The 133,572-nt window shown below is 39.6% G+C and overlaps 5 protein-coding genes and 1 long non-coding RNA gene across 6 annotated transcripts; 1 reads left to right on the top strand and 5 right to left on the bottom strand.

Annotated features, from left to right (window-relative positions):
• Positions 1-12,227: 12,227 nt before the first annotated feature.
• On the bottom strand, positions 12,228-81,509 carry psmd1 (proteasome 26S subunit, non-ATPase 1). The gene is made up of 25 exons (XM_067416393.1): positions 81,350-81,509; positions 76,412-76,455; positions 76,257-76,330; positions 75,279-75,448; positions 70,406-70,614; positions 68,203-68,346; positions 67,899-68,125; positions 65,441-65,501; positions 65,229-65,357; positions 65,025-65,113; positions 64,858-64,936; positions 56,893-57,066; positions 56,694-56,805; positions 55,548-55,744; positions 54,403-54,498; positions 49,485-49,549; positions 29,846-29,960; positions 26,183-26,299; positions 24,494-24,596; positions 17,674-17,843; positions 16,649-16,741; positions 16,451-16,543; positions 16,145-16,360; positions 15,239-15,400; positions 12,228-12,409 (listed from the first exon to the last, which is right to left on the bottom strand). The coding sequence occupies exons 1-24, from the start codon at positions 81,363-81,365 to the stop codon at positions 15,254-15,256; spliced, it is 2,940 nt and encodes a 979-aa protein (XP_067272494.1). The 5' UTR covers positions 81,366-81,509; the 3' UTR covers positions 12,228-12,409; positions 15,239-15,253.
• htr2b (5-hydroxytryptamine (serotonin) receptor 2B, G protein-coupled) lies at positions 34,880-47,458 on the top strand. Its single transcript, XM_067414927.1, has 4 exons — positions 34,880-35,181; positions 35,824-36,269; positions 41,326-41,526; positions 45,907-47,458. The coding sequence occupies exons 2-4, from the start codon at positions 36,062-36,064 to the stop codon at positions 46,776-46,778; spliced, it is 1,281 nt and encodes a 426-aa protein (XP_067271028.1). The 5' UTR covers positions 34,880-35,181; positions 35,824-36,061; the 3' UTR covers positions 46,779-47,458.
• Positions 81,510-84,106: 2,597 nt separating the features above from the next.
• On the bottom strand, positions 84,107-91,637 carry LOC137040613 (uncharacterized protein C2orf72 homolog). The gene is made up of 3 exons (XM_067416386.1): positions 90,842-91,637; positions 84,630-84,743; positions 84,107-84,553 (listed from the first exon to the last, which is right to left on the bottom strand). Exons 1-3 carry the CDS (start codon positions 91,458-91,460, stop codon positions 84,495-84,497), a joined length of 792 nt encoding a protein of 263 aa, XP_067272487.1. The 5' UTR covers positions 91,461-91,637; the 3' UTR covers positions 84,107-84,494.
• A 15,178-nt stretch (positions 91,638-106,815) lies between these two features.
• LOC137039656 (uncharacterized) lies at positions 106,816-111,455 on the bottom strand. The gene is made up of 3 exons (XR_010897744.1): positions 111,325-111,455; positions 111,117-111,202; positions 106,816-106,961 (listed from the first exon to the last, which is right to left on the bottom strand). It is a non-coding gene; the product is annotated as an uncharacterized lncRNA (long non-coding RNA).
• An 81-nt stretch (positions 111,456-111,536) lies between these two features.
• Positions 111,537-113,652, bottom strand: LOC137039788 (GATA zinc finger domain-containing protein 14-like). The gene is made up of 2 exons (XM_067415063.1): positions 113,600-113,652; positions 111,537-113,550 (listed from the first exon to the last, which is right to left on the bottom strand). Exons 1-2 carry the CDS (start codon positions 113,650-113,652, stop codon positions 111,537-111,539), a joined length of 2,067 nt encoding a protein of 688 aa, XP_067271164.1.
• On the bottom strand, positions 113,649-117,811 carry LOC137039787 (mucin-2-like). The gene is made up of 2 exons (XM_067415062.1): positions 114,372-117,811; positions 113,649-114,267 (listed from the first exon to the last, which is right to left on the bottom strand). The coding sequence occupies exons 1-2, from the start codon at positions 117,809-117,811 to the stop codon at positions 113,649-113,651; spliced, it is 4,059 nt and encodes a 1,352-aa protein (XP_067271163.1).
• Between the last annotated feature and the right edge of the window lie 15,761 nt (positions 117,812-133,572).

The raw sequence follows: 133,572 nt of genomic DNA, 5'->3' as shown, positions 1-133,572 counted from the left end.
GACTATGCCCAATAATAGAAGCTTATCTATGTCCATCTCTTATATAAACTTTATTCATGCGGCCTAGTTCCTGGAATGTAGGCACTATAGATACGCAATCATGGAAACACGGTTCACTGTCAAACAACAGTTTTTAACAAGATGGTCCTAAATGAGCTCAACTGTGGAGGAAATTAAAGAGCTGTTAGTGCTCTCAGAGTGTTAAAGGTAAAGCCAAAGACCAAGCAGGAGCAGAAGCAAGACTTAAAAGGGGTGGTTGCATGCCATTTCCCTTTTTAACTTTATTTAGTGTGTAATGTCGCTGCTTGAGCATAAACAGTATCTGCAAAGTTACAGCGCTGAAAGTTCAGTGCAAACGGAGATATTGTCTTTTAAAGTTACAGCAGTTTATTGCCTACAAAAGCGGCCGGTTTGGACTACAACGAGCTTCTTCCAGGGTTGGTGACATCATAAACCCTCGCTAGTCTCCGCAGATGTGACTTCTGCCCGTAATGGGAAGGGGCGTGGCCTATCTGGCAACCTGTGCTTGGCACTTCAGCCAATAAAAATACAGGAAACTACATTTGGCCATCTAACCAATCTAAGACCATTGTGTTTTTCAGAGGGATGGGCTTCATAGAAGCAGGAAGCAGACGAGCCGTTCAGAGGACAGTGGAGACAGCGGTGTGGAATAAAGGGAGAATAGAAGAAAAATACGGTGTTTAAAAAAAAAAGTATTAAGACTTAAAAATGTACTGCGCCCCATAAACACAACCAAGCCTAGAAAAAAACCACGGTACCACCCCTTTAAGTAGAGTGAGTTCCACACATCTTCCATTGGTCAGGAAACAGAGTCCTATCCCAGATCAAGAATGGTCATGGCTCTGTTTACAGCCGGTGTGAAGATGCATTTCGGTCGATTGGATCACAAGCGGACCACACTAAATACAGGTGGAAACAGGCTCTGAAACGAAACTTTTTTTTATCAAACAAAGCTGCACAACTGAGCTTTATACTGTTAACATTAAAACATGGAAGAAAAATTGTGATGTATTACTTAAAAAATAAAGTTTTGAAAGTTTATAATTATTACATTAGTGTTAGTATTTTTAATAGACTGAGACGTCTCTAAACTCTACTGTACAACAGTGATATTTCTCTCAAGTAAAAAACAAACTTTTATTTTGACGGGTTGCCGTGAAGATCTTTGAGTGTGTTTATGATGGTAGCTCATCTCAAATGAAACGGTAGAAGCTAATGAAGTGACTCTCAGTAAATAAACTGTGGGTCAGCGCCATTCATTCACACAAACGTGCAGGACGCTCAGGATCCGTAAAGAGTCATTTTGCTGTTTTATCTATTTGACACTACACTAGTCTATATCACCAGATGCGTTCTCAGGTACCGAGATGTGGTACTCATTGATTTAATGTGAATCGGTCCCCGGTAGTACCGTAATTCGGACAGTGCCCTTAAAAGTACAGAGATCGGTACCCAACCCTAGGCAACAAAACAGCCGACTTCCATCAGCGCTAGTTTCTTTAGAGTCGGTTTGGTGTGCCCCTATCTTTAAAAAAAAAAAAAACAGATCCCAGTACATTTGATACCGCTAGAAATCCTCCAGGTCATTTTATCTTGATCCCATAATGTGACTTTTCACTATTCCCAGTGGGAGGAGCAGAGATCCGGTCTTTGTGCTCCATTAGAGGGCCGCACGTTCCCGCAATTCTTGCCAAGACCCACAAATTCCCTGACTCGAGGGCCATCCTGTCCCCTGGTCAAATGCCGGCGCGTCCATCACTGCTCTCAGTTCAACAAACACAAGGCTGTTGACCACCTGGACACCCGTCATAAACCCCTGACTGACCACACAAAAGAGGGATAATCTTGCCATTCGCTCTGTCAGCAATAGTTACAGACTGTGACTCCACGGCAGAAGGGGATGGAGGTATTTGTTCTCCAGAAATCTGAATTGGGAAGGATGTGCCACTCTTCAAGAGTTCGCATAGACCCTCGAGGTTCATGAAAGACCACCTTCTATGGTCATATTTACAAAAAACGGGGGCAGTGAAGGACTTAAAGTGTAAAGCTATAGTGATCTCATCTACATGCCTTGAACTTGATTCTTCTCAGTTCGATTCGCAAGAGCACGGTCGATTAAGAGAGGTTGATGATGTCTGAGAAAGCCAGAAGAGAACGGTTTTCTTTTGACTTGCCTAATGAAGATTTCTGACAGAATCTTTTATCTGCTGAACAGGAGAAGGTCGGGATCCCAGACTCCCTAGACATGAAACACAATTACAAGGAAATATAAATGATATAAGACTATCTTTCTGGAACTGTGCCAGTTTTCCTGAAGTCAAAGTCCAAAGAATCACCACCCACACTGCAAAGACATACGGGAAACCAGCGCCTTGACTAAAATTCTTTCCTTTTAGGGGATATACTGAAGATTATGAGGGAAAAGTGTGACTAAATGATTCCTCGTGTCAGTTTAGTTTAGGTTGGTGGAACACCTCTGACCACATACCATGAAATACCGGCACTTGGTGTTTTCTATAGAAAGCACTCTCAGGATATGAAAACGGTTGCGTGTTTATTTTTCAAGGAAATGCTATGAAAATGTCCCTATGGCTGCATCTGATTATGCCCACTTCCACATTATAAACACTGTAAAAATGCTGGGTTAAAAATGACGGGTAAATGGGTAGTTTTAACCCAGTGGTTGGGTTAAATTTTTGTACAGGTGTGGCGGGGTGGGTAAGTTTCAGGGTAAAATTAGGGACAGGTGTGGTGGTGTGGGTAAGTTTAAGGGTAAAGTTAATGAAAGGTGTGGTGGTGTGGGTCAGTTTAAGGGTAAAGTTAGGGACAGGTGTGGTGGTGTGGGTCAGTTTAAGGGTAAAGTTAGAGACAGGTGTGGTGGTGTAGGTCAGTTTAAGGGTAAAGTTAGGGACAAGTGTGGTGGTGTGGGTCAGTTTAAGGGTAAAGTTAGAGACAGGTGTGGTGGTGTAGGTCAGTTTAAGGGTAAAGTTAGGGACAGGTGTGGTGGTGTGGGTCAGTTTAAGGGTAAAGTTAATGAAAGGTGTGGTGGTGTGGGTCAGTTTAAGGGTAAAGTTAGAGACAGGTGTGGTGGTGTGGGTCAGTTTAAGGGTAAAGTTAGGGACAAGTGTGGTGGTGTGGGTCAGTTTAAGGGTAAAGTTAGGGACAGGTGTGGGGGTGTGGGTAAGTTTAAGGGTTAAGTTAAGGACAAGTGTGGTGGTGTGGGTCAGTTTAAGGGTAAAGTTAAGGACAGGTGTGGTGATGTGGGTCAGTTTAAGGGTAAAGTTAGGGACAGGTGTGGTGGTGTGGGTCAGTTTAAGGGTAAAGTTAGGGACAGGTGTGGTGGTGTGGGTCAGTTTAAGGGTAAAGTTAGGGTCAGGTGTGGTGGTGTGGGTCAGTTTAAGGGTAAAGTTAGGGACAGGTGTGGTGGTGTGGGTCAGTTTAAGGGTAAAGTTACAGACAGGTGTGGTGGTGTGGGTCAGTTTAAGGGTAAAGTTAGGGACAGGTGTGGTGGTGTGGGTCAGTTTAAGGGTAAAGTTAGAGACAGGTGTGGTGGTGTGGGTCAGTTTAAGGGTAAAGTTAGAGACAGGTGTGGTGGCGTGGGTGAGTTTAAGGGTAAAGTTAGGGACAGGTGTGGTGGTGTGGGTCAGTTTAAGGGTAAAGTTAGGGACAGGTGTGGTGGTATGGGTCAGTTTAAGGGTAAAGTTAGAGACAGGTGTGTTGGTATGGGTAAGTTTAAGGGTAAAGTCAGGGTCAGGTGTGGTGGTATGGGTAAGTTTAAGGGTAAAGTTAGGGACAGGTGTGGTGGTGTGGGTCAGTTTAAGGGTAAAGTTAGGGACAGGTGTGGTGGTGTGGGTCAGTTTAAGCGTAAAGTTAGGGACAGGTGTGGTGGTGTGGGTCAGTTTAAGTGTAAAGTTAGGGACAGGTGTGGTGGTGTGGGTCAGTTTAATGGTAAAGTTAGGGACAGGTGTGGTGGTGTGGGTGAGTTTAAGCGTAAAGTTAGAGACAGGTGTGGTGGTGTGGGTCAGCTTAAGGGGAAAGTTAGAGACAGGTGTGGTGGTGTGGGTCAGTTTAAGGGTAAAGTTAGAGACAGGTGTGGTGGTGTGGGTCAGTTTAAGGGTAAAGTTAGAGACAGGTGTGGTGGTATGGGTCAGTTTAAGGGTAAAGTTAGAAACAGGTGTGGTGGTGTGGGTCAGTTTAAGGGTAAAGTTAGAGACAGGTGTGGTGGCGTGGGTGAGTTTAAGGGTAAAGTTAGGGACAGGTGTGGTGGTGTGGGTCAGTTTAAGGGTAAAGTTAGAGACAGGTGTGTTGGTATGGGTAAGTTTAAGGGTAAAGTTTGAGACAGGTGTGTTGGTATGGGTAAGTTTAAGGGTAAAGTTAGGGACAGGTGTGGTGGTGTGGGTCAGTTTAAGGGTAAAGTTGGGGACAGGTGTGGTGGTATGGGACAGTTTAAGGGTAAAGTTAGGGACAGGTGTGGTGGTGTGGGTCAGCTTAAGGGTAAAGTTAGAGACAGGTGTGGTGGGGTGGGTCAGTTTAAGGGTAAAGTTAGGGACAGGTGTGGTGGTGTGGGTCAGTTTAAGGGTAAAGTTAGGGACAGGTGTGGTGGTGTGGGTCAGTTTAAGGGTAAAGTTAGGGACAGGTGTGGTGGTGCGGGTCAGTTTAAGGGTAAAGTTAGGGACAGTTGTGGTGGTGTGGGTCAGTTTAAGGGTAAAGTTAGGGACAGGTGTGGTGGTGTGGGTAAGTTTAAGGGTAAAGTTACGGACAGGTGTGGTGGTGTGGGTCAGTTTAAGGGTAAAGTTACGGACAGGTGTGGTGGTGTGGGTCAGTTTAAGGGTAAAGTTAGGGACAGGTGTGGTGGTGTGGGTCAGTTTAAGCGTAAAGTTAGGGACAGTTGTGGTGGTGTGGGTAAGTTTAAGGGTAAAGTTACGGACATGTGTGGTGGTGTGGGTCAGTTTAAGGGTAAAGTTAGGGATAGGTGTTGTGGTGTGGGTCAGTTTAAGGGTAAAGTTAATGAAAGGTGTGGTTGTGTGGGTAAGTTTAAGGGTAAAGTTAGGGACAGGTGTGGTGGTGTGGGTCAGTTTAAGGGTAGAGTTAGGGACAGGTGTGGTGGTTAGGGACAGGTGTGGTGGTGTGGGTCAGTTTAAGGGTAAAGTTAGGGACAGGTGTGGTGGTGTGGGTCAGTTTAAGGGTAAAGTTAGGGTCAGGTGTGGTGGTGTGGGTCAGTTTAAGGGTAAAGTTAGGGATAGGTGTGGTGGTATGGGTTAGTTTAAGGGTAAAGTTAGGGACAGGTGTGGTGGTGTGGGTCAGTTTAAGGGTAAAGTTAGGGACAGGTGTGGTGGTGTGGGTCAGTTTAAGGGTAAAGTTAGGGACAGGTGTGGTGGTGTGGGTCAGTTTAAGGGTAAAGTTAGGGATAGGTGTGGTGGTGTGGGTCAGTTTAAGGGTAAAGTTAGGGACAGGTGTGGTGGTGTGGGTCAGTTTAAGGGTAAAGTTAGGGACAGGTGTGGTGGTGCGGGTCAGTTTAAGGGTAAAGTTAGGGACAGTTGTGGTGGTGCGGGTCAGTTTAAGGGTAAAGTTAGGGACAGGTGTGGTGGTGTGGGTAAGTTTAAGGGTAAAGTTACGGACAGGTGTGGTGGTGTGGGTCAGTTTAAGGGTAAAGTTACGGACAGGTGTGGTGGTGTGGGTCAGTTTAAGGGTAAAGTTAGGGACAGGTGTGGTGGTGTGGGTCAGTTTAAGGGTAAAGTAAAGGGGCAGGTGTGGTGGTGTGGGTCAGTTTAAGGGTAAAGTTAGGGATAGGTGTGGTGGTATGGGTTAGTTTAAGGGTAAAGTTAGGGACAGGTGTGGTGGTGTGGGTCAGTTTAAGGGTAAAGTTAGGGACAGGTGTGGTGGTGTGGGTCAGTTTAAGGGTAAAGTTAGGGACAGGTGTGGTGGTGTGGGTCAGTTTAAGGGTAAAGTTAGGGACAGGTGTGGTGGTGTGGGTCAGTTTAAGGGTAAAGTTAGGGAGAGGTGTGGGGGTGTGGGTAAGTTTAAGGGTAAAGTTAGGGACAGGTGTAGTGGTGTGGGTCAGTTTAAGGGTAAAGTTAGGGACAGGTGTGGTGGTGTGGGTCAGTTTAAGGGTAAAGTTAGAGACAGGTGTGGTGGTGTGGGTCAGTTTAAGGGTAAAGTTAGGGACAGGTGTGGTGGTGTGGGTGAGTTTAAGGGTAAAGTTAGGGACAGGTGTGGTGGTGTGGGTCAGTTTAAGGGTAGAGTTAGGGACAGGTGTGGTGGTGTGGGTCAGTTTAAGGGTTAAGTTAGGGACAGGTGTGGTGGTGTGGGTCAGTTTAAGGGTAAAGTTAGGGACAGATGTGGTGGTGTGGGTCAGTTTAAGGGTAAAGTTAGGGTCAGGTGTGGGGTGGTGTGGGTAAGTTTAAAGGTAAAGTTATGGACAGGTGTGGTGGTGTGGGTAAATTTAAGGGTAAATTTAAGGACAGGTGTTGTGGTGTGGGTCAGTTTAAGGGTAAAGTTAGGGACAGGTGTGGTGGTGTGGGTCAGTTTAAGGGTAAAGTTAGGGACAGGTGTGGTGGTGTGGGTCAGTTTAAGGGTAAAGTTAGGGACAGGTGTGGTGGTGTGGGTCAGTTTAAGGGTAAAGTTAGGGACAGGTGTGGTGGTGTGGGTCAGTTTAAGGGTAAAGTTACGGACAGGTGTGGTGGTGTGGGTCAGTTTAAGGGTAAAGTTAGGGATAGGTGTGGTGGTGTGGGTCAGTTTAAGGGTAAAGTTAGGGACAGGTGTGGTGGTGTGGGTCAGTTTAAGGGTAAAGTTGGGGACAGGTGTGGTGGTGCGGGTCAGTTTAAGGGTAAAGTTAGAGACAGGTGTGGTGGCATGGGTGAGTTTAAGGGTAAAGTTAGGGACAGGTGTGGTGGTGTGGGTCAGTTTAAGGGTAAAGTTAGGGACAGGTGTGGTGGTGTGGGTCAGTTTAAGGGTAAAGTTAGGGACAGGTGTGGTGGTGTGGGTCAGTTTAAGGGTAAAGTTAGGGACAGTTGTGGTGGTGTGGGTCAGTTTAAAGGTAAAGTTAGGGACAGGTGTGGTGGTGTGGGTCAGTTTAAGGGTAAAGTTAGGGACAGTTGTGGTGGTATGGGTAAGTTTAAGGGTAAAGTTAGGGACAGGTGTGGTGGTGTGGGTCAGTTTAAGGGTAAAGTTAGGGACAGGTGTGGTGGTGTGGGTAAGTTTAAGGGTAAAGTTACGGACAGGTGTGGTGGCGTGGGTCAGTTTAAGGGTAAAGTTAGGGACAGGTGTGGTGGTGTGGGTGAGTTTAAGCATAAAGTTAGGGACAGGTGTAGTGGCGTGGGTCAGTTTAAGGGTAAAGTTAGGGACAGGTGTGGTGGTGTGGGTCAGTTTAAGGGTAAATTTAAGGACAGGTGTTGTGGTGTGGGTCAGTTTAAGGGTAAAGTTAGGGACAGGTGTGGTGGTGTGGGTCAGTTTAAGGGTAAAGTTAGGGACAGGTGTGGTGGTGTGGGTCAGTTTAAGGGTAAAGTTAGGGACAGGTGTGGTGGTGTTGGTCAGTTTAAGCGTAAAGTTAGGGACAGGTGTGGTGGTGTGGGTCAGTTTAAGGGTAAAGTTACGGACAGGTGTGGTGGTGTGGGTCAGTTTAAGGGTAAAGTTAGAGACAGGTGTGGTGGTGTGGGTCAGTTTAAGGGTAAAGTTAGAGACAGGTGTGGTGGTATGGGTCAGTTTAAGGGTAAAGTTAGAAACAGGTGTGGTGGTGTGGGTCAGTTTAAGGGTAAAGTTAGAGACAGGTGTGGTGGCGTGGGTGAGTTTAAGGGTAAAGTTAGGGACAGGTGTGGTGGTGTGGGTCAGTTTAAGGGTAAAGTTAGAGACAGGTGTGTTGGTATGGGTAAGTTTAAGGGTAAAGTTAGAGACAGGTGTGTTGGTATGGGTAACTTTAAGGGTAAAGTTAGGGACAGGTGTGGTGGTGTGGGTCAGTTTAAGGGTAAAGTTGGGGACAGGTGTGGTGGTATGGGACAGTTTAAGGGTAAAGTTAGGGACAGGTGTGGTGGTGTGGGTCAGCTTAAGGGTAAAGTTAGAGACAGGTGTGGTGGGGTGGGTCAGTTTAAGGGTAAAGTTAGGGACAGGTGTGGTGGTGTGGGTCAGTTTAAGGGTAAAGTTAGGGACAGGTGTGGTGGTGTGGGTCAGTTTAAGGGTAAAGTTAGGGACAGGTGTGGTGGTGTGGGTCAGTTTAAGGGTAAAGTTAGGGACAGGTGTGGTGGTGTGGGTCAGTTTAAGGGTAAAGTTAGGGTCAGGTGTGGTGGTGTGGGTCAGTTTAAGGGTAAAGTTAGGGACAGTTGTGGTGGTGTGGGTCAGTTTAAGGGTAAAGTTAGGGACAGGTGTGGTGGTGTGGGTCAGTTTAAGGGTAAAGTTAGGGACAGGTGTGGTGGTGTGGGTCAGTTTAAGGGTAAAGTTAGGGACAGGTGTGGTGGTGTGGGTCAGTTTAAGGGTAAAGTTAGGGACAGGTGTGGTGGTGTGGGTCAGTTTTTAAGGTAAAGTTAGGGACAGGTGTGGTGGTGTGGGTCAGTTTAAGGGTAAAGTTAGGGTCAGGTGTGGTGGTGTGGGTCAGTTTAAGGGTAAAGTTAGGGTCAGGTGTGGTGGTGTGGGTCAGTTTAAGGGTAAAGTTAGGGACAGGTGTGGTGGTGTGGGTCAGTTTAAGGGTAAAGTTAGGGACAGGTGTGGTGATGTGTGTGAGTTTAAGGGTAAAGTTAGGGACAGGTGTGGTGGTGTGGGTCAGTTTAAGGGTAAAGTTAGGGACAGGTGTGGTGATGTGTGTGAGTTTAAGGGTAGAGTTAGGGTCAGGTGTGGTGGTGTGGGTCAGTTTTAAGGGTAAAGTTAGGGTCAGGTGTGGTGGTGTGGGTCAGTTTAAGGGTAAAGTTAGGGACAGGTGTGGTGGTGTGGGTCAGTTTAAGGGTAAAGTTAGGGACAGGTGTGGTGGTGTGGGTCAGTTTAAGGGTAAAGTTAGGGTCAGGTGTGGTGGTGTGGGTCAGTTTAAGGGTAAAGTTAGGGTCAGGTGTGGTGGTGTGGGTCAGTTTAAGGGTAAAGTTATGGGTATGGGTAATGCCAACTGTGTAAGTACAAATGTAACTACAGAAATAAATTACAGATGTACTTACATGCAGGTTTTTTTTTTTTTTAAATGTAAGTACAATGTAAAACCATGTATGTACACAATGTTAGTACATGGTAGTTAAGGCCACCTAATATAAAGTGGGTCCATATATTTTATGAAACATGTTGAACTGTAAAACTGCTAGATAATCAAAGCCATGAATCTAAACATGTTCCACATTTGAGGTTGATATCTCAAAAATTGAGCTGTCAGTCAGATTGTGTTTGGGCGCAGCGCCATATTTTCCCCATTAGATGCCAGCAAACCTCCACTGGTGTGCAGGTTTTTTCTCTCTCTCAAATATCACACACACTTTTTTAATTACACACATACACACCACACTTTGACATCATCACATCCACACAAGTTATAATTTATCCAATTGCCTATATAATGAGCAGAAAACAGGAATAAAGTGAATATTTGCTTTATAGACCAAACCTGAGAAAATGGCACCATTTGGTAATTTTTGTTTAACATTTTTAATTTTGAAGCCTTGCCAGCAGAATGAAAGCCTTTTGACAAAGATTGCAACGCTATAGTGAAATCGCACTGGGGTTAATGCTTCAGTAGGGACATTACTGATCAAAATCTATGCAATTAGATTTAACAAAGGCAAAAAATGACAAGGACAAAAATGTCCATAAGGTCGCACAAGGTAAGAAGTACCCTGATGACTTCTACAAGCGAGACTGTGAAGTGCGTGTTCAATGGACACTTTACTATCCCATGGGGCCACGGGAGAGGGTTTGTGAACACATGGGGGATGGAGTACATCCAAACTTCATTCATCCTACACAGAACACTTGTTTAATGGTCACGAAGCGAGGTTTAAAACAAATGTAGTACCAACTCAACTCTGTATGCAGTTCTGGACAGCATTCGATTGAGGCCGTTTCTCGCAGTGATGTGTGTTTAGCAATGACTTTCCTCAAGACAGCTAGCGGTTCTTCATTTAAGAGCCACCTTAAAGGTGCCCTAGAATGAGTTGAAACAATATGTTAAATTGTTCTCTGATATCTACATAGAGGGTCTGTGGCTTATTAAAGGGAAAAAATTGTCCAGATTCAGTTTTACAGGTCCATTTACAACCCTATAAATTGTCCTTAGGATGTAATGCTCTGTTTTTGCCTTATTTGGAAGGGTCATGAATATTAATGTTGAGCTCTGCTCTGATTGGCTTATTTCAGCAGCTCACAGCAGTTCAGTGAAGCGGCTCCTGAGTCCTGACAGAACACAGACCGACTGAACGACACTTTAAGCAGAACATCTCAAATGGAGATTGATCAAATGCAGCTTTCTTGTTTATTGGTGTTTTCAGGTCATCCCCTCGTGAGAGAGAGCTCGCGTGCATATAGCTGCCAGATTGTACATGTTTAGGTATAACACCGGATAGAATACATGTTCTTTTCACAGACAAGCTCTGTTTAGAGGATTTGAATGACTGAAATCTGGCAACCGCACAAACGATCATTCCCTCAGACAAAACCAAAACCAGTGATTTTAGACTCGTCTTTTTTCGTCACGATATTGCATATTTATATAAAGTTAGTCAAAATGTAGGCTACACAGTGACTGTGATGTACTCTGAAATACAAGCATGCAAAAACATACTTCAGTTCTCAAAAATAAATCTATTTTTACAAAATGAATAGCCTTGTCAAATGACTATCGTTTAAACTTATATGGTGGAAAAGGTGACGTTTGCTAGAAGGATCGAGTGAACGATCTAAGCAAAGTATCTATGGTTGTATTTTGTAATACAGAATAATATTACCCTTTGTCATTAGACACATTATTTAGTTTGGTATGGTACTTGGAGTCTCCTATTGTTACTGTACTAGCATCTTGCGGTATCTAGACAATGCTCTCTCTCTAAAAAACTTTCAATTTAATCAGAAATTGTTTAAACAGTCAATAAGTGGATAAATCACTAAATTACTGCTTAGAGGAATACAGTAAATTGTTAATGAATATGTATAACAGTTAATGAATACAGTAATTGCCCCTTTCTTCAGTTTAAGACGCTGAGGGAAGCTTGCTTGAAATGGGCCGAACAAACAAACGATCTTGAATTAAATTGTTGTGGTATCGGATTATAAACATCAACCATGACTGTTGAAATGTTTTATCTGTGGGAAGGGTAGAAAAGTCCTCACGTCTCCTGCACAGCCTGAACATGAAGTGTGTCCATGCGAGCAGCTTGTTTACCTGATGATTCGCTCCATTTCCGCCTGATAATGAACATGTTTGGACAGATGGGAATGTTGGGGGTGTGCATATTAATGATCCCCAACGATTGGGTTTATTTTGAGAAGCACTTATTTTTCCGTGGTGTTTTTGATTTACGAGATTTACATCAGAATCAGGAGGCAATGGTGTTTGAGACTCACAGTATGTGATGTCCATGTCCTGAACTCTTATTATTTCACCATGGCAAGGTTAATTCAGTTTTTCATTCTAGGGCACCTTTAAACAGGACAACACTTCACAGATCTGTGGTGTGGCTAAACTGAGATGAAATATTAGCTGGTTTTAGGAAAATGTCTGATGAAAACTCGTGAAAAGTTTAGGTAACACTATTTTACAGTGCCCTTGCTACATGTACTTACTATAGTAATAACAGTAAAGTAACTAACCCTCAACCAATCATAACCCGCAAGTGCATGTAGTAAATTAATATTACTTAGTACTTAAATATACAATAACACTGTAACAATAACACTGTCAAATAAAGTGTAGTGGTCAAATTGCAAAACATTGCAGTCCACATAACTTTATGACCATTAAATTACTGATATATTGGGTCTTCAGGTGAATATATTCAATGTGTGTTATAGTGTATTAAAGTTTTTCTTATCCATGAGCTGTTTTAAACACAAATACATGTTTTATTCAAAAATCTCTAATAAATGGTCAGCAATCTTGTATGTAATTGAACCAGCTTTTTTTAGTCATGCATGCAAATTTCAGCATCTAAAAATGTAATGAAGTTAAGCTTTTTAAAACGGAACCGCATGTATTCACAAACACATCAGCTGACAAGCATACAGTCTCACAGCAATAAAAGCACTGGACCTCATGTTTAACATATATATTTTATTGTAATGACTGAATTCTGTCATGTAAAACATCCCCTCAAGTGGCCACGATCGGTCAAGTGGAGGAAACAACATAAAAAACAAAAGGAAAAGTGGGCGTTGAGCATGGGTCTGGTCATGGAGCAGTGCATTCTGGGAACACACTGAATCATTACGCCACCTGCGGGAGAGAGCGGAGATCAGCGTATGACCACTTCTGACAGCATTTAAAAATAACTATTTCAAAATGGAATCTGTTATAATTCCAAATAGAATTTAAAAGAGTATTTTAGAATCTTCACGTGGACAGTAGAGATTCTAAAAATGTCAAGGAAGTGCTTGTGAAGATCTGCAGTGTGAAGCAGGCGAGCTCTCACTGCTTACACTCCTCAGGAAGTGAAGGCTTTGAGAATAAACGCCATCTAATGCTGACCGCGAGCAGAGCGTCTGGAGCGAGGGATCTCCATGTTCAGTCAATGGAAAGTACGTATGGAGGTCCTGCCTTTTCACTAAAATTTTGATATAATTTTAACTAAATAATAAAATGAATTACTAAATTAACTATAATACTGATCTGCCCACATTGTCGCTCTATGATAAATTGAAATTACCTAATGACAATTTTCTCCAGAACCAAATGTTGTTGCAATATTGTCCTGTTTAACACTGTCAAGCTGATTTGAAACAATCGTTATTGTAAAAGCACTATATAAATAAAGTTGACTTGACGCGTTAAAGGGATAGTTCACTTATAAAAATTCTGTCATCCTTTACTCTCCCTCCAATTGTTTCAAACCTATATGAATTTCTTTCTTCAGCTGAACACAGGGGAAGATATTTTAAAGAGTGTCAGTAACCAGACACTGGAACTGGAGCCATTGACTTCAACAGTAGGAAAAAAAACACTATGGACGTCAATGGCTCCAGTTAACTGTTTGGTTACTGACACTCTTTAAAATATCTTCCCCTGTGTTCAGCTGAAGAAAGATATTCATATAGGTCTGAAACAATTGGAGGGAGAGTAAATGATGACAGAATTTTCATTTTAAAGTGAACTCGCGTCTCACGCCCGAGTTGAAAAATCTGAGCATTGGCGTCTGCTCGCGCAGCGTTAACCACTGCGTCATATTAAATTTGCTTACACTGATAATCATATATATGAACACTTAGTGTCTGAACCACATATTAATGCGTTTACTATATATTCTTTAAATGTAAAAGAAAAGAGGCTGAGTGGTGTTTTATGACATATTTCGTTTTAATGTAGCCTCAAATACACACACACAGGAGGGAGAGCGAGCTGAGCTCCTGGGGCACCTTGAACGCGCGTCTGTTTCGCTTCAAACACCCGATTAAGTCGCGCGAATGGATTCAAAGTGTTCAAACTAGATACGATAGATGCTACTCGCGTTTGGTGCGGTGAGGCCAAACACATCTGGGAACAATGGCCATGCAGCATGAGGGACAGCAGTGTGTGGGTCGAACGGTCAAATGTAGATCATGACAAAAATCAGACATGTCGATTATTCCCTTCAAACTGTAATTGTGATTATTAATCGCAGTTATCACAGTTTACATTGAACGTTTTGAATAGCTTTATGCCATTGTTTGAAGCGACTGCATGCCAATATGTATATAAATTTTAAAAACAAGCTCTTTCTGAAAACCTTTTATTGCTTTTCTATAGCATTAAGCCTCATGTCAACTACACATTGGTTTCTTCCAAAGTAAAAATAAGCATGGTACAATAATACACTGCAAATTGGTATTTAGAATTTTTCTCTTGTTTTAAGTCCAAATATCTACAAATTCTTACATTAAGAAGCATTTAGTAGACAAGCAAAAGTTTGTCGTCTTGTTTTGAGGGAAAATAACTCAAAATGAAGTGAGATTTTACTTAAAATAAGCTAAATAATCTGCCAATGGGGTAAGCAAAATCTTTTTTCAAACAGAAAACTTTTATTTTGCTAAACCCATTGGCAGAAATACGCAATCATGTTTCGCTTGCTCCCCTCAAGGTTTAAAGGTTGAGAGCTCTATCTGTCGCTGTTTTTCATGTTTGTAGAGTTAGTCCTTTTCACATGCGTTCGAGCAGTCGTGTACACTTGCAAAAATCCCAAATCTCCAGGAAGTTCCCGCATATTGATAGCGGCTCCCTGATGCCCACAAATTAGTTAAAATCTCCCGAAATTTAGAGCCAGTGCGCGCTTGCGGGACAGAGACTGTGCTCCAAATTGTGTGGCGTGCACACGACAGAGCGCGAGACCTTCCGCGTGTGTAAGACAGAGAGCATCCTGATTGGCATCCTGACCATTTTGGTAAAGCAACCAATCAATTGTCAGCGTGGGCGGGCTTTTATCTCTTCTCCCAAATCGAATCAATTAGTTCATGCATCTAACAAAAATAGCGTCATGGCAGAGGGAGAGTGCCCCAAAAAACGAAAGTATACACATTTTATGCCAAACTACACGAAAGTGTACCCCTGTCTTAAATGCGTTAAACAAAATGACAATCTTACACGCTGTATAGTTTGTAACAGTGACAGTTTTTTTTAGACCGGCTAGTTGTCAAGGCTACTTGAAAACAACAAACTCCTTAGACCTTTTTAAATAGAATATAAATAAAATTAGTTTGCATAAATTGTATAAGCCGCATATATAAATATTAAAAGTGATCTACATAGTGTAATATAATTAACAAATAATTGCATAGTCAAATAGAAATTATATATTATTCCTTTATGTAATTTAGACATTAAATTGTCATTTATTTTTTTCTTGGGGGTATTTTTTTTATTTTTGTGGGCTCGGGACACCTCCAAGAAATTACTTTTTGCAGGTTGGGAGTCACTTCAGTCCCGAACCTGAAGTCGTCTTGATTCGCCTCTCACAGCGTAACATGCTCTAAACAAACCTCTTTAGCTCGCGGAATAAGGCAAGTGGCATCCATAATCGCATTTACATGAATTGTGCAGCCCTACCCAAACGTCCCGATCATCTAGAGGAAGTACCTGTGGGGTGAGGTCTCACTCATCGATGTACTCGAAGGGCTCTGGGGCCTCGGGCTCCTGCTCTTCCTCCTCAATCTTGGGGCCGTGAGCAGATACGGGCTCCACCAGCTCCTCCTCTTCCTCACTGGTGTCTTTCAGGATGATGATGCCACCTGTGTGTAACTGGGGACAATGAGGATGGAGGGGTTACGAAACTGTGCGAGAGCACAACTATTTAACTCGCAGACAAAAGTAGTTGTGGAAAATACAGGACGACCGATCCGTGTAAAGAATGAATGGGGCCATGTATCATGAGATTTTGAATAAAAACTCCTTATATCAGCAAGGGCATTGAAGATGAAACGTGGCTGGGTCTTTCAGCATGACAATGATCCCAAACACACCGCCCAGACAATGAAGGAGTGGCTCCGTAAGAAGTATTTTAAGGTCCTGGAGTGGCTTAGCCAGTCTCCAGATCTCAACCCCAGAGAAAATAGGGAGTTGAAAATCCGACAGCGCCAAAACATCACTGCTCTAGAGGAGATCTGCATGGAGGAATGGGCCAAACTACCAGCAACAGTCTGTAAAAACCTTGTGGTGACTTGCAGAAAACGTTTGACCTCTGTCATTGCCAACAAAGGGTATTTAAAAAAGTATTGAGATTAACTTTTTTATGTGACCAAATACTTATTTTCCACCATAATTCCTCCACATGCCCCACTGTATTTGTCTATACGTCTCATTTAGTGGAAAATACGGAATGACTTCCTGCTAAAGCACACATATGCATTTCTGAAGTCTCCACAATCGGCAGAGCTTATTTGGTGCCATCAGGTGATTGTGTTCCTTCTGAAGGGTCCCTCATTTGGCAGCTTGAGTGGTTTTACAGAAGCGTGAAGTTAAGGCCAGATGAAGAGTTAGACTCACAGGTTTGAAGGGCTGGTATCTGCAGTCCGGCATGGTGAGGACCTTGAGCTGGGCGGGCATGGCACGGGCTGGGTTCTCCAACATCTGGAAGTTTGGCTCTGGCTCTTTTTTCTTTTCCTTCTCTTTCTCCTTCTCTTTCTCCTTTTCCTTCTCTTTCTCCTTTTCCTTCTCCTTCTCCTCGTCTTTCTTCTCCTTCTCGACCTCAGCCTGTGTTTCCTGCATTGGAGATAAAGTGGCACGTGTCATACTACAGGTTTCAGGAAGGGCTTTGCAAAGAGGTCTAGATCTGCTGTTGGACATGCATACCACTTCCATCTTTTCCTCCTCTTTCTCTTTCTTCTCCTTTTCCTTCTCCTTCTTCTTGGCTTTAGCCGTGATGGACAGAACAGCGGTGGAAACCTGACAGAAGAACAAAATAAGCCATTAAATCTGGAACAGTTTGTTTTTAGTATCCAGTTGAGATGTGTCAAGTGTGTGAGTTGAGGGCACATGGGTAATACAGACCTTCTCTTTTTCCTTCTCCTTTGGCACTTCCAAGGGTGGAGGGTAGGCAAAGGTGGAGGGTTTGCAGTTGGATCGATACTGCACCTTCGGCATCTGTTAATGGGACAGAACTTATCAATCAAACTCCACTAAAATACATTGGGATCCATGTCTCCTAAGTGCTTTTGTTTGAGGAGAACCAGAAGTTTCTGCCTCTGTACAGGGTCATATGTGAGGTTCAATGACATTTAGGACACCATCTATGTAGGAAATAGCATGAAAAGTCCACTGGCGTATGAATAAAGCTTTAAGAGTCGGTGGCATCAGCTTTTTCTACTTTTGACAATGTGCAAACCCAAGGGTGTCCAAACCTCTTCTGGAGGGCCACTAAAGTTACCACAACACCGCCCGTAATCCTCAAGATCTTGATTAGCTGGTTCAAGTGTTTAATTGGTGTTGGAGCTAAACTTTGCATGTCAGTGGCAACCCAGGAAACCAATGCTCCAACTTGCAGTGTTTAATGGTTTGGCTGCTAATTGGATAGATGCGCTGCAAAAAAAAAGCACTTCTAATTTAGTATTTTTTTCTTGTTTCCAGTCCAAATATAAAAAAATTCTTACATCAAGATTAATTTGCTAGATAAGTAAAATTACATACGATATTTTTGCTTGTTTTCAGGGGGAAAATATCCAAATGAAGTGATCTTATTTCTGTTTGGGACGGATTTCAATCAGAAATACGATTATTTTTCTCACACCATTGGCAGATCATTTTGCTTGTTTTAAGCAAAAACTCACTTCATTTACATTTTAGTTTTAAGAAAACAAGGGAAAATGTCTTATGTAATTTTACTTATCTAGTAAATGCATCTTGATTTAAGATCTTTTAGATATTTAGACTGGAAACAAGACAAAAATACTAAGTAAGGAGAGCATTTTTGCAGTGTGGGGATTTGAACTTCTGTCACCAATGCAGGAGATAAAAATATATAGTGCTTCTGTTAGAAATGAGCGACCCAAGGGTGATGGCAGAATAGTTTTAGTTACCTTCAGGTCCTTGTTGAGGCCGATGATGGCTGTGGGAATGAAGGCCAGTGACAGGAAGTGAGAGAGTGGGAACCAGAACCAGAACTGTGTGAAGACCAGCAGACCCACCACAGATGGCATGTGTGTGTGGCCTGTGCGGGACTGCAGGGAGATCGTCACATTACGGCCACCTGAGAAGAAAAAGAAAGATGGAGTCAAGCTCCTCAGCCTCTTCCATATTAAGGTGCGCTCACATTAATGACATTTCAGAAAAAACGGTCCATTGTCAGTTGTGTACAGTGCAAAAAATGCTCTTCTTACTTAGTAATTTTGTCTTGTTTCTAGTGAGCATTTGTGCTTATAAAACAATTTTTTAAAGTATTTTTTGTTTAAATGCCCGATCGTTTGTCTAGAAAAGACCCTTATTCATCGTCTGGTGTGGTTTAAAGCCCTTTGAAGCTGCACTGAAACTGTCATATGGACCATGAACTGTTTGGGTCCCATTGAAGTCTGTTATATGGAGAAAAATCCTGGAATGTCTTCATCAAAAAACGCAATTTCCTATCGATGAAGAAAGACAGACATGAACATCTTGGAAGACATGGGCGCGAGTAAATTATCAGCAAAAGTTTATTTAAAAGTGAACTTATCCTTTAACAGACAGTTTTAGGTAATAGTGGACCACAGCTTATGAGCATAAGTATTTCAGTAAGACAGTAATAATGTGGGTTAGCCAGAAACGTACACAATATAAAATTCAAATCCACGTGTTTTGGACAGCCAGTGGAAAATACAATAATTAATGATAAATACAGGTTGTGACCAAATAAGCTGGGCACTGACCCATCTTTCAAGATCAAGCGTTTTGCAAATCCCATGTTAAACTCAGAGATTTGAGACGCAGTCGTCAGTAAAATAATGTGTTTGAGGGGCGAGGCAAGTTCTCCATGGGCGGACAACGTACAAACATAGACGGGCCTTATGTGAATGTCTTGTGACTTGTGAGTCGAGTCTTTCTTTCTGGAGACAATAACTTAATTTATTGTGCACTTTCGACTTTACATCTTTGCAGAAAATGAAAATGTTTCTTGCACTTTTTCATTTTCCCAACACTGGTGGCACTTTATTTTTGCCTGTTTGTGTTTCTCGATGATATTGCTAATGAATTGGGTTTTTTTTTTTTACCAGTGCAATTTGAAGCACAGAGAGGGGAGTGTTGAAGATTAGATCCTTTTAGTTAGGTAGAGATTATACATGTGCATGAACAATGTTATGTTATGAGATTTCTGTTTTGTTTTTTAACCAGGAAGGGTTAGCGTTCATTGATTCATTCATTGTTACTGTTTATCTCAGTTCAGCAGAAGAAGCACTTTAGTTGCTAATAATGTTAAAATGAATGTATTTTCAGTGCAGATTTAGAGATGAAGGCATTTTTTCATTCATCACATTTTTGTCAGACATGGCTACTGGTTGAATTTAGATATGTTGTACCAATGCAACTTAAAACACAAGCAAAAACTGCTTCTCACTTAGTATTTTTGACCTGTTTCTAGTAAAAATCTCTAAATTCTTACATTAAGAAACATTTACTAAACAAGTGACAATTATTTTCTTTGCTTTTGGAAAAAATTACTCAAAGAGTTTTTGCTTAAAACAAGCAAAATTACCTGCCAATGGTGTAAGCAAAATAATCTTGTTTTCTTGAATAAAGATTATTTAGTTTTCCCCATTGGCAGATTATTTAGCTTATTTTAAGCACAAACTCTCTTAACTTTGAGTTATTTTTTCCCCAAAACAAGACAATTACTTTTGCTTGTCTAGTAAACACTTCTTGTTTTAAGAATTTTTAGATATTTGGACTATAAACAAGACAAAAATACTGAGTAAGAAGCATTTTTTGCAGTGCAGAACCTCAAAATGAGACTTTGTGAAGGATTACCTATGTTTGCTTTAACAATATAAAAAGACATGTTTATCTATGAAAAACATATATTTTGTTCAATAAAGAAAAAAAAAAAAGTTATCTACACTAATTTCTTTAGTCTGGCAAAAAAACATCAATTCATGTTTTTAGGTATATAATTGTCCGGACCTCGGCTGGTGAAGGTGGTTCATTTACTGGACCACAAGCAATTTTAGTTGAAGACCCCTGGTCTAGCTAAATAGGACAATACTCTTTAAATCATGATTTGTATTATTAGACTATATTTAAAAGTGGCAAAGGCCACTCATGTGATGCTGAAAGGAGAAGGGCATAGGTGTGCACTGGTGATATCTTTATTTAGCAGCAGGCATTTCAAACGTCCTTTCCTGTCGTATGTACGGCACAGAGTTGACACAGAATTGGCTGATAATATGAGATGTCGTGAAGGTCAAAAGCGACTCCGCCCTCAAACCGCCTGATGAGCAGACAATAGCGGGAGTGAGGGATGAGTGCCAGGATGGGAAGAGGTGTGGACACGCCCATAACAACGCACTTTTAAAGGAGATAAATGGGAGAGGAGGGGGAAAGGATCGATTTGGCTTAGAATGAAAAGGCATCGCAGACAATAGCATATTCAGTCACAGCCGGTTAAATTATTACACTGCAAGTTTCCTGTTGGCATCTACCATAATTGCGTAGAGAAATTATTGCCTGTATTGTTTATTTTGACTGCAGTGACTTATTATTTGCGACAACCAAAAACCCAAGTGTTCAAACTCTCGGCCGAGCCAGGCCATGACTCAAGCCAGACTAAGAAAGACTTCAAAATGTCATTGGAGGTCATAATTTCAACAGACACTGCAATTCTCGATTAGCTTTAAGAGCTCGCCATTGTCCATAGCCATTACACTAATGCAGCGTCCTAAAACAAGTGATCTGCCTATACAGGAAGCATTGTAAGGTATCACAGGCATGTCCTTCACACAAAGACTGATCAAAAAAAGCAAGCTTAAGATACCTTTGTTTAGCTTAATTCTAACGTGGTGGAAAAGGCAGGGGGGAATTAGGGATGAGGTCCTTATTTGAGTTAGGAGGATGCCTAAGAAAGCAGCTGCTAATGTACGTATGGACAGGAGCTCACTAGATTTAGGTTTTGGAGAAAAGGTGTTAGTGTTTGTAAAGAAGTAATGGTAACACTTTATCTTAAGGTTCAGTTATTAACTATTAACTAGTTGCTTATCATGATGCATTTTACTGGGATATTGGCTGTTTATTAGCACTTATAAAGCAGATATTAATGCCTTATTCTGCATGACCTTATTCTACATCCCCTAATCCTACCCAATACCTTAACCTTAAATACTACAAAAACTACCTTACTAACTATTAATAAGCAGTAAATGAGGAGTTTTAAGGGGGGGGGGGGGGGGGTAAACACTGAGTTTCTCATGTCAATCTTGAGTACCTATAGTGTAGTACTGCATTCTTCATATCTCCGAAAAGTCTTTAGTTTTATTATATTTATAAAAGAAAGATAGGCTGTACAGAGTCTTTCCGAAAAAAACCGAGCGCCTGGAGGCGTATCGTGTGGGCGGAGCTAAAGAGCTGTTGTATTGAGAGCGTCTGAAAGCTGACATCCTCAAGCGTGGAAAAGAAAACATTACCCCAATAAACCAGGGCTATCAATCAGATTCAGCTAATAGATATATGATCCAGAATCATTCGGAGGCTGAAATAAATTGAACAGGAGAAGCAGCAGCAGCAGGACGTCCGTCTCTGTGGTATGGACTGTATTTAGTGGCCTGTCAACATTTGTGTGTGTTTACTCGCAGTTTATGAGGACATGATTCGGTTTATGGACTATTGTATGCGACTAAACCTTAGCAGTAGCAAGCAAAACGGGTTTGCACGTCAGACTAGTGTAACGTTATATAGAGAACAACAATGGAGTAACCGTTAGCGTATTTGAATGAAGAAGCACGCTTTGTGAGAACGCTAGGTTTATGTTTGGGTGGTTTTACAATAAACAGACTGACACCTATAGTGGTCAGCTAAACACACACCATAGATCGCATGCTCCATTGATAAATTAACTAACGTTATACACGATCGTGTTGTTTACTGATGTTTACTTACGCGACGATAGCCAACAACAGACATTTGAAGCAGTTTTACTCACCGCCTGCTTCCAAAGCAGGACCGAACCTTTATCATCACCGCTCCGTCAAAAACACACTTCTTTGATAACATTGTTGATTTGGTGAAGTCCTGACAGCAGTGACCGTGGATATCCACTTTTGTGACGCGACTGAAGTGACGTTATGAAGCTTCCCGTCATTTGTGCGTTAAAATCGGTTCAAAAGCAGCGCTGCCTTCCCGGGATGCTCTGCGGGCGCATTAAAGTCGTTTGACGTCACCCATAGGAATAAAGTGGAGCGCGGCGCGACAGAAATGTTGCACGGACGAGTGGATCTGCAACTGAGAGCAGTGTTTATGGGCATGCATTTGCTCTCTTGCTCTAGTCTTGCGCGCGCACCCTACCGGGAGAAGAGCCCGTACGGCCCATACAAGGACAATCCGACCTGTCAACGTCAAGCCGACCCATACTCGAAAAAAACTCTACGAAACTTGTGAGAAACCGGAAGGAGTATTTTTGACACAGAAATACTCCATCAAACGTCCAACATTAGTTTTTGAAACGTTGTCTATGTTTAGGATGGGAATCCAAGTCTTTAACAGTGTAAAAAGCTCAGTATGCATGAAACAGCATTTCACCCCGCCTTTAATAGTGAATGTGTGTTCCCCATACTAAAGTGTTACCAAAGTTATTTAAAGGGGGGGTGAAACACTCAGTTTCAGTCAGTGTCATGTCAATCTTGAGTACCTATAGAGTAGCATTGCATCCTTCATATCTCCGAAAAGTCTTTATTTTTTTTATAATTATATAAGAAAGATGCGCTGTTCCGAGTCTTTCCGAAAAAAGCCGAGCGGGTGGGGGCGTATCATGTGAGCGGAGCTAAATAATGACGTGTGCACGCCGCTGTTATTGTGTTGAGTCGAGTGCGTCGTAAAGCTGTGTCATCCCTAACAGCGGGAAAAAACTTTATTCAAAATAAAAATATGGCTTTTAATCAGATACAGCCATACATCTATGATCCGGAATCAGACCCAGAGGCTGCAGTTGAACAGGAGCAGCAGCAAAAACGACTAGAGCAGGACGTCTGTATGTGGTACAAGTTATACACTAACTATATAATATGCTTAGCGGCTTGTGTTATTTACATATTTATACTTGAATTATATCGTCGTATTTTTGTCTTTGAAGGTGTACATGTGGGAAGTGCAGTTGTGCACGTGTGTGTGTGTGTGTGTGTGTGTGTGTGTGTGTGTGTGTGTGTGTTTACGCGTGGTTTGTGTAGACATTTGTAGTAAGCGGACTGGTTTTGTACAGCAGGATTAGTTAGTGTTTACATAGAAAGACACGGAATAGTAGCGCATTTGAATGAAGAAGCGTGCTTATTTAGTTCAACATATTTCCCCACTCTTTGTGTATTGTTGAGTGCTTTTACAATACACAAACATAAAGTTACACATATAGTGGCCAGCTAAACAAATGTACACGCACTACACATCGCATGCTCCATTGATCAATTAACTATACGTGATCATGTTTGGGCTCCTTGATGAGCATAGGCAAAAACACAGACATTTGAAGCAGTCTAACTCACCGCCTGCGGTACTAACGTTGGGACCTTTATCCTTGGGACTGCTCCATCATTCAGCATTAGGCGATCGGAAAATCCGGCGTCGAGCTGGGCCTTGTTTATGAAACAGTCGGCACCGAAATGCAGTGAACAGACATAAACCTTTGCGCAACTCAGTTGCTGATCCGGAAAAGCAAATTACATCCACTGGTGCCTTAACGCAGGGCTTTTTGGCAATCTGTACAGGACTGTCTTGGTCTGGCAACCAAAAACGCACTTTTTTGGTGACATTGTTAATTTCTTGAAGTCACATCACCTGTGCAGCGCAGCCTACGAGCCCCGCTTTGATGGGCGTAGCCTGTTGCTTTCGCTCTCTCTCTCACGCTCTTCCGGTAGAATTGTCCGTAAGGCTCATACAAGGAAATTCCGACCTTTTAACGTCAAGAGGACGCATGATCGAAAAAAACTTGCCGAAACTTATGACTAACCGGAAGTAGTATTTTTGACAAAGAAATACTCCCATCAAACGTCCACCTTAACTTTTGAAACTTTGTCTATGTTTAGGATGGGATTCCAAGTCTTTAACAGTGTAAAAAGATCAGTATGCATGAAACAGCATTTCACCCCCCCTTTAATAAGTTGTAGGAAAGCTCAGGCTGTATGTGGTGGTATGGCTCATGTATTTAAATGAAAAATTTGGGGCATGGACCCCTGACTGGAAACCTAAATCCCTAATTTATTCGCTGCAGCCCCAACTGTGATCGATCATTAGGATGCAACACAATCCCAGCGTGTCCCAATTCACGTACCGTGGGGCAAAAACAACACTACATGAGAAATAGTCTCCTGAATCTGTGCTAATCTGTATTGGGTTGGTATACAAGCGGATATTTGGGAGGCTGGGGGCAAGAGCATCTTGAAGGTCAATGCATTCTTTTAATATTAATAGGCAAGCACCCTTGGGATTGAGTGAATGATTGCTTGTAGTGGCATGAAGACGTGGTGCTATCTGGATTTTAATGCCACATTCTTGTCACGATCCTATCACACAGCCTTAAAGGGACTTACCTGCCTTGACATGCATGCAAAGTGTTGTTTTTACCCTGGTCGTTTCGCACACCAACCATTGAGTTATTTGACACTTTATAATGCACATTAACCCTGAAAATAAAAATGAAGAACTGACAAATCTCTACATAGTCTTGATACTGACCTGCATCCAGGATGCCCTGAGCCAGAATGGCCCCAAATTTGGCCATCACGTCATCATGCTTGTCATTGATCACCTTTGAGTAGAGCTGCCGAAACTGGTTCACCTATGGAAACAAAGAGGCGATGTACAGCCTTTTCTCTGATATATACGACTTCTGTAGATGGACCACAATCTTTGAGAAATCAAAACTGGCCATATTTAATTTCTGGCTCTGGTCTTATGCTGCATTCATGACTTGTTATCATTAATTAAAAGATGGTATCTCAGGGATTTGATTAGCTTCTATTGCAATGCTCAATATCAACATGGATTCAAGTGAAAAATTACTTACACTGCAAAAAATGCTTTTCTTACTTAGTATTGTGTCTTGTTTCTAGTCAAAATTTCTAAAAATTCTTACATTAAGAAAAATGTACTAGACAAGTAAAAATTATTGTCTTGTTTTAGGGAAAAATAACTCAAAATTAAGAGAGTTTTTGCTTAAAATAACAAATAATCTGCCAGTTTTCTGTTTGAATTACGATTATTTTGCTTGCCCCATTGACAGATTATTTTGCTTATTTTAAGCAAAACTTTTAAACTTTTAAATTTTAAGTTATTTTTCCCCCAAAACAAGACAATAAATTTTGCTCGTCTCGTAAACAATTCTTGTTTTAAGATTTTTTAGATGTTTCGACTAGAAACAAGACAAAAATACTAATTTAAAAAAGCTTTTTTTTTTTTTTTTCAGTGTATACTTTGCTAAATATTGAAGACATATCCGAACATATCAGAGGCATACATAGTTAACTGAAGTCTGTTGTAAATCATAATCTGCATTCTTTCCCCAAATTTTAAGGCCAGGCACATAAAAAATAGCTAGTGTGAATCAAAGTGTGCCCGTAAGGCATATTTAACAAACGATTGCCATTAATACAACTCCAGCTCTTTATTACACCATAAAAGAGGGATTTCAAATCAATTTTTCTTTCATGAGGCCATAAAATGTGCAGCCCAGTAATAACCATGTGGTCAAATTGAAGGAAAACCACCCCAAGAAACAAGCAAATGTACCGTGACTACACAACCACACTGTAGAAATGATTGGACGAAGTCTGATATTATAAAAGGACAATATATATGATTTTAGGTGTGTACTAGAATCTAGTAAAATGACAGACTATAGTTCATTTTCATTCTGTGTAGTCTCTGAAGCCCACATAATTCCTCCTGGTTATTTTGTAGCTTTACGTTACATTTTGCACATTTATACACTGCAAAAAATTCATTTCTTACTTAGTATTTCTGTCTTATTTCTAGTCTAAATAACTAAGAGTTCTTACATTAAGAAACATTTACTAGACTTAACTTGTTTTGGGGAAAAAATTACTCAAAATTATGAGAGGTTTTGCTTAAAATAAGCATAATAACTTGCCAATGGAGTAAGTAAAATAATGTTGTTTTAAGATTATTATTTAGCTTATTTTAAGCAAAAACTCTTAACTTTAAGTTATTTTTCCCAAATACAAGACAATTACTTTTGCTTGTCAAGTAAATACTTCTTGTTTTAAGAATTTTTAGATGTTTGGAATAGAAACAAGACCAGCATACTAAGACAGACAAGCCTTTTTCTGCAGTGTACAGACTACATTTACTAACGCCATGAGCCAAATAATTAACCCCAGCAGCCTGAAATCTCCCACTCCTTACCTTTGGACAGGTGACCTCCGACTGCTGGATCATGATCAGAGCAGAGGCGATCAGAGCACCCTGTCTGACGTAATTCACCGGGTCATTGGTCATTGGCTCCAGAAGATTGATTGCTTCCTGTTGAAGGAAATCATCAATGGAAGGCATATTAAATATGCTTATGGAAAAACAGCAGCATATCCTGACACAGCATGCTGAATGGCTAAACTTAAACCACAAAATCATCAGATTCCCAAGTATCTAATCATCTTTGAGAATTTGTGGTATCATAATAAGTATGGTAACCTGCAAATATAGAAGTCGGCATATTCAGATTCACCTAATGATACACAAACCACAGAGAAAGGCCCTATATAACCTTTCCATCCCTTTCTTTCCGAATGGTTCAGCTGATCTTCAGGCCGAAAGCCAGACCATGTTACAGCAAGCACTTTTTGAGTTACGACTGCACTCCAAAATAGCAAATTTGGCTCACAGATAACTAAAGGCTTAAGTATCATTACACCACATACAGTATCCCATCGTTATACATATTTGTGCAATTGCATCAGAAGTTGTTTGGAACAATTCACCCACAATAAAGCACTCATTACCTGCAGCCCAAGACGGGCAGAGCCGAAAAAGGATTGAAACGACTCCACTAGGCATTTTGTGTCGGCAGATATAATATCACAGTAAAAGTAACCAGGTGTATAAATTACAGACTCAAAGCAGAATTTGTGACCCATTTAAAAGGCCTGACAGATTTGAAAGCGTGGGAGATCTTGGCCCATAGGCCAGCCCTGATTTCCCAGCATCTCCACAAAATCGCCAATGACTGTATTTGGGCACCTGAGAGGGATTTGGATTAGTTATTAAAAGGTTGAGTGGTCAAGACCAATCTTCATATTTTATTTCCCAACTGAGCCAAAGAGGGAGGCGAGTGGAAAATGGCAAGAACATTGTCCAAGGAAACTTATCTCCTCTCAAGTGGTAAACGTGCCATCTGTGACTCTTCCACTGGTAATGCAATTAGTCGCAGAACCAACCTGAGCGTGCACAAGACCCAATAACATCACTCAGGATTGCTGTGAGATAGTTCAAACATCTCTCTTGGGTGCCAGCTGTCTCACAGACTTGAACATTTTTTAGCTGTCTAACCTTTAACAGTCTCATCAGAGCTCCGGACTGTGAATAAAATGGTCACAAACGCAGCAACAACAAAAATTGTGACGGCTTAAAAATCTGAGAAGTTTGTATGCTTCTATATGACTATGTACAGTGGCCTAGTCATGCACAACACAAAATTTAAAAACAATTACTTGGCTATTTCGCTGTGTCCTGGCTTGTTTCCATTGTGTTGTATAAAATTTGTTTTGGCTCAATTATGTTGTCTTGTGACTAGTTTCTGTCGTGTTGTGGCTTGTTTCCATTGTGTTTGAATTTGTCGTGTTGTGGCTTGTTTCTATTGAGTCGTGGCTTGTTTCTATTGTGTTGTGCTGATTTTGCTGTGATATGGCTTGTGACCATTTTGTTTGAATTAAGTCGTGTTGTGGCTTGATTCCTTTGTGTTGTGGCTTGATTTTATCATGTTGTGGCTTGATTCCTTTGTGTTGTGGCTTGATTTTATCATGTTGTGGCTTGATTCCTTTGTGTTGTGGCTTGATTTTTATCATGTTGTGGCTTGATTCCTTTGTGTTGTGGCTTGATTTTATCATGTTGTGGCTTGATTCCTTTGTGTTGTGGCTTGATTTGTATCATGTTGTGGCTTGATTCCTTTGTGTTGTGGCTTGATTTTTAACATGTTGTGGCTTGATTCCTTTGTGTTGTGGCTTGATTTTCAACATGTTGTGGCTTGATTCCTTTGTTCCGTGGCTTGATTTTATCATGTTGTGGCTTGATTCCTTTGTGTTGTGGCTTGATTTTATCATGGTGTGGCTTGATTCCTTTGTGTTGTGGCTTGATTTGTATCATGTTGTGGCTTGATTCCTTTGTGTTGTGGCTTGATTTTTAACATGTTGTGGCTTGATTCCTTTGTGTTTTGGCTTGATTTTCAACATGTTGTGGCTTGATTCCTTTGTTCCGTGGCTTGATTTTATCATGTTGTGGCTTGATTCCTTTGTGTTGTGGCTTGATTTTATCATGGTGTGGCTTGATTCCTTTGTGTTGTGGCTTGATTCCTTTGTGTTGTGGCTTGATTTTATCATGTTGTGGCTTGATTCCTTTGTTCCGTGGCTTGATTTTAACATGTTGTGGCTTGATTCCTTTGTGTTGTGGCTTGATTTTATCATGTTGTGGCTTGATTCCTTTGTGTTGTGGCTTGATTTTAACATGTTGTGGCTTGATTCCTTTGTGTTGTGGCTTGATTTTATCATGTTGTGGCTTGATTCCTTTGTGTTGTGGCTTGATTTTAACATGTCGTGGCTTGATTCCTTTGTTCCGTGGCTTGATTTTATCATTGTGTGGCTTGATTCCTTTGTTCCGTGGCTTGATTTTAACATGTTGTGGCTTGATTCCTTTGTGTTGTGGCTTGATTTTATCATGTTGTGGCTTCATTCCTTTGTGTTGTGGCTTGATTTTATCATGTCGTGGCTTGATTCCTTTGTTCCGTGGCTTGATTTTAACATGTTGTGGCTTGATTCCTTTGTGTTGTGGCTTGATTTTAACATGTTGTGGCTTGATTTTAACATGTCGTGGCTTGATTCCTTTGTGTTGTGGCTTGATTTTTATCATGTTGTGGCTTGATTCCTTTGTGTTGTGGCTTGATTTTCATCATGTTGTGGCTTGATTCCTTTGTGTTGTGGCTTGATTTTAACATGTTGTGGCTTGATTCCTTTGTGTTGTGGCTTGATTTGTATCATGTTGTGGCTTGATTTCATCATCATGTTGTGGCTTGATTCCTTTGTGTTGTGGCTTGATTTTTATCATGCTGTGGCTTGATTCCTTTGTGTTGTGGCTTGATTTTAACATGTTGTGGCTTGATTCCTTTGTGTTGTGGCTTGATTTTAACATGTTGTGGCTTGATTCCTTTGTGTTGTGGCTTGATTTTAACATGTTGTGGCTTGATTCCTTTGTGTTGTGGCTTGATTTGTATCATGTGGCTTGATTTCATCATCATGTTGTGGCTTGATTCCTTTGTGTTGTGGCTTGATTTTAACATGTTGTGGCTTGATTCCTTTGTGTTGTGGCTTGATTTCATCTTGTTGTGGCTTGATTCCTTTGTGTTGTGGCTTAATTTTATCACGGTGTGGCTTGATTCCTTTGTGTTGTGGCTTGATTTTAACATGTTGTGGCTTGATTCCTTTGTGTTGTGGCTTGATTTTATCATGTTGTGGCTTGATTCCTTTGTGTTGTGGCTTGATTCCTTTGTGTTGTGGCTTGATTTTATCATGTTGTGGCTTGATTTTCAATATGTTGTGGCTTGATTCCTTTGTGTTGTGGCTTGATTTTAATATGTTGTGGCTTGATTCCTTTGTGCTGTGGCTTGATTTCATCATCGTGTTGTGGCTTGATTTCATCATCATGTGGTGCGATTTTGTCGTGGCATGTTGTAAAAGTTTTTAAATGTCATTGTGTTGTGCACTACTGGGCCACCATAACTATGTAAGGTTGTGTTAAATACACATTACACAGCCTCATTAAGCTACTTCAGCGAAACCGCCTGTAAGAGTAGCGAGACAGTACCTTGTTCCCAGTGCCAGCACAGCAGATGCCCAGAGCCATCGCAGCGCCGCAGCGGACGTGAGGATTGTAGCTCTCAGACAGCAGGGAAACCACACTGGGACACTGTTCTGGAGTCCTGTAGACACAAATACAATACAAAACACACTTGAGGGAAAGACAATCAATTTCTCAAAACGGTTTATTTTCTCAGACAGTAATACTTCGGGATCGTGTGCAGGAATGCGAGGCTTTAGTTCTGCTAAGGAGCTATTAAACTGGTGCAAAGGCTCTGTCAAACTGTCGTCCGTAACACAAACGAAGCTAACTCAATAAAACAGTGCAGGACGGTTATTTTGGTTTCCATTAAATCAAGTATATTTGAAGAATACATGTGTGGTTACAATCAAAAAGACCATAAAATTATAGGAATGGGAACATTAGGCCAATTGTGACATTTTTTGTAAAAGCAAAGTGTTTATGGACAAAAATGACTTTCCTTTCCTTTTTTTTTTTTTTTTACAAACCTTGGCGCTTGGTTAAACTACAGACAAGCTACACTTTTGAAAAACTAGCTATACAACAAGGTATAAATCACCAATCGTGATTTTATCAGTAAACACACAATTCTGCAGTCCGATTACGTCTCACACTGTCATTTTAGAGAAAATAATACATGCCACCCCCCACCCCCCTCCAGTTTCATTTAGGTTTTTCGCCCTTGAAACATTTCCTGCGAGAGTATGTACAGCTCCTGTCTTCACTGATGGTATATAGCCTGAAGCCCTAAATGTCCATCTAGGAATAAAATCATCAAATAACAGCCTCATTTTCCTCATTAAATCCTCAGAGGCTCCGTTAGGACAACACTCACGTAACACAAAGTCAGCGAAAGAGGAAACTTATTCTATTAAAGACAATTAGTTGTGCTCATTTACACTGAAACTATTTTAAAATACAAAAAAAAAAAAAAAAAAATCACTTTCCAAACAGTTAAAGCGCCACCAATGACCCGACGTCCATTAACATTTCTAGACTTCTTTAGGGTCACGTGATGCATAGGCACGCCTGATTTTGTAATGTTGTGTGCAAATCAGGCAGGGAAAGGGCCGCTTTCAGCCAATTCATGGGATTTGCCAAAGAAATACATCATTTTGACATCTTTTTAACCGTTATAGCACCACCAAGTGGCCTTTTTTACATGACCACGGGATGAGCTCTTACATAGGCGTGCTGAGTTTGGTGGAAACATCTCGCTCCGTTCACAAGTTATAGCCAATTTAGTAAAAGTGGCTCGTCAAACTTCGAACCTTTTGGTGGCCCTTAGGGACCGTGAACCCAAATGTCATGCTTTTTTTTGATAATTATTGACAATCAGACAATCTTGCTGCACTAGTTTGGTTCCGGTCAGGCCAAAAACCTTCGGGTTTTTGCCAGGGTGACGAGCCAGTCGAGCCATTTTGTCCATCTTAAGCCAAGGATTCCAGCGATAAAAGATACAAGCACTATGTGCTTGAACTCCTAATCATTTTAAGCAATCATCTTAGGGGAGCACAGATATAGAAATTCTTAGTTCTGGCCAATAACTAAACCGATGGCCAATGTCATGAATATATACACTGCAAAAAATGCTCTTCTTATTTAGCATTTTTTTTCTTGTGTCCAGTCCAAATATCAAAAAATATCAAAAAATTCTTAAATCAAGATTAATTTGCTAGATAAGTAACATGACATAAGATAGTTTTGCTTGTTTTCTGGGGAAAAATATCCAAATGAAGTGAGTTTTTGCTTAAAACAGGCAAAATGATCTGCCAATGGGGTGAGAAAAATAAATTTTATTTCTGATTGGGACAGAAAGGAGAAACAAGATCTCAATATCTTATCTAGTTTTACTCATCTAGTAAATGCAGCTTGATTTAAGAATCTTTAGATATTTAGACTAGAAACCAGACACAATTACTACGGTAAGAAGAGCGTTTTTTTGCAGTGTACTGCTATAGACTTGTATAACTTGTTTGAGATCTTGATTTGAAGTGAAATCGGGTATTTTAAAACGGAAAATAAAGTTGCTCATATTACATTTGTGCTATTATCTGATCAACACAGATTATATGACTGGCTGACACAAGTATGCTAACAGATATATTGTGCAATACTGGATTAATTTAAGGTACAAATGACAACTAAAGTTCCGTTAAGTAACCAAAAAATAGACTTTTATAATAACCTCCTATGTAATAAAAGACAGCATGTCTAAGTTGAACTCTTCCCACCGCAAAACCCTTTCCGTGGGAAGCTAATCCACAGTTTAGGACTCACATACGAATGCCAACCTGCAATAAAAAAGGATTTGACTTAATCTTTCATCAGGCTGGAATTAATGTGTTGTGCGGGATATCAAGGGTTCTGCCAAACTTGGCAGGCTGGGAAATACAGTTCCAACATTGATGAAGTTGGGAACCTTCTGTACAAATACACATCTTCGCCAGGGTCTTATGCCTATTCACAGACATTTAGTCCATCTAATCCTGACTAGTCATTTGGGCTTGGACGCTTCAGTCTCAGATTCAGACCGAAGCCAAAACCCTTTATTGGTTTACATAATGTTTTCACTTAGAAATCTAGATTTGCTTTCAATATGTTGTGGTATTTATCAATAACAACTTGCCAATTTGATTTCTTTAAGTGTTTTTTTGTTTGTAACAAATCACTCGCACGTCCTTTATTTACGTGTAATGTGTTGCTGTTGTTTGCATTTCACTTCAGACGGACATTCGGACTCATGCTTTCTAACTTTAAATCCACTTGTTTTCTTTTTGTCTGCTTAAATTGATATCAGTAGTCCCATGACTTTAGTTAGACTAGTATGTTTCACTGTGTTGGGTGTAATTACTGTAATTTAATACATTTTCTCTTGAAACAGTAAAGTAAGGGATTATTTTTTCTGTAATTTAATCAGTTACTCATGTGATTGGTTGATTAGATAATTGCATTAATGAGAAATTGAACGGGTGTTCCTAAAAATTCTTTAGATGAGTGTGTGTGTATATTTTTATATATATATATATATATATATAGATATATATATATATCTATATATATATATATATCTATATATATATATATATCTATATATATATATATATATATATATATATATATATATATATATATATATATATATATATATATATATATATATATATATATATATATATATATATATATATATATATATATATATATATATATATATATATATATATATATATAATGTCTGTTTTCATCCCCCCCCCAAAAAAAAATGCAAAAGTGTGTCAGTAGGTAATATCAGTTTACAGTTTCAAACAATTTATTTGTCCATTAATTGTAATAATCCATTCCAGTGAGCGGTTTTCTGCATGTGTGATCAAATAAATGCAGGCTTGATGAGCATAACATTAAGAAACTTTAAAAATTGTAATTTTTCCAAACTTTTGACCGGTACTGTTTATATAAAATTCCTTCATAAGAACTGCTTTGTCTTACTTGGCAAACACAATCAGCCTGAACAGACTCTTAAAGCCTCAGCTAAAAGCTCCCTCCTAAATTTGATTTGTCTGATTCAAGTTTTTTCATGTTAGCGTTGATAAACAAAAGACGAAGCATGACACACTCCAGGAGTTGGAGGCGGCCATGGTGCAAGAGTTTCTCTCTGCCAGACGCCAGCCAACGCACCAGCAAAAGAGTTGCGTTAAAAAAAATAAAAAAAGATTATTTCATGACTAGTTTATCGAAGCATAAAATACAGGTTTTATGAGCTGTTATTCTTTTGCCTTTGAACAAGCATTTAAATACATTTTTGCTTTAAGTTTACACACACACACACACACACACACACACACACACACACACACACACACACACACACACACACACACACACACACACACACACACACAAAATAAAAAGAGTTTCAACAGAAAGATCTTAAAACTTTTTGATGTAATGGCTTAGGCCATTGAGATGTCTTCAAAATCAATTTTGAGCATTAATGCGGCAGATGTATGAATTTTAAAAGAAATATAATATTTTTGAAGTGGGCGAAATGGAGCTGATAATGAACGCAAAGCAGCCAACAAGCGTCAAGCACACATACACTTTAAAACATGCTATGATCAACATATGTTTTCCCATTAATCAATTTCAGCTTTTTTATTACACAGGTTTAACTTGAAAACTGAATGAAATTGAAACAAAATTATGACTACTTTTAGTCATGACTTTTGACTGGGTTGTGTGCAACACACACACACTTATGTTTTCTGTTGTTGTCGTTTTGTTTTCAATAACCAGTTTTAACCTCCAGCTTCACCCTGGCAAGCTGAGAAAGTAGCAAGCAGCTGGGATGTGCAAAATCACTTTTTAAAATGGTCTAGTTGACTACACGGGGATAAAATAATAAGCTAGTCACACTGCGGTATAAGACTATGAAGACAAATATAAATATCAGCTCCGCTGCATTAAAGAAAATGACCCCCCAGGATCACCGGACCCACCCCAGAGTCGACGAGAGAGCGAGAGAGCGTTGAGACTTTTAAACAGCAATTTAATTTACCATCAAAAAAAAAAAAATATTTACCAGTTAAAAAAAACTTTTATTCTAATTCTAGAGTCAACCAACGCCTTAAATATATTTACCATATTCACTTCTAGTAGAGTGTGTGAGAGAGAGAGAGAGAGTGTGTGAGAGAGAGAGAGAGTGTGAGAGAGAGAGAGAGAGTGTGTGAGAGAGAGAGAGAGAGTGTGTGAGAGAGAGAGAGAGAGTGTGTGAGAGAGAGAGAGAGAGAGAGAGAGAGTGTGAGAGAGTGTGAGAGAGTGTGAGAGAGAGAGAGAGAGAGAGAGAGAGAGAGAGAGAGAGAGAGAGAGAGAGAGAGAGAGAGAGAGAGAGAGAGAGAGAGAGAGAGAGAGAGAGAGAGAGAGAGAGAGAGAGAGAGAGAGAGAGAGAGAGAGAGAGAGAGAGAGAGAGAGAGAGAGAGAGAGGCAGAGCGAGTCAGTAAGCAGACACACATTGAGAGAGGAAGGCTTAGAGGACGTTTGGAAGTTTTCGACCGGGATCAGGATAGGTGAAGATCTGGGGATACGTCCAGCTCCTTTGCATGAAACTCAAAACCCAGATCATATCTGGAGCTCTTCCCACAAAGAATTTGGACAGCCTAATGTTTTGTTTGTACTTTTTTTTTGGTGTGCATAAAAAAAGGCATTAAGCCACAACCTGAGGGGCGTTTAGTGCACTTGTTTCTGTGGCTTGAAGGATGAATACACCAGTGAGTAACACAGAGTTAAGCTAATGAACAGAGGAAACCCGTGTGGACTTCAAGGTAAGTAGCAGAAATCTTATTCAAAATATTTGCTTTATTCTTAAAAACGGGAAAAATTTAATCTATTTAGAAATGTGTTAAATTTAGAAAACATAGTTAAGTATTGAATGTTTTTTGGTGAATTCTTAAAGAAAAAGGACTTTTTTAACAGTGAATCTGTAGGGGAAAATATAAGTGTCTACTTTCACACAGCTTCTAATATCAAATCTAACTTTAAGGTACATTTTCTATAATATTTGATTAGCTTAATATATAACCGATAATATAGCTCATAATCTACAAGATAAACAACATTACACAACATTTGTTTGTCTGCATTTCATAATGCACATTACATAATGTTATGCCAGAAGGAACCATTTCCAAATTATAATGCAATTATGAACCCCTAATTATTCTGAAAACATGAGCGTTGTTTATGAAGTCATCTGCCTGGACTGATTGAGCTCGATAGGAAAACAAATGACTCCATATGGTCAACATTCACAGATCATTACTGATAGCTGCTTCCCTGCTTAATTAACAAACAAACACGGTCTGGAGCACGTACCGCTAAATCACAGGACAAGAATATCCGATTTATCACGAGTCGCTTCGAGAGCGCTGAAGGTGTTTGTGTTTTGTTTTTTTATACATTTCCAGGAGTGTAAAAGCACAGACAGAACAAAGATGGGCAATACCTCGTCTGCCATGTGACTCTGCTTTCATCTGGAGATAATAATTTGGAGGGGAGTACTTTGGAAACTTAATAAATTGGATTTTTGCAAGCAAACAGAAGTGCCTCATCTGAATTAAACACACCAAACTCTGATCGGAGGGAGTCTGTGACAATGCTGGACGAGCCCACGGAAAAAACAAAAGCTCAATTTTATGAAGCAGAATGGATGGTGATGAACCCCGTTGGGCTGCTCTCATCATTCTTCTGGTCATCTTTCCCACCATTGGTGGAAATATCCTGGTCATTCTGGCAGTGTCACTGGAGAGGAAACTCCAGAACGCGACTAACTTCTTCCTGATGTCTCTGGCCGTGGCCGATCTACTGGTGGGATTGCTAGTGATGCCCATCGCTCTAGTAACTGTGCTTTTCAGTAAGTAATTTAACATTGATTGTTGAACTTAAATGGCACATTTTGTCAAGTTACAACCCAGACTTTTTTTGTATATCCTGACCTGCAGTGGAACTAGTTTCTCAGTGTAACACTAAAACCATATTAAACAGATTGATAAAGACCATGTTTCATTTCCTGACAGTAATAAAAACATGTCTCGCAACTTTCAAACTGCACAACATCTGCCAAGCTTCTACTACTGTCTTCCTTATGCCAGCTTGTCCTTCAGTTCCAATGCCAGAACACTCCAGTCGGGCCATTATTCCTCATTAAATGGATTTGATGACATTTATTACTTAATTTGCCGCACCTGGTCTTCGCACGTTAAAGCTTAAGGTGAACCAGAACTTTGCTTGCGGGATAGTTCGGCCAAAATTTCTGCCAACAACCCTGAAATGACTTGTGTATGTCGGACACAAACCAACATATTTTGAAGAATTCAATGGTTTTTACCCAAAGAATGAAAGTCAAATACAGTCGAACCAACATGTATTTTGACACCTTCAACATTCTCACATGATCAGAGTTTTTTCGCTATAGTTTAGAAAAGGCTAATAAAATATGACAAGAACTCAGAGTTAAACTGTCAGAACAAACTCATCTTGATAATGTCAGATAACTTTGATAGAGAAAGGGATGTAATGGATTACAATCAACCAATCAGCTGCTACATTTAAGTACAAAACTAGATAACACCAATTTAGCTTGACTAAGCAATGCTTCATTTTGTTCAGTCTGTGGTGTCAAAGATCAAATTAGCAATGAAAGAAAAAACACTGAAGCAAAACATGCTCAGGTCAAAGTGTCTGAATCATTTTGGGTCCAAATTTTTATCAATTTCCACCGTATGAAGAATTTTTGGGTATGTCAGTTTACTTAATTTTGCACTCCTCGATTATAAATGAACTATAGTGTCCTGCACACACTAGTGAAATCTGTGTCTGAATCATTTTTGGTTTGACCAAGTCAAAAAAATATGGTCAAAATGTAATTTTTTAGCATGAACTATCCCTTTAACTACAGTCATCTGTCCTGGAAAATACTTTTAACAGATGCTATTCATCCAAAGAAACGTGTCAAACACTTGGTTTGAGAGGTTTGGGACGAAACAGAACCCAAGCGTAAAGATAAAGAGGCTTTAATTCAACAAAACTTGGTCCTCTGAGGTTTTAGTAGTCGAGTTAAACCAAGCCTTGAAGATGTGACAAAATTGAGGAGTCCCCAAGGACCATAAGATAGGAAAAGGAGCAATAGGAACATTTCCAAAGGTCTTCCACACAAAGAGAAGCAGAAGTAAAAAAGAAAAAGACTTCGCCAAACAGCTGAAGCTTACCAGAAGTCACGCACACTGACAGGTAATTAAGTTGAATTACCTCAGGGTACAATAATACATTGAGTTTGAGTGCAACAACTTATTGACCAAGACAGCAGACAAAGACTCTAGACGTTAATTCTCAGTTTGCGATTAAATGTAATGATAAAAATAAAAGTAACTGAAAGCTTTCAGTCCTGTTGAGATGAGCTCAAACAGTAAAAGCAATGTTCTACCAAAGGCTCCACATCTGTGGACCAGGTGAAGACAGGAACTGAAGTTAAAGCCATGACTGAACACTGTGAAAATCTACACAGCGCTTGATAAAAGGGCTCGAAAACAAGAGCCTACCCTTGAGAGCACACCACAAATGTATTCCCCTGAAAAAGAGAGAAATATTTACACGAGGAAGTTGAGACTTGGCAGTGCAAACCTAAAGCGTGGTAGAGCGGAGCGTCTCTTTATTTAGCTTTCAGGAAGAGACAGCACACTTACCTGACAGTCTATATGGAAAGTGATGCAGAGAAGAATAATAATGTTTGAGTAGATTCGGTAGGAAACAAAAATTATAGGAATATTGCAATACTTTTATGCATTATTAGCTACTTTAAGTTTCCTAAAGACTAGGGCTGCCCCCTACTAAACATTTAAATAGTTGACTAATAGTCGTTCATTTAAGCGAATAGTCGACTTATTCTATGGTTATTATATTCAATTTACTACTTAAATATATGCATTTATAATGCATTTCACTAATGTGTAATATAATAATAATAACAACAATAATATTAAACAATATCTGTTTATGTTAAACAATATCTCAGTGCTACAGAAATAAAACAATCAACAACAATAAAGAAGTAAATAAAATAAATAATAAAATAACACATTACATATGTAATATTGCTAACTTGTACAAGCGTGAGCTTTTCCACTAATAGACAAATGCACGTTTCATACGCATTACATGGAGAATACGTGTTCGAATTTAAACTGGTTCATTTAAAAGTAGACATTTCATTCTTTAATAGACATAAAATATACCTGAGGCGCAAGTCTATGCTTGTTTGAGTACGTTTCGGCTCATTTTTGTGGGAAAGCGCATTCCTGTTTGTTTTCTTTATTTTACAAAAGCATGAGTTTTGTTATGGGTACAGAGATAAAAGTTTTGAATGACGCATTACTCTCATCCTCATGACCAAAAATGACTTTTGAGTAGTTTAATAGCAAATGAGTATTATAAAGTTCTTTCTGCGGTTGTCAGGAGAAAACACAAGGTCTCCGCATGAACACTTGGATGTGTGCTTAATAATAGCACACATTTCTCTGTTAACGTTAGAGCGAGCGGCCGTGTAAAGAGGCTGACGTTATGCTACTACTCGCAAGTTTCATATGATAAGCCATATTGAGGTCAGTGAGCGACAGACAGAATGCACCAGCCACCAACCATCTGTCTGAGACGCACTGTGTGATTTGCCACTTCCTGTGGAGTTTTTCTCTGCAGCAAACCGACTGAAATTTGGTTGAATAACCCTCTTCTTGTTGACTAACGTTTAGTCCACTATTAGGGGACAACCTTACTCAAGACTATCAGATTCAATGGTTTGCAGGAGTTATGACGCGTTTTATTTATTTTTTTATACATATTAAAGTGTTTTGGAGCATAGAAGGCTGGTAATATAATGAATTTATTCTTATATTAGCACACAAATTGAAATGTAATGATTTTAATTATCGTACTTATTAGGATGTTGTCACAATAGCAACATTTTTATGTTGAATGTCGATAATGTAGTCATGAAGCACAGCTCAAACAGAAGCCACTATCAAACAAAGCAAAATTGTCTATAACTCGCAAAACAGAATGAGATATTTTCACCAAACTTGGCACACATATGTAAAGAGCTCATTCTGTCTACGAGTGAAAAAGCATACGGCGACTGGCCACTTAGTGGCGCTATAACATGAAGGAAAGAAGAAATGGCTAAAACTACACAACCCTAAGTCTGATTTACTTGAAAATAGTCATGTGATGTCTTTGTCCAATGTGCCAAGATTGTCTTTGAGGACATTCGCAAATCTCGAAATACGCGGCCAATGAAGTTTGAGCAGCTAATCAGGCAAGGTTAACAAAGGCCGATCAAATAGCCTGTTCTGGCTGTAAATTGTCTTTTCCCATCTATGATCGTGATTGTTTGCAGGCTTGTTAATTAAAACATTTACCTTTCTAAGAATGCCGTGTGTGAAAGTGCTTGAACCCCGATAAATGCTGCACACAGCTATATTTAGATTTGAACCCTTTGAGAAACAATAGCCATTTGGTTAAAAGAGGTTTCATGTGATAAGGGGAAATAAACTAAAATTTAACCTATACTCACATACTGAAAAAACAAATATTCAAATTTCACCAGACATGCACGGCGAGTTTATGCACAAAAAAACAGTAATGTTGTCTAATGCATGTTATACATTTGCCTCATGCTGATTAAATCAATTCCCAGTCATTTTGGATGTGAAAACATTCTGGATTCAGAAAGCTGCCCAGCTGGCAATAATGTACCCTCAGAGGAGCTTCTACGAAGGTCTGTTTAGTAAAGAGAGGTGATCTGTCTAATGCCAGCTTTCAACATCTGGTTAAGGGCTCTCTAAACCATGGAGGTCTGCTAATAAACCACAAGTTTGGAGATAGACTCTAGTTTAGGTCCATGCAAGATATCAATCATGTTTGAAAACAAAAGTCCCAAAAGAGCTTTTGCAAATACAGTGGGTTTTTTGTAAATTTTTGACGAATGCTACTAAATTTAGCTTTTTACTTCGCTATAACATGGCACGAGTTTATCTAAAGATAAACTCAAAAACTGTCAACATGAAAACAATAAAATCTTAAAGGCTTTAGACAATATAATCTGTAAGTGCAATAGGATGAAGATTAACTCAATTATCCAGCATTTCATGTCTGTCAGTGAGCAAAATAAACAGCATCACCGAAGAGCTTTGATGAATAGGCCAAATGCCCCTGAGAGTTTAATTTCACTAACTGTTTTTTTGTTAAACTCAAGCTTGTATCAATTTATATAATGTTGTTAAGATCCACTAAATTGCAAGATGAGATGCAAAAGCTGTGATGCATTCAAAATAAGGCATTTCTAATGTCCAAACATTTAAAACAAATGAAAACCAGTCTGTCATCCAAAAACAACGGTCATCTGAAAGCATTGGCAAAAACATTGTGTATGATCGCCTTAACAAAAAAGGATTGAAATGATTAGTAGCACTACGGGAAATATGTGATGTAAAATATTCATTATACACTCTAAAAAAATTGCAATTGGGTTGATTTAACCCAACGGTTGAGTTGTTTCAACCCCGCAATTGGGTTGTTTTAACCCAGCGGTTGGGTTAAATGTTGATTAAGACAACCCAATTGCTGGGTTAAAACAACCCAATCGCTTGGTTAGTCCATTTTCAACCCAACTTGGGTTGTTTTTATTCCAGCATTTTTTAAGTGTAATATTAGGTTTATTCTGCATGGGCAACTGAAGAGAAACAAGCAGTTTAGAAACTTTGAGACAACAGGCTAGGTCTGTGGATGTCAAGTTGTGCATAATATGGTGTTAGAGATGAGTTAAGTGTTTGGGTTACATAACAAAATGACAAAAAGAGCTAGTCCTATCACCAAATTCAGCCAACCCATTGATTAGTGCCATTCTCTTCATATTTCAGACTCCAGATGGCCCCTTGCAGACTTCCTGTGCCCTATCTGGCTGTTTCTGGATGTCTTGTTCTCAACTGCGTCCATCATGCACCTGTGTGCCATCTCCCTCGACCGCTACATAGCCATCAAGAAACCAATCCAGCACAGCCAGTTCAAGTCCAGAGCTAAAGCACTGGCTAAAATCGCACTCGTCTGGCTAATCTCTATAGGTAAGTTAAAATGCAAGCTTGCATACTACATGAAATCCAGATCATTTTTTTACAACATGTATGAATGCATCATTTATGAACAATTACCAATATTCCTTTAAAGGGTTAGTTCAGCAAAAATGAAAATTCTGTCATTAATTACTTACCATAATGTCGTTGGACAGCCGTCAGACCTCCGTTCATCTTCAGACACAGATGAAGATATTAGTGTTGAAATCCGATGGCTCAGAAAGGCCTTCATTGACACCAATGTCATTTCCTCTCTCAAGACCCATAAAGGCACTAAAGACGTCGTTACAAAGCCAATCTCACTACAGCGCCTCTACAATCATTTTATGGAGACACCAGAATAGTTTTTGTGTGCAAAAAAATAAAATAAAAATAACGTATATAGTGATGGCCGAATTCAAAACAAAGATTGAACTGTTATGAATCAGTGAATCGATTGATGATTTGTATTGCCAGTCACGTGATTTCAGCAGTTTGTCAAGCGAGCCATCAGATTTCAACACAAATATTTTAATTTGTGTGTGAAGATGAACGTAGGCCTGACGGGTGTGGAACGACATTATGGTAAGTAATTAATGACAGAATTTTCATATTTGGGTGAACTAACCCTTTAAATACCTATTCATATCTACTATAAGACGAAAGAAAATGTAGGGAATTGCATAATTGCTATTGCCACAACTTTCTCTCAAAAGAAGAGGAGGCGTATATGGTTTCAAAAATGGGAACAAGCTCAAATCTCGTAACATTTTAAATGATAGCTTTATAAACCCAGTCCTTGGTCTACACACGATCAATGATCTCAACACTGGAAAAGTTGCATACACATAAATTTCCTTTATCGCATGTCACAGGCTGACCAGCAAACGACCATTTATGCAAGCAATATTAGCATGTGGGGGTGAAATGAAAGTAAACACCTGGAAATGTCAGCTCGTTAACACCAGAACAGGCGATTACTTTGGCTGTGTTGTTTGAACGAGCTCAACGCACGGTTCTGGAAGCATGAAGCCGTCTCACCGCCACGAAAGGCAGGCCATGTGCTTTGTCACTTCAACACTGACCATGAACAAAACATCCCTGCGTTCTCCTGAGAACAAGTTCACATATTCTCACATTTGACAGAGCAGTCTTGCAGAGAAAAAACAGGATAACAGGAGCTCATGGTTGTGGATACTTCATGTAAAAGTCCAAGATGTGTTATCGATGTCATAACGCTATTATTAGTCATAACTGCCAATTTTATACATGTTTACACAATATGAAGAGGGGCATCTCATGCCGTTTTTGATTGTTCTGCCCTATGAGTTTTGCATTTAGTGGACCTATTATGCCCCTTTTTTTGTAATACAAGTCTCAAGTGTCTCCAGAATGTGTCTAAAGTCTCAGCTTTACCCCACAGATCATTTATTAAACCATGTTGTAAATTGCATTTGAGTGGAAGGAAAGCATGCTGTTTTTGTGCATGTCTCTTTAAATGCAAATTAGCTGCGTCTCCGCCCCCTATCCTGAAGAGGGCGGAGCCTGTACAGCTCATGTCTCGGATACTCCGCCAAAAACTAAAGCATCTGTTTGGTTTTGATGATCATCGCTCACATGACATTTCATTTCTTCATCGTCTTGACCGTTTATAATCTGCATAGGTTTTAAAGCCATATCAGTCTAAACTTCTGAATTATGGGTTTCTGAGCAGACACACAGAAAGCTAGATGTCAAAGAGCATCCCACACAGAAAGCTAGATGTCAAAGAGCATCCCACAAGTATTAAACGAAGTTCTCCTTCACGTCTTAAGGCCCCTTCACACCGGACACGTAACGGAAAAGCGAATAAGCAAATATTTCGCGTCAAAACCATTCACGTCAGCAGCGGCACAAATTTGCGACATTTCAGAGATCCAACATTCGCGGCGACAGCTGAGAAAACACGGACACTTCATCATTCAGTGAAGACGAGCTTTTCATTTTATTTAAAAGACCGAAAATAAGCTTTTGGGTGCAGACAGTCTTAAAGAACAGAGTCTGAAGGGGAATCTACTAATCTTGTACAGGAGCTAAAACTTTATCATGGCCGGTTCTGCACTTACTTGCTAAAGTCTGTGGGACAATTTGAGGATCTCCTCCAGACACAGCAGCGCATCTGACGAGATAACACTCGCACTTCAGGGATCAATCGATCCGGACCAGCTGTTTCCAGTTGAGTCAATGTAAACATTTAAGTGGCACAGACGTACCGATGGCAACACATTCATTTTCCATAATCGCGGACATAAGGTTTAGAAAAAAAAGAAGAAAAAAAAGCAAAGCTTTATAAAAGGTTAAGTTATTGCTGTCTGTAAACACAGCTGCAGGTGTACAGCTTTAACTAGACCTACAGCTGTAATCTCACGAGAAATGCCATACCTGGCAAAGGTTAATTTAGATTGAATAGCTCGTGACATCAACTGGACATTTCGTCACCTTTGTTTCCTTGTATTTGATTGGTTGAAGCCGTTTTGGTTGCCGCTAGAGTAAAAAAAAGAAAATCGACATTGAAACGAAAAAGTTAAATGTCATTTTTTCGCCGCAGCACATTCGCGTTCGGCGATTATCCAATTATTTACACGTCAAAATCGCGTCCAGTGTGAAAGGGCCTTTATTGAGCTTAAACTGTCAAACACAGACACAGTCGACTATGTGTGTGTATATTAGATCTGTGTATTGAAGTGACCGCAGCTTAATGTACATTTATTACTTGAACACCGCCATTAAATGCTCTGGCGAGGAGATAAGATTGTGTACAGCTCACTGAGGGCGGGGTCTGTGCTAATAGGGCGGAGTCAATCAACGCTTATTCTGAGACTGCTTATTATGAATTTTACATAATATGTCTCCTTTAAAAAAAAACCTTGAGACCAGTGCTCTGTTCCATAAGTAACATAAGTTGTTTTTAGAGCTCATTCTGTGTGAACATCTCTTAAGAAACTAATCAGATTCAGGAGAACACCCCGCAAGGCTTCTACAGAACCAGTTAATCAACTGGTAGTTCTGGCAACCAATCAAACTATTTTTTACACAAAAATGTATCTGCCAAAGAACAAAACTATTCGGTGGGCAGGAGCTTACATAGGGAATGATTGACTGTGCAATGACCTAGTCCAGGGCAGATTGTAGAGCTGGTCATTTGAGAAGCATTCACAATCGCGCGTGTGATTGTGAGGAGAACTAGGCTGCGGTTACTGATGTGAGAAAAAAATTAGTTTGAGTGATATTTGAAAATGTCTAAAATAAAAATTGACCACAGAGGAGTTAAGGAAACATCGCTCGCTACAAAAATTACTTATGTATAGCTGTTAAAAATAGTAGGTATGTTGGTATTTATTTTGTTCTATTGTTGAATGATATGAAATTGTTTATTTAATGATTTGTCTACAATACAATTGATAAAGCAATATTTTCTCTTAGTGAATTTTTCATCAAAACACAAAGTATTTGTCTTTTAGTGGATGTGGCCTACAATAAGAGAGATCAAGCTTTGTTTAAAAAGTTGCTCTATTTGGATTTGTTTTGTAAACCTTAAATAAAAGTTAATTGAATATTTTATTTTTTATTTGTAATGCTTTCATTCCAATATTCTTCTTTTTAACACATTTAAAACCATAATTCCACAAATTTTTCCAAAGAAAATTCAGCGCAGAAATCACAAAATGCCACAGATTCTTGGCAGCGTTGTAGTCGAGAGCAGCTCATTGTGGTCTGAGGCCAGGCCGAAACCAGAGTGGGTTGAATCATGTCATGACAGAGACCAAAAGAGAGTGCAAGTCAAGACTTGATTGTCTGAACATTTCAGAAAATGTAAATATGTTTTTCTTGAGGTGAATGAGTGAATCCAACATGCTCCAACACACCTGCCTAGAAGTTTCAAGTGATCCCGAAGACGATAATTGGTTGTCTGGCTATCACCAGACCAAGCTCAATTTAAGATTGAACATTGGCCTGTGGAGTCTGTTATATATTTTCAACTGCACAAGAGGCCTGATCAACGGGCATAGTTCAAATGACTCTGTACGCAATTGGATAGTCCTTCAACCAATCAGAGCGCAAGAGGTGCAATCAACGGGCAACGACCCATCGCTTCTCTATCTGTCATCGTGTTAAAGCCGCCAATAATGCGCCAGGTGGATAAATGAGTGTGATTGGTTCCCACAAAAGTGTAACAGAAGCAGTAGGAATGACAGTACAGGTTTCAGGGCGAAATCGCCGGCAGATCAGGCTGGGTTTACCCAATCTACATGATTGGGTCTTTAGGTGTTTATTTCAACTGGCTTGATCACTGTAATGTTTTATTTAAACCTTATTCTCTCCTCAATTTAACAACTGGTCTTTCTTCCTCAGGTATTGCAATACCTATTCCAATCAAAGGGCTACAAGATCATCCAAACAACGTCACATTCAAGAACCACACCTGTTTGTTGACGGCAGGGGGCTTTGGGGACTTCAAGGTGTATGCATCTTTGACGGCTTTCTTTATACCCCTCACAATTATGATGGTCATCTACTTGCTGACAATCCAAGTGCTGCGCAAGAAGGCAGATCTTTTGAGATCGGGAGCTAGAAGGCCCACCATTTCCACCGTCTTCCAGCAGGAATTTCCGGCTCTCTCTTCACCTGAGAAAGTGGCCATTGCAAATGGAATAAAAAGGGAGCGAACACTGTCCTCGGGGGATGCAGTTCCTCTCCGCAGGATGTCCACCATAGGCAGGAGGTCCATGCAGAACTTAACCAATGAACAACGGGCATCAAAAGTTCTGGGAATTGTTTTCATGTTGTTTGTTGTGATGTGGTGTCCTTTCTTCATTACTAACGTGATTTCTGCACTAGTTCAAGACTATAAACTAGTGGACCAATTGATGGATATCTTTCAATGGGTGGGATACGTTTCATCGGGGATCAACCCTCTGGTTTATACGCTCTTCAATAGGACGTTCAGGCAGGCCTTTAGGCGCTACATCACCTGTAACTACCGACGAGTGAGGACTCCAAAACTGCAACGGAGAAGCAGAATTTCTTTTCGTTCATCAGTGACTGAGAACTCAAAGCGGTTTATGAAACACGGCATGAAAAACGGTATCAGCCCTGTAAGCTATCAAAGCCCTCTCCGGCGTCGACCCACGCATCTGCAGACCTCTGCAAACATCACGCTAGATGCATTGCTCCTGCCGGAGAACGAAGACTGCAAACCTGACGAACTGGTAAGCCACGTGTAGGATATCGGACACACTTCAGACGTGCCATAGCGTTTCAGTGGGAAACCAAATTAGACATGGTCAAAAAGAAGATCAACAAGGCCATATAATAAATTGGTCATGGGTTTGTTCTGCATCATAGCCGAAAGACGAGACTCTTTGAAGCCTTTGAGGGATATAATGGCACAGAAGAAGCATGTCTAAGAACAACCAAAAGACACAACACAGCTTTTGTGTGTGCAAATAATGGGCAGCTTAATAATTGGTGGTACTGTGAAAATAAACAGTACTTGGGGACAAGAGAGAAACATCCCAAATTTGGTTGACAGGGTCTACAATGTGAAGCCAAAAAAAGACACCTTGAGAAATACAAGCACAAGTATCTCATTTAAACCACACCGCCACTTACCTTCTGTATACATGGAAAAATAAATGCCTTACCGAATTTTGGCAGGGCTTCTTTACTTCTATAGACTGTTCTTGAATCAAAAATAAGTGCTTTTGTAAAGGTAAAAAAAAAAAAAATTCTGTAGATAATGACATTTTTCATGATTCTTGGAAGTATTCCCAAATAAACCTTTTCTCCAGACAAATAGCTGACATTATGGTTTCATTGTGAATTAAGAAAACAATGTTTCTTGCATACTGAATATGCAAAACTAAGAAATGCTCTTTAATGTTTACAAGGGGGTTTAACGGGTCTCTGTCTGTTTTATGCATTATTTTCAACGAACCATTTTTACAGAGTTATGCTAATGTATGTTTTTGTTGATGGATACACATTCTGGCTTCCAAATACATTACAACAGCGATGATCAAAAAGACGCACACGGAGCCTCACAAATATTGGGTTCTCTTTCAAGTCTTGCTCTGAACGGACAAATTCACACCAAAATGATGTCAACGTGCCCATTTTGGTGAGCATCCTAGCACATGTAGTTTATGTCTTAAGTAAAGTGTAAATAGTCTATAAATGTGTAACAGTATGTACTATATTCATGCATTATGTCTTTAAGGGAAAGAAGCCTATCCCTGCTGTCGGTGTGTTAATGTTAATCAAACAACAAATGACAGAAATCACTCACTTCTCTACACGGAATAACTTTTGTAACTTCAATGATGATTTATCTTTGTTTAGTGAATATTATAATGTGCAATGTTATTTTATTTTGATTACTTTATTAAATGCATGTACCTGAAAACTACTGTTCGATGCCTGAAAACCCTGAACACTGCTATTTTTTATGCATCTTTACTTTATTGTATTTGTGCTGTTGCTTGTAGTTTGATTAATTGTTATAGTATTGGTAAATGTCCTAAATACTCTGAACATAGCACATACAGAACCGTACCAAAACCGTGACGCTAAAACAGTGATAAAAACTGAGTTTACCTAATGTTTACTGTTTATAATTGCACAACAAAAAAAAATGGTTCAATATGTTTTACTGTTATATTCTCATAGTGAGAATATTCTACATGCATTTGTAGCAACAGATCCATCAACGCCCACAAAACTGTTCAGCGAGAGGTCGCGGGACAGACGGCAGAAACCTGTTGAATTGCTGCAGATCTAAACACAGGAAGGATTCACACAGTATTTTTTGTTTAACTGACAGTTGATCACAGGAATAAATCGCATGGCCTTTTTAGGGCTTAAAATAGTTCCCCAGTTCTACTTGGCCCAGAACCCTAGAGGCGTCTGAGGGGGAACTGACTGCCACCAATCAAAAAGACAAAAAAATAGACGAATACGGGACAACACAACAATGTCTAAAGGTGTAACACGATCGAAATGTGTGGTGGAGACAATAGTTGGGACCTATGCTAATTAAAAAGGCATGTTTGTCTTGAAAGCACTGATGTGTATGATCATTGCTGCCTAGCTGACCATTTCAAGATTAACTTTGACGTTCAGATGTTTTGAAAGCAAGAACTTGTAAGTGTGTGTAGTGGACATGACTCTAAACTAATTAAACAGAGCTTTTAAGATCGACTACATGACTTTAAAAACCAGCATCTCTCCATTATAAATGGATGATCTGATGACTCATTTATGGGTAGTTACTGCTTAAAGGGTTAGTTCACCCGAAAATGAAAATGTGATGTTAATCTGCTTACCCCCAGGGCATCCAACATGTGTTTGTTTCTTCAGTAGAACACAAATTAAGATTTTTAACTCCAACCGTTGCTCATAACTATAATTAGACACTATTGACATTAATTATATGATCAAAGGTTGAGTCAAAAATCTTAATTTGTGCTCTACTGAAGAAACAAACACACCTACATCTTGGATGCCCTGGAGGTAATTTTCTCGTGCTCTACTGAAGAAACAAACACACCTACATCTTGGATGCCCTGGGGGTAATTTGCATTTTTGGGTGAACCATCCCTTTAAGAACATGGCAGAATTCTGGAGATCTGATCACAACGTAGAAACATTAAGTAGGAGAAAAGGAGGACGGCAAAATATGGGCACACTCTCACTGACAAATCAACAGGGCACGATAGGCGGAAGCGATCGATCTCGTAATGGGACCACAATTACTAAAGCAGACAGTCCAAACACTTTTGCAAAGCGAGCAGAGGAATGGGCGGCATCTCGTCTGTGTGTACATTAAGGGCTGATTCATCAGTTACTGGCAAGCATTCAGAGAGCGGCTCGTCTGTTTATAATGGAGCGCTGCTGACAGAAGAGACAGGTGAGGATAGGCAGCACCATACCTGAACATGATGAATCCGATGGACTCGACCGCAGCCCTCCGAACATCATCGTTCACGTCACTCACCTGGCAGGAACAGGGGCGAGAAGTCAGACTAGACAAAATATCACACTCACTAATCTTAAAAAATCTAGAATGTCATAGTTAACTAAACACTACTTCGGTTTGAGCGAATATTGCCAAATTTAACTCATAACTATCAGGTTTTCACAGGTCCACAATTTAAAAACTCCAACTGTTCTTCCATACGAGTGAGCGAACGCTCAATCCCTCCCCGAGCAACGGCTAAATTTAGCTCTGTTTGGCACGCAGGTTATTTTCTTGCCATTGTATAAACAATCAAGCAATAAAGTTGAAGGAGCTGAGCTTTACCAGAGCCTAAATCTAGAAGAAATACTTCAATTATAACACTAGCATATTCATTAGGGGTGAGCGCTGATCTGGTAGAAGAGATTTTGGGCTACGGTCTCTCTCGCGTTGCTGTGCTGCACAGACACGAAAGCTTATCGTTTGCATGCGTTTTTAAGCTTTGCAGTTTGAAAACAAGTTATTTTAAACCAATCAGCAGCGAAAGACAACTCATTTCAGTATATGCGTGTGCTCTTTTAGAGACTGTCGGAGAGACTGATCCGAAATGAGCTTGAATGGTTAAATATCCACACTAATGTGTCCAAGTGATCATGTATTAATTTGCAAGTAAACAGACTCATTTGTGTCTTAACTGAACGTTGAGTTGAGAAAGGAAACAATATATTGGATCAGTGCAGTAGCTCTTAAAGTGATAATGTCCATATTTACCTGCTGTTATTATTAATGCTAATCAAACAACAAAAATAGAGAAAGTCTTTCAATGCACTTTAATCACATTTTTTTTATAAGAATAAATTAAATTTTATTCACACAGTAAAGTTTTGGGGTGGAAATCAAAAGGTACCTTCCTGATAATATCATGACCAGTGTTGGGTGTAACTAGTTACCAAGTAATTAGTTACTGTAATTTAATTACTTTTCCCTTGAAAAAGTAAGGGATTACTCTTATTTTTTCTGTAATTTAATTACAGTTACTTCTGATGTAATTAACCTAAACATAATTTTACATAATTCAATTGTGGAATTAACATCAACATTTAAAGTCTAACTTTAAAATATATGTTTTTATGTATCCTTCTCACATTTTTAATACTTTGGTCAGTTAATAAGAGTAATTTATGTAGTTTTATATTATGCTTAACTTATATAATTAATTAACTCAAGGTTGATATAGGATTAAGAAAGTAATTAAAAAGTAATTAGAAATAAGTCATTAAAATACTTTTTGGAGAGAGTAATTTGTACAGTAATCTAATTACACTATTGAAATTCTTTTCCTCTCTAGGCAGGTATTTTTTAAGGTTTATTTATCAAAATGTTCTTTTATATATTTGTGTGATGTTCTGTGTTTCGATCGCGGCTTTTAAATGTTATGAGAGAACGGTTAATTTCCGAATGTGTAGTGTATAGTTTTGATCACTTTATTAAAAGTGGTGGCAGTGTGCCGTGTGTAAAGTAAAATAAAAATAGTCTTAGCCTCCTGCTAACTAGTGTCCTGCCCTTCCCAACCCGTTTATACCATTTATTTTTTCCCGGTCTACGGTTTACTCACACATTGATGATTCGACTATCGGTCGACCATACAGTCCCTGACAAAAGTCTTGTCGCTTGTGTACAAATTGACCTAAAGTGCCGCTGAAATATATTTCTAATCAAGATTTTTTTCCAAGAAATGCCTCATTTTAATCCCGCCGGCTTTTGTGATAATGTTTCAGTGAAAAACTAAACTTACAAAAAGTATTCTAATATTCACAGCTTGGTAAAGCCCATTGAGTCAATTTTTGCAAAGACATAAGTGTTGTCACCTTGTCATATGAGCTTCACCTGTGACTAATAATGGATCAATTAGGTCTCAAGTGTGTATAAAAAGAACCCCAGTACGCTAGACCTTCACATCAACTGCAACTAGACCTCTGCAAACATGCCTAAGATTCACCCTGAGACTAAAGTTTTGATTATCAAGAGGCTGAAGACCAGATCCACTGCTGATGTGGCAGACACCTTCAATGTGTCTCAGCGTCAAGTACAGAGGATAAAAAAAAGATTTGAAGAGACTGGAGACGTTTTTTACAAGCCCAGGTCAGGTAGACCCCGCAAGACAACTGCTCGAGAGGACCGTTTGTTGGCTCGAAAATCCAAGGCCAGCCCATTTTCCACTGCAGCAGAGCTCCACGAGACCTGGTCACCTGAAGTCCCTGTGTCAACCAGAACAGTTTGTCGGATTCTGTCTCGAAATGGCCTCCATGGTCGAATCAGTGCCCAGAAGCCAGCACTAAACAAAAGACAATTGAAAAACCGTGTGGCATTTGCCAAGGCCCACAGCCTGTTAAAAGGATGGACGCTGGAAAAGTGGCAGAAGGTGGATTTTTCAGATGAATCTTCTGTTGAATTGCACATCAGTCGGCGCAAATATTGCAGGAGACCTACTGGAGCCAGAATGGATCCGAGATTCACCCAGAAAACAGTGAAGTTTGGTGGCGGAAAAATTATGGTCTCGGGTTACATCCAGTATGGGGGTGTGCGAGAGATCTGCAGGGTGGAAGGCAACATCAATAGTCTAAAATACCAAGAAATCTTAGCTACCTCTTATATTCCCAACCATAAAAGAGGCCAAATTCTGCAGCAGGACGGTGCTCCATCGCATACTTCCATCTCCACATCAAAGTTCCTCAAGGCGAAGAAGATCAAGATGCTCCAGGATTGGCCAGCCCAGTCACCAGACATGAACATCATTGAGCATATGTGGGGTAGGATGAAAGAGGACGCATGGAAGACGAAACCAAAGAATATTGATGAACTCTGGGAGGCATGCAAGACTGCTTTCTTAGCTATTCCTGATGACTTCATCAATAAATTGTATGAATCCTTGCCAAACCGCATGGATGCAGTCCTTCAAGCTCATGGAAGTCATACAAGATATTACATTTGGATCTCACAGCACCACAACTTAATTTGCTGACATATTTTTGTATTTGCAGTAAATTTGTTCAATTTCTGTATAGGCGACAAAACTTTTGTCTTGCCAAAATTTGACCTTTCTGTCTTGATTAAATTATAAATATTTTTTCTGTGAAAATTAATTATTTCAGTGCATTAAACATCATTTGGGAGGGTTTTAGCTTTTAATATGAGCTATTTCTAACACCAATTAATTAATTAAAAGTTAGGTTAATATCAGGTATTTCTAGAAAATAGATAAGCGACAAGACTTTTGTCAGGGACTGTAGAGAGATTCGAAAATTCTGATTCGAATGTGTAAATCCTTAGTCGGGGTCACCCCTAGTAACTAGTAATTAATTACTTTTTTGAAGTAACTTCCCCAACACTGATCATGACAGAGCAATTCTGCGATAATCAATATATTGCTAAACAACCCTATGATGACACATCACGATATCTGTCTAACTATGAAAACAAAACGCCAGTGAGAAGGTTAAGTGCAGGTTTTCCAGACTTAAAGCTACACTGTGTAACTTTTATTTTATGCTTAGCTAAAAACACTTAGTTCTTTCAAAAATATATGTGCTCATTAATGTATATTTACTTCTTTCACGTAATAAAGTATTCTTGTAAGTTTATAATATGCCATTGAAAATACAAACGGGTGAGGGGTTCGAATGCCGGTCGCCATGTTGCCCCTCCATCTTGAAAGTACATTAGTCAAAGAGGAACATACCCGTAAATTCAAGCTTCGCCTTTCACGTTTTAACACTCGATGGCACCGTGTCGAATGTGAAGAGGGGGATTCCCATGTTAATCTTGGACTAAATCAGCCACCGTAGGAGTTAAAACGAAAATCAGAATTGAGAGGAATGGAAACTATTATTCACTAGATGGTCATATACCTTTTCACCGCTAGATGGGGGAAAATATCACAGTGTAGCTTTAAACGTGGCTAGGGCATCTATTATCATACTCACTGCTGTCCGCCATCTCATTAAACACCTCTTTTTCTGAGGCTTGTTAACTTTTGTTCATGTGTTGAGCTCCACCTCGAGAAGCCATGGCATCGGGAGCAGAGGACTATTTCAGAGCGCCTTATTTCATTCATTCAAATATCGAAATGTGGCATCAGCACATCGATACATATAACGATATATTGTCCTATCGATATTTTGTCCCACCCCAGTAAAGACTGCATTGTATTTTTATACATTTGTAGCATTTCTAGTGCTTGACATTTTTCAGATAGGCTATTATAGGTCTTTGATCTACAAAGAAACAAACTACAATAGTTTACTTGTCTTCAGTAAGTTTACTTGTAACAGTTTACTTGTCTTCAGTAAGCTTGAGAGTTTTTAGGCTAGGAGAGTTTTTATTAGTTTAAGGTTTTTTTTAATGATTATGAAAATGGTGATCAGATTTATAAAATTTCAATGCTTAAAAAAATGTTGATATCAAGCTTATTTAAAAGCAAAAATTACTCATATCATGACATAAGATTTTGGTCAGCCCAAATATTCATGTTTTAAAGTTACAGGAAACAGAAAAACTACAAGCTCTTTTGATGCAAGTACAACAGAGTATCGAAATGTCGCCACCTGCAGGAAATGCAGGAGAGAAATCTTACTTTTTACTTTAATTAATTGAAATCTTTAAAGCATGTGAAACATTTATTACACATACTCAAATAAATATCAGATTATGTTCTTGTTTTTTTTGTTTTTTTATGAATACAAAGTTTCAAAATACTGAAATGTTTGGTAATATCTAATCTAAACTAATAAGTTTGCTGATTGTCAAACAGTTTTCTATCTTGTAACTGAGGAATGACTTATATTTCTGGGTGTCTAATAGCACATATTGTTTGTGATATTTGCTAGACTCACAGCCACGTGTAGCAGTCGTCGGATGGCTTTGTTGTTCCCAGAGCCGCAGTATGCCATGGCCACTGTGTACATTCCCGAACGGCGCAGGATGGGGTCCTGTCAGGACAGTGAGATAAAACAGAAGCTCAATGTGCGGCCTGCACGCAAGACCAGACCTCAGACATCAGCGAGCCGCACAGTTAACATATTCACAGCATAAACATAGCTTTCTGGAAACAGTTAAGACTACAAAGGATGCATTCTGCATGGGAGAGACGGAATTAGCATGATAGGACTTCACAAAATAATCTAGAAAATTGTGTTATGAAAAATGAACACACTGCACCTGAATGTCTTTATTTTAATACAGTTTTTTGAAAACCACCCAGCAAAAATTAAACATCTCATAAATTAAACTAAATCCAGAGGTGGGTAGAGTAGCCAAAATCTGTACTCAAATAAAAATACTAACGGAAATGTTTACTCAAGTAAGAGTAAGAAAGTATTCGATGAAAAAACTACTGAAGTACTTAGTTACTTTTGATCTGATTAATAAGTGAAAACCCTGAATTTCAGACTACTTAGAGAGCTTTCACACACCTGTGTGTGTGTGTGTGTGTGTGTGTGTGTGTGTGTGTGTAATGGTTATACAGTGTAAATGAAAGGTGTGCTGGGCTAACCAGAGCTCTTTTTAAAGCATACTTTGTTCTTATATTTTTTTTTATAAGTATATGCAGTCTTTAGTCAGGACTAAAATACAATCATGTAATGGATTAAGTGGCCATAGTAACCAAATTACCATTAATAGTGTTAAAATATAGGCATCATTGTGACACTTACACTTGTCACACAGTTCGTTTTTGGTGCACAGCATGCGTCGCATTATGAAACTATTCTTTTTGACATCTTGGAGTTAAAATATGGGTACAGCTACAATAGCTACATATATTAAAAAAAATTATATTTAATTAATTATTACCATTTGACAGTAGCGTAGGAATGCCACAGAATGCAAGAAAGTAAAAGTACAGTTTTTTCACAAGAAATGTGCTTGAGTAAGAGTAAAAGTACCTATTTTTAAATATACTCTAAAAGTACAAGTACAAGTAAGCAAATGTAATTTGTTACTACACACCTCTGACTAAATCATTTAAAATAGTGCTCACCTTATCTCTGCATAGACTTTCAATAAGAGCATCGGCCTCTTCCATTCGTCCGTACATCACCATGGCGATGCCGACAGCCAATCCGCGCAAGATCTTCTCATGCTGGGTCTCCTGAGCGTAGCCCACCATGTCCTCGATAGCCTGGGCCGACTTTGAGCCCAACATCACCAGCCCCAGAGCAAGACCAGCCGCCTCTCCTGTGACAACACCAGTTTACAACATGACAGTGAGCTAGAAATATACACTGATAATAAAGAGAATAACACTGATGATCTCTTCATCCCCTGTTAGTGGGTGGGATATATTAGGCAGCAAGTGAACATTTTGTCCTCAAAGTTGATGTGTTAGAAGCAGGAAAAATGGGCAAGCGTGAGGATTTGAGTGAGTTTGACAAGGGCCAGACTGTGACGGCTAGAGGACTGGGTTAGAGCATCTCCAAAACTGCAGCTCTTGTGGGCTGTTCCCGGTCTGCAGTGGTCAGTATCTATCAAAAGTGCTCCAAGAGGAACAGTGGAGAACCGGCCACAGGGTCATGGGCGGCCAAGGCTCATTGATGCACGTGGGGAGCGAAGGCTGGCCCGTGTGGGCCGATCAAACAGACGAGCTACTGGAGCTCAAACTGCTCCAGAAGTTAATGCTGGTTCTGATAGAAAGCTGTCAGAATACACAGAGCAGCTCAGTTTGAGGCGTATGGGGCGGCATAGCCGCTGACCAGTCAGGGTGCCCATGCTGACCCCTGACCCCGCCGAAAGCACCAACAGTGGCACGTGAGCACCAGAAATCGAGCATCTGTGGGATGTGCTGAACAAACAAGTCCGATCCATGGAGGCCCCACCTCGCAACTTACAGGACTTAAAGGATCTGCTGCGAATATCTTGGTCCCAGATACCACAGCACACCTTCAGGGGTCTGGTGGAGTCCATGCCTCGACGTGTCAGGGCTATTTTGGCAACCATCATAATATTAGGAAGATGCTCATTATGTTATGCCTGATCGGTGCAGACTGGCTGTTGCCATTCAAAACTGAACAACATTATGATAAAGTATTCTGGTTGGCTGCATTATATTTAAATCATTAGTAATAATGATGTTTGCTAATAATTTTTTTAAGCTGCGTCGTATAAGATTTTATAATATTGTGCGTGCCTGTTACTGCGTCATCTTGATAGAGGTTTGATTTGAGCAGATCGTAGACGTCTTGGCGAGCAGTGCCCAGCGCAGCTAACCCCAAACCCAGGGCGCCACCATGACGGACAATCTGCAAAGAAAGAATATGGAGAGTCAGGCCTGCTTTTTGGAGTTGCAGTGCTGCAAAAAATTTACTCAAATGTGATTATGTACTTACATCATTACTGGCACTCTTGAGCTGGCTCAGAAGGTAGTCGATGATGTCCCCTCCGTGATTAGCATGGATCAGCCCAAGGGCATACAGCCCTCCTCCCTCCTGATAGGCCGATCCAGGCGAGGTGTCTTTGGGCAGGTAAGTCGCCATTAGCTGTAGTGCTTCCTTTTCATGGCCCTGGACACAAAAGCAAGTACATTTAACAATGAAAATAAAAGGTAATAATATCAAAGATATAATTTTTTTTAAGAAAAAAATATTTCCGACACTTTCCACAAATAGTGCTAGAAACTACCTTCATGCTGTGCTTGAATGACCCTTGTTTTGTAATGACAGAGTGCGCATGCAAAACGTGAAATGCAGTACAGCATAGTAATTAAAATAGTTTTTAAAAATGTTTAAATGTGCATGGCATTTACATTTAGATATAATTAGTAATGTTTAAATCTTTGTAATAGTTCTCACTACAAACAAATCTCTAAATGTACATCTAAACCAACATCTAAAAGAAACAAACAAACATACATAAAGCAAAAAACAACATAAAATATTGAATACAAACAAAAAAATAAACAAATGGAAATCAATAACAAACTAATCTAAAACAGACAAATCTTAAACATACTGGCCCCACTTTATATTAGGTGGCCTTAAGTACTATGTACTTACACCAAAAATACGTACAATGTACTTACTGTGTTCAACTTGTATTGGAAAACACCTTTTCAGATATTGAGGTGGATAAGGATAAAGTTAGGGACAGGTGTGGTGGTGTGGGTCAGTTTAAGGGTAAAGTTAGGGACAGGTGTGGTGGTGTGGGTCAGTTTAAGGGTAAAGTTAGGGACAGGTGTGGTGGTGTGGGTCAGTTTAAGGGTAAAGTTAGGGACAGGTGTGGTGGTGTGGGTCAGTTTAAGGGTAAAGTTAGGGGCAGGTGTGGTGGTGTGGGTCAGTTTAAGGGTAAAGTTAAGGTCAGGTGTGGTGGTGTGGGTCAGTTTAAGGGTAAAGTTAGGGACAGGTGTGATGGTGTATGTGAGTTTAAGGGTAAAGTTAGGGTCAGGTGTGGTGGTGTGGGTCAGTTTAAGGGTAAAGTTAGGGGCAGGTGTGGTGGTGTGGGTCAGTTTAAGGGTAAAGTTAGGGACAGGTGTGGTGGTGTAGGTCAGTTTAAGGGTAAAGTTAGGGACAGGTGTGATGGTGTATGTGAGTTTAAGGGTAGAGTTAGGGACAGGTGTGGTGGTGTGGGTCAGTTTAAGGGTAAAGTTAGGGACAGGTGTGGTGGTGTGGGTCAGTTTAAGGGTAAAGTTAGGGACAGGTGTGGTGGTGTGGGTCAGTTTAAGGGTAAAGTTAGGGTCAGGTGTGGTGGTGTGGGTCAGTTTAAGGGTAAAGTTAGGGACAGGTGTGGTGGTGTGGGTCAGTTTAAGGGTAAAGTTAGGGGCAGGTGTGGTGGTGTGGGTCAGTTTAAGGGTAAAGTTAGGGTCAGGTGTGGTGGTGTGGGTCAGTTTAAGGGTAAAGTTAGGGACAGGTGTGGTGGTGTGGGTCAGTTTAAGGGTAAAGTTAGGGTCAGGTGTGATGGTGTATGTGAGTTTAAGGGTAAAGTTAGGGTCAGGTGTGGTGGTGTGGGTCAGTTTAAGGGTAAAGTTAGGGGCAGGTGTGGTGGTGTGGGTCAGTTTAAGGGTAAAGTTAGGGACAGGTGTGGTGGTGTAGGTCAGTTTAAGGGTAAAGTTAGGGACAGGTGTGATGGTGCATGTGAGTTTAAGGGTAGAGTTAGGGACAGGTGTGGTGGTGTGGGTCAGTTTAAGGGTAAAGTTAGGGACAGGTGTGGTGGTGTGGGTCAGTTTAAGGGTAAAGTTAGGGACAGGTGTGGTGGTGTGGGTCAGTTTAAGGGTAAAGTTAGGGACAGGTGTGGTGGTGTGGGTCAGTTTAAGGGTAAAGTTAGGGACAGGTGTGGTGGTGTGGGTCAGTTTAAGGGTAAAGTTAGGGTCAGGTGTGGTGGTGTGGGTCAGTTTAAGGGTAAAGTTAGGGACAGGTGTGGTGGTGTATGTGAGTTTAAGGGTAAAGTTAGGGTCAGGTGTGGTGGTGTGGGTCAGTTTAAGGGTAAAGTTAGGGACAGGTGTGGTGGTGTGGGTCAGTTTAAGGGTAAAGTTAGGGACAGGTGTGGTGGTGTATGTGAGTTTAAGGGTAAAGTTAGGGTCAGGTGTGGTGGTGTGGGTCAGTTTAAGGGTAAAGTTAGGGACAGGTGTGGTGGTGTGGGTCAGTTTAAGGGTAAAGTTAGGGACAGGTGTGGTGGTGTGGGTCAGTTTAAGGGTAAAGTTAGGGACAGGTGTGGTGGTGTGGGTCAGTTTAAGGGTAAAGTTAGGGACAGGTGTGGTGGTGTGGGTCAGTTTAAGGGTAAAGTTAGGGTCAGGTGTGGTGGTGTGGGTCAGTTTAAGGGTAAAGTTAGGGACAGGTGTGGTGGTGTGGGTCAGTTTAAGGGTAAAGTTAGGGACAGGTGTGGTGGTGTGGGTCAGTTTAAGGGTAAAGTTAGGGACAGGTGTGGTGGTGTAGGTCATTTTAAGGGTAAAGTTAGGGACAGGTGTGGTGGTGTGGGTCAGTTTAAGGGTTAAGTTAGAGACAGGTGTGGTGGTGTGGGTCAGGTTAAGGGTAAAGTTAGGGTCAGGTGTGGTGGTGTGTGTCAGTTTAAGGGTAAAGTTAGGGTCAGGTGTGGTGGTGTGTGTCAGTTTAAGGGTAAAGTTAGGGTCAGGTGTGGTGGTGTGGGTCAGGTTAAGGGTAAAGTTAGAGACAGGTGTGGTTGTGTGGGTCAGGTTAAGGGTAAAGTTAGGGTCAGGTGTGGTGGTGTGTGTCAGTTTAAGGGTAAAGTTAGGGACAGGTGTGGTGGTGTGGGTCAGTTTAAGGGTAAAGTTAGGGACAGGTGTGGTGGTGTGGGTCAGTTTAAGGGTAAAGTTAGGGACAGGTGTGGTGGTGTGGGTCAGTTTAAGGGTAAAGTTAGGGTCAGGTGGGCTGGTGTGGGTCAGGTTAAGGGTAAAGTTAGGGACAGGTGTGGTGGTGTGGGTCAGTATAAGGGTAAAGTTAGGGACAGTTGTGGTGGTGTGGGTCAGTTTAAGGGTAAAGTTAGGGACAGGTGTGGTGGCGTGGGTCAGTTTAAGGGTAAAGTTAGGGACAGGTGTGGTGGCGTGGGTCAGTTTAAGGGTAAAGTTAAGGACAGGTGTGGTGGTGTGGGTCAGTATAAGGGTAAAGTTAGGGACAGTTGTGGTGGTGTGGGTCAGTTTAAGGGTAAAGTTAGGGACAGTTGTGGTGGTGTGGGTCAGTTTAAGGGTAAAGTTAGGGACAGGTGTGGTGGTGTGGGTCAGTTTAAGGGTAAAGTTAGGGACAGGTGTGGTGGCGTGGGTCAGTTTAAGGGTAAAGTTAGGGACAGGTGTGGTGGCGTGGGTCAGTTTAAGGGTAAAGTTAGGGACAGGTGTGGTGGCGTGGGTCAGTTTAAGGGTAAAGTTAGGGGCAGGTGTGGTGGTGTGGGTCAGTTTAAGGGTAAAGTTAGGGACAGGTGTGGTGGTGTAGGTCAGTTTAAGGGTAAAGTTAGGGACAGGTGTGATGGTGTATGTGAGTTTAAGGGTAGAGTTAGGGACAGGTGTGGTGGTGTGGGTCAGTTTAAGGGTAAAGTTAGGGACAGGTGTGGTGGTGTGGGTCAGTTTAAGGGTAAAGTTAGGGACAGGTGTGGTGGTGTGGGTCAGTTTAAGGGTAAAGTTAGGGACAGGTGTGGTGGTGTGGGTCAGTTTAAGGGTAAAGTTAGGGACAGGTGTGGTGGCGTGGGTCAGTTTAAGGGTAAAGTTAAGGACAGGTGTGGTGGTGTGGGTCAGTATAAGGGTAAAGTTAGGGACAGTTGTGGTGGTGTGGGTCAGTTTAAGGGTAAAGTTAGGGACAGTTGTGGTGGTGTGGGTCAGTTTAAGGGTAAAGTTAGGGACAGGTGTGGTGGTGTGGGTCAGTTTAAGGGTAAAGTTAGGGACAGGTGTGGTGGCGTGGGTCAGTTTAAGGGTAAAGTTAGGGACAGGTGTGGTGGCGTGGGTCAGTTTAAGGGTAAAGTTAGGGACAGGTGTGGTGGCGTGGGTCAGTTTAAGGGTAAAGTTAGGGGCAGGTGTGGTGGTGTGGGTCAGTTTAAGGGTAAAGTTAGGGACAGGTGTGGTGGTGTAGGTCAGTTTAAGGGTAAAGTTAGGGACAGGTGTGATGGTGTATGTGAGTTTAAGGGTAGAGTTAGGGACAGGTGTGGTGGTGTGGGTCAGTTTAAGGGTAAAGTTAGGGACAGGTGTGGTGGTGTGGGTCAGTTTAAGGGTAAAGTTAGGGACAGGTGTGGTGGTGTGGGTCAGTTTAAGGGTAAAGTTAGGGTCAGGTGTGGTGGTGTGGGTAAGTTTAAGGGTAAAGTTAGGGACAGGTGTGGTGGTGTGGGTCAGTTTAAGGGTAAAGTTAGGGTCAGGTGTGGTGGTGTGGGTCAGTTTAAGGGTAAAGTTAGGGACAGGTGTGGTGGTGTGGGTCAGTTTAAGGGTAAAGTTAGGGACAGGTGTGATGGTGTGGGTCAGTTTAAGGGTAAAGTTAGGGACAGGTGTGGTGGTGTGTCAGTTTAAGGGTAAAGTTAGGGTCAGGTGTGGTGGTGTGGGTAAGTTTAAGGGTAAAGTTAGGGACAGGTGTGGTGGTGTGGGTCAGTTTAAGGGTAAAGTTAGGGTCAGGTGTGGTGGTGTGGGTCAGTTTAAGGGTAAAGTTAGGGACAGGTGTGGTGGTGTGGGTCAGTTTAAGGGTAAAGTTAGGGTCAGGTGTGGTGGTGTGGGTCAGTTTAAGGGTAAAGTTAGGGACAGGTGTGGTGGTGTGGGTCAGTTTAAGGGTAAAGTTAGGGACAGGTGTGGTGGTGTGGGTCAGTTTAAGGGTAAAGTTAGGGTCAGGTGGGCTGGTGTGGGTCAGGTTAAGGGTAAAGTTAGGGACAGGTGTGGTGGTGTGGGTCAGTATAAGGGTAAAGTTAGGGACAGTTGTGGTGGTGTGGGTCAGTTTAAGGGTAAAGTTAGGGACAGGTGTGGTGGTGTGGGTCAGTTTAAGGGTAAAGTTAGGGACAGGTGTGGTGGCGTGGGTCAGTTTAAGGGTAAAGTTAAGGACAGGTGTGGTGGTGTGGGTCAGTATAAGGGTAAAGTTAGGGACAGTTGTGGTGGTGTGGGTCAGTTTAAGGGTAAAGTTAGGGACAGTTGTGGTGGTGTGGGTCAGTTTAAGGGTAAAGTTAGGGACAGGTGTGGTGGTGTGGGTCAGTTTAAGGGTAAAGTTAGGGACAGGTGTGGTGGCGTGGGTCAGTTTAAGGGTAAAGTTAGGGACAGGTGTGGTGGCGTGGGTCAGTTTAAGGGTAAAGTTAGGGACAGGTGTGGTGGCGTGGGTCAGTTTAAGGGTAAAGTTAGGGGCAGGTGTGGTGGTGTGGGTCAGTTTAAGGGTAAAGTTAGGGACAGGTGTGGTGGTGTAGGTCAGTTTAAGGGTAAAGTTAGGGACAGGTGTGATGGTGTATGTGAGTTTAAGGGTAGAGTTAGGGACAGGTGTGGTGGTGTGGGTCAGTTTAAGGGTAAAGTTAGGGACAGGTGTGGTGGTGTGGGTCAGTTTAAGGGTAAAGTTAGGGACAGGTGTGGTGGTGTGGGTCAGTTTAAGGGTAAAGTTAGGGACAGGTGTGGTGGTGTGGGTCAGTTTAAGGGTAAAGTTAGGGACAGGTGTGGTGGCGTGGGTCAGTTTAAGGGTAAAGTTAAGGACAGGTGTGGTGGTGTGGGTCAGTATAAGGGTAAAGTTAGGGACAGTTGTGGTGGTGTGGGTCAGTTTAAGGGTAAAGTTAGGGACAGTTGTGGTGGTGTGGGTCAGTTTAAGGGTAAAGTTAGGGACAGGTGTGGTGGTGTGGGTCAGTTTAAGGGTAAAGTTAGGGACAGGTGTGGTGGCGTGGGTCAGTTTAAGGGTAAAGTTAGGGACAGGTGTGGTGGCGTGGGTCAGTTTAAGGGTAAAGTTAGGGACAGGTGTGGTGGCGTGGGTCAGTTTAAGGGTAAAGTTAGGGGCAGGTGTGGTGGTGTGGGTCAGTTTAAGGGTAAAGTTAGGGACAGGTGTGGTGGTGTAGGTCAGTTTAAGGGTAAAGTTAGGGACAGGTGTGATGGTGTATGTGAGTTTAAGGGTAGAGTTAGGGACAGGTGTGGTGGTGTGGGTCAGTTTAAGGGTAAAGTTAGGGACAGGTTTGGTGGTGTGGGTCAGTTTAAGGGTAAAGTTAGGGACAGGTGTGGTGGTGTGGGTCAGTTTAAGGGTAAAGTTAGGGTCAGGTGTGGTGGTGTGGGTAAGTTTAAGGGTAAAGTTAGGGACAGGTGTGGTGGTGTGGGTCAGTTTAAGGGTAAAGTTAGGGTCAGGTGTGGTGGTGTGGGTCAGTTTAAGGGTAAAGTTAGGGACAGGTGTGGTGGTGTGGGTCAGTTTAAGGGTAAAGTTAGGGACAGGTGTGATGGTGTGGGTCAGTTTAAGGGTAAAGTTAGGGACAGGTGTGGTGGTGTGTCAGTTTAAGGGTAAAGTTAGGGTCAGGTGTGGTGGTGTGGGTAAGTTTAAGGGTAAAGTTAGGGACAGGTGTGGTGGTGTGGGTCAGTTTAAGGGTAAAGTTAGGGTCAGGTGTGGTGGTGTGGGTCAGTTTAAGGGTAAAGTTAGGGACAGGTGTGGTGGTGTGGGTCAGTTTAAGGGTAAAGTTAGGGACAGGTGTGGTTGTGTGGGTCAGGTTAAGGGTAAAGTTAGGGTCAGGTGTGGTGGTGTGTGTCAGTTTAAGGGTAAAGTTAGGGTCAGGTGTGGTGGTGTGGGTCAGTTTAAGGGTAAAGTTAGGGACAGGTGTGGTGGTGTGGGTCAGTTTAAGGGTAAAGTTAGGGACAGGTGTGGTGGTGTAGGTCAGTTTAAGGGTAAAGTTAGGGACAGGTGTGGTGGTGTGGGTCAGTTTAAGGGTTAAGTTAGAGACAGGTGTGGTGGTGTGGGTCAGGTTAAGGGTAAAGTTAGGGTCAGGTGTGGTGGTGTGTGTCAGTTTAAGGGTAAAGTTAGGGTCAGGTGTGGTGGTGTGTGTCAGTTTAAGGGTAAAGTTAGGGTCAGGTGTGGTGTTGTGTGTCAGTTTAAGGGTAAAGTTAGGGTCAGGTGTGGTGGTGTGGGTCAGGTTAAGGGTAAAGTTAGAGACAGGTGTGGTTGTGTGGGTCAGGTTAAGGGTAAAGTTAGGGTCAGGTGTGGTGGTGTGTGTCAGTTTAAGGGTAAAGTTAGAGACAGGTGTGGTGGTGTGGGTCAGTTTAAGGGTAAAGTTAGAGACAGGTGTGGTTGTGTGGGTCAGGTTAAGGGTAAAGTTAGGGTCAGGTGTGGTGGTGTGTGTCAGTTTAAGGGTAAAGTTAGGGTCAGGTGTGGTGGTGTGGGTCAGTTTAAGGGTAAAGTTAGGGACAGGTGTGGTGGTGTGGGTCAGTTTAAAGGTAGAGTTAGGTGTAAGGGAAGTGCCAACTGTGCAATTACAAATGTAACTACAGAAATTACAGAAGTAATTACACGCAGGCATTTTTTAAAATTTAAGTACAATGTAAAAACATGTATGTACACAATAAGTGCATCGTATCAAATTATTAATTACAATGTTAGTACATAGTAGTAAAGGCCACCTAATATAAAGTGGGTCCAAACATACGAACAAACCTAAAACAGACAGAACAAAAATGTATAAAACAAATCTAAAACAAAAAGAAATCCGAAACAGACAAAACTAAAATATACATCGAACAAACATAAAACTGAAACAGACCAAAAAACAGCAATTAAATCTAACAGACAAACAAAAATCTAAAACAGACAAGACAAAAATAAACAATAATTAAACATACCTAAAATCAGACAAACAAACAGAAATCTGAAACAGACAGACTAACAGATAACTAAACTGTTGCCTATTTGTGGAAAGTTCCTGGATCATAGGATAAGGTTCACCTTGTGAATGACGCCAAGACTTGCTGTTGCTGTGAATTTGGCCCAATTAGTTGCTCTCGCCAGCCACTCCAAATTCTCTCTGCAAAATAAAAAGGTGACAATTGTCATCTCTGTTGTCTTGTCATTGACATCAAGAGGCCAAACTTCGATCAGTGTATGTGCTTTACCGTAGAAACTGGTCACTCGTTGTTCCCGTGTGCATGAATGAGTTTGCTATGACCGTCGCCGTGTGACACACCGAATTTCGCACCGCATCCTGAAACGAATCAGGAATAAAACTATAGTTAGCTTGGAAGTATAGCAACTTCTGGGAATTGACTCATGCTAAAAATCATTCCAGCTGCCGTCATTCGAGTCTTAAATCGGTTCACCTTTGTGTTTTTGAGTATCATCAGGTCTGTGTTGTTGTTTCGTATGAGGAACTGAAGGTGCAGCTCAATGGCCATTTCACCACTTAGTATTTTGATCATTTTCGAGTTCTGGTCTTTTGGCTCGTCCTTCTATTATGAATACATAAAATAACAGGCACGTTTTATACAAGCGTAATATCTGATGAGTTAGAAGACCTGAAGTGAAGACTCACCACATCCACAGCCTTTCCAGCCGGAGAGCTTCCAGCTTTGTCTTCGGTCTCCATTGCGTCACTGAAATAAGCACATATTCCTTATATCTTCTGTCAACTTTATTGTGGAAAATACAGCACATTTCTAACTTTTTAATTAAAAATCATGAGAAAAGGAATCCAGGAACCCTTTCAGATATTTCAGTAGATACATATCAAAATTTCAATATATTCGGCAACAAATAGACCCGTCACGATAAATTTAGCTGGACGATAAATTGGCCAATAAATGATTGCGATAAACGATAATATTGTCGTTCTGAGACCATTTTCATCTAAAATAATGATAATGGCATAATAATGCAGGTACACCTTTTCAAAGATCAATTAACTTTTATTTCTGAAGACTATTTAACACTGAAAACATTTTAAATATCCACAATAACAACCAAAAACAATAAAGGCAATGGACTCTCAGTCTGTTTAGAAAAAATGCACTTGAATAAATGCCAAAAACAATACATAAAATGAATTAAAACTGCAACGGATGATTTCTGTTTTAGGAGCATATTAGGGGCGGCACGGTTCACAAAACCCACGGTTCGGCTCGTATCACGGTTTTACGGTCACGGTTTTCGGTTCTGTATGGTTGTTGGTGTTTTTTCTTTTAAAATCGCTAACACGCTAGAAATTTACTTTAGCATATGATATGTAGCTTAATTATCCACAATTTAGGATACAGTATTAAAAAAATTGTTAATCATGTAATCATGCACAATCTGAACTTGACCATCTCTGAAGAACTCTAGGTGAGATTTTGATACAGCGAGAGAGAAGACATTGATGACAAGCTTTTCACCTATTTGCCAAAAAAAGAGATTGTGTATCGCTATCTCTACAGGAACTCATGTTCCTTTTTTAGCACAGAAAGATTGAACTGAAGAATTAACTTGCATTTATCAAACTGCCAACTTCAGTTTAGCTTTAAGCCTTGTTTATACTCGACACGAGATCCCATTTCGCTTGGCGGTGTGTACTTCAAATTTTGTAACTTTACACGCGGCTCCGCAACCGAAGAGCCATGAGTTCCAGATGAATCTGGCCGAGCATGACGTCTCATCACCTCCCCAAACGGACGAGACGCTCGAAATTATCGATAATTAGGGCTGTGCGATATTGAAGAAAAATGCGATATGCAATATCTTGTTAAATAATGTGATATTCAATATGCAATACAATATTGCTATTAGTGTGTAAAACCTATTTTTCACATATGGACTACTTTGATGACTCTAATTAACCCACTGTTATTACACGGCTCTGTGAAATACTTGATTCTGATTGGTCAATCGCGCATTCCAGCGGTATGTTATTTCCAGATAACACCCGCTCATCCGGGTACTACGAGTTATCGTGACCGGCACTACTTCTGTGCTTAACGCTGGCGCCATCTTGTGGCTTAAACATCCGTGGGTTACAATGGAAGACTTCAAGGCAGGTTTCCTTTATAATGTTTTTAATATGGATATTTTTCTTACACAAACGCATCGCTTCGAATCAGAAGGCTCTATTAACCCATCGGAGTCGTGTGGAGCACGTTATTTGACGGACAGCTGCATTTTTTATGGACTTCAAACATAACTACAACTACTGCTGGGATTAACGTTAGCCTGGACTTTTTAAATCTAACTCTGATTGTATTTGTCTGACAGAAGAATGTCATATACACCTATAATGACTTGAGGGTGAGTAAATCATAGGCTTGGTTTCATTTTTGGGTGAACTAACCCTTTCAGCATTCATTTTCAACATTGAGCAGCAATAGATAAAGGCTTAAAGCTAATAAGTAAGAGCTAATAAAATATTTAATCTCGAGATAATATTTTGTGTCTAATAATTATTTATCTGAGACTAGTAGCCGTGTAATAAGCGGGATAATGTCCACCCAGCCGGTTGTTATCGCAGAATAAACTCCTTCAGAGTGACGCTCCGCTTCGCGTCGGGGTCCTGATCACTCTGTCGGGGTTTATTCTGCGATAACAACCGGCTGGGTGGACATTATCCCTTACATATCACATATGGACTACTTTGATGATGTTTTTATTCCCTTTCCGGACATGGACAGTATAGTGTGCATACACTTGCATACGCTCTCGGTCTTACAGTGTGGAACGACATTAGGGAGAGTCATTAATGACATACATTTCATTTTAGGCTGGACTAACCCTTTAAAATCATTCAGATTTCGTATTCCGTTGCGATATACATATTGCGATGTGTAAATTTGTGATACTTCGATATATTGCACAGCCCTAAAGCATGAACACGGAAATGATCACGGCCGGAAAAATTATAGAGCAAATTTTTTTTATAGTGCGATTAATTGATTTATTGACTATTGCAACAGGCCTAGCAACACATCTATGATTTTGCTTCAGTATTCATTATTGGCATGGAGCAGGTAAGCTGAATCTCCCACCTGTCTTTCTCCGGGGTGGGCAGCGTGCCCGTGTTGGTGGAGCCGGGCACAGACGGGATGGGCGTGCCTACAGTCCGCAGGTTCTGAATGACCGAGGACAGGAACTGCTGGCTGGCGCTCTCATACAGGTCAAAGCAGATCTGATAGGCCATCAGGAGGTTGTCCTCCTTCACCAGCTTCTCCAAAATATCACTCACAGCTTGAGGGTCGTCCAGGAAAATCAGACACTATGATGAAAAAGAAAGATGTTAGAGAGGAACCTCTGAAGGCACAATGAAGCTGAAGTGCGCTCGGGACAGGTCACCTGGCAGACGTTAATGAAGTCAGGCTTCTCCAGGTTCATGTACAGCTTGACGAGAACTCGGAGAACTTCGTTACGAAACTTCTTGTTCTGCATGAGGGACATGCAGATCTTCAGGCTGTAGGCCAGCAAGCCACCAATGTCATTCTGCAGAAAAAACAAAACACATGGACACTTACACTGAGGTCATGGCATCACATCCACAAGCTCATTAGCATATGACCACCCACATTTATTTTGAAATACTTGTTTGTTTTAAATTCATATATTGTCCACAAATGTGGTGCATCAAACAAACAGGGAAAGCATTATGACAATACTAGTTTAGTTCAGGTTGTAAAATGTCACATGGTGGAACTTTTGCAAATGTTATACTTCTAAATTAATAATCGATTAAATTTGGGGAAGAGCTTTACCTTTTATATGCCCCAATATCTTAAGACCTTGGAATTAATGATTAAGATGTGTACACTTGGTCAGCAAGTTATTACAAAAAACAACTGACATTACAATATTTCATTTTTTATGTGATCTATATTGAAAAAAATACAAGATTTTACTTTTTTCCAGACGACTTGAACAGCTATTTTTGGAAAAAATAAATAATTTTGTAAAAATATTAATTATAATAATATCAAAAATCTGAAAAATTACTTTCTGCTTTGAAGACTTGCCTACAAGGCATACTCCTTTTAGGGCTGAACGAGGGAAAGCTTCACTGTTTTATTATTATTATTTTACTGGAATAATTTTTTAAACTATTTTAGTCGTTCTACCACAAAATGTTTCTTTTGGTGGAAATTACTTTTTCTAACAATTTCTAAATAAAACAATTCAAAGTAAATTCTACACCTACACCTTTTCTCTAGCATTTATTTGATTAAATTCCACTTGAGCTTTCATAGCCCACTGTTTTTGACCAATTTAATATGCCAAAAATAATTACTACAATGAATTTACTGCGATTATGAAATAAACATATTAAAATAAAAAATATATGGCAATACTATTGTACTTAAAAAAAATATATATATATGCAACGTTATTACTGTAAAACCTTTTAACATATATTTTAACCCTTAAATGCATACCTGGGGTTGTTAGCGACCCGAGACCTCATTCACTACCCTGCTCCTCATTCTTTTTTTAAAGTTAGACATCAACCTTCTTAGTATTCCTCAATCAATCCATTTTAAACAATAAAACAAGAAAAAAAATAATAGAATTATAATTGAATGCCTGTTTTTTCACTAGTTTTTGTCAAAATTGTATAGGGTCGCTAACAACCCGAGGTGTGTAGGATTGTACGTAGATTTTTTTTGCACAATGATAAATTAATCTATAATGGTGAAATAGGGCGCAATTCACCTTTATTCCCCAAGGTGGCAATGTCTGATACGCAAAGATGAAGTGACGTTTCACTCATAGTTACCTCTGACAGAAAACGAAACGATAATTATAATCTGCAAAACTTGAAATGGCTCAGTGATTTACAGCAGAGAGCAAGTACTAAACACAATCATATATTAGTGTCACTGTCTCTTGATCATGGATCTGGTGAAGAAGCTGTCAGTGATCAAAATATTGAGTTTGAAGACGTTGAAAATGAGTTTGGAGAATATGCTGGAGATCGTGAATATGAGGCAGACACCGAATGTACTGGTAAACGAACTCTGACGAGGACAGATGATGATGGTATTAAACATCTGCTCAAACTGAATCCTTCCAAGCTCCAAAAGGGAACGAAATAGGTTTTATTTTATTCTTCTGTAAGTGTTACTCTAACACCAGGAGTTTTATATATTATCACGACAGGTAGAGGTCCATCCATGTTAAATATAGATCCGGGTCGCTAACGACCCGAATATGTAAGAATGTTTGGCGAAACAGTCATGCATTTAAGGGTTCATCTACATTTTTTTCTTTATTTTCATATGGTAACCTTTTATTTCGATGTATGCATTTATTTTGACGGGTTGCACTACTGATTTCAGAGAGAAGCTCGGCACAGTGTTCATTTACACACGTGCATCTTCACTCTGAAACTGCAAGCGTACACATTTATTTAATTAAATTGCATCCTGTGCAACATGACAATTTTATTTTAATATATCATACACTCTTAAACTGCAAACTTCCATCTTAATCTCAACGACACTACGAACCAGCAATATTAATATTAAGCTTCTACAGATAAATCACATACAGACTCCAGGATGGTTTTCTCGAAGATGTCGAGGCGTCGGGTCTCGAGTGCGATGCCGATGGCTTGTTTGTACTTATGATCCCCGAGGCAGCGCTGGAACATCTTGTTGACGATTCCCTCCAGACGAGGGTCGATGATCTTCTTCTCCTCGTCCTCCGGCAGCTCGGCATTCTCAACACGCAGCTTGGTGTAATGATCGATACACTTGGCTGATGGGCGAAACAACATATATATAGACACACACTGTTTGATCAAGAGTACAGTAATATTGTGAATTGACCCTTCACTAAGCCCCGCCTTCTTTAGTTCCTGTTGCTACACCTGTCAAGCTTTGTGCCTGGCACGTCTAATACAGTATGCATGCGCTGGTGTCAGACATTTCCAAGGAGATAATTAGTCATTTTTGGCGAACAGGTGAAATATCTGAGAGAACAAGACATGAGGGACTGCAGTATGCGTTCGTGGGATATCTCCGCGACATACTATGCAACCGATTAGAGAATATTTTCATTAAAGTGACTAAAGCCTATAGTCCCAGCACAATCAGCAGCCGATTCATACGCATGTTAATGCACAGCAGTGTAAGTGAAATTAGATAATTATCAATTATAAATTAAACAGCTTATCAATAAATCTTATGGAATAAACACAAGACATTAAGTTAGCCTGAACACTGTGCAGTGATTCTCCCTCTTATATTTAACGCGGTAGGCTACTGCTCACAGGTCGTGTGTCTAATTTACGCCTTGGACCTGGCACTAGCCAGAGATACTGACCTGAGCCATCCATCAAACACCCCACAGTTACTGAAATACAGCCTTATAACAGAAAGTCACTCTCTCAAACATGATAGGTTGATTAATTTTATAAACACAGCCATTGCAACAAATCTTATGATGGTCTTAATTTGCACAATTTGTCTAAACAAACTACGATACAAAAGTAATTAATAAAGCGACAAGCCAGTCCTTTTTACAGTCTATATAATACATCATATGTAATAATTTGGATCAGTTTTTTTTAGCACAAACGAAGCACAAACGATTGAGACTATTTGGGGTGAATTTGGAGCAGGTCGGGGGGCTGGTGACGTCATCGTCAATAATTTAAATTCCAATATTTTAAAAACGAAAGCAGCACAAACGAGAATTTTACCGGCACAAACGAAGCACAAAAGATTGAGACTATTTGGGGTGAATTTGGAGCTTGTGGGAGAGTGAGTGACCTCAGAATGACCTATAAATGTTTTTTTAATATGTTAAAAACCAAAGCAGCACAAACGAAATTTTTTACGGCACAAACCAGAACAAACAGAGCACAAACGATTGAGACTATTTTGCCGAAGTTTTGCGTTGGGTGGGGGGCCAACTTCACGCAGGTCATTTAATGCTCCAAAAACGGCGGATCCGTGTGGACGAAACGCTGATATGATTCAAATTTTTTACGTATAAAGCTAAACGCGTCTCTGTGTGGATGAGGCCTCACTTTATCTGGACAAACTTATTACCATCAGACAGGTTAAAGCCTCCAGCTTCAATATTTGAACACTGTTTGTGATAAAACTGGGTTGCAGTGATATTAATTTCTTAATTAATATCAGGAATGCAAAATAATCTATCTGTATTCCGTAATACAAAATATTTTGAATACCAATGTAATTAAATAAAGTGCTCGGTGAAGAATGAACCCATTCTACACATGAAATATGTAGCGAATAAACACTGACTATAGCATACGTTTTTGTGTCATTTCCATGCGATTTCTGCTATTTTTATATCAATAACGGATGTTTACATTATAAATGCATCCTAATAACAGCAAAGCAACCGTATGGTGTTCTGCAGTGGTCAAAAATGATTACAAACAGTGAATTTTGAAGTGATATATTGTTGAAAACTTGATTCGGACAGCTGTTACATCAACACGACCTTGCGTTTGTCAAAAGCAGTCGGTAACTCGGCCGGGGATTTTTCCGCGGGTGGTGAGAGACGGACGGCAATAAAATAACTGACCAGTCCCTGTAACTTAGATGATGGCAATACCTTCCGACCCCACGAGAAACAGTTACCGTCCGAATAGCTTCAGCCAACTCCATCACCACTAACGAAGCGATCTGGAAAATCAAACTTTTCCTGAATTTACCCTGTTGGAGGGCCACAACATCATGGCCACCAACAAACCCCAGCAAAGACTGTTATTGCTCCGGCTTTAACTTCTGGATATCCGGCAGCGGTGCCACAATGCAATTAATGGTTTAGTTCGCATCTTTCTCCGCCGCCATTACTGAACTACATCTCAAACTAGCGCTCGACATCAACATCATCGTTCTCAGACACTCCCTCTGTTCGCTGACTGGACCGGTAAAAATTTGTTCGGAGAAAACCTAAGACTACACAGCAGTCCCAGACGTAGTACTGAAGGAAAATGAAAATTGAGCGGAAGTATGTAGGAAGTAGGGCTGCCCCCAAATAGTCGACTAAACGTTAGTCGATATGAAGAGGGCTTGGTCGAATACATTTTCTTTAGGTGGTTAGTCGGAAAAAAAAAATCATGCAATCAGGGGCTGTGCAGTCACGCCCGTTTCACACATACTCCGTCTGCAGTGCGTGTCTGGTGCATATTTTCCGTAGCCATGTTAACGGGTTACAGCTTTCAAACTGCACGCGGATGTGGTCCTGCAGCAGTGCGACGATCGTTTTCGTACCGAGTCCATTTTGTGATGCTGTTTTTGAATAGCCTATTGTAAGTTTCTAATTTAAAATGTTTGTGATTTTTGGCTATAACCTATGTTTAAATGTTTTGCCACTTGTGTGAGCTAAATCTAAAGTATAGGCTATATAAATATGAATAAATGAATTTAATAAAATGTTGTTTAAATGAAGGCTAGTATACGTTATCCTGACTTCTATGAAAGAGTAAACAAAGAGAATTGCAATTCTGACGAGCCATGTTCAGTAACAACTTTTGGATTTTAAAGAAAAAATCATTAATAAATGCTATTTGTGGTGTGCAACAACGGATCAGTTGCGGACTACAAACGCAGCATATGTGAAAGCACAACAGGGCGTGCGGATCCTGTACCGCATACGCAACGCAACACGCACTGCACACGCACTGCAGACGGAGTATGACATGACATCAAAGCAACGATCGGTCAACGAGACCTCGCCTCACGGTATACCAAAGCGCACTCGTGGGAGAGGTTTTTGGCTGATGCTAATAATTATGTCAGGAAAAAAGTCCAAAGTGTGGGATCATTTTGAAAAGTCAAAGGACGACCCTAAAAAGGCTGTTTGCAAACTCTGCAGGCAAACATTTGCCGATCACGCGTCAACATCGAACATCGTTTTTATAAAATGCAGAAGTTGTTTTTTATTCTGTAAGAAAAATTAGTCTGATGTTTGCAACTTGTTGTTTCAGTTCAAGACTCATCCGTCATCTTAATGGCAGTTTGCGGCTTTGCTCTGATATTTTTGATCTGTATTAATGTTATTTAAATTATTTGTATTATTAATGTGTGGCAAGGGGGGCGTGGTTCAGCGAGGTCTGCAGCGGGAGAGAGAGCCGCGGGACGAGCGGTAAGTGAGTGGGTAGGACGCAGATTAATAACACCTGTCTCTTGTTCTAGTAATGAGCGCGGAGAGGGTATAAGACATCGGTGGAACCAGAGACCAGGGAGAGAGAGAGACGGACGGTTGATGCACAAACCCCAGAGACTGAGAAACCGGAACCCGGAAGTGCCGACCCGGAAGTGATCGTTGTTATATTGAGAGAGAGAAACTATACACTACTGAGTGTGTTTTGACAGTGAATGAGAATAAATAAAGAAAGCATCAACCGTCCAGCCGACCCCCGTGTCCTCTTCCTTCCTCATATTATCGAACTTTGTTACATAATGTTATTTAAATTATTTGTTCTGCATTTTGTCTTAAATATAGTGGTTCTAAACAATTTATTCAAACACTTGTTGGCTGTTGATTTGTTTGCCGCCTTCTTTTTTTTTATTCTAAGTTTTGGCGTGGTGCGATGTGCATTTATTAAATTGTTCGTTTTTGTTAATTTTCCTTTTGAACAATATAAAAAGTATATAAATTTTCCACTGTATTTTTATACCAAACAGCGTTTTAGCTACAGTACTTGTTTTGAACTAGGCCTAAGTTATAATACGTTTATTTAATTTATTTTAAAGAACGAGTTTATTTTATTAAAAAAAAAAAATGTGGACATGTAACTGTTACAGTTTGCATTTTTGATAATAAATTATTAAAATGCACAGGCAGTCTGATTGCTGTTTTTAATGTTATTTTTAGCCTATAACGTTCCGGCCACTGATTTTTGTGTCCTTAAGCGCTGTATACTTTAAACACTTTACTATTCTGTTTTAAGCACTTCATTTTTATTTTGAACGCACTAATATCATGCTTTAGCATTTTCTGTCATAAGGAAGTGTTAAACTTCAACTTGGACTATACCTTTCCTTGTATATACGCAAAATGTTATATAATAATATCATAAATGAAGGATTATTCGACTAATTGCTAAAATGCAGGAGTGTTAGTCCACTAGGAATATCTTTAGTCGGGGGCAGCCCTAGTAGGAAGGCAGAGCCAGGCTAGGTCTAAAGTGACATTTTGGGTGAAAGTGTAATTTTAATAATTTAAACTGTGTTTTGTAGCTTAATGCTAACTGTAGCTCTAACGCCCCTGTTGGACCAGGAGCTTTATATATTTCATGATCTATTTTGTTACAATAATTCCAAGAATATGCTTTTAGTTAGTTTGTTTTCAGATAATATGTGGATTACTGTAGTGTGGTTTTAATGCACCCTCGCTGTATAAAAGCATTAATTTCTTTAAAACATCTGGTCACTTACCAATAATGGTCTCCACATACTCGGAGTCGTCCGTGACGTTGAAGAGATCTCCAGCACCCAGCGCGTAGTTTAAAGACTCGTCAAACGCACCGAGGTGGTAGAAGACTTTAGACGCCACCAGTGCAGCAAACTCTCTGCTCCGAAACGTCTCATCCTCATACAGGACCTCGCTGACAGAGACCAAACACACTTCATTAGCATAAAAACACTCACTAATGTCTACAGTTACAGACACTCCACTCCAAACCTGTGTGGTCTTTTCCCCAATGAACACAAAAGAAGAAAATTAAACTAAATACAAGTATTTAATACATACATAAAATAAATAAATGCAAGTATTTAATTATTAATATAATAATAATAACAGTATTTAATACATACATAAAATAAATAAATACAAGTATTTAATTATTAATATAATAATAACTATTTCAATTATTCAAAAATAAAGAAATGTTAAAAGAAATATTACTATTGCAAAAATACTATTGTAGTGTAAAAATAATAATAATAATAATAATTACACAACAAAAGGAAAATTACAATAATTTATTTTTCTTGAATTTATGCACACGGGTCATACTTTTAGATTCAAATTATAAAAATAAATAAATCCAATACTATTGCAATAATATTAATTTAATGTAAAATATTATTAGCATTTTAATTATTTTATAATTTAAATGACAATCAATAAAGAAATATTGCAATAGGTCCTATTTCACAGAAAAATAAAAAGCTTCCATTTAATTACTAATATAATAATAATTATTATATTTAAAAATACTAATCGCAGTGTAAAATACAAAATTAGTGTTTCATTATTAATTGTATTATTGTATAAAAGTATTATTGTTGATATTTTACACAACAGTAACATAAAAAATAAAAAAAATCTTTATTTATGCAATTCACATGGGTCATACTTTTCAGGTTAGAAAATACAGAATGTGTTTCCCTGTTTATCATGCTACTTACATTTTGTCAACCGACTCTGAAATCTCAGCCCAAAAGTCATTGACGATTGAGTTTAGTTTGTGTAGAGCGAACTCCTTAAAAAGAAGAAGAATATGGTCAATAACTATGTAGATCCATGTAATAAGCAGCATGTGTTTGTCTGAGCACATGTGTACCTTGAGCTGTGGCTCATCTTCATCCAGGAGGGAAATGATACCAGCTACAAAACAGCAAAGAGTCCATCAGTACAGATCAATCAGATTACAGCTTTCCTGTCAGTCATATCAGTCTGCCTTTCCATCATCAATCTGTGTTATACGGCGCCTCACACTCAGACATGACAGATCTCATCAAGAACAACCTCACACACACACTCTTATCTATACAGTCAAAACAACTCAGTCATAATTAGAGACAAAAAGTCAAAATGTGATGTATTTAGCCATAATTGTGAGACAAAAAGACGAAATATGGTATATTTAGCCATAATTGTAAGACAAAAAGTCAAAATATGATACACTCAGTCATAATTGAGACAAAAATCAAAATGTGCTCAGCCATAATTATGAGAAAGTCAAAATATGACATATTTAGCCATAATTGTGTAGCCTAGAAATCTAGACGCACCCTAGCGGCAGCAAATTTAATCTGCCCGCGAGTGTCGTCTAGCAACTCTCAATACCATTCTGAGCTGTGTTCCTCAGAATCTGGACGGGCCAATCACATCATGTATAGAGTCGGTGGGCGGGGTCATAATGACGACGGCCCAGTTGCATTTGCGTGCTTCTAGTAAACACAGAAAGTGGCGAACGGCGGCGATCTTTCAAATCAGCTCTGCCCGCGACTCTGGAAGACTTTTTACTTTTAGAGTTTTTACTTTTAGACTTTTTAGACTATTTACATTCGTGTTAGACACAACCGACTGTGCTTATGTGAATACTCACTAAAGACGGACATTTTTACATAATTCTGTGTATTTGACTGTTTAAGGAAACTTAATGTGTAATGTGCGAGCTCTACGTTACAGGAGTGTGTGTGTCGTATGAGCTCATATCTCCTGTAACTGTTATTACGAAATGCTATAAAATCTCTTGCGTGTTCAAATGATTTCCGTTCTCCATCCCGAGACGAGCGTGAAATGTTGAGTCGGATTATGCAGATTGCTTTAGTGTAGTGCGATGTCTTTTGAAACCAGAAGCAATTTGCTAGTTTTGAGAGATTTTTGCTGCAATTATTTCTCACAAGAAAGTTTTCAAATGACTGATTTGATGTGATAAGCTTTGCTGATTAATTTACTAATAAACATTTGTGGTAATTTCCCACTTTATAAACTCAAAACTTGCATGATTGTTCTCATTCGCGTGCAATATACCCGCGCTAATATCAGACCGTGTGTTATCGATTTAATATCGGTACTTCGGTATTAGATTGTGGTACCGTACCGAAGCCAAAATTGTGGTATCGAGCCATCCCTATTCCAGACCAAACATCTTGATGTGGGTCTGGCTTGTCAGGCTAATAATTGTGAGACAGAACGTCGAAATATGATATATTCAGTCATTATTAAAAGATGAAAAAGTCAAAATATGATGTACTCAGCCATAATTATTAGGGGGTGTAAGAAAATATCGATACACGCGAATATCGCAATATTTTGTTTGGCGATACTGTATCGATTCTCAAAAACACTGTATCGATATTTATTTATTTATTTATATCCAAGATTCGTGGCTTTGTGTTCCAATTAAACCACAGACTGTATAACACCCAACCGCTAGATGGCAGTGTGTTATCTCAGAACGTACGTTATCTGACGCGGAGCCAGAGAAGCACAAGGTGAAAGTGTGTACATTAGCATTAGTAAACCTCTCAAGACGATAGCATTATTCCGCTCCCGCGGTTTACAGAGCTGAAGTGTGGACTCATTTTGGCTTCAGCTACAAAAAAGCCACTAAGGAAATCAACAAGAGTCATTTTGTTCGCAAAATAGGCCAAGTTAAAATCCAGTACTCGGGAAACATTGAATCTGAGAGCTCGCTTAACATCCAGACGTCATCCGCGTTGCTGAGAAGCGTTTTGATAGAATATATCCAGCACATTTCACTCTCAGTAACAAAATCCAAAACAGCAGAACGAAAGCATCTGATCATAGCGATGTGGATATGATGACCAGCTCTGCTTGAAATGGCACTTTAATAGACTGCGTTAAAGAAAACACCTTTACAGTATTAAATATAAAACAAACTGTCATTCAGTCATGGAATGAATGAACTATGCACTTTCTGTTGCTAAATAGTTTGGAAATGAAAAACTGCTTTACTGTGAACCTTTAAAACATGTAGAATAAAGAATCCTGCAGTCACTTTACTGCACAAAATAGTGATTAGCGATATAAATGATACTGTATTAATTAAATAAAACAGTTACTTGTAGGGCTGGACGATATGGCCAAAATTTATATCACGATATATTTCTTAATTTCGGTCGATACGATATAATTTCGATATCGATATGAATTATATAAAAGCTTTAGAAAAACTACTAAGAACTGCCACAAAGGATTTCTGTACCTACAAACTTCTGAAAAATGTATTTGCCAAGTCTATGAAATCTCCTCCTATAAAACTATATAATATTTTAGAAATAAAAACGGTACAAATAAATTAATGTTCACCTTTTATTTGCATTTAGCCTTTATACTAACAAGAAATGTGAAATCAACATCAAATAAACATAAGACTCACTTCGCAGACGCAGTTTATTTAGCATTTTCTTTTAAGTTTTAAATTTCAGTGAAGAACGATTCATAGCGCTATATTCTCCTTTTATGCAAAACTATAGACCTTTATTTACTGATGCACAAAAAATAAATAAAAGAAGACTCAATTCAGTGGCCTATTTGTGCTGTTTGAGATGAGTGCACGCTGCTTTTTGGCAAGGCTTTAAACACGAGCAAATGATACATTTTCGTGAAGCCTGACTGTCTTTCACAAGCTTTGAAAGGTAATTTAAACGAGAATGAACGCATTGGTGTTAATACATGACATTGTGTGCAAATGTGGAAAGTATTAAAACAAATGTGCCACTTGCCTCTTACACAAATAGTCTACATGGATTATTTTTAACGCTTGGCATCGTATTGTTAGACATTAGATTGATGCATCTATGTCGATGTATTGTCTTAAGCCCTATTCGCACGGGATTAGTATTATCTGGTGATCTGTAATAATTGCAGAGAAAGTCTGTGATCTTAATCCCGTGCGAATCGGCCATGTCTGTCATTTGTAAAGTAAAAATTCCCCCGCAAATGACTGACCATATTTCGCCGAACACAGAGGTCCTGTGATAATAGTAGTCCCGTGTGAATCGACATCTCTGTGATTTGGCCAGGATTAGGCGGATTGTATATAATTTTTGCAAGCTTTTTTTCTTCCTGTGAGCATTTCTATTTTTATCTTTCACGAAGAATAAAGTCTGCATTCATAATGCGCACCGTTATGAATCCCAGTGCAGCCGCGCCCACGCGGATTATACTTTCACTTTAGAATGAGTATCAATTTGAGAGTAATCTGATTGGATGGTGTGTTTAATATTAACATCAATAGCCTACTGTTCTTAATGAAAAACAGAACAGGACAGTACAGTACAATGACAAGCTTGTTTAAATAGGCGCTTTTGCATTTGAAACTGAATCTTCCGTCGTATATTGTGAGCTTCTCACTCGTGATAAATTAAATCTGACTCCTGCCGCTGGTCTGAGCTCAGTTCATGGCGTCTGTTCGCTAACTGAACGAAATTATGTTTATTTATTAGGCTACTGTAAAATAATCAAAACGATATCGATGCTTGTTTATGATTTCATACAGATATCTATAAAGTCTATCATATCCGGGAGAAGTCAGTCAATTCAAGTAAAATCACAGGCTTGCTTATCCCGTGCGAATGCGCCGCGCAAAACTCAGATGTGGGGGAGTCATTTCTAAATCACAGAGGTCCCTATAATACTAATCCCGTGTGAATAGTGCTGTAGATAGCCGAACCACTTCCACGCCACTAAAGAAAGTTAGTCTTTCTCCTTACTTGTGGAAGCTCGTCCAGTCACATTTGTAATAGTCAGGGAAACTCTCTTTGTAGCTAAAATGTGCCGCGTTGGATGGTTGGATCTATCAGCCTACTCCTGCTGAGCACTGGCTGCGTGTCTGTGGTGTACGTCATCGCGCTAGCCAATCGTGTTCTGCTCTTTCTGACGGCTGCGCCCTGAACGTCAGTCAGTGAGGAATGCTGTAATGTATATCGAAATATCGGAAATGTGTTTAAAAATCATATCACCGTTATTGAAAAACATTATATCGCGATATATATTGATATTGAATTATTGTCCAGCCCTAGTTACTTGTCATGCGTAATGCAAATGGTTGTCTTCTTTATTCATTTAACTTAATCTTTCTAAAAAAAAAACGTTTTACTTTCAATATCGCAATATATCGTATCGTAACCGCTGTATCGTGATACGTATCGTATCGCCTGATTCTTGCCAATAGACAGCCCTAATAATTATGAGGAAAAAAGTAAAAGTATGACGTATTCAGTCATAATTAAAAGACAAAAAGGCGAAATATGACATATTCGGTCATAATTATTAGATAAACAGTCGAAATATTATGTATATGATGCCATAATTATGAGATTAAAATTGTTATTGGGCTAACGTTTAGCAACAGTGACATGACAGATCTGCTAAATAACCTCAGAGACGCGTTTTAATCACAACACACACCCACACACGGCTTCTTGATCATATATATATTAGTCAAAACAATGTTGAGACTCATATAATAGATCAACTTTTCAAAAAGCACAATATTTTGTCGATGTAAACAAACCACAGCAGTGAGAATGTCACGATAAACGGCTTTAACAGCACGCACACTATCACCAGCGCGTTTAGGCGCTACAGTAGCGCATAAAGCACTCATATAAGCGCAGATATATTAATAATGAGGCCGGAGTAGAGTTATAAAGCTCGTGCGCGTCGGCGGTGTGTTAGCCGTTAGCTGTGCGTGTGACTCAGCTAAATCAAACGCGCTGTTTCTCGTTCAGTCGCTCACACTCACCGGCTGAAGTGATCATGTCTGTCTGCGACCGTCACCGGATCTCCTCCAGCACAATTATTTAATCACACAAACAGTCAGAAAAGAAGAAAGTCTGTCGGACTCTCAATGAAAGAGTGCGAGCGATCAACTGCTATTACAGCACTTACTCATCCGACAATGAGCGGCTCACCGGGACACGCCGAAACTCTGCCTGTAAATATATGTCATTTAGTTTAAAATCAAACGCCGAAGAATACACGACAGGGGAAAAAGGCAAATATTATACAACTGTTATTTCATGGGTAATATAAATACTTATCAAATGAATATATTAAATGTGTAGGGAATGTAGTAGGTAAACGTTTCCAGACAGGCTTTGCAGCGGGCACCCCGGCAGTGGCTCTTCTTCTCTGCTGTTCAGTGAGAAGATGTGAAGCTGCGTCGCCATGCGAGTCACTCGGCGGTCCGAGCTGGAACATTTCCTGCTCGTCTGTTTTGGTTAATCATAATTATTAAAGAAAGAAAAAATATATAACATATAAAGTTATAAATCCGAGATAGAAAAGTACAAATTGTGACAGAAAAAGGGGAAATTATGAAATCATAAATCATAAATATGAGGACAAACTGTAAACAGTCATTTTTTTAATAGGTAAATTAAATTAAATTATTTCTAAATCATAATATTATGGTATACAATTTTGACTTTTTTTATCTCTTATCTCATAAACATAATTCATACACAATACCATAATTCACATTATCATGATTATGATTAACAAAAGCATGATTTGTTGTTTAATGTGGGGAAAATGAGCCCTTATTTGTAACAATAAAAAAAACATTATTATAAATTATGGAAGAGTCTATTGAAGCCCATTTCCACCACATTAAAAAGGGATGCATTGGTAAATCTTAATTATGACTATAAAAGTATTAATTATGACTGTCATAAAAGTCACAATTATGATGTACTAAAATGTTGATATTACAAGATTCAAAATTATGAGATGAATTTGAAATTGAGATATTCAGTAATAACTATGAGATAAAAATAAGAAATGATACACTGTCATAATTAAGATAAAAAGGTCGAAATTATGATGTATTTAGTCATAACTATGAGATAAAAAGTTGAAATTGTCAAAATGTCAAAATTATTAGATACATTTGAAAATGAGACATAAGTATGATAAAAAAAAGAGATGAAATTATAATGTATTTAGTAATAATTATGAGAAAGAAATGTAAAATATGTGCTCAGTCATTATGGGGTAAAAAGTAGAAATTATGAAATTCAAAATTAAGAGAAAAAAATATGAGATACTAAATAAAAAGTTGAGTATGAGTATGAGATTAAAAAGTTGAAACATGAGTACAACAGCCATATAATTATGAGGTACAACGATTCAAATTAAGATTTTTAAATTAAGTTATTTATCCCTCTATGTGATGGATTATGAAATAACCATTAAAACATTTTTAAAATAAGTTTATTTCATACAAACAAAAACAAAAAATACTGGGGGGTACTCATGGAAACTTTGTCATGTGGAAACGCTGTACCACAGTGGAAAATGCTCAAAAAACTAGTTTGTATATAAAATTATGATTTTCTTTTCTTTTTAAATGCTCATTTCTTTTATAAATTGATAGATTTATATACGTGGGACTCATGGAAACAAGAAATAAGAAGATCTATCGTTTGGCTAACTCATCCTCACTCTCGGCTCTCTTCCTCCATTTTCTAATTGTGTTACTTATACACAAACACAACTATACTACAATAAACACTTTAAATAAGTAATAACTGCACTCATATTATTGATGCTACCGTCTATTAAAAAAAAAAAATCCCAATGGGGAAATGCATGACTGCGGGACAGCAGTGCCATATGGACACATTGGTATCTTCTCAATTTACAGTAAAACTATGTTAGATAAAGTTGATTTGTACATAAAAATATCTAATTTACATATCAAAGATGCTGCAAAAGATCCCCTTGAGAAGAGATGTTCAGAAATGAGGTTAAGAGGGTTTGCAGGGACACCATGTGACTTAAAAACAGCACCTCATTGGCCACCTCAAGCCCAGCCCTTTTCATGCCCAGTGCCATTTATTGTTTTTAAAATGAATTGTTGCCATATGGCTGCGCTGTACTAGAGGGTTAAGATAAAAAAGAGGAAATTAGAAAGTAAATAATAAATAAAAAAAAGATACTAAGACACAATTATGAAATAAATAGCTGTAAAATGACGTAGTCAGCCATAATTTTGATTAAAAAAAAATTGTCAATTTGAAGTCCTAATCACAATGAGATTAAAAAGTCAGGATTATGACTTTTGATGTCATTTTAATTATTTCATAATTAACTTTTTGTCATTCTTTTGACTTTTTATCTCACAACTATGAATTACAGAATGATTTAAAAAAAATATATATATATATCAGCATGAAAGAGAAGTTTGCTGGTCTTTTCTTCTCTGTTTGCTTGTCAGGCGTAGCAACAGTAACCAAGGAGGGAGGGGCTTATTGTGCCCAAACAAGAACACATTTAGGGGCGGGGCTTGATTTTGTCAGTGGGGGATTGATTGGACGGCTGTGGTTTGCTATTGGTCATTGGACGGCTGTGGTTTGCTATTGGTCATTGGACGGCTGTGGTTTGCTATTGGTCGATCTCATGTGAGTGACAGGTTGCCCCGCCCCTCACATCCATAAACACGTCACCAGAGAAGAGGAAGGGGAAGTCATTTCATTTAAAGAAACAAACAAGTCCATTTTGACTTCATGGCACCTTTAATATTTCATATATTCAACATGATGGCTTATGTACTGGAATAGTTATGAACAGCTACAATTAATTTGCTTTCAGAATCACATGAGGGAATAGTGCAAAACTTACTGACAATGCAATAAAGTGTTTCTTTCATTTAAACGAACAGCAATTAATACATGACATTCACAGTCCTTCACAGTGTTCAGCGTTATGAATTATTAATAAGCTGTGCTACAGTGACAGTAGTGAGATTTCCTTCATCAGCAGTAATGCTGGAGCAGCCGTCGGTTGCCTTCATCTCTCGACTGGGACGATATAGTGCAAGAAAACATGACCTGAGAGGAGCACAGACGGCGGTGTGTGTGTGTGTGTGTGTGTGTGTGTGTGCATCACTGAGCCAGGTGCTGCGTCTGCAGGGGAATCCCTTCTTCACTCACGTTCGCTTTGGCTGCCAGAGCAAAGATGGCACAATTAGTTGATAGTGGAAAAACTGGTTTGAAACCAAACGTGAGTGACCGGCTTACCTTGCTGCAAACCGTTGGTGCCGAGGTCAGCCTGTCCTCGGTGACGCTTTCTGAAGAGTCCCGGTAAACATTTCAGGGGCCCGAACAAACTGCTTTTGGAGCCGGGGCCGCTTTCTGCAATATAAAGAGCCATTGAGAGAGGACTCGTTATCATTCCCCGAACCATGTGACTCGTGAATAGGGCTGTGCAATATATCGAAATATCGCAAATGTACATATCGCAATACGCATATTGCAACGGCACGCAATATCTGAATGATTTTAATAGGCTACTGCAACATTGTTATAGCAGAGAATAGACTGGGCACATGACTCTTACTTATGGGACCTGCTTGACGTTAAGAAGAGTTATTAAATGCAATAATTTGTAAAAAAAACAATAACTTTTAGTCTCACGCTGTCTGACACACACACACACACACATGAACGATTTGTGACATAAATGTATGCTAAAAACACGGCTGGTCACTTTCAGAAGTTGTGACCTACATTGGTACAACAAGACAAACTTCTGCTGATGATGGGTATTGTGGAAACGCTTGATGTGCGGCACACTAGAGTTTGAGACCATGATGCCACAAAATACAGTCTAGATAGACAGCTCACTGTATTAGCCTATTATGCCCCCGAAAATGTTGTCTAGGTAGGACGCTTGAGTCAGAGTTGAGTTTGTACACTTAAAAAATAAAGGTTGTTCCATGAAGATCCTTTAACATCCATGATATCTTTCCAATGCTCAGAAGGTTCTTTAGATAATTAAACATTCTTCAGACTTAAGCCGTATTCGGACGGTAATAGTTTCTCGTGGGGGTGTAAGGTATTTTCATCATTTACAGGGGATAGTCTGTGATTTTATTGCCGTGTGAATCCTGAATATCAGTGTTTTTCTCGCAACACCCGCGTAAAAATCCCTGCCCGAATTACCTCCTGTTTTTAGACAAACACTGAAGTCGCGTGGTGATTTAACGAATCCACATCTCTGAGTTTTCATGAATATATCACTTCAAAATTCACTGTTTATATCCTGTTTGACCCCTGCAGGGCACCGTACGGCTGCGCTTCGGATGCATTTTAAAGATCTAGACTTTATTACTGAAATGCTGGCGAGTGTACAAGAGCAATTTATTTTATCACCGCTCAAACAATAAAAAGAAGAAAAGCACGTAAACATTTGAGATGGGCCGTTATAACGACAGCAATTATATATGTTAATAACCACCACAGCATTATGATTACCTCATGTAAAAAAAATCACTTATTTCTGCTCATTTCCATGTGGAATAAAATGACATCCTTTATTTTGAGATAAAAGACAAGACAGAAAACCATTTTAACTATAGAGTGTGTCTATATATATCTTCCTTTTTAAAAAAGATTTAATTAAATAATAATTTGCATATTATTTTCCTATTATTAAATTACATATGCATTTATTCTTGATATACTAAGTATATGAGATGTTATATATATGCAGACAGTCATGTTATTGAGCACGTGAGCACAGAACTCTCTCCTCCACCGGGAATAAATCGCCATCCCAATGCACGAGTTTATCACATGAGGCGGCTGGCTCTTCCACATGAGAAACAAATACCATCTGAATAGGGCTAAAGATAGTTCTTACTGTTCACAGAAAGGCTCTATGGGGAACCAAAATGGTTCTTCTATGGCATCATAACTTTTATTTTTAAGAGTGTAATGCCAAATGCTGTCTAGGTAGGTAGCATATAGGTCTACTTGTGTCAAAATAATATAATGTCTGTAAGATTATTGCCGAAAATAAGGTCCATGACCAACAGAAATTCGATTCTTACACATTTTGTTCACTGTTCATCAAGATAATCTTGTTCACAAATAATTATTTCTCTCTCATCGACCACAAATAATTTGAAATGGTATACATTTTTTAGTACTTGGCCCGCCCCATCGGTGGGTATAGAACCGCGCATCACACACACACACACACACACACACACACACACACACACACACACACACACACACACACACACACACACACACACACGTTAGCAGAGTGTTAGTAGTGTTTTTTCCGACACCCCTCACTTTCTTTAATGCAATAACTATAATAATAATAATAATACTAATAATTTGTTACATTTATATAGCGCTTTTCTAGGCACTCAAAGCGCTTTACATAGAAGGGGTAATCTCCTCAACCACCACCAATGTGCAGCATCCACCTGGATGAAGCGACGGCAGCCATATTGCGCCAGAATGCCCACCACACACTCACCAGCTGATTGGTGGAGAGGAGACGGGGTGATTAAGCCAATCAGGATATGGGGATTATTAGGAGGCCATGATGGACAGGGGCCAATGGGCAAATTTGGCCAGGATGCCGGGGTTAAACCCCTACTATTTATCGAAGGACATCCTGGGATTTTTAGCGACCACAGAGAGTCGGGACCTCAGTTTAACGTCTCATCCGAAAGACGGTGCTCTTTGTCAGTATAGTGTCCCCATCGCTATACTGGGGGTGTTAGGCCCCACACAGACCACAGGGTGAGCGCCCCCTGCTGGCCTCACTAACACCTCTACCAGCAGCTCGTGGTTTTCCCAGTTGGTCTCCCATCCAGGTACTGACCAGGCTCAGCCCTGCTTAGCTTCAGTGGGAAACCAGTCTTGGGCTACAGGGTGATATGGCTGCTGGCAAATCATTTTTCTGTCCTTTAGTGTGACTTAATGTCCTCTGGTGTGAACCAAAGATATGTTTTCATCTTAAAATACCTTAAAAAAACCAGTTGAGTATTGCCATAGAGGCGATATAATCATCACTCATCTAAAAACAGGATAATTTTCAGCAGTTTTTGAAAGGATGACAGCGAATTTTGTCTCGTATTTATTGAAAATATCCAACAAGTCATGAATAAAAATTATATTATTCATAATTTTATATTAAATAAATATCACTGTGAAAATAAGTGTCTAACAATGAAGATGAATCTCTTCATTGTTAGACAAAAAATATATTTTTTTATTTTTTGCTGTCACACCATAGGACACATTTACAGTACAGTTCAGTAAAAATGTGAACAAAGTGATAAAGTTAGTGACGCCTTATTTTCTCAAACATCAGACTTCACATTACATAAAGGTACTCGAAAAGTTGAGACAAAAAAAAGTTATAATGGTATAAATGAAATGTGAGTGCGTTTAGTGCTCAGTAATGCTAACTACATTTGATTATTAGTTTTTTTTTAAAAATAGGGGGAAAAAAACTCTAGGGGAATAAATGTACAGGTGCTGGTCATATAATTAGAATATAATCAAAATGTGGATTTATTTAACTAATTCCATTAAAAAAGTGACAACTGTAAATTATATCCATTCATTACACACAGATGATATATTTCAAATGTTTATTTCTTTTAATTTTGGTGATTATAACTGACAACTGGGGGTGGGGGGTGTCATTAACGTTTTAAAATTTCACATTTAAAGAAATCTAGTATTTGACCATGTCTTCAACATGTATTCAAATGTACAACCTACAAATAAGTAAGCAGTTATGATCTGCAATACTTTAAGCAACTTGACTATTATTTATTGAAGAGCCATACAGACACTTTGTGGGTAATGGCATTACAAATGAAAATTATAATTTTTACGGCCACAAAATGACTCTAATTTGCCTCTCAGTAATCACGTGACCGCGATATGAGCGCATGTCGCAACTCTGTTATTCAACGGCTCTGGTTTTAACTGTTCTGCCACACTAAATGCCCCAAAACGCTAGTTGTTGTTTGAATTTCGTATTAAAACTTTTTTTTTAAATGTAAAGCTAAGACTTTGTTTCATATAAAAAACAATTTGGATTTTCTTGGCCAGAGTGAGACGGTGAGACAGCCTGAGCGTGTGTGTCTCATGACAAATGTGTGAGTTGGCAACACTGAGACTTACGGTCGAATGCAACACACCGTGTGTGTGTGTGTGTGTGTGTGTGTGTGTGTGTGTGTGTGTGTGTGTGTGTGTGTGAGAGAGAGAGAGAGAGAGAGAGAGAGAGAGAGAGAGAGAGAGAGAGAGAGAGAGAGAGAGAGAGAGAGAGAGAGAGAGAGAGAGAGAGAGAGAGAGAGAGAGAGAGGCCAGAGAGGGGGGAGAGCTAAGGAAAAAGCAGCTGAACGAATATGCGTGCATCTTTTAAATAGCGTAAAAAATGAATGACGAACCATGTGTAATGTGTCCAAGCACATTAATAGAGAGGCGAAGGGAAGGAAAAGATGTGGTAGTAAAAGTGTACAAGCAATAGGGATTAACGCACCCTGGAGAGGATTGTGAAACAAAACCCATTCAAAAATGTGGGGGAGATTCACAAAGAGTGGACTGCAGCTGGAGTCAGAGCTTCAAGAACCACTACGCACAGACGTTTGCAGGACATGGGTTTCAGCTTCGAACCAAGCGGTTAAGCCACTCTCGAACAACTTGACACAAGGAATGTGAAGCTGAAACCCATGTCCTGCATACGTCTGTGCACCAGAAGCGTCTCATCCGGGCTAAAGACGAAAAGGACTGATGAGTGGTCCAAAGTAATGTTCTCTGATGAAAGTAAATTTTGCATTTCCTTTGGAAATCAGGGTCCCAGAGTCTGGAAGAAGAGAGGAGAGGCACACAATGTATGTTGCTTGAGGTCCGGTGTAAAGTTTCCACAGTCAGTGATGGTTTGGGGTGCCATGTCATCTGCTGGTGTTGGTCAACTGTGTTTTCTGAGGTCCAAGGTCAATGCAGCCATATACCAGGACGTTTCAGAGCACTTCATGCTTCCTGCTGCTGACCAACTTTATGGAGATGCAGATTTCCATTTCCAACAGGACTTGGTACCTGCACACAGTGCCAAAGCAACCGGTCGGTACCTGGTATCCCTGTTCTTAATTGGCCAGCAAACTCGCCTGACCTTAAGCCCATCGAACATCTCTGGGGTATTGTGAAGAGGAAGATGCGATACGCCAGAGCCAACAATGCAGAAGAGCTGAAGGCCACTATCAGAGCAACCTGGGCTCTCGTAACACCTGAGCAGAGCCACAGACTCATCGACTCCATGCCAGGCCGCATTGCTGCAGTAATTCAGGCAAAAGGAGCCACAACTAAGTATTGAGTGCTGAACCTGCTCATACTTTTCATATTCATACGTTTCAGCTGGCCAATAATTCCCAAAAAGATTCTTTGTACTGGTCTTAAGTAATATTCTAATTTTCTGAGATACTGCATTTGTAAATTTTTAGTTGTCAATTATAATCATCGAAAATAAAAGAAATACACATTATATATAAGCACAAAATATACATATACACTTTTCATTTGTAAATAAAAATAATAATAATAATAATGATGATTGCAGTTTAAAATCAAAATTTTAACCAGAATAATACGTGCACTTTATCGTTGTAACAGACTGTTTGATCTCATCTGCACTACACATATCATCATCATATTAATATTATTATACCTGCACTTTGTTTTTTGTTTAACATACTTTTAGTTTGTATTTATATTAAATTTAACTGTATTTATCTGTATTCTTATGTCTAATAGTCACTGTTAGTGTCTGTTAACTGTACGCTCCAAGTGTCTGAGAGCAGTGTTGGGTGTAATTAGTTACTAAGTCATAAGTTACTGTAATTTAATTACTTTTCCCTTGAAACCGTAAAGTAAGGGATTACTCTTATTTTTTCTGTAATTGAATTACAGTTACTTCTGATGTAATTGAACTAAATACTAAATATAATTATACATAATTCAATAGTGAACATAACATAACATCAACATTTAAAGTCTAACTTTAAAATGCATGTTTTTATGTCTCCTTTTCACATTTGTAATACTTTGGTCAGTTAATAAGAGTAATTTATGTAGTTTTATAATGTGTATTTAAATGAATTAAAAGAGCAGTTTTTATGTCTAACCTTGAATTGCTTAACTCGAGGTTGATATAGGATTTAGAAAGTAATTAAAAAGTAATTAGTAATAAGTAATTAAATACTTTATACAGTAATTTGTACAGTAATCTAATTACACTATTGAAGATGTAATTAGTAACTAGTAATTAATTACTTTTTTAGAGTAACTTACCCAACACTGTCTGAGAGTAACGAAATTTCAGATCTCTGTATGCTTTGTACTGTACATGTGGCAGAATTGACGATAAAGCTGACTTTGACTTTTGACTTTGATTAGATATTTTTAACCCATCTAACCTTCCGACATCGAGGACTTCACAGCCCGGCAGGCGTTGCGCCCGATCTCCTGCAATACATCCGGGGACTGTGCGACATACCGGCCGGTCCATATGGCCTGCGGGGGGTGATTAATAAACACCGATCGCAGCGATCGATCCAGTAACTCCACCGACCGGCTCTCCGGCTGACCACCGTGCACGAGCCCCAGCAGAGCCGGGCGGTGCGCGTTCCCCTTTAAGCGCGCTCTCACGTCCTTCAGTATCTCGCGCAAACACACTCCGTTCTCCCGATCACACACATACTCGTGTCTGAAGATGAACACGATCACGGAGCACGCGATAGCTCTCCGTTTGCCGCTGATGTTTCTGCTCGAGCTCACGGTTTTATTCCGGAGCGGGTCCGGTTTCTCAATCGGCTCGGGGCTGCAGGCTTTGGTTTGGGTCTTGATTTGGCCGTTACAGGCGGGGAGGATTTCCTCGCGCTCCCCGTTATTAAACACGTCAGCGATGAAGTCCTGTAAAACACCGGTGTCTCCTTCGGCTCCAGAACTTGTGCTGATTAAATAGATGTTGCGCTTTCCACCGATTTGATGCAGAATTTGCTGGAATGGATCATCATGCTCGCTTTCAGACGCCATTAGCAACGTAACGCATGTACGTCTGTAGCATAAGACAAGAAAAACAAACTTAAAAAATGTACTTAAAAAAACTTATCCGACACCATCTTACATGAAGAACTCGCAGAATCACTGCGAAAGGTGTACGCGCGCACGCGCCTCCCTCCGCCTCCTCTGTGGGTGGATTGACACGCACGCGGTGAAGCTGAAAGCTGTGTCTTCTGATTGGTTAAGCAAATATATGGGCGGGATTTGTTTACACAAGATTGACAAGCTCGCCGTGAAGGAGGAAGGGGTGCGTGTCTTTTGATTGGCTAATCAAATATATGGGCGGGGTTTGTTTACATATTATTGACAAGTGCGTTGAAGTCTTGAAGTAGTAGTGAGTTTCATATTTATCGCGCGACGCTCGCCTTGAAGGTGAAATCTTTCATCTTTTTATCTAACACACTTAATACACAAATTGCAATCACAAATTCAAACAGGAGCTATAAATCCGAGAATAAGAGGGCTATTTGATTAATCTGTACCTTATTCAGAGCAGCCATGACAGGTGAGAACTGTGAGGGAAATAATCTGAGTTCACCCAAAAATGAAATTAATCCATGATTTATTCACGAGTATATGACATTATTCTTTCAGACGAATACAATCGGAGTTATAATAAAAATGTCCTGGCTCCTCCAAGCTTTATAATGGTAGTGAACGGCTGTTTCTGTTTTGACGCCCCCAAAAGTGCATCCATCCATCATAAAAGTGCATCTATTATTAAAGTGCATCTATCATCATAAACGTGCATCCATCCGTCTCTCCATCTTAAACGTGCATCCATCCATCTCACCGTCATAAAAGTGCATCTGTCCATCATAAAAGTGCATCTGTCCATCATTAACGACTGAAGGTTTTGAAGGAGATCCCATAATAATTTAATTTAATTTACAGTAGTAACAACAAATTACATTTTATTATAGGATATGATTATTTCTCATTTAAATATGATGGTTTTCATTATAAATATGGAGATTTTAATATACGATATTTCCCATCTGAATCTAACCAATGTGAATTACTGTGCCTTTCACCCCAAATACCATACTTTTACATTTTCTTCCGTTATTGATAAACTGTTGCTTTAATTACATTGAACAAACCTGAAAATCATTAACAAGACCTTTATCTCAAAATATATTAAATCATTTTAGTGATTCTTATTTGCAAATTAAATGTAGGCCTACAACATTTAAAAAACATCAAATATTAGATCAAGTCAGCCGTCAGCGATCACGTCAAGGATCAGCCGAATCTCCATCTTGAAAAGCGGATGTTTTTCAACATGAGGAAAATCAAATCAAATGCACCTTTAACCCCAGTGCCCTATATATGTTTCATTATTCAGTTGATTTTCCTTCATTAAAAACATATAAAATCTCAAAGTTAGCTATCAAAACCTCTATTAAAAGCATTCGTATTTAAACAGATCCCCTCAGATTATTTTTGTAATAAATAACTAGCTTTGTAATTAATGATAAACTGAGGTCTTGGGTAAGCAGGCCTCCTGACCTTTAGCCAGGACTATTTGCAATCTATACCTCATTGCAATGGATGATAAAATGACTGATCCGTCTATGTGCATGAGCACTGTGTGTTGAATCTGACATGTAACATCACGTTTACCGCACGTCTAATGCAGTGATACACTACACTACACACACACACACTCAATCTCTTGGGGATCTTAACCCCTTAAGTGTCCCCTTTTGGGGGTAGAGCTGAAAAGGCCTTGTCCAGATTCAAATGAATGTAATTCTGGAATGGTTTGGGATATGAACCTAATTTTGGGCTCGTTTTTAAAAACACACTTGGAAGTTTCTTGTACACGTTGAATACAGTTGAATTCTTGTGCAGAAGTTGAATAAAATTGAAAACAAAAACGTTATAGGTGTTTAAGTTTGATGTAATAAGAAAGTAATTTAATATTTATTTATATTTTATAAAATAAAAAAATGTGTTGAATTTAATTTCATGTCAAATGAAAAGCCTTAAGTCTAAATAATTTGTGTTCCAAATTTGACATTGATATCACAAAAAATGAGTTATTTTTAGTCGCTATACCAACAATGTCCACTAGGTACTAGTCATGCTCCTTGTATGATTTAGCCTGACAAGCCAGACCCACATCAAGATGTTTGGTCTGGAAACTCACCATTGACGGCTCAATCCGAGGGGCGGATAAACGGTTGTCTGTCAAACTCCCTCTGCACGCGATAGGATACAACCAACCGGAGCAACGACGGTGAAGCAGAGCTCGCTGACAGATTAAACATTCGCCGTATCCGGTCGGCTAAACTCTGAACACATCTTCCCTTTTTAAGAATGACTTCAGTGCTGCTCTTTGTCCTTTTCTCAGAGAAAAGCTTAACTCCAAGTCTTCCAGAGTCGCGGTCAAAGCTGATTCGAAAGACCGCCGTTCGCCAGCTTCTGTGTTTACTAGAAGACTGTGTTACTAGAAGCACGCAAACGCAACTCGGCCGTCGTCATTATGGCCCCGCCCACCGACTCCATAGCCTACCTACACGATGTGATTGGGCCGTCCAGATTCTGAGGAATACAGCTCAGATAGGAATTGAGAGTTGCTAGACCACACTTGCGGGCAAATTAAATTTGCTGCCGCTAGGGTGCGTCTAGATTTCTAGGCTATGTATGATTTGTAATGGACGACTGATTTGATTTACATTTTTTTAATTATTATTATTCAAACAATAAAGCAATAAAACATTCTAGATAGGTTGTAAATTATTTTTAAACCATAAATATGACATATAAAAATGTAATATGACCATAATAAAACAACTACTACTAAAACCACATTGTACATGAAATTTAGCTTCTTTTTTGTGCTAAATTTTCTTGTCACAAATTAATGAATTACTGTCACTACATAATTTTAAATGTAAATACAATCTCTAAGGTCTCCAATGATATATAGTTTGTCAAGATTAGTTTAGGTTTAGTATAAAAGAAATGATGTAGTATTAACTGGAGTTCTTATCAGTCTTATGGCATTTATGGCTCAGGTAATTGATACTTAAATTCACAAAAATGTAATCAAAACATGTTTTTCAAAACAAAGAATACATTTGATTTGCTGTAATGTTTGTTTATTAAATATAAAAATACAGGGAAATGTGAATACATACATTTAAGTGTAGTTTCACGGATCATCTTGTCCTCTACATGTTTGATGTGTTATTTGAGAGCTTTGGTTGACGGTTTTCAATAAATAAATTATATATATATATATATATATATATATATATATATATATATATATATATATATATATATATATATATATATATATATATATATATATATACTTCCAACATTTTACAGGTCCCTCACAAAAGAATGAAAGTGTGTTTGCAAAGTATTTTCTTTGTTATTTTCTATTCTCTAAAAGAAAATATGCTAAAAATGCATGTATACATGCACACCAGAAAGCTGATAACTACAAATATCAGCTTACTTAAATAACCAGTTTTCCCTGTTTACATGCAAACCAGTAAACTGACAAAAAAACACATACACACACACAAAAAGACTTTATATGACTATATACCGGGTTATTTCCTTGTAGTGAAGGCCTTCTCTTGCCTTATGCACCGTTTTGTCTCCTCTGTCTCCCTCAAATAAGCGAGGAGTAAGCACTGACTTACAGGCTCAGAAACCTGCCTGGGACGCAGCTAGCTAGAGATGTAAAGAAAGCACGACGTACCTTACGGGGCTTATGCTCATTTACAATCAGTTCTATCGCCAAAGGTGCCTACTCCATGTTTATTTGAGGGAAACAGGAGAAAAAACGGCGCATAAGGCAAGAGAAGCTGGTATACCTTTTATTTGATGTTATTTGTATATTTGGAAATATATTTGGTATTAATTTACTCTTGCACAATGGACTGGAAACTAGATAATGCTAGAAAAGCTGCTGATAATGCATAACATTTGCTGATAAATAATGTTTGAGCAATACCTTATTTTAATAAACGATTTGGTTTTTAATGTACGACTCGTAAACACCGCATCCGTAGCGGCTGCCCTTGTTGTTTCGCCGGCTGTGTGACGTCAGAGCTCAGAACTGGGAGTTCATTGATCTAGAGTTTACGGGTGGGAAGTGTTAGAAATTTTCTTCTTGCAAAAATCATTTCACAAAGATCATTTGATTTCAGAAAGACTTTATTCAAATCAACAAAGCGGCAGGAGACAACTCCCGTTCTGTAAATTTGAAGAAGCTTTCCTTTTTTTTCTTTTTTTTTTGTGACTTACCACTTCCTAGTGAGCCCAGGTGATCAACACAAACTTGAGAAAAAGCTAAAATTTGCTCTCCTCAAGATAGTGGCCTATAGAGCCCCGCACATGACATGCAAAAAAAAAAGGTAAACAGTGCGCACGTTTAACTATTACATTCCCTCGATTTATAAATAGTACCCGAGTATTACTATTTTGTTCCCTCGATGTATAAATTGTGCGCACGATTTAGCAAATTGAGGGAACGAATTAGTAAAACTCAGGCACTATTTATAAATCGAGGAAACATAATAGTAATACTCAGGCACTATTTATAAATCGTGGGAACATAATAGTAATACTCAGGCACTATTTAAATCGAGGGAACATAATAGTAATACTCAGGCACTATTTAAATCGAAATAGTAATACTCAGGCACTATTTAAATCGAGGGAACATAAGAGTAATACTCAGGCACTATTTAAATCGAGGGAACATAATAGTAATACTCAGGCACTATTTAAATCGAAATAGTAATACTCAGGCACTATTTAAATCGAAATAGTGATACTCAGGCACTATTTAAATCGAGGGAACATAAGAGTAATACTCAGGCACTATTTAAATCGAGGGAACATAATAGTAATACTCAGGCACTATTTAAATCGAGGGAACATAATAGTAATACTCAGGCACTATTTAAATCGAAATAGTAATACTCAGGCACTATTTAAATCGAGGGAACATAAGAGTAATACTCAGGCACTATTTAAATCGAGGGAACATAATAGTAATACTCAGGCACTATTTAAATCGAGGGAACATAATAGTAATACTCAGGCACTATTTAAATCGAAATAGTAATACTCAGGCACTATTTAAATCGAGGGAACATAATAGTAATACTCAGGCACTATTTAAATCGAGGGAACATAATAGTAATACTCAGGCACTATTTAAATCGAGGGAACATAATAGTAATACTCAGGCACTATTTAAATCGAGGGAACATAATAGTAATACTCAGGCACTATTTAAATCGAGGGAACATAATAGTAATACTCAGGCACTATTTAAATCGAAATAGTAATACTCAGGCACTATTTAAATCGAGGGAACATAATAGTAATACTCAGGCACTATTTAAATCGAGGGAACATAATAGTAATACTCAGGCACTATTTAAATCGAAATAGTAATACTCAGGCACTATTTAAATCGAAATAGTAATACTCAGGCACTATTTAAATCGAAATAGTAATACTCAGGCACTATTTAAATCGAAATAGTAATACTCAGGCACTATTTAAATCGAGGGAACATAATAGTAATACTCAGGCACTATTTAAATCGAGGGAACATAATAGTAATACTCAGGCACTATTTAAATCGAAATAGTAATACTCAGGCACTATTTAAATCGAGGGAACATAATAGTAATACTCAGGCACTATTTAAATCGAAATAGTAATACTCAGGCACTATTTAAATCGAGGGAACATAATAGTAATACTCAGGCACTATTTAAATCGAGGGAACATAATAGTGATACTCAGGCACTATTTAAATCGAGGGAACATAATAGTGTAACGGATTCACAGAGGCAGGATTCAATTGCAAGTAACTCAGTTTATTGACAGAAGTGTCACAGAAGCCAAAACTCAGAACACAGAAGAAGTCCGGATAAGACGGAGCAGTGAGAGAGACTCTGTTGGCGACACGGGCAGGCTGTGAGCAGCAGTGACTCGGGAGCGCGGTTGAGGTAATCCGGGAAGGGATCCAGCGTTTCACGGAAGGGGGAAACGACAACCAACACGGAGACACAAGGGGAACATCCAACAACGCTCTGACAAAGACAAGAGAGAAACAGAGAGACTAAATAGGGTGAAGCTGATGAGTTGCAGCTGGTGCAGGTGATCAGCCACAGGTGCGTGATGAGCCAATCCCAGGCTCCGCCCTCACCTACATTCAACACGCACCCAAGAGTGAGACAGGGAATCCATGAACCGTGACAGTACCCCTCCCCCTAGGAGCGTCCCCTGACGCTCCCAGCCGACCTTACCTGTTGATTGTAATCATCAATAAGGGAGTGATCCAGAATGTCCCTAGCAGGAACCCAACTTCTCTCCTCCGGACCGTAACCTTCCCAGTCCACCAAGTACTGGAAACCGCGTCCCCTCCGTCTAGAATCCAGAATGCGATTAACCGAATAAGTTGGTTCCCCATCTACGAGTCGCGGCGGTGGGGGAACCGGGACTGGCGGATTAAGGTGGGAGTGAAAAACAGGTTTGATTTTGGATACATGGAAGGCGGGATGAATCCTCCTGTACGCCGGAGGGAGTTTGAGGCGGACTGTCACCGGACTAATGATCTTGGTGACAGTGAACGGGCCGATAAATTTGGGAGCAAGTTTATTAGATACGGAGCGGAGAGGAATGTTCTTGGTAGAAAGCCACACTTTTTGACCGACGACGTAAACGGGAGGCTTAGACCGGTGGCGATCGGCTTTAGCCTTGGTGCGCGCTCCCACCTGGAGCAGAGTCTCACGGGCTCTGGTCCATGTGCGATGACACCTCTGGATAAAGGCGTGAACAGAGGGGACCGCGACCTCGGAATCCAGACTAGGAAAAATAGGTGGCTGGTAACCTACACTACACTCAAATGGCGAAAGGCCCGTAGATGACACTGGTAACGAGTTATGAGCGTACTCAACCATAGAGAGTTGCTGGCTCCAGGATGAAGGATTCTTGGATACCAAACATCGCAACACTCTCTCCAGATCCTGATTGGCTCTCTCGGTCTGACCGTTGCTTTGGGGGTGATAACCCGAAGACAGACTAACCGTGGCTCCTAGTAATTTACAAAACTCCTGCCAAAATTTGGACACAAATTGGGAACCTCTGTCGGAGACCACGTCCATCGGGAGGCCATGTAACCGAAAGACGTGATCTACTACAGATACCGCTGTCTCCTTGGCTGAGGGTAATTTGGGCAAGGGAATGAAATGTGCTGCCTTCGAGAATCGGTCCACGACGGTCAAAACGACCGTCTTGCCCTGGGAGGGCGGGAGGGCGGTAACAAAATCTAGAGCGATGTGGGACCAGGGTCTCGAAGGAACAGACAGCGGCTGAAGTAACCCCTGGGGAGGTTGGTTAGATGTCTTACCAACCGCACAGACCGAGCAAGCCAAAACAAAACTGCGAACGTCGCGAGCCATAAGTGGCCACCAAAATCGTTGCTTTATTAAACTGCAAGTGCGGTTTACCCCTGGATGACAGGCAATGTTGGAGCAGTGACCCCATTTGAGGACCTCGGATCTTAACCCCTCCGGAACGAACAAACAACTCGGTGGGCCGCCGGGCGGGGGCGTTACCCCTTCTAAGGCCACTTTGACCTTCGATTCGATCTCCCATGTGAGTGTAGAGATAACTATCTTCTCTGGCAAAATACACTCGGGAGTAACCGGGCGTTCGGAAGCATCAAAAATACGAGATAAAGAGTCGGGTTTGATGTTTTTAGACCCGGGGCGGTACGAGAGAACAAAGTCAAAACGTCCGAAAAAAAGTGCCCACAGAGCCTGCCTGGAGTTGAGTCTTTTAGCAGATCTAATATATTCAAGGTTCTTATGATCCGTCCATACAATAAAAGGTACCCCCGACCCTTCAAGCCAATGACGCCACTCCTCCAACGCTAACTTGACGGCCAACAACTCTCTGTTACCAATGTCATAATTGCGTTCGGCAGGAGAAAGACGATGGGAGAAAAACGCGCACGGGTGCATCTTGTCATCTGAGGGAGAGCGCTGTGAAAGAACCGCTCCTACCCCCACCTCTGACGCGTCGACCTCTACCACGAACTGACGTGTGGGATCAGGGGCGACTAAGATGGGAGCCGAAACAAAGCGGCTTTTCAGTTTGGCGAATACAGCCTCGGCTGTATCGGACCACCTGAACGTCATTCGGGGAGAGGTCAAGGCAGTCAGAGGTGCGGCTAGTTGGCTGAAATTGCGAATAAAACGCCGATAGAAATTGGCGAACCCCAGAAACCTCTGTAGGGCCTTACGGGAATCTGGACTTGGCCAATCCATCACAGCCTTAACCTTGTCGGGATCCATGCGCATTCCCTCCGATGACACGATGTACCCTAAAAAAGGAACAGACTGTGCATGAAAAGCGCATTTCTCCGCCTTGACAAAAAGCCCATTCTCTAGCAACCTCTGAAGCACTCGTCTGACGTGTCGAACATGTTCCTGGAGAGACGAAGAAAAAATCAAAATGTCATCCAGGTAGACATATATGAATTGGTCGACCATGTCTCTCAACACATCATTGACGAGTGCCTGGAAAACCGCTGGGGAGTTGGAAAGGCCGAAAGGCATGACCAAGTATTCAAAATGCCCCCTGGGGGTGTTAAATGCGGTTTTCCATTCATCCCCCTCCCTGATGCGAACCAAATGATAAGCGTTACGTAAGTCCAACTTCGTGAAGACGGATGCTCCCTGTAACCTCTCGAAAGCTGAAGACATCAACGGCAAAGGATAGGTATTCTTTACCGTGATGTTATTCAGCCCTCGGTAATCAATGCAAGGTCGCAGAGAACCATCCTTCTTCCCCACGAAGAAGAACCCCGCCCCCGCTGGAGAAGAGGAAGGGCGGATGAATTTGGAGGCTAGAGAATCAGAAATATATTTCTCCATGGCCTCCCTCTCTGGAATAGAAAGAGAGTATAGTTTGCCCTTAGGCGGAGACTTACCTGGGAGTAAATCTATAGCACAGTCATAGGGACGATGCGGAGGGAGAGAAGCAGCTCGGGACTTACTGAACACTTCCTTCAGGTCGAGGTACTCCGGAGGCACGTTAGACAGATTCACCGTCTCACTCTGAAAAACAGAACGAGAAACAGACGAACAAGCAGACACCAAACAAGACTCATAACATCTATCACTCCACGCAGACACAGAGTTTTGTCCCCAGTCAACCCTTGGATTGTGTAACTCCAGCCAAGGGTGACCGAGGACAACGGGAGCCAAAGGGGAGTCCAGGATGAAAAATGAAATGCGTTCTGTGTGGTTGCCGGAAGTGATCAGTGTAAGTGGTTCAGTGGTGAATGAAATGTCAGGGAGAACTTGTCCGTTGAGTGCGTTGACAGAAATGGTGTTCTTGAGTGCAATGGTGGGTATGTTAAGTTTGTGAGCAAGGGCAGAGTCAATGAAGTTACCTTCCGCTCCCGAGTCGAGGAGGGCGAGGCTGGAATAATCCTGAGCTGCCCACAGCAATCTCACCGGGAGGAGAGTGGAGGATGAGGTCTTTTCCACGGAGATCCCGCCCGACAGTAGCCTTCCTTTTACCGCCGGGCGTGGTCTTTTACCGGGCAGGAGTCTAGCAGGTGTCCGTTCCCGCCGCAGTACAGGCAAAGACCACGGGATCTCCGTCTCGCCTTCTCCTCCCGGGAGAGCCGAGCTCGACCCACCTGCAGGGGCTCCGGGTCGAAGGTGTAGCTGACCGCATCCGTAGCGCTGGCCTGAGGGCATTCGACACTCCCATGCTGAGGCTCCATCCTGGACCTCAGCCGACTCAGACGAGCGTCCACCCTCAAAGCAAGGTCAATGAGACCGTCAATCTTCTCCGGAAGGTCGATGGCGAATATCTCCTTCTGGATGCGGTCAGCCAGCCCATGCAGGAACATGTCCCACTGTGCCTCCTCGTTCCACTTGCACTCGGCGGCCAGGGTGCGGAACTCGATGGAATAATCCGAGACCGAGCGGTTACCTTGGCGGAGCTCTGCGAGTTGACGTGCCGCTTCTCTTCCGGTCACCGCTCGGTCAAACACCCTTCTCATCTCTGCCGCCAGCGTCTGGAACGAGGAGCAGCAAGGATGTTGGTTCTCCCACACCGCCGTTCCCCAAAGTGCGGCTCGTCCGGAGAGCAGGGTGAGGACGAATGCCACCTTAGATCTTTCCGTGTTGAAAGTCTGCGGTTGAAGAGCGAAAAACAAGGAACACTTGGTAAGGAAGGCTCTGCAATAATTGCTCTCACCGGCATAACTCTCGGGGGTAGGCAGACGTGGTTCCGGTTGCCGCGATGCAGATGGTGTGTGGGGAATCGGCGGTGGGTCGGGCACAGTGGGACCGACGAGTTGTTGCATCTGTTGGGTCAGCTCGGCCACCCGTGCCACCAAGGTGTGTACTGCCTGTCCTGTGGCAGTTAAGTTCGCCTCCTGCTGGTCCAGTCTCTCGTTGCTGCTGGTCAGTAGGGCGTTGATACTCGCTGAATCCATGGTTGGTCAGAGCGTTCTGTAACGGATTCACAGAGGCAGGATTCAATTGCAAGTAACTCAGTTTATTGACAGAAGTGTCACAGAAGCCAAAACTCAGAACACAGAAGAAGTCCGGATAAGACGGAGCAGTGAGAGAGACTCTGTTGGCGACACGGGCAGGCTGTGAGCAGCAGTGACTCGGGAGCGCGGTTGAGGTAATCCGGGAAGGGATCCAGCGTTTCACGGAAGGGGGAAACGACAACCAACACGGAGACACAAGGGGAACATCCAACAACGCTCTGACAAAGACAAGAGAGAAACAGAGAGACTAAATAGGGTGAAGCTGATGAGTTGCAGCTGGTGCAGGTGATCAGCCACAGGTGCGTGATGAGCCAATCCCAGGCTCCGCCCTCACCTACATTCAACACGCACCCAAGAGTGAGACAGGGAATCCATGAACCGTGACAAATAGTGATACTCAGGCACTATTTAAATCGAGGGAACATAATAGTAATACTCAGGCACTATTTAAATCGAGGGAACATAATAGTAATACTCAGGCACTATTTAAATCGAGGGAACATAATAGTAATACTCAGGCACTATTTAAATCGAGGGAACATAATAGTAATACTCAGGCACTATTTAAATCGAAATAGTAATACTCAGGCACTATTTAAATCGAAATAGTAATACTCAGGCACTATTTAAATCGAAATAGTAATACTCAGGCACTATTTAAATCGAGGGAACATAATAGTAATACTCAGGCACTATTTAAATCGAGGGAACATAATAGTAATACTCAGGCACTATTTAAATCGAAATAGTAATACTCAGGCACTATTTAAATCGAGGGAACATAATAGTAATACTCAGGCACTATTTAAATCGAGGGAACATAATAGTAATACTCAGGCACTATTTAAATCGAAATAGTAATACTCAGGCACTATTTAAATCGAGGGAACATAATAGTAATACTCAGGCACTATTTAAATCGAGGGAACATAATAGTGATACTCAGGCACTATTTAAATCGAGGGAACATAATAGTGATACTCAGGCACTATTTAAATCGAGGGAACATAATAGTGATACTCAGGCACTATTTAAATCGAGGGAACATAATAGTAATACTCAGGCACTATTTAAATCGAAATAGTAATACTCAGGCACTATTTAAATCGAGGGAACATAATAGTAATACTCAGGCACTATTTAAATCGAGGGAACATAATAGTAATACTCAGGCACTATTTAAATCGAAATAGTAATACTCAGGCACTATTTAAATCGAGGGAACATAATAGTAATACTCAGGCACTATTTAAATCGAGGGAACATAATAGTAATACTCAGGCACTATTTAAATCGAGGGAACATAATAGTAATACTCAGGCACTATTTAAATCGAGGGAACATAATAGTAATACTCAGGCACTATTTAAATCGAAATAGTAATACTCAGGCACTATTTAAATCGAGGGAACATAATAGTAATACTCAGGCACTATTTAAATCGAGGGAACATAATAGTAATACTCAGGCACTATTTAAATCGAGGGAACATAATAGTAATACTCAGGCACTATTTAAATCGAAATAGTAATACTCAGGCACTATTTAAATCGAAATAGTAATACTCAGGCACTATTTAAATCGAAATAGTAATACTCAGGCACTATTTAAATCGAAATAGTAATACTCAGGCACTATTTAAATCGAGGGAACATAATAGTAATACTCAGGCACAATTTAAATCGAGGGAACATAATAGTAATACTCAGGCACTATTTAAATCGAAATAGTAATACTCAGGCACTATTTAAATCGAGGGAACATAATAGTAATACTCAGGCACTATTTAAATCGAGGGAACATAATAGTGATACTCAGGCACTATTTAAATCGAGGGAACATAATAGTGATACTCAGGCACTATTTAAATCGAGGGAACATAATAGTAATACTCAGGTACTATTTAAATCGAGGGAACATAATAGTAATACTCAGGTAATATTTAAATCGAGGGAACATAATAGTAATACTCAGGTACTATTTAAATCGAGGGAACATAATAGTAATACTCAGGTACTATTTAAATCGAGGGAACATAATAGTAATACTCAGGCACTATTTAAATCGAGGGAACATAATAGTAATACTCAGGCACTATTTAAATTGAGGCAACGAACTAGTAATACTCAGGCACTATTTAAATCGAGGGAACATAATAGTAATACTCAGGTACTATTTAAATCGAGGGAACATAATAGTAATACTCAGGATCTATTTAAATCGAGGGAACATAATAGTAATACTCAGGCACTATTTAAATCGAGGGAACATAATAGTAATACTCAGGCACTATTTAAATCGAGGGAACATAATAGTAATACTCAGGTACTATTTAAATCGAGGGAACGAAATAGTAATACTCAGGTACTATTTAAATCGAGGGAACATAATAGTAATACTCAGGCACTATTTAAATCGAGGGAACATAATAGTAATACTCAGGATCTATTTAAATCGAGGGAACATAATAGTAATACTCAGGCACTATTTAAATCGAGGGAACATAATAGTAATACTCAGGCACTATTTAAATCGAGGGAACATAATAGTAATACTCAGGTACTATTTAAATCGAGGGAACGAAATAGTAATACTCAGGTACTATTTAAATCGAGGGAACATAATAGTAATACTCAGGCACTATTTAAATCGAGGGAACATAATAGTAATACTCAGGCACTATTTAAATTGAGGCAACGAACTAGTAAAAATTGGGCACCATTTATAAATCGAGGGAACAAAATAGTAAAACTCAGGCACTATTTAAATCGAGGGAACATAATAGTAATACTCAGGCACTATTTAAATCGAGGGAACGAAATAGTAAATAGTGTGCATGATTTATAAATTGAGGGAACAAATTAGTAAAAATTGGGCACTATTTATAAATCGAGGGAATGAAATAGTAATACTCAGGCACTATTTATAAATCAAGGGAACGAAATAGTAATACTCGGGCACGATTTATAAATCGAGGGAACGAAATAGTAAAAATTGGGCACTATTTATAAATCAAGGGAATGAATTAGTAAAACTCGGGCACTGTTTATAAATCAAGGGAATGAAATAGTAAAACTCGGGCACTGTTTATAAATCAAGGGAATGAAATAGTAAAACGTGTGCACGATTTTTACTCCATTTATTTCAGCGCAAAAATCAGGGTAAGGCAAAAAATGTATGACCTTATCTTTGTGACTATTCAATAAACCATGACATCAAATCATTTAATTAATAAAATCTTTCACATTAAAGAATGTTCGAACATCAACACCAATGACACTTTTAAACGTAGGAAAACATGGGGAAAGGTAGGACATTTTTCTTTAAATATGATTTACTCATAACTATTTTTCATATGGTCAATAATATAGCAGGAAATTCAGCTGTGTTTTATATGTCTTTTGTAATATTTGACTGAATTGTGGCAGTTGTTTTTGAAACTCTATCCACTAGTTTTTATTAGTCAGACCAGATGTGCATGACTGAAATATGCTGGGAAGATTATCTTACCTCAGATCTTCAGTATGAGGAAACATCATGAAATACCCATCAATCATTCTTGGTATAACCAACACGCTGTTTGGTTATTTAAGATAAAAACCTTCATGCATTATAAAAGATAGGCTATATCTGTCTTCATCACCTTCTTTCTTGATAATCTTCAAATAGGAAATATCTGGGCTGCTTTTCCCTAAAGCATTGTAGGCCTAACCCGTATTGCCACCTATGGGCAAAGTGTTTGGCATACAAAGAGAGCAATTATTTGGCAACTCTTTGAGTCTGTTCTAAGACAAAGATGATGTTTAAACCAGCTTAAAATGATCTTACGTTTATTTCAGGTTAGGGTTGTGATTTAATTCAATTAAACAAATAAATGTGAGGAAAACAGACACTTCTTATCTGATCTTCTCATGACTGATTCTGGTTAATCCACTTGATATGTGCAAAGAAGTTTCTCAAGCATTTAAACAATGAGAAGCATGAACTCGATTGTTATCAAATGTGACTTCTCGGCATAAACTAACTTCCTCCTAATAAATGCACACATATATTTTATTTAAAATGTATCATAACTCATAAGCTTCAGATTTTCCAATTGCATATTAAAAAGATTAGGATAACATTAATAATGCAGAAGGATAGTTGGAAACAGTATCCGAGGCCCTGATTGAATGGGGGGAAATGAAACACAAAATGGCAGCTGGAGAAAAGGTTTACTTGATATTTCACATATTTTATAGAAACATATATGAGCCTTATGCAATTTATGTAGCTAGATTATGCTTGGTCAGTACTTTAACACATGATTACCACGATTAAAGGCAGGCAGTTTTTGTAAACTCACATTAGCAAAATAACATAAATGTTAAATCTTTTGATCTTATATGACTTCTAGTTAATATAAGACAAAAGTGACATTCTGACCTCGCACCACTTCATGAATTAATCACACTGAAGCGAGCAGAAGTTAAATGATATCCACACAATATTAAATATTACGCAACACAGCTCAAGTGATTGAGTTAACCTAAAAACAAAACAAAAACATAAAAAAAAATTGAACGTATTTTTTTTTTATTGTGACAAGAATTAGTTGTAATCATAGTTAAAGGGTTTAAAAACATAAATAAATATATATATATATATATATATATATATATATATATATATATATATATATATATATATATATATATATATATATATATATATATATATATATATATATATATATAAAGCATTCAAAAAATGACTAGACAAAATCTGTTTGATCTGTAAAGTGTCAGCTTCTTGTTTGACAGCCAGAAGTTTTCCATGTCAGATCCTTAGGTCAACAATTTTCTTTTCTTCACAGTTATCTTGATGGTCCCATTAATATTTGCTTGAAAGTGCTTTGCCAGCTGAAATGAAAATTGACAACGTTATAGTTATGTGGGGAACAGCACATCCCAGGCCCCAGTTTTATGGCAGGGCCCCTGTCTTACGGCATCAGTGGAGAAACCTTTGCCCTTTGACACATTTCAATTGGATTTTGGTGGTGTCATTTGTGGCTGGTATAAATCAGACGAAGGAGAATTCAGAATCAAAGTCTTAAATAAATCCATTAAAGAGAAACAAGAGAAAAGGAAAAACATCCACTAACACCAACCACACCAGACAAAGAACAGCACAACGTGTCTAAATACACAGAGGAACTAATGAGATAATTATTGGCAACAAGTGAATGAAACACATCAAAGGAACAAACCGAGACGTTTTTCCACTAGGAAACTGGAAGTGGAGATTGGGAAAAACAGTTCATGGGGAGATTTTTAGAAACTCTGGTTGTAGTGTTGTCGTGTGGAGATTTTGGCTTGTTACATCAGAACCAGAACAGATAATAACCTTTTTTTCCAGGCTTCTGATTGGCCAACATGGCTCAACTGTTAGGGTTATATTTCAACCTGTTGGTTTGGCATGCTCTTGACAGCGTTTCGTATTGTTTTTGTGTTTCCATGTGGACGCGATTATTTTTTTTTTAACTGAGGAGGAAATATCCTGTTTGTTAAAATACCCGGGTACGTGTGGACTAGGCCTGAAACACACTGGGTCAACATGACAAAACTGAAGATAAACCTGACAGATGGACTAATACAAACAAATGTCCAAACACCATCAGATAAGAATGCTAGGACAACTCACAGTACACTTCAAGAGCAGAAAGGACAGGACTTTGGTTCTCACAGGCAGTTTCTGCCCTGCACCCAACCTGAGATCAATCCCTAAGGTTAAGCAAACTATTCAAGCCATTCTTTAGGACTTTTTGGAAGCAAGAGAAGTGGCTGAAACAAAGGGAGGCCACAAAATATGATCCATCCAATCCATTCATAACTATGTTTGGAAAACATCAAACTGATGTAAACCACACCATTTCATAATAAAGAAATTAGTATTCTATTCAGCTATTTGTAGTGCAATCTTTTACAAACATTCAGCTGTTAATGTACAAATGAATGCATGCATGACAGTTTACTCTATTCACATCTAGTTTGGACGCTTTTTTGTACGAACATTGCCAAATTAAATCTAGTTGTGGTTTGGAAAATAAGAAAAAGCATTGACAGAACTTTAAAGACACTGTTCTCTAGGTGTGCTTTAGATCTCCCAACACTGTTCCTGGAGGCACACCAGCACTACACATTTCCCAACTCTTCCTACTCAAACACACCTGATTTTTGACCATTCTTCTAGAAGCTCATTTGTGAGGTCAGGCACTGATGTTGGACGAGAAGGCCTGGCTCTGTCTCCGCTCTAAATCACCCCAAAGCTGTTCTATCGGGTTGAGCTCAGGACTCTGTGCAGGCCAGTCAAGTTCCTCCACACCAAACTCCTCATCCATGTCTTTATGGAGCGACTCTTTGTGCACTGGAGTGCAGTCATGTTGGAACAGGAAGTGGCCGTCCGCAAATTGTTCCCACAAAGAGAGGAGGATGAAATTGTCCAAAATGTCTTGGTATGCTGAAGCATTAAGAGTTCCTTTCACTGGAACTAAGGGGCCAATCCCAACCTATGAAAAACAACCCCACACCATAATTTCCCTCCACCAAACTTTACACTCAGCACAATGCAGTTAGAAAAGTACCATTCTCCTGGCAACCGCCAAACCCAGACTAGTCCATGGGATTGTCAGACTGAAGCGTGATTGGTCGCTGAGTCGTCTCACTGCTCTAGAGTCCAGTGGCAGCTGCTTTACTCCACTGCATCCCACGCTTTGCATTGCTCTTGGTGATGTAAGGCTTGGATGAGCTGCTCGACCATGGAAACCCATTCCATGAAGCTCTCTACACTGTTCTGGAGCTCATCTGAAGGCCACAGAAGTTTGGAGGTCTGGAGCTATTGACTCTGCAGAAAGTTGGGGACTTTTGCACACTGTGACCCTCAGCATGCGCTGACCCCACTCTGTGAATTTACGTGGTAGGAATGGACTTATTGCACAGGTGGCAACCTATCACGGTACCACACTTGAGTTCACTGAGCTCCTGAGAGCGACCGATTCTTTCACTAATGTGTGTGGAAGCGTCTGCAGGCCGAGAGCTTGATTTATACACCTGTGGCCATGAAGTGATTGAATACCTGAATATAGTGATTTGGAGGGATGTCCCAATACTTTTGGCAAAATGTTGTACTTTATATTCAAACTATCTTAACAATGTAATTTTACCTCATGTTCGACATGCCGGTGAGTTGCAGAACTGGTGCAAACATATCCACATGATTATAATAAGTAATAAGACTGAAGCTAAGCAGGGCTGAGGCTGGTCAGAACCAGGTTTGCTTTCTTATCTGCTCTCTTACCTCTCTCATTTTTCGCTATTTGTATTGTTATTGAGAAGAAAACTTGCAGCACATATGCACATCGCTAAACATTGCTCTCAGCAGCGTGGACGACGTCTAAGGTTGCAAACGTATTTCCAATTTTTGACTAAGACCTTTGCTATGACTATATTGGGGCATTGAATCACATTCAATATCTTGTAAATTATGTGTGCATGAGAACGCGCATGAGTAATAAGTTGCTGGCTGCAGTTCATTTAAAGGCGACCGGTGTCGCTAATAACAAGGTTTACCTATTTAGGCAGTATTTGGTAGCCATAATTATTACTCAGACTTAATAGTAAGTCCAACTATGATTGGTCTATACTCTAGAACAGGGGTTTTCAAACTTCATGATGCCAACAACCCCCAAATATGAGGAACCTTTATGGAGGACCCACTTCCTATTATACATCTATATATTTGTATGTATAAAAAACCTTTTAAACTGTTGGATAAATAGTAGGTGTGACATTATAAATACACCATATTGTAAAACTTAAAGTTTTACTTACATTTTCCAAACTTAAATTTGCTCTACTTTATATTGTATGTATTAACCTGAAGAAAAACATCTTCAATGAAAATGTACTTGTTTAAGCAACTTTCATAATGTAGGTCTATGTAAGCGGCTTACGTACTGTGTTAAGAACCCCAGTGAGCAAGATAAAGGCGACTATAGTGAGAAAAACTCGCTAAAAAAAAGATACGAAGCAAACATATAAAAATCTTAAAAGTATGTATACAGCAAGCAAGGAGATAAACAATTAGAAATTTTCTAAGGACCCCTTAGAACTTTCTAGAGAAACCCAGGGTGTCCCTGGACCCCAGTTCTGGAATGCACTTATTCAGAGCATTTCATCTTGTTCGCAAAAATCCAGCAAGTGTTGATTGATAATATTTAAGCATATAGTCCTTTTGCTGTCATGAAATTTAAAGATGTAAAAAGGAACAAACAGACACATTTTAGACTTCAGGTTATTCTACTCTCAGCCTACTTTTTCTCAAATGTCAACAGTTCTTTTTTTAACTCAAAAGTTCAACAGTAAGTTAAATTCTTAAAATTAGACAAAATAGTTAAATGTCCCGTTCTTCGCGATTCAATCTTTCAAACTTTAGTTAGTGTGTAATGTTGCTGTTGGAGCATAAATAATACCTGTAAAATTCTAAAGCTCAAAGTTCAATGCCAAGCGAGATATTTTATTTAACAGAAGTTCCCTTTCACAGCCTACAGCGAACGGCCGGTTTGGACAACACCCCTGCACTTCCTGCTATAATGAGGTCACTAGAACCATTTGTTGACTAACGCTCCGCCCACAAGGACACGCAAAATAGGGGGCGTGGTCTTGTTGCTCTCCCACGTGGAGAAGAGCCACATTCAGTGCTTGCATATCCCCGTTATGGTAAGAGGCGGGACCTTTCCGGGCAAAGTGCGCTAAGCTGCTGTCCAATCACAACATGGCAAACACTGGCCCAATCAGAACTCGTTACGTATTTCTGAAGGAGGGACTTCATAGAACAAGGAAATCATCAGGCCGTTTATAGGACAGAGGAAACAGCGCTGTACAGATAAGTAAATTGTGTGAAAAATACTGTGTTTTTTTACATGCGAAACATGAACTCATGTTATATTGCACACTGTAAACATAATCAAAGCTTCGAAAACACGCGAAGGGACCTTTAAAGACAAAATATTAGCTTACCGTTTCAATATATGTGATGATCTCATCATTGCTCAGTTCAACAAAGGATCTCATTTTGAAAGTTCCAAAAGCAAATGCTGTCATATCTATAAAATTCAAATTCACATAAGATTCATATCAGCATAGGGCAATCAAATGTTAATAAGAAAATCAGTGTAGTGAGTAATGAGTAAAAATTGCTTGAAGAGATCAGATAAACTTAGCTTACTTCGGGGGAGAACATCTGTAGTTGAAGATGTAGTCTGACTTGCTGGTTGTTGAAGTGTAGATGCAAGTTGAGTTGTTGACGTTAGTTCAACTGTTGTTGTTGTTGTTGATTGAGTGGTGGATGTTAGCACAGATGATAAAGGAGTTAGTGCAGTTGGTTTTTGAGTAGTTGATGCTGGTGCAGATGTTGTTGATTGAGTGGTAGATGTTAATTCAGATGATGTCAAAGCTGGTGCAGCTGATGTAGTTGTTTGAGTTGTAGATGTTGATGTAGATGTTGGGACAGTTGTTGCTGTTGGTGTTTGAGTTGTAGATGTAGAAGTTGGGACAGTTGTTGCTGTTGGTGTTTGAGTTGTAGATGTTGATGTAGATGTTGGGACAGTTGTGTCTGTTATTGTTTGAGTTGTAGATGTTGATGTAGATGTTAGGACAGTTGTGTCTGTTGGTGTTTGAGTTGTAGATGTTAATGTAGATGTTGGGACAGTAGTTGCTGTTGGTGTTTGAGTTGTAGATGTAGAAGTTGAGACAGTTGTTGCTGTTTGTGTTTGAGTTGTAGATGTTGATGTAGATGTTGGGACAGTTGTTGCTGTTTGAGTTGTAGATGTAGATGTAGATGTAGATGTTGGGACAGTTGTGTCTGTTGGTGTTTGAGTTGTAGATGTTAATGTAGATGTTGGGACAGTAGTTGCTGTTGGTGTTTGAGTTTGAGTTGTAGATGTTGATGTAGATGTTGGGACAGTTGTTTCTGTTGTTGTTTGAGTTGTAGATGTAGATGTAGATGTTGGGACAGTTGTTGCTGTTGTTGTTTGAGTTGTAGATGTTGATGTAGATGTTGGGACAGTTGTTTCTGTTGGTGTTTGAGTTGTAGATGTAGATGTAGATGTTGGGACAGTTGTTGCTGTTGGTGTTTGAGTTGTAGATGTTGATGTAGATGTTGGGACAGTTGTTGCTGTTGGTGTTTGAGTTGTAGATGTAGAAGTTGGGACAGTTGTTGCTGTTGGTGTTTGAGTTGTATATGTTGATGTAGATGTTGGGACAGTTGTGTCTGTTGGTGTTTGAGTTGTAGATGTTGATGTAGATGTTGGGACAGTTGTTGCTGTTGTTGTTTGAGTTGTAGATGTTGATGTAGATGTTGGGACAGTTGTTGCTGTTGTTGTTTGAGTTGTAGATGTTGATGTTGGGACAGTTGTGTCTGTTGGTGTTTGAGTTGTAGATGTTGATGTTGATGTTGGGACAGTTGTTGCTGTTGGTGTTTGAGTTGTATATGTTGATGTAGATGTTGGGACAGTTGTTGCTGTTGTTGTTTGAGTTGTAGATGTTGATGTTGGGACAGTTGTGTCTGTTGGTGTTTGAGTTGTAGATGTTGATGTAGATGTTAGGACAGTTGTGTCTGTTGGTGTTTGAGTTGTAGATGTTGATGTAGATGTAGATGTTGGGACAGTTGTTGCTGTTGTTGTTTGAGTTGTAGATGTAGATGTTGGGACAGTTGTTGCTGTTGGTGTTTGAGTTGTAGACGTTGATGTAGATGTTAGGACAGTTGTGTCTGTTGGTGTTTGAGTTGTAGATGTTGATGTAGATGTTACGACAGTTGTGTCTGTTGGTGTTTGAGTTGTAGATGTTGGGACAGTTGTGTCTGTTGGTGTTTGAGTTGTAGATGTTGATGTAGATGTTGGGACAGTTGTTGCTGTTGTTGTTTGAGTTGTAGATGTAGATGTTGGGACAGTTGTTGCTGTTGGTGTTTGTGTTGTAGATGTTGATGTAGATGTTGGGGCAGTTGTTACTGTTGTTGTTTGAGTTGTAGATGTTGATGTAGATGTTGGGACAGTTGTTGCAGTTGTTATTTGAGTTGTAGATGTAGAAGTTGGGACAGTTGTTGCTGTTTGTGTTTGAGTTGTAGATGTTGATGTAGATGTTGGGACAGTTGTTGCTGTTTGAGTTGTAGATGTTGATGTAGATGTTGGGACAGTTGTTGCTGTTGGTGTTTGAGTTGTAGATGTTGATGTAGATGTTGGGACATTTGTTTCTGTTGGTGTTTGAGTTGTAGATGTTGATGTAGATGTTAGGACAGTTGTTTCTGTTGTTGTTTGGGTTGTAGATGTAGATGTAGATGTTAGGACAGTTGTGTCTGTTGGTGTTTGAGTTGTAGATGTTGATGTAGATGTTGGGACAGTTGTTGCTGTTGGTGTTTGAGTTGTAGATGTTGATGTAGATGTTGGGACATTTGTTGCTGTTGGTGTTTGAGTTGTAGATGTAGATGTAGATGTAGATGTTGGGACAGTTGTTTCTGTTGGTGTTTGAGTTGTAGATGTTGATATAGATGTTGGGTCATTTGTTGCTGTTGGTGTTTGAGTTGTAGATGTTGATGTAGATGTTGGGACAGTTGTTTCTGTTGTTGTTTGAGTTGTAGATGTAGATGTAGATGTTGGGACAGTTGTGTCTGTTGGTGTTTGAGTTGTAGATGTAGATGTTAGGACAGTTGTTGCTGTTGGTGTTTGAGTTGTAGATGTTGATGTAGATGTTGGGACAGTAGTTGCTGTTGTTGTTTGAGTTATAGATGTAGATGTAGATGTTGGGACAGTAGTTGCTGTTTGTGCTTGAGTTGTAGATGTTGATGTAGATGTTGGGACATTTGTTGCTGTTGGTGTTTGAGTTGTAGATGTTGGGACAGTTGTTGCTGTTGGTGTTTGAGTTGTAGATATAGATGTTGGGACAGTTGTGTCTGTTGGTGTTTGAGTTGTAGATGTTGATGTAGATGTTGGGACAGTTGTTTCTGTTGTTGTTTGAGTTGTAGATGTAGATGTTGGGACAGTTGTGTCTGTTGGTGTTTGAGTTGTAGATGTAGATGTTGGGACAGTTGTGTCTGTTGGTGTTTGAGTTGTAGATGTAGATATTGGGAAAGTAGTTGCTGTTGTTGTTTGAGTTGTAGATGTTGGGACAGTTGTTGCTGTTGTTGATTGAATTGTAGATGTTGATGCAGTCGATGAAGATGTTGATGTAGTTGTTATTTGAGTTGTTTCAGTTGTAGTTGGTTCAGATGTAGATGCTGACATAGTTGATGTCTCAGTTAGTGCTGTAGTTATATTTTCAGTTGTAGTTGGTTCAGATGTAGATGCTGACATAGTTGATGTCTCCGTTAGCGCTGTAGTTATATTTTCAGTTGCAGCTGGTTCAGATGTAGATGCTGACATAGTTGATGTCTCCGTTAGCGCTGTAGTTATATTTTCAGTTGCAGTTGGTTCAGATGTAGATGCTGACATAGTTGATGTCTCCGTTAGCGCTGTAGTTATATTTTCAGTTGTAGTTGGTTCAGATGTAGATGCTGACAAAGTTGATGTCTCCGTTAGCGCTGTAGTTATATTTTCATTTGTAGTTGGTTCAGATGTAGATGCTGACATAGTTGATGTCTCAGTTAGCGCTGTAGTTATATTTTCAGTTGTAGTTGGTTCAGATGTAGATGCTGACATAGTTGATGTCTCAGTTAGCGCTGTAGTTATATTTTCAGTTGTAGTTGGTTCAGATGTAGATGCTGACATAGTTGATGTCTCAGTTAGGGCTGTAGTTGTAGTTTCAGTTGTAGTTGGTTCAGATGAAGATGCTGACATAGTTGATGTCTCTGTTAGTGCTGCAGTTGTAGTTTCAGGTGTAGTTGGTTCAGATGTAGTTTCTGGCATAGTTGATGTCTCCGTTAGTGCTGCAGTTGTAGTTTCAGTTGTAGTTGGTTCAGATGTAGGTGCTGACATAGTTGATGTCTCCGTTAGTGCTGTAGTTATATTTTCAGTTGTAGTGGGTTCGGATGTAGATGCTGACATAGTTGATGTCTCAGTTAGTGTTGTAGTTGTAGTTTCAGTTGTAGTTGGTTCAGATGTAGATGCTGACATGGTTGACGTCTCAGTTAGTGTTGTAGTTGTAGTTTCAGTTGTAGTTGAAGTTGGTTCAGATGTAGATGCTGACATAGTTGATGTCTCAGTTAGCGCTGTAGTTGTAGTTTCAATTGTAGTTGAAGTTGGTTCCGATGTAGATGCTGACATAGTTGATGTATCTGTTAGTGGTGTAATTGTAGTTTCAGGTGTAGTTGATTCAGATGTAGATGCTGACATAGTTGATGTCTCTGTTATTGGTGTAATTGTGGTTTCAGTTGTAGTTGATTCAGATGTAGATGCTGACATAGTTGATGTCTCTGTTAGTGGTGTAGTTGTAGTTTCAGATTTAGTTGGTTCAGATGTAGATGCTGACATAGTTGATGTCTCTGTTAGTGGTGTAATTGTAGTTTCAGGTGTAGTTGATTCAGATGTAGATGCTGACATAGTTGATGTCTCAGTTAGCGCTGCAGTTGTAGTTTCAGTTGTAGTTGTTTCAGATGTAGATGCTGACATAGTTGATGTCTCTGTTAGTGGTGTAATTGTAGTTTCAGGTGTAGTTGGTTCAGATGTATATTCTGACATAGTTGATGTATCTGTCAGTGGTGTAATTGTAGTTTCAGGTGTAGTTGGTTCAGATGTAGATGCTGACATAGTTGATGTCTCTGTTAGTGGTTTAGTTGTAGTTTCAGTTGTAGTTGGTTCAGATGTAAATGCTGACATAGTTGATGTCTCTGTTAGTGGTGTAATTGTAGTTTCAGTTGTAGTTGGTTCAGATGTAGATGCTGACATAGTTGATGTCTCTGTTAGTGGTGTAGTTGTAGTTTCAGTTGTAGTTGGTTCAGATGTAGATGCTGGCATAGTAGATGTTTCCATTAGTGTTGTAGTTGGTTCAGATGTATATTCTGACATAGTTGATGTCTCTGTTAGTGGTGTAGTTGTAGTTTCAGTTGTAGTTGGTTCAGATGTAGATGCTGACATAGTTGATGTCTCTGTTAGTGGTGTAATTGTAGTTTCAGTTGTAGTTGATTCAGATGTAGATGCTGACATAGTTGATGTCTCTGTTAGTGTTGTAGTTTCAGTTGTAGTTGGTTCAGATGTAGATGCTGACATGGTTGATGTCTCAGTTAGCGCTGTAGGTGTAGTTTCAGGTGTAGTTGGTTCAGATGTAGATGCTGACATAGTTGATGTCTCTGTTAGTGGTGTAATTGTAGTTTCAGTTGTAGTTGATTCAGATGTAGATGCTGACATAGTTGATGTCTCTGTTAGTGGTGTAATTGTAGTTTCAGGTGTAGTTGGTTCAGATGTAGATGCTGACATAGTTGATGTCTCTGTTAGTGGTGTAATTGTAGTTTCAGGTGTAGTTGTTTCAGATGTAGATGCTGACATAGTTGATGTCTCTGTTAGTGGTGTAATTGTAGTTTCAGTTGTAGTTGATTCAGATGTAGATGCTGACATAGTTGATGTCTCTGTTAGTGGTGTAATTGTAGTTTCAGGTGTAGTTGGTTCAGATGTAGATGCTGACATAGTTGATGTCTCTGTTAGTGGTGTAATTGTAGTTTCAGTTGTAGTTGATTCAGATGTAGATGCTGACATAGTTGATGTCTCTGTTAGTGGTGTAATTGTAGTTTCAGGTGTAGTTGGTTCAGATGTAGATGCTGACACAGTTGATGTCTCTGTTAGTGGTGTAATTGTAGTTTCAGGTGTAGTTGTTTCAGATGTAGATGCTGACATAGTTGATGTCTCTGTTAGTGGTGTAATTGTAGTTTCAGGTGTAGTTGTTTCAGATGTAGATGCTGACATAGTTGATGTCTCTGTTAGTGGTGTAATTGTAGTTTCAGTTGTAGTTGATTCAGATGTAGATGCTGACATAGTTGATGTCTCTGTTAGTGGTGTAATTGTAGTTTCAGGTGTAGTTGGTTCAGATGTAGATGCTGACATAGTTGATGTATCTGTTAGTGGTGTAATTGTAGTTTCAGTTGTAGTTGATTCAGATGTAGATGCTGACATAGTTGATGTCTCTGTTAGTGGTGTAATTGTAGTTTCAGGTGTAGTTGTTTCAGATGTAGATGCTGACATAGTTGATGTCTCTGTTAGTGGTGTAATTGTAGTTTCAGGTGTAGTTGTTTCAGATGTAGATGCTGACATAGTTGATGTCTCTGTTAGTGGTGTAATTGTAGTTTCAGTTGTAGTTGATTCAGATGTAGATGCTGACATAGTTGATGTCTCTGTTAGTGGTGTAATTGTAGTTTCAGTTGTAGTTGATTCAGATGTAGATGCTGACATAGTTGATGTCTCTGTTAGTGGTGTAATTGAAGTTTCAGGTGTAGTTGGTTCAGATGTAGATGCTGACATAGTTGATGTCTCTGTTAGTGGTGTAATTGTAGTTTCAGTTGTAGTTGATTCAGATGTAGATGCTGACATAGTTGATGTCTCTGTTAGTGGTGTAATTTTAGTTTCAGGTGTAGTTGGTTCAGATGTAGATGCTGACATAGTTGATGTCTCTGTTAGTGGTGTAATTGTAGTTTCAGGTGTTGTTGGTTCAGATGTAGTTGCTGACGTCGTTGTTGTTTCTGGTTCATTTGCAGTTGAAGTTTCAGTTGTAGTTGGATCAGATGTAGATCCTGACATAGTTGTTTCTGGTTCATTTGTAGTTACAGTTTCAGTAGTAGTTGGTGGTTGAGTGACAGATGCTGGTATAATTGATGTTTCTGTTGAATCCGTCATAAACTCTAGTGTACTATATGTTTCCAGATAAGTTGTTGATGTGACTTCAGTTGGTGTAGGTTCTGCCATTTGTGTTGGAGCAGATTCGTTTGTTGCTGTAGTTGAGTTCTCTGTTTGATTTGCAGATGTAGTTTCATCAGTTGTTGTTTGTGCAACTGGTAATGCAAAATAAAATAAAATAAAAAAACAAACAAAAAAATAAATAAAAATAAAATGGGAAAGTGGGGAAATAGCAGAAATGTTAGTCATTTGTATGTGACCCATAACTGAATTGCTGAACTCTGTTTAAACATGGTTTTAAATTAATTAAATGCATTGGTGATCACTCTAACCAACCACTAACAATTATTTTTTCTGTGTAATTAGGGCCTGATTAGATCTTCTTGGAATTGCTCTGTTTGTAATAATAATAATATGTTTTATTTATAAAGCACATTTTCCAAGCTCAAGGTCGCTGTACACAAAATATATATACACAAAATAGACATATATAGATATAGAATGTGGAACATACAAATATACAGAAGTAATATACAGAAACAAATCTAAGCAGAGGAGGACTGGAAATACTGTAAGTAAAGATATGCTTTTTAGTTGAGATTTGAAGGAGGATATAGTAACAGTGTTGCGCAGAGAGAGAGAGAGAGAGAGAGAGAGAGAGAGAGAGAGAGAGAGAGAGAGAGAGAGAGAGAGAGAGAGGAATTCCAGAGTTTCAGGGCCACAGCACTGAAGGATCTACCTGTATCTAAACAAGGTACAGTGAGTAGTCTAGAGACAGATGACCGGACAGTATGGGGAGGAGAATACCAGTGCATAAAATCAGATGAATAATGGGGAGCAAGTCCATGCAGACATATAAAAATTAACAGTAGAATTTTATATTGGATGCAGAGAGAAGAGTGGCAATGGAGCGGGGGTAAAAAGTAAATTTGCAAAGTCATCAGCATAACAATGATAGCTGAGACCATGACTGCGAATAATGTGACCTAAAGGTAGCAGATAAATATCAAACAGCAAGAACAGAGCCTTGAGGAACACCCTGAGAGAGAGAATATGGAGATTTGAAGTTCTGAATATTAAAGAAAAATTGTCTATCGGTGAGATACATTTTATAAACCAAGACAACGCATTAACCATAATGCCAATAACAGATAGACGAGAGATAAATATATGATGAGATATCATATCAAATGCTGCAGTTAAGTCAAGCATGATGATAATAGTAAGACAACCAGAATCAGCAGCTTGAAAACTCATGAAATGCATCACAACTAACAACAATTTCTTATTTATTTCAGGGTTTCAGAATTATTTGTGGCCAAATGGCTCGATAGAGCCATCTACAAAATTGAAATGAAGCGCCCGCTATGTTTCACTTATGTGTGTGAAATTTGGTACATATTCCAATACCTACAAAAAAGTCTCTTGGAGCAAAGTCCTAAACACAACAGGAAGTCAGACGATTTTTCTGCAGTTTTTGCCATGTTCAGACGCTGTACTTTAACAAACACCTCCTACAGTTTTAATCAGATGATCTTTCAATTTGGTGAGTGTAATCTTAAGGCCGTTGCAATGCTAAATTGCTAAGATCTTGAGTTTTTATTGAAGGGCGTGTCCATGGCAGCCTGACAAATTTAGATGATGAAGCAGGAAGTTGCTGTAACTCAATGTCCAATCTGTCCCAAACTTCACACGTTTGATAAGAGTTCTGTCCTGAAAACATGTCCATGCTCATATTCTGTGTGTGTGTGTGTGTGTGTGTAGGACACATATTTGGGAACAACCAATGGTTCACAATAAGAGAGTCAAAAAGCATATTGAATTATGAGCATATTGAACCATTGAAAGGCAATGTGGGAAGGGTTACTTCTTGAAGGCATGTTAAAATAAAAACGAGCAACTAAATTCCTTCACGAAGGACCCTCTGACACATGATAGTCATTTCAAGGAAGTAACTTTACTGCTTATAATCATGTGATCCTTGGTGGACAATAAGTACACTCAATAATTAATAACCATGCTTTTCCATACAAAGAATGCATTGACCTGGGGTCATCAACCCATGATGAATCTTGAGCTGCCATGTTTGAATGAGTACAAGCATTAGTGAGATTGGAAAACAAGGGCCTCCAACCTAATTTTTTACCTTACAAAGAGTAACTACAAAACACTACAAAAATGGATGATTTTCACACACGTGTGTCTTTATATAGTATGTACATATATTCTACTATGAGTTTCATCCACACAAATTGAAGAACCCAGAAATATTAATATATTATTAGTTTTCTTTAAGTGCTAATTTCAAAGAAAATTGTTAGATTAATCATAAGTAAATATTTTAATAAATTCACAGGCCCAATTTAAAGTAATTTTACAACAAGATAGCTTTAACGCATAATCATAATTAAAAAAAAATATTATTAAAAATAATAAATACAATTGAGTGACATTGACCATTTTTAGACACATTTGTTGATTATAAAGGGAGTGGTTAAGTATAGTTTTTTTCTGTTTAAAGTGTCATTTTTATGCTAAATTCCTGAAAAAACACAGTTTCTTATACTATCAATTCAGTTTCAGTTATTGAGGGCTTTTTGTTTTTGACACTAATGCAATCAAAATAACTTGCAAGTTACAAGTTTTGTTTGTATTCACAGGAAGTATGTTTGCTTTGTCTTTTCTTGGCTGTTGGTTGTGGAATGTAACGTGCAATTATTTAGGCATTTAACATTTACAGAACTGTTGAGCAAGAACTGGGTTGTTATAATACAGATGAACCGATATAAGCAGTTCGCAACTTTTCCAAAGAGAAGTTTCAGAAATGACTTCACTCAAACAACTGAAGCAATGATTTGATAGGACCTCATGGTTCTGTTTGCCTTACTTATGACTTGATATATGAAGATGGTGAAGGAAAAGCATTTTAACATGCAATAAATTATCCCGTTGCAAGAGTAGATTGTCCAACGAAAAATTAACAGACAACATATTTTAGGAAAAAAATATTTCTTAAGTGTTGCGAATGTTGTATTAAATATTTGAATGCATTGATGTACCAAACATTTACCAAATAAATGATTGTTACTGTTGAATTTTTCGTTTAAAAAACTACTTAAACTCATCTGATTTCAGATTAACAGATTCACTCTAACAGATCAATGCTGCATTTGTGACATCTGCACCATTAAAGTTTAATACTCTCTTATTGCATGAATTATATTCATGGCTTTCTTTGAATTCCTTTCTATTATACATGTTCCTGCGATGCTCTGTATTAATGCTCTGATATAAATAGTATGTTATAAAATACATCAATACTGATTAGTGTCATTTTTTTATTCATTACATAGATGATTTCAGCTATTCTTGTTACCCAAGACTGTAAGAAATTCTGCAGTCTTTATATTCCTTAACATAACTGTGGTTTGAACAATCACTCTTAATCACACTAATCACACTACTTAAATAAGCTTATCATGTCATATATTGCAATCACTTACATGTTTTAGTCATGATCATATTTCCATTTACATAACATACTGTATAATCACAGATTTAGATTTAAATCTCACCTGTTGGTATTGATCTGTCAATCAGTAAAGCCAATCCAGCATATAAAATAAATCGATGCATCTTTTAAGAGTTTGCTACCAAACCTAATGCAATAAGAATAACCTCTGAGATACAACCTTACATGAATAACACTTACTTAATGACTGAATGAATGTTAACCGAGTGAGGACTGATATGTTTTGACATCAGACTGATATTGTCCTTAAGCTCCACCCACCTTTAGCACCTGCACCTCTTCATCAGCACTCACTACACTATAAACAATTATTTAGAAAAAAAGTTATCTGGTTGCCTTAACATTTTGAGTTCATTGAAATTAAAATGTTGAGCTAATACAATGAACATGTTTTGAGCTTCGACAACTTTTATTAAAATATTATTAAAAGATTTTGTAAGCATATTGGGTAATTGTGTGTTTTATTTCTGATGATGCAGTGAAACATGCCAAATAGTGCTATTTACATGATTTATAAACATTTTTATGATACAATAATATTTTGATACAATAATATTTTGAGTTTCTATTTATTAAAAAAAAATTTCTTCATTGTATCAACTCAAATTTTTAATTTCAATAAACTCAAAATTTTAAGGCAACCAGGTTACTTACTTTTTAAAGTTAAACCAACAAAAAACAACAAAAAATTTTCACAGTGTATAAAGAGACACTTCTCCCACACCCCCTTGCCTGGTCTCGCCCTTATGAACACTAAAAGATTTAGTACCTAATACTTACCTGCTCATGGGACTCCTTACCCGTCATCTGTCTTTTGTTGTTGGTTATCGGCCCTCCATCATCTGCTATTCATCTACTTCTGATCCATTCATCTGAAAAAGATGCATTAAGATTATTTCAAGCTAAGTCTGCATTCTATCTGCGTATTGTTCTGTACTCACCAGTCTGCATTCCTGTCCAGTTCTGTGCCTCTGTTCAATAAACTTTCGTTTTATAAACGTGTTTTATAAACTCTGTGTTCAATAATCCTTCTGTTGTGTGACAGAAGACCTGACCACATGCAAAGCTCCACGGATACTGGTGGGGATTGATTGATCCATTTGCTGACCTGGCTAATGCTGTTCATCTGTGTCTTCAGCCCTCCACATCTGCCACTTTACTTGCCATTTCAGCAATATTCTAGCCTGACAAGCCAGACCCACATCAAGATGTTTGGTCTGGAAACTCACCATTGACAGCTCAATCCGAGGGGCGGGATAAACGGTTGTCTTTCAAACTCCCTCTGCACGCGATAGGATAGCGCTACACCAACCAGAGCAACGAAGGTAAAGCAGAGCTCGCTGACTGATTAAACATTCGCCGTATCCGGTCGGCTAAACTCCGAACACATCTTCCCTTTTTAAGAATGACTTCAGTGCCGTTCTTTGTTCTTTTCTCAGAGAAAAGCTTAACTCAAGTCTTCCAGAGTCGCGGTCAAAACTGATTCGAAAAACCGCCGCCGTTCGCCAGTTTCTGTGTTTACTAGAAGCAGCAAACGCAACTCGGCCGTCGTCATTATGGCCCCGCCCACTGACTCTATACACGATGTGATTGGCCTGGCAAGAGTTAGGCGAACACAGCTCAGAAGTGTATTGAGAGTTGCTAGACGACACTCGTGGCAGATTAGATTTGCTGCTGCTAGGGTGCGTCTAGATTTCTAGACTAGCAATATTCACTAGTGAGGTGGAGGATTGCAGCGGATTTATCCTACAATGTTCACTCTATTTGGAAACACGGTCTAACCACCGATCACGCCTGAGTGGCGTTTGTCATCTCTATGCTGTCTGATCGCACTCTTCAGTGGGCTCAATCTTTGGGGCAGTCCCGCGCTTTAGTAACTACATTACTCTCAGCCTTCTTTTGCCACTTTAAAGGTCCCATGACATGAAATTGTTATTTTATGAGGTTTTTCAACAATATGAGTTCCCCTAGCCCAGGGGTGTCAAACTCAGTTCCTGGAGGGCCACAGCCCTGCAGAGTTTAGCTTTAACCCTAATTAAACACATCTGATCCAGATAATCAAATCCTTCAGGCTTATTTGAAAACTAGAGGCATGTGTGTTGGAACAGAGTTGGAGCTAAACTCTGCAGGGCTGTGGCGCTCCAGGAACTGAGTTTGACATCCCTGCCCTAGCCTGAATATTGTCCCCAAGTGGCTAGAAATGTTGATCGGGGTAAACCGAGTTCTGTCTGTCTTTCTCTGCCTTTGTGAAAATGACTACGTTTACATTGGCAACAATACTCCAATATTAATCTGATTAAGACAATACTCTGATTAAGAGGCTACCATGTAGACAGCGATTTCTAATGACCTTAATCTGATTAAGTCATAATCTAACTAAACATAAATCGGATTAAGACATGTGGAGTATGCCTATTTTAGTCGCATTATCAGAGACATGTACACACCTTAATCTAACTATTAATGTCATGTCGGAGATTTCGCCGCATTTTGTGACAGGACACATAACGTTACGCACAACAGGGAAGTGCAGAGGGGAGGCTTTGTGGGTTCGAGCCTCTGCCCTTTTTGAAAATTAATCAAAAGTGCCCCTTTCAACAATCATCGATAATATTGTGGCCAATAAAACAGAATTGGAATTATAATTAATAAACAACGTGTACAAAACAGTAACAAATGGCAGAAAAGTCGCGTTTATCTTTTACGGATCTGTCAGTCTGAAATGTCGTTGCCATAACGCGTTGCTATGGGCGGTGTGTGTTTTACTTAACTGTTCATTGTGAACACTGCGTCCTCTCTCTATATTTTTATTTTTGTTGTGATTATTATGCTCATTGTAAAAGTAAAATACAATAAGTTTGTATCTGTAATCGCGAACCAGATGGGTCATTCAGTGAACGCCTGTGGCTCGACGGCAGGAAAAAACAATCCAAACAGTCACGATTTTTAAACCTTTTTCATCATTAATCAAAGCTATTATTCTAAATGTAGGCTGTCAATAAGGAGGAAAAAGGGGCAGTGTCTCTTCAAAAAAACAGAAAGAGTTTAATATTACAAAAATAAATCAACCTAAATGTATGTAAAACAAAATAAAAACGCATGTTTTTTATACTTCTTACTGTAAAGTAACACTGTCCAACAGCGACACCCGCAGGTGAAGTTAGCGGGTTTCCTGAGCCCATAAAATTAACAGACCTGCCAAAGTCACGCTATGATTGGATGTTGGAGAACATAGCGTGGCATGGGGACGTAATGACGGGCCATAATCGATCTATGTTCTGTCACATGTAAAACGGGAACATGAACGGAGTACTCTAAAAGCAACTCCTGTAAACACCTTAATCAGAATATTGTCTTATTTAGAATAAGGTCGATAATTAGATTACTGCTGTCCATGTAAATGTAGTCATTGGTTGACTGGGCGTCCTGCCTCATATGCAGCAATGAGGCGCTGTAGAATGTTTCGGTCTGCCTTGACAGTTTTTGCATTCCCAGTGACAGTGATTGACTGTTCAACTTCAAGCAGGGAAGCAAAAGTCAAATACTTGTTCTTTTTCAGTTTGTCCCTGAAAGTGACTCTTCTCCCCTCAGATGGCAACGTCCTGTCCTCTACAAATGTATCCAGTTGACTTTGCCATTTCTGTGTAGCTGTCAACTAGTTTGGGAAAACCCAGACATTTTCCGGCAAATTTCGATTTGCTCTGCAAGTAGTCTGGCAAAAAGCCCACATTCAACCCATTTCTAATCTGTCGAAATCGCGGCACCATTCAGAAATGTTGCTTTACACGATGATGACAGTGCAGCGACGGTGAAACAGATTTTGTACATTACAAAGATGGATGCCGCCGTGGAACATCACTTGTTCGAATCAGCTATCGGGTCTGTTTTAAGCGATTTAAACTTTTCCTTTTCGTTAAAACAGCTACAAATGCCTTACAACGGGCGCAGATACGATCAGAGCTTGATGTTTTCTGTTCGACCGTCAATCAGAGATGCTATTAGGTTTTCCAAATTTTTGCAAAAAAGTTGATGTAGTGGTGGTGGAAACCAGCTTTTGTCATATTTCTTTTACAACCATGCCAAAAGTCATCAGAAGGCATTGCAACATCTTCCTCGAAATAACAAACAGAGAATTGCCGTCTCAGATGTTTCTCCGTCGCTCTGCATACTTCATCGTCCGTTGGTGACGCTGCTTTGGAAATCATTTGTCTATGAAGCTTTGCCAGACCATAACTCGGTTACTACTGAGAATGCTCTGGTTTTAACCAGGCTAGCTGTCAACAGCTCATCTTCAATATCCTGGGTGGCAAAGTTGTTGTTTGCAATGTTTTGCAGCGTCTTGGGCAGGTTAGCCGAAAAGAGACCAAATCTCTGCAATACTGCAAGCAAAGCATCTTCATCTATTGTGTCCCGTTTCATTATGCCTTTTGTGGTTTCATTGTGAATGTAGTCATCATCTGTATCTAGACAAAAGTCAAAGACAACTTTTGTGTCATGGGCAAGATGGGATCGGAAGTTGAAAGACAGAGCCCTTCTGCCAAGAGCTGAAGATGTCTTTGTAATACCAACAATTCCTCCTCCCTTATTTCCAATACAGCCTAGCCACCCCTGACTATGATTGGGATCCACTTGGTTGAAGCGATGTAAAGAGCGCTTGATTACAAAGTTTCCAGCCTCAAACTCCTTCTTCACAGTTTGTGGAAGTTGGTGCATCTTGTTCAGGTAGATGGTCCCCCATCGAGCATTGTTGATGTAGTGATACCGCATGAAATAGGGCAACATTTGCTGGAATGCTGAAACCATCTTCATGTAGCTCCACCAAAACATAAAGCTTGGGTTGTTGTTGGCTTTAATGTAGGTCTCTGTGACTGCTTGAAATTCTTCAGAAGCAAGCAGCAAGTAGTGGCACAAGATCTTTTACAGAGCTGTTCTTTGTCTTATCCAGTAGTTCGTTAAAGGGTTAGTTAAAGGGTTTCCACCCAAAAAGGAAATGTCTGTCATTAACTCCTCCCCCTAATGTTGTTCCACACCCGTAAGACCTCCGTTCATCTTCACACACAGTTTAAGATATCTTATATTTAGTCCGAGAGTATGGGATCAAATTCCCGCCAATTGAATTGCAGTCAAGCATAAAAAAATAATAAGCATGAATCAAAATTTTAAAAACACATGTGAAAATATAACGCACAAAACTGAAAAATCAATGCAGAATCACAAACAATGCGGTCATAGAAATACAAATAATAAGTGTGAGTCAAACATTTAAAAAGGTTTAAAATTATATTGCTGAAAACTGAATCATGAATTCAAAAATATCTGAATCACAGACAAAATCATGTTTTCTGCACTTATTTTCATTTTTTTGCATGTCTGTGCTCTTTTCTCATTTGCTCTTGTTTCTGCATTCTGCTTGCGTTTCCAAATGTTGCAGTTCGAGTTTCATGTAAATCAGGGGTGGGTCTTAGCATCACCAATGGTCCACTAGCTCTAGATTGACAGCTCATCCCTTAGCCAATCAATTGAAGAGGGAAGTTGACGTCACAGAGACTCGTCTCGTGCCGCTCAGTTCAGCCAGCCGCGGTTGACTTCAGCTACGAGTATAACGCGCTCTCTATCACTGTATCGGCAAGGAAATGCATTATTTTATTGTTATGGATATAATCTTAGGAATCTATTATTTTGTATAGATGTTTTAGGGGGCTTCTCACAATTAAAGCAGTCAAATGAACGTGATCATGACTGGGTGCTTATGCCCCCTCTCACATGCTCTCGGAGTTTAGGTAAAAATTGCACATTTTGAAACTTGAATGCAATGATCTCCTAATCACGGCTTCAGAAGTCAGAATTATAAAAATGTCCGATAGCAAATGAAGGCAGCATTACTGACGCTTGGCTGACCGCTCAGTTCAACTATAGAAAGCATTCTCTTAAACCTATTTAAATAAAAGGGTAATTGAGCTGTTTACACTGTACAATAAACGAGTATGTAGAGCGACATGAAATACAAATGAACGCAAAAAGTGAGAAAAGAGTGAGAAAATTAATGAAGTACAAACAAGTTTAAATTTTGATATTCACATTTAAATTAATAGGCCTATTCCAGTTTCATTAATGGCATATGCACTGAAATTACATGAAGTCATTCCTCAGAATTTAAACAAAAATTAAATTAATTTAGATGTAGATTTTGTTATTTTTTCCCTGTGACACGCTGATTTAATGACAGAGATTCAGTACTTCCTCCACCTTTGTAATGTACCAATGTCAATAAATGTTTCAAATAACTTTTTGACCAAAGCTTAGTTTGGTGCAACTTTGATAATAATTCTGAATACATGTCAAAATTGCTTACAAGATTCACAGACTGGATTTACAGGAGGAAAAAAGTTGGACATTTTAACAGAAAATGAATATGAATGAACTCTTGCATCAAGTGAAAATTCTTAGTTACTCAAACTACTTCTAAAACATTTAATATAGCTAAAATGTCTAGAACAGCATTTTTTTTTAGTACATCCAAGCAATCACAATTTCTTAATGTTATTTTGACATAGCCTTGTCAAATACAAAGCCCTGAAAGGGATCCCCTGGTGTTGAGACTTGTATGGCTTAATATAACATAAACGATGTCTCTTACTGAAATATGTAGTAGAAAACCCATGAAAGATCTACGTTATTTAAAAAATAAATTTTATATTTGGACCATGGGCGGCGCCATCTTGTTTGCGTTCTAGGTTGATGACGTAGAATGGTTGCACTCCTCAATCAGCTGCCATTACCCGTAGCTATTTTTACCACAACGCAACTCGAAAATTGTTTCAGAGTTAAACAAAACCAATGAATTGCTTTGTAATTGTACTTAAAACACACTCAAACATACATGTGCACACAAACTCACCTACACAAGTCACAAACAGATCGGCGGGCGGGCACACACACCTGACAGACTGCTGTCTCAATCGAGATGTTGGGCTGCTCAGTATCCACGACAGGGGCTGAATCTGAAATCGACCCCCTATACCCTGAAATAGGGCATTATTTGAAGGGACGGCCATTTGTAGTGTTGTCCGACATCATAGTGGACATGTTCGAGTGCAGTCATTCAGTCTCACGTTGCACCGCAATAACGAGTGTGCAGTGATGCCAGTAGCGTTACATAGTAACGCGTTACTCTAATCTGTTTTTTCCAGTAACGAGTAATCTAACGCGTTACTATTTCCAAACCAGTAATCAGATTAAAGTTACTTATCCAAGTCACTGTGAGTTACTATTTTAGTCATTTTCCTTAGTAAAAACCGACAGCTTATCAAAATTCTCAGCACGAGTTTTTTACATTGTTGCAGCCATTAAAATAGTTCAGTTTTGTTTTTAATGTCAAAGTAGATATTTTTCGTTTCGTTTCTTTATTAACCTAATTTAGAAAAATGTTCAGAGCAATTTTTTGTTTGTTAAATTAAAGTTTATATAGGCAAGACAATTCAAAAGTTGGTTTGAGAGACTAGGCTATTAAACATGCGGTTAACTCACTGGGTCGTCACATAAAAAAATTAAAACTTTAATTTAACAAACAAAAAATTGCTCTAAACATTTTTCTAAATGAACTTAATAAAGAAACGAAACCAAATATAACTACTTTGACATTAAAAAACAAAGTAGGCTAGTTATTATACCACCACAAAGGCATTTTTGACGAGCTGAGGCAGGCTGATAGGCTAGCCTACTGCTCGCAACGGCGCTAAAAAACCCGCAATGGGCTACACAATATAAAAAAATAAAAAAGTACATGCAGGTTGTCTTATAGCCTACCTTACACTTCAGCAAAATTAATATAAATCCGATCTTCAATTCCCGCGGTATATGCTCATTTAACGGAGTTCACATCAAATCAAAAGATTCCAGCATTTTATTCAGCAGCTCATTTCAAATTCAAAGATCGCAATATGAGAGAGAGCGACCTAAGCACTGGTAAGATCATTAGTCTCATTAATTTATATTGAAGATGATTGTGTTTTGTGTGACTTATTTTAAAGTTTCATTTACGGCCATATGCGTTGGCTTGCTTTACTCATTTGCAGCGATGTTGCAGTAGCACCATCATATCTATCTGACTACAACATAACACGCTCTCACACATTTATTTTTTAATTATTTGCCAGGAGTAGAATTTACCCATGTGGTTTAAACAACCAGATATATTTACATTTGTCCGGTTTCGTCTGAAATGCTTTCATGAACCTTCTGGTTTGTTTGAGTGATCGGAAATAAATACGTCTCGAAAGACTCTCGGAAGGCATTTAGGCCTACTCCTGGTCATTTCGCAATCAGATAGATAGACCTACCTGTTCAGAGAAAACGAATGAAGGAACCAGTTGTAAAAAGGCCATAACTCTAGCAGCTGCACTGAAGAAACAGACTCTTTAACCCTGCGCGAGCCATATCTTGACAGTGGCGCAAGCTATCATGGTCTCATGTTGTTTCCACCAGCACATCTCATTGTTCATTTTAATTATTAAAATAAATATAAAACGAAGGAGAAGCCTAAAAAAAGGGGCGTAAAAAAGTCGAGGCCGTCAGGCTCGGGCATAAATGCAAAAAGTGTGTTGCCAAAAACGGTTGTCATTTCTATGTTGAGGCGGCAGCGGTGTTGTCGGCAACTGCTGAATGCAACTAATAAAGTAACTTGTAATCTAACTTAGTTACTTTTAAAATCAAGTAATCTATAAAGTAACTAAGTAACTTTTTAACGGAGTAATCAGTAATCAGTAATCAGATTACTTTTTCAAAGTAACTGTGGCAACACTGCGAGTGTACAGCCGATTTACAAACAGCTGTCCGAATTCACGCACTCGTCTTCATTCACTCCTTCAGGTTGTATTAGTGAACAAAAGTAGCGAATGTTATTTGTGTCTTAAAAATGAAAGTTTAAAGATTGAGGTTAATTCACTGAGCTTGTGCTCAAACTTAATGCACAAACCAATCCCATGCATCATCACCAAAACATCCTGCCTCTCTTCCTCCTCACGTTCCCCTATCCCATCGTCCTACCTCGATATTTCCCTCTGCTGGTCACATTAGGCATTACAGTTAATCTACTGCATATCAACAGTCTGTCTAAGATATCAACACAGGGAATAGTGAATGAGGGTGATGTATGCGCGCACGCAGTGCGTGTGTGTGTGTGTGTTCGTGCCGATCTGTTGGGGTGTGTGTGAGTCTGTGAGCGAGAGAGTTTGTGTGCACATGTATGTTTGAGTGTGTTTTAAGTATAATTACAAAGCAGTTCATTGGTTTTGTTTAACTCTGAAACAATTTTCGAGTTGCGTCGTGGTGAAAATAGCTACGGGTAGCGCCAGCTGATTGAGGAGTGCAACCATTCTACGTTATCAACCTAGAACGCAAACAAGATGGCGCCGCCCGTGGTTGAAATATTCACCTTATTTTCCATGACAACAAGGGTGACGCCATTGCATTCGTTTTGTCATCTTACTTCCGGCTGAGAAGGACTTCTTACTTCCGGCAGAGAGAGCAAGTTGTTACTAGTCGTAATCATAGGTATATATCTATGGTCGTAATCATATAGCAGTAACGGTAGATGTAAATATATCAAGTATTATTTTGTGGTGCACTTTACACCCACCTCCAAAAGACGAGCAGCACCAGACGCTGTGGCGGAAGGCGCTAAATTTAAAGTGCCCACCCAAGCACTCTGTGTTCGTACCATTTCATGGATGGGAAGCCGACTGATGAACACCCTTACCCCGAGAAATGGTAAGTTTAAAAGTTATAAAGGTTTAAATTTGTGTTTTGAAAATTATTTATGAACATTATTTTATATAAAATATATATAAAACAGGAAAAATTTATATAAACACACATTTTGTTTGAGCACAGTACCCATTAGATGCCAGCAAAGCTCCAATGGTACACACAGTGGTTGGATTTACATTTATTCATTTTGCAGACGCTTTTATCCAAAGCGACTTACAACTGAGGAATACAGATTTGTGATATGCATTACAGATTTTATCTCTCAAATATTACAAGCACACACACATCATATTTTACACACATGCAACATTTTTGTATGAAATGTATATGGTCTCATTTTTAATGCATCTCTACCTCAAACACTTTCCTGTTTAAAGGACAACTCCGGTGAGAAATGAACCTAGGGGTAATTAACAGATGGTTACCGAGTAGATCGTTCTCTGGGATGCGTTTTCTTGAAAATCGAATGTAAAGAGTTTTATTTCTAAACACAGATTAGTTTATAGCACTTGTCTATGGGGCACATGGTAGTGAAATTAAATCGCTAGTTAATGCCACTAACAAGGCTCAAAATAGCCTCACACTAACACGGCAGCATAATGAGGGTCCCTACATGCAAACCGAAGCATTGAGAACTTTATAAGAGTACAAGCAGTTTAATAAGAAGATACGTTGTAAACATAGTGCCTTACGCGTTCACGGACAGGCACCATCTCAAAAAACAGTCTCGACGAATCGATCTACGAGCGCTGTTCTAAGTGAGCTGGTCGATAGGAATTAAGTTTGTGAAATGTAATAACATGGACATTTTTATTTTTATTTATTTATTTTCTCTGTCGCGTTCAGTGTTTCTTCCAGAAACAACGGACCATATGAGATTCCAAGTCACAGTTCATCTCTTAGCACAGCGCTCGTGGCTCGACTCATCGAGACTGTTTTCCAAGATGGTGCCTGTCCGTGAACGCTGTGGGATTACAAATTTATAAATTGTTATATCAAGGTTCCAATGTAATAGTATACTGACAGTTTGTTATGTACATAATGCTTTACAGTTTGGAGTTACAGACTGACTACATTCTAAGGAGATCAAGCTAATCAGTCTTTTGTCTTCATGCACTTCCTGATCTATAAGCAACATTATCAGTGATCACATTTGCATCTATTCGTCTGATTGGTACTGTTATGCTAATAGGATTTGGATTGGTGGTCTGATTGGCACTGTTATGCTGATAGGATTAGGACTGGTGACATGGAAATGTATGAGGTGTGTCCCTTTTTACCTAAACAACATGTGCATTCCTTTGTTTAGATTGTCTCCTCCTCTACTGTGTAAATCCCTCCCCCTGAAATGTGGATAAATTACAATGTATACTGTTAGAATTAGACTTGGACGACTGCAGCCACAGACGGCACGTGTGTTTCTCAATAAAGAGGAACGCCTGCCCGAAAGATATACCCAAGCTCTCCTGGTCTTCACTTCTGAGTTTCCAACAGTTTTGGTGCCGTGACCCGGATAGAAATCCTCACCTGAATCCTGCTCAACAAAGATTCTGACTTCATTCCAGACTGAATCCAGCTCAGCAAAGATTCTGACTTTGTTCCAGACTGAATCCAGCTCAGCAAAGATTCTGACTTTGTTCCGGACTGAATCCAGCTGAATTGTTCTGTACAACCAAGGTTTGGTGAGTCTCTCTATCCAAAAGAACCATTAAGACCAGTACAAATTTGTTATCCTCTGCACAGCCAGAGAAGAGTTATCAGACAGCTGTAGGGTTTGATTAACTAAGTTATCCTCTAAAAAATGTGTTTTAGAGATGAAAGTTATCCTCTGTTTTCCAGACAGGGGAGGTTAGCATCACAAGCTAATAGTTTGTAAGCCTCTGTTTCGGCAGGGAAGAATTGTTTAAGCCTCTGTTTCTCAGGCAGGGAAGAATTGTTTAAGCCTCTGTTTCTCAGGCAGGGAAGAATTGTTTAAGCCTCTGTTTCTCAGGCAGGGAAGAATTGTTTAAGCCTCTGTTTCTCAGGCAGGGAAGAATTGTTTTGCCTCTGTTTCTCAGGCAGGGAAGAATTGTTTAAGCCTCTGTTTTTCAAGCAGGGAAGAATTGTTTAAGCCTCTGTTTTTCAAGCAGGGAAGAATTGTTTAAGCCTCTGTTTTTCAAGCAGGGAAGAATTGTTTAAGCCTCTGTTTCTCAGGCAGGGAAGAATTGTTTTGCCTCTGTTCCAGGCAGGGAAGAATTAGCATCACCAGCTAATAGTTGTTCAGCCTCTGTTTTTCAGCAGGGAAGATTAGCATTGCAGGCTAATATTTGTGTTGTCCTCTGTTTTACCAAGGAAGGTTAACAGTAGTTTATCTATGTTAACAAGT

Source organism: Pseudorasbora parva, chromosome 14 (assembly GCF_024679245.1).
Source record: "Pseudorasbora parva isolate DD20220531a chromosome 14, ASM2467924v1, whole genome shotgun sequence".
In the NCBI taxonomy this organism is placed as follows: domain Eukaryota; kingdom Metazoa; phylum Chordata; class Actinopteri; order Cypriniformes; family Gobionidae; genus Pseudorasbora; species Pseudorasbora parva.
This window is presented reverse-complemented; position numbering and strand designations above follow the sequence as displayed.

What these genes read in the sequence shown, in the direction of transcription:
- htr2b (XM_067414927.1), top strand. Translation starts at nt 36,062, where the DNA reads ATGGATGGTGATGAACCCCGTTGGGCTGCTCTCATCATTCTTCTGGTC. An exon ending in TCTAGTAACTGTGCTTTTCA is followed by an intron (nt 36,270 to 41,325) that starts GTAAGTAATTTA and finishes TTCATATTTCAG; the next exon opens with ACTCCAGATGGCCCCTTGCA. An exon ending in CGTCTGGCTAATCTCTATAG is followed by an intron (nt 41,527 to 45,906) that starts GTAAGTTAAAAT and finishes TTTCTTCCTCAG; the next exon opens with GTATTGCAATACCTATTCCA.
- psmd1 (XM_067416393.1), bottom strand. An exon ending in GTATGTGGAGACCATTATTG is followed by an intron (nt 70,615 to 75,278) that starts GTAAGTGACCAG and finishes TTCGCCCATCAG; the next exon opens with CCAAGTGTATCGATCATTAC. An exon ending in AGGAGAAGGAAAAAGAGAAG is followed by an intron (nt 16,544 to 16,648) that starts GTCTGTATTACC and finishes TTCTTCTGTCAG; the next exon opens with GTTTCCACCGCTGTTCTGTC.
- LOC137040613 (XM_067416386.1), bottom strand. Translation starts at nt 91,460, where the DNA reads ATGGCGTCTGAAAGCGAGCATGATGATCCATTCCAGCAAATTCTGCAT. An exon ending in GAAGTCCTCGATGTCGGAAG is followed by an intron (nt 84,744 to 90,841) that starts GTTAGATGGGTT and finishes TTTATATTGCAG; the next exon opens with AAAGCGGCCCCGGCTCCAAA. An exon ending in CACCAACGGTTTGCAGCAAG is followed by an intron (nt 84,554 to 84,629) that starts GTAAGCCGGTCA and finishes TTGCTCTGGCAG; the next exon opens with CCAAAGCGAACGTGAGTGAA.
- LOC137039788 (XM_067415063.1), bottom strand. Translation starts at nt 113,652, where the DNA reads ATGACCCAACATCTATATCAACATCTACAACTCAAACACCAACAGAAA. An exon ending in AAACACCAACAGAAACAACT is followed by an intron (nt 113,551 to 113,599) that starts GTCCCAACATCT and finishes AAACACCAACAG; the next exon opens with CAACAAATGTCCCAACATCT.
- LOC137039787 (XM_067415062.1), bottom strand. Translation starts at nt 117,811, where the DNA reads ATGTCAGGATCTACATCTGATCCAACTACAACTGAAACTTCAACTGCA. An exon ending in CTAACTGAGACATCAACTAT is followed by an intron (nt 114,268 to 114,371) that starts GTCAGCATCTAC and finishes AATCAACAACAG; the next exon opens with CAACAACTGTCCCAACATCT.